The 144,179-nt window shown below is 41.4% G+C and overlaps 2 protein-coding genes across 2 annotated transcripts; both read left to right on the forward strand.

Moving 5' to 3' along the window:
- Positions 1-4,150: 4,150 nt before the first annotated feature.
- UBR5 (ubiquitin protein ligase E3 component n-recognin 5) lies at positions 4,151-99,384 on the forward strand. The gene is made up of 59 exons (XM_068395692.1): positions 4,151-4,470; positions 22,488-22,532; positions 23,040-23,121; positions 23,303-23,379; positions 24,166-24,285; positions 27,413-27,602; positions 29,821-29,980; positions 36,691-36,840; positions 38,801-39,012; positions 42,117-42,233; positions 42,313-42,423; positions 43,169-43,323; positions 45,334-45,451; positions 46,265-46,449; positions 47,205-47,314; positions 48,865-48,977; positions 59,896-60,039; positions 60,135-60,246; positions 60,451-60,605; positions 61,496-61,693; positions 64,417-64,627; positions 67,941-68,067; positions 69,552-69,703; positions 70,083-70,178; positions 70,617-70,740; positions 71,071-71,168; positions 72,038-72,186; positions 72,621-72,712; positions 73,630-73,776; positions 73,872-73,990; positions 74,069-74,195; positions 74,296-74,425; positions 74,651-74,811; positions 75,360-75,599; positions 75,818-75,941; positions 76,667-76,778; positions 77,888-78,019; positions 78,929-79,186; positions 79,543-79,811; positions 82,079-82,290; positions 82,679-82,909; positions 84,773-84,846; positions 85,463-85,635; positions 85,735-85,848; positions 86,402-86,622; positions 87,269-87,389; positions 87,487-87,585; positions 87,863-88,106; positions 88,690-88,801; positions 89,335-89,479; positions 89,775-89,905; positions 90,141-90,201; positions 90,532-90,707; positions 91,110-91,194; positions 92,539-92,694; positions 93,071-93,184; positions 94,555-94,699; positions 95,303-95,388; positions 96,508-99,384. Exons 1-59 carry the CDS (start codon positions 4,409-4,411, stop codon positions 96,718-96,720), a joined length of 8,397 nt encoding a protein of 2,798 aa, XP_068251793.1. The 5' UTR covers positions 4,151-4,408; the 3' UTR covers positions 96,721-99,384.
- Positions 99,385-104,305: 4,921 nt separating this feature from the next.
- RRM2B (ribonucleotide reductase regulatory TP53 inducible subunit M2B) lies at positions 104,306-121,899 on the forward strand. The gene is made up of 9 exons (XM_068396223.1): positions 104,306-104,385; positions 107,770-107,922; positions 109,591-109,707; positions 110,637-110,770; positions 111,847-111,941; positions 114,308-114,441; positions 117,816-117,920; positions 119,007-119,120; positions 119,602-121,899. Exons 1-9 carry the CDS (start codon positions 104,332-104,334, stop codon positions 119,752-119,754), a joined length of 1,059 nt encoding a protein of 352 aa, XP_068252324.1. The 5' UTR covers positions 104,306-104,331; the 3' UTR covers positions 119,755-121,899.
- The last annotated feature ends 22,280 nt before the right edge of the window (positions 121,900-144,179 follow it).

The following is a 144,179-nucleotide window of genomic DNA, read 5'->3' on the forward strand; positions in this document are numbered from 1 at the left end:
GGTAAATATGGATTTTTACATACCAATTTAGTATTGGATGTTGTCATCCAACAGACTTAGACAATCCAGAGGACTTAGGAAAAGTCTTTTATTTTGAAGTTCTTAAAAAACAGAAGTTGGAAGAATGAGCAGTTCTACTATCAGAAAGCAATTCTATTCGGAGTTATTTCAGATAATTAAAGGACCATCAAACTCCATTACCTGCATGATTATCTTCTAAGAAATGCATCAGCAGACAAGACAGGCATTCAACACATTACCACTTACTGGTACTCCAAAAGTCAACCAGTAAGATGCAGCCTTGCATCATTGTTAGAGAAATACAGGTGCTTCTGACAGCACACTGGAACTTCCACTGTGTTACAAACTACTGTAAGAATAACAACTTTGTCAGCTGAACACTTGGTTTTGTGTCCTCTCATCTACACGGAGGATTAGTTGCCATTTTAGACAGCAGTATAAACTCTTAGTGTGAACAAAAGCTGACATTTGCACTACTGAAGTTTATTCTGGCTCCAAGCACAAGTTCCAGTGGAACCAATTTTAATTTTTTTTCGTTTTTGCTTACGCTGAGTGTTTGGATTGGCACAGTCATAGGCAATGGCTAAAACTGGGGTTCAGTTGTAACATAAATAAAGCTACAAAAAAGGATTACTTGGAAATGCCAGCAGCAGACTGCTGAGCCCTAACGGATGGCCGAGCCCAGAGAGTGGTGGTGAATGGGTCAAATGCCAACTGGCGGCCGGTCACTAGTGGTGTTCCCCAGGGCTCAGTTCTGGGGCCGGTGCTGTTCAATATCTTTATAGATGATCTAGACATAGGGATTGAGTGCACCCTCAGTAAATTTGCAGATGACACCAAGCTGGGTGGGAGTGTCGATCTGCTGGAGCGTAGGAAGGCCCTACAGAGGGATCTGGACAGGTTAGATAGATGGGCCGAGACCAACGGCATGAGGTTCAACAAGAACAAGTGCCGGGTCTTACACTTCGGCCACAACAACCCCATGCAGCTCTACAGGCTGGGGGTAGAGTGGATAGAAAGCGGCCCGGTGGAAAGAGACCTGGGGGTGCTGATCGACAGCTGACTAAACATGAGCCAGCAGTGTGCTCAGGTGGCCAAGAAGGCCAATGGCATCCTGGCCTCTATTAGGAATAGTGTAGCCAGCCGGTCTAGGGAAGTGATCGTCCCTCTGTACTCGGCACTGGTGAGGCCGCACCTTGAGTACTGTGTCCACTTCTGGGCCCCGCACTTCAAGAAAGATGTTGAGGTGTTGGAGAGAGTCCAGAGGAGGGTGACCAAGCTGGTGAAGGGTCTGGAGGGTCTGACCTATGAGGAACGGCTGAGGGAGCTGGGGTTGTTTAGCCTGGAGAAGAGGAGGCTCAGAGGTGACCTTATTGCAGTCTACAACTACCTGAAGGGAAGTTGTAGTGAAGTGGGAGTTGGCCTCTTCTCCCGGGCAACTAGCGATAGGACAAGAGGACACAGCCTCAAGCTTCGCCAGGGGAGGTTCAGGTTGGACATTAGGAAGAATTTCTTTACAGAAAGGGTTATTAGACATTGGAATGGGCTGCCCAGGGAGGTGGTGGAGTCACCATCTCTGGATGTGTTTAAGAAAAGACTGGACATGGCACTTAGTGCCATGGTCTAGTTGACAGGGTGTGTCAGGGCAACGGTTGGACTCGATCCCTGAGGTCTCTTCCAACCTGGTTGATTCTGTGATTCTGTGTGATTCTGTGGATGCGTGCCCCCTTTGGGGTTTTTCAGCTCTTTTCCTAATAGGTTTCCATAACCCATTAACTTTTAAAGCTTGCGTGTGAAGGGTGGAAGGAAGAGCAATTGAAATCTCTTCCTTATGCCTAGTCCCTAAGAGAACTCCACTGAACAAGTCATGTCATTTGGAAATGCAAAGGCTTTGGAGAACTAGATCTTGATCGCAACAGCAAACAACTATCTGGAGCTTCCCAAACCCTATGAAAAATTCTTCAAAGCATTCCCAAGGATGCAACAAGACCTACTGCAGGACTTCATGTGGCCCACCTTTCTACACTTAAATGGAATAGAGGAATGACTTTCAAAGGCAAATAATTTTTATCTATCTGGAAAAAAAAATAATCAACTAGAGATGCAAGATTTTTCAGGCGATTATCAAAACATGCAAGTGATTCTGATGACTGAGGTCAAGACAACTTAGAAGAATCTCCAACTGCAATATACAACATAAAGGTTTTCAGGAAAAGCATAAAGACTGATGTTAAAAAAAAAAATTAGACCAAAACTAAGAAACTTTGATACAATCAATGCAGAACTAAATAATCCAAACACTCTTAGCTCTGTCCTAACAGGAAAAAAAAAGGTAAATCATGGATCTACCTGTTTTTAAAAGCACAGCTACTGCACTGTCTTACTACTAGAGTAAGTCCTATTCCACGCCTTGTGTATTTCCAGAAACCTGTTATGATTTTCCTTCTAGGATAAGCTAAATTACTTATTTCTATTCTTGAATCCATTTGAATATCACTGTCACTTGAGAACTGAACATATGGGGAAACAGTGTCTGAGAAGAAATCTGGAACACATCAGCTTAATATTTCTTCTCTTTACAACACTTCCTCATGTTAATGATAGCTGTATTGAAAAAAAAAAAAGCAACTTTACAAACTCCCCAAATCTTTGGACTGCAAGCAGCTACATCAGATGATTCTTGGATTAGCTCCTTTCAGCTGTCCTGGAGAAGCAGCCAGGGAAGAAATGAGAACGGAAGATGGGAAGTTACGAAATTCTTTAGATTTGATAGTGGAGGAACAAACAGAGATTTCTACTGTTTATGATTACACAGACTCAGAAATTAATTATAACTCACTGAACTAGGTTCTAGATTTTTTTTTTGTACCATTAGCATGTGATTGCCAGCATTCCTCACACTAAAAAATTCCAAGCCAGTTTTCTAAATTTCTGATTTCCTGAAAATAAGTGAGAGCAGGCTGCAAAAGCAGCAAATTCCAGTCAAAAAAAAAAGAGAAACAAAACAAAGCTTTGTACACTCCCAGCCAAGGTGTTAGTATCTATAGAAACAAGTGGCTGTTTTATTGACTTTGTTACTCAACTTTCAGCAAATTGAGATGGTAATTTGTTAAAAACGGCTCCATTTGCAAGGTATGCTCTCTTGGAACAGCACGGCTAAACCCTGTCAAGGGGCAGGGTGCGCAGCCAGAGTGGCATGGAGTGCTTCACCGGCTTAGGAGATGGTAACTTTTAATGCTGATATATCACCAATCTCCCTGAAAAACGGTGGATAATTGCGGCTGTCGGAGGGAAGACTGACTGTGCTACTTGTAACCAGGAATTACAAAGCAAAGCTTTGGAGAGCAGGTGATTAAAAGGCAGGGGGTTTGAAGCACACCTGCGGCCACACGTGCACCGGTGTGGGGGAAAGCCCTGCTGCAAGCCCCCACCCGGGCCCCCGCCGGAGACAGGCACTGCCTCACACACTCGTTCCCCGACTTCCACCCCCGAAACCACTCCGGCAGGCCGCACCCCGCTCCGGTCCCGCCCGAGGGGCCGGTCACAGCCCCCGCCACCCCGCGCCGGCTACACAGGGCCCAGCGGGGGCCACCGGGCCGAGGCACACGCCACTCACGGGGAACGGCTCGACCCGCGCCGCCCCAGCGAGCCCCAGGAAGGCGTTCAACGCGCTACAAGGCCGCGGCGCGGCGGGAAGGCCGGCGGAATGGGTCGGGAGCGCTGCCGGCGCCGCAGCCGGGTGAGCCGCCTCAGGGCCGGGCCAGCCCGCCGCGGGGAAGCGCCGCCGCGCGCCGCCGCCCATCCCGCTCCCGCCGAGGCCCGGCTGCAGGGAGGGGGCGGCGAGGGCGGGGCCCCGTCCGGCGCCTCAGGGAGCCCCGCGCGCGCACTCCCCGCCCCCGCGGGCCCGCTGGGGAGCCGCTCTCAGGGGCACGTGGCCCTTTACGTCTCTCGCGCATGACGTCACCGCGCTCCGCGAGGCCTCCCCGCGACCAATCGGCGGCGCGCTTAGTGAAGGGGCGCAGCGCGGCGGCGCGCGCGCCAGTCAGCGTGAGGCTTACACCGCGGCCGCGCGCCGCCGCCCCGCCCTCCCCGGCGCGGCGCACGGAGGGAGGGAGAAGGGCCCGCTGGAAGTCAAGATGGCGGCGCGTGTGTGAGTGCGGTGCGGGCTGAGCCTCCTCCCGGCGCCGTTGCGGCGGGCTCCTTCTTCCTCGCGTTCCGCGGCCGCTGTGAGTGAGCCGAGGACTCCGCCGGCGGCTACGAGCGGCCCCGGGGGAGGGACGGAGGCCGAGCGCCCCCTCCCCCGCCGCCCCCCCGCCCCATTGTGTGCCCGGCCCCCGCCCGCCCGCCTCCTTCCCTCTGCCGGGGGGGGGCAGCGGCGGCGCGGAACATGACCTCGATCCACTTCGTGGTGCACCCGCTGCCGGGCACCGAGGACCAGCTCAATGACCGGTGAGGGGCAGGCCGTGAGGCGGGGGGCGGAGGGGAGGGGCCGGCCTGGTGCGGCTCGGCCCCCTGTGGGTGAGGGGAGGGGCAGGTGGCGGCCGGCTGGAGCGGCGGGGGAGCCCCCGGGGAGCGGGCAGCGCCGGGCGCGGGAGACGTCCGGACCCTCCCGCCCCGCCGCCGGCACCGTGCTACGAAGCCGCAGGGTCCCGGTGGTTTCCTCTCGCAGGGGCCGGCGGCGAGGAGCGGTGCGGGCCGCGCCGCACGCACCCGGCCTCCCCGGGCGGCCGCCGCCGTAAACTTTGCCCCCCGAGGGAGCGGGGGTGGGGGGCCGTGACCTTCGCCGCGGGCCCGCCTCCCCTTGGTGGCCCCGACGGGGACTCCGGCCTGCGGGGGGAGTCCCGGTGTCTGCCCGAGGCAGCGGGTTCCCGAGGTTCCCTGGCCGAGGAGGAGCGAGAATGTGTCCGTATTAACCAGAGGTGGATCGAGGCAGACAATGCAGAGGGGGGATCGCGGTGTGTGTGAGAGAATGACGGGAGTGAGGATGAAGACGACGTGCGCCGGGCATGGTCACGGGCGCACGTACCGCCAGTGTGCTCGGCGTTCCCCTCCAACGGGCGGGTGGTTTTTTAATAAGAAAGGAGGCCCCATCTCCCGATGACTGATTGTGTGCGGCTTGTCTGGGACGGGAATGACAGCTCGAACAGAAGCGCAGTCTCTGTTAAACCTCGTGGCTAACTTTGCGTTGGATTGGGGGAGAGAAATGGCAGGCTGGGGAGAAACTAGAATGCTTGGGGGAGAATAATGCATGAAACGAATTTTCTTTGCTGCTGGATGTGTATTTGACAGCACTCTGTGTGGCTGTCAAATATTTCTTCTGTGACAATTACTAATGGTATGTGTTATAGCTTGTAAATTTTACTTGTGCTCTTTTATATAGAAATTCTTAGGAAACGTGTAACTTTTCGTCTTTAATTTCTTATGAATTTATGTTTGAATAAATACAGATCTTCAATCATCAGTGGATATAAACCAACATATTTTTTACGTTATAGGTAAATGTTATTTAATTTTTGTAATTAGTATTTAAATATTTATAAATCTTAAAAAGTATGGTTATATTCTTCTGGTTTTGGTCTTACCAGGTTTCAGAGCAGGTCAGGGTCCAGCTCACTTCCGCTATTGTTTGTAGCTAGGTCACTTTTCCTAGTCCAGTCTTTGCTGAGATGCCTGTGTTAAAACACAGCTGAGGTTCAGGGGCTTATGATGAGGAAAATAGGTCATTGTAAAGATAAAATTTCTACCAAACTGCATCATCCCTGCCCTTAAACAGGGAAAAGAAACTTCTAATGATGAAATAGTTCTGAAACCTGAAGTGTTTTAGCATGGAGTGTATTTTTTTCCATAACCTGATAGTACATTTTACAGGATCCTGCTTCCTAGGAGGCCTACCCATTCCTAAGGGATGAATTGGCTTTCCCCCCAGTAATACATTCAAATCTGGCATACACCTTCTTTCTTTAGAGTGACAGACTCTGAGAGGTGATGCTGTACTAGGACTTCTTCCGCTTCTTCATGGCACTGTTTAGATTATGGGTAAGATCTAGGGCTTTGAACTTGAAAGGACCCCAGTGGTTTTTCTTTTTTTTTTTTTTTTTAAATGATGATAGACCCTTAGAAAACATTTATCATGTAATTATCACACTTTGCTCAGAGTGAGAGAGCTCATCTGTTTTTTCTTTAATGTCACCTGTTTCGTCAACTTATTGATGTTAAATATGATGCCCCTTCATTCTTCATAATACTTCCTAATTTTTCTTTTTTTCTTTCTTTCTTTTTTTTTTCCCTTCTTACCACAGCAGCAGCTCTTACAATTTCTATTTGATACAGGAAGTTTCATAATGTGTGGTAATTAATATTATGGAGATAGCTGCAAAAGTGCTATTAAGTAGTGACTTATTCTGAAAAATGAAGTGGCTCCTTGATCTGAGCTGCAAGTCATAAATTTCCACTTCATAAATATAATTTTACTAGAAGTGCAGTTGCTATGTATCGGAACTGTAATGCAGTGAAATCACAATGATTCATAAATAGGGTTGAGGCACACACATATGTGCTGGAAATGCCAGTTCAATTTTATCATTAGCATTGCTGCTTATTACTGTTCTGTCAATATAGATCAGAATCTAGATAGCTTAATAAATTCTCATATATATGCGCATAGAAGTTAGGATTTTGAAACATCTCCTATCTCTATGATGTTTCTTTCCTCTCTCGCACTTCATAGGCTTTTTTAAGTGAGCGCTGCAGAGAGTGGTCAGTAGCCCAAGTTAGTTTTTTTTCTGTCTGTGTTCTGAATGATAACTGCTGCTCCAAATCTGATTTTGGGACCATAATTCTGCATTGTATGCTTTCATTTGTAGTGTACATAGAACATGATCAATTTTATTGCTTTCAGTAATGGATCTGTGTTCTGTGTCTCAGGAATAATCACATTTTAAAACACAAGGGATTTATCAGTGCAGTCTCTGTGTGTTCAGGATACAGGACAGTTTTGAATTTTTATAATAAAGTATTTGATACATTATGCTTAATAATCAGTGTAGATGTGTGAAAGGGGGTGAAGTGTGTTTGGAAAACATCCTTCTCCTAATGTATTGCTCTGCTCTAAAGCAGTCTCCAAAATGTGAGGAAGTAGTTCTTTTCAGTTTGCTTTGGTGCAGTTTGTGTCACTCTGTTTTACAGTTTTTATTAGATTTTTCTGTGTAATTTGTTATCCCTCTTATTCATTTAGCAACTTGGAGAATGGTAAAACACTTCGAAGAAGAAAGGAAAAAGTAACTGTAGAACCACAAATTATTGGGAGGACTCCTTAGCACGCCTACTCACCATCTGAAAGTACTTCTTAACTAGTGTTTTTGAAAATACCAGTTCATATTGTACCTTGATGGTAGTTATTAGACCTCTCTCAAGTTGAAATAGCGTTGTCTTGTTCATGGTATTCGCTCAGATGTCTGGAAGCTAGTTGCACTGAAGAAAGCTCATAGAGGACAAGGTTATATTTACTTTTGCAGTTGTATTATGATTCATTTTTTGAAATGGATAGTAGGCTAAACTTTTGTTTAGAATGAACTGAGGTAATTAAGCTTTTTCCAGTAAGTTTATTTAGGAAGATGAGTAACTTGGAATTTTTCCTCCCAAGCAATTTGTTCTCTGCAAAGTGAATATGAAAAGTTCAATGGGAGAAAAATTGGGTATGGCCTGCAGTTTGAGAAACAACTCCATAAAGTATTTGGGATGTAAATAATTAATGGCTTTAATCTTTGAAAAAGAGATGCCCAGCTTTTGTTGCAGTGGGTGTTAGATACATATTGTTGATTATCCACCTGTTTCATGTATGTTTCAGGGTTGGAGACTTTGTGCTTTGTGAAGGAAGTTTGACACAAAATTTCATAGATAAGTCAATCTTGGTTAATTCTTCTTAGTATATTTCTTAATTTCGTGTTGGGTTAGGAAGTGGGTGTCACCATGACAAATAACTATTTCTTGGCTATTATGAAACCTCCCAGGAGCAGCTTAACTTGCTGCTCTGTAGAATGGAAAGGAGAGTCTTTCACCTTGCATGAACAGCTTTCTGTACATGAGCTCACTTTCAGGGACAGGATTCGTCTCAAGGCTTTGCCTTTTTTTTTTACCTTATCCTAAGAAAATTCTTGTCAGCTAAGTCAACTAAGTTCTAGCATAGGGTAAGATACCATTTTTGAAGTCGTCGTTGATGCGATGTTAATGTGCTTTTTTCTCTCCTCTTGAAGATGAGACCTAATGAATTTGATTAAGTAGAGGGTATTAAGATGAGTGCTAAGAAGTGGTATGGAGTAAGTTTTCTTGCAGTAAGCTCTTTGAAACAAGTAATGTGACCGAGAAAAGTTAGTTCGAAGCTTCAGTGAGTATTGATGTACAGTCAGCTTTGGGGGAAGAAAGGATTATCTCGCTCTTACATGTTTGGTTTTCTTTAATAATATATTCAATGCCTTTATTATTCAAATATTACTTACTTTAGACCATGTATGAACTGAAAAATTAACGTTGCCCACATTGTTCACACCCTCTGATATAAATCAATTTCTGCAGAAAAAGTACCTAGCAAGAACATACGCTTTTAGTCTGTGCCTGCGTATCTCGTAGCTTATGTACACGAAAACATCATTTCAAGGTAATAGGCAAGTGATTGGTGGATGTGTGGGCTGCTACTCTGGCACATTTTCTTACACCCCCCCCCTCCTTTGCATTTACTGATGAGCAAATCTTTTAAAAATCCCAAGCAGATGTTGCTGGAAGGAACTGGTGTAGGGTGTGGTAGGATTCTGTGCAGGGAGCCAGCAGAGATGTGGAGCTGGTGTCCTGGCCTCACATGTCTGTGGGAGCCATGCAAGGAGGAGAGAGAGCCCCTGATAATGCAAGTGTTTGTTTAGCCCTGAACTCCCTCTTCTATGTCCACTGGCGTGCTGGGAGAGTACCCGTCCTCTTGCGGAGAGGAAGGCAGCCTGAGCACGAACTTCCCTGCTGTTACTCCCATGTAATCTGCATTGCTTCTCAAAGTTGGGGGAAAGAAGGGTTTGCCTGACTTGTTCTTAAATAGAAAATCTGCAAGTTGTGTGCAGATAATACAGTACTACTTTGAGCTCAACTGATTTATTTCGGTGCACTTTAAACTGTTTCCGAATCTACTTTAGCTAAAGTAAAGTTAGCCTGCCTCAAACAGGAATAGATTAATTACAGAGAAATAGTATTTTAATAATTCCCTGAGTTACAGTTGCTTGATGAGACTTTAGTAATGGGAGAAGTGTTGACTTTGTTTTTAGGATTAATTTCTTGAAAGCATAACAAAATTTAAATTGACTTCTTTTAGAAGAGAGTGAGGGAATGACATGACTCTTATGGCATTAGTATTATCATCAGATTCTTAGTTGGAAACACTTTTTTTAGAATAAAATGGTGTAGCTGTGTGAAACAGTTTGCACCACCACTGTGGTTACACAGACCATTACAGGATTCATACATTGAGAAGCAGTGGATTAAGATTCAGTCTTATTTCAGTATTGTTATTTAAGGGTGATAATTTGGGAAGTTAAGCATCAGAACTTACACATAACCATCTTTTCATATCTGATTGAATGTGAACAGTTGCTTAGGCACAGGCCAATAGTCTATGCCTTATTGGACTTTGCTCTGCCAGGGTTTTCTTCTGGTTACAACTGTTTGCTGTGCCTCAGTCACTGCTTTTTAGAGAGTGTGTATGTAACTGTGAATGTTCTTGCTGAAACTTTCCTGAGATGTTGTAAGTCAAAGTAATTGGCCTCTTCTGGAAGGGGGGAGGTTTGTTTTCCTCACATCTTACCTTGCACTAACTTTAAGTGTCTGATCCCACAGTAAACTGACTTAATTTGCTAAAATGATGTAAAGCTAACCCTGGTAAAATGAAGTAAATAGTGTTTTGTGGATTAGGAAGTTGAACTGGTTTGTCTCTTTGTTGGGTGAGCATCAGAGTAGGTGGATCAAAAAGGGGGGATTTTGAAAAGTGCTGCAGGAGGGAGAGTTGGGAGTGAAGAACGGGCAAGAGGAAGCAGGGTTGAGTTCCTTCCATTTTGAAAGCAGCGAGTTTATTTTGGCTACTGTAATGTGAAACTGTACTGTGAATGTGATCCGGGCTGTCAGAGTGGTTGTGACCTGTCACAAGGAATTTAGTAAAATAGTAATTGGGGCACAAATGTTGCCTTTTTTTTCCTTCTCAAATCGTCTATGAGGTTTGAGCATATTTGTTGTTAGACCAATGATAAAGTAAGACTAATGGAATAGGATATTAATAGCCATATTTTAAAGTTGGCAATGCAAGTCAGAGCTGTCAGAAAACAACTAATTCTAAGAACAGTAACGTATCAGTCAATGTCATTTATGTGCTAATTGTTGGTAAAAGTTAAAATCTATAATCAACAGCATACTTTTAAGGTAATTTTGATATACTGAGTATGTATTTATTAAATATTCTAGTTGCCATGTAGGATACTTTTGTAACAAGTTGTTTCTCAAACATTTGTAATTAAACCATAGAATAGATGTAAAGGGTATGACACTTTTTTCTTAAACTGTTTGAGTAGATAATTGTTCAGTACATGATTACATTTGTGTGAAAAATTACTTAACACTTGAGAAAATCAACCAAGGATGTACCTAAGCATGGCAAGCTCTGCAGTGTGGTGTAGCTGCCTTTTTACAGTTAGGGCACGGTTAATTGTTCGTGACTTATATGAAATAGACAGTAGTATGTATGTGAAAACTATAAGAAGAAGGAGAAGGGGTTTCAAGGTAGCTTTTGTTGTAGTGATTACACTAACAGCAATCTAGGTAGTTTAATTTGCAAGATGCTCCCTGTAAAAGCTGCTGTTTTGTATTTCTCCACATCAACTCAATAGCCACTTACGCAGAAGAAAACTGTATACAAAAACTACTCATGCTTTTCAGTTGCACAAACATTTTTTTTTTTAAGCTTGAATTCGGTGAAGTCCACTAAGCATTTGGCTCTTAGTAACAACTTCACATAGAAGACTGCAGTAGTTGCCATCTGTATATGCCCCAGAGAAAACATGGGGACAAGGCCTAGTTGTAGTGGCTAGAGGATTTTAAATTGGGAGGAACAATTAGGAGAAAAAATATTGAAATAAGTATGCAAATGTATACATGCAAATGTATACAAAATACATTTTCAAGGTGCACATGTATTTTGTCCAAAACTGTAAGCCTGTCAGTTTAAGTGAGGATGGTCACAGCACTAGTTAGTCCACTACAGTAATAATTTTCCAGGTTTCAGATCTTAATTATTTTCTCTTTCTGGCATAGAACTATTTTGGCAATAAACTCTGTGCTCTACCTTTTAGTCTTTCTGTGCTTAAAAAAACCCAGTCAACCAACAGTGCTTCCTTTTCTCTTACCATTCCCCTCCAAGGAAAATTAACTATTTTGGTTCAATTGAAAGAGCCTTTTTGTTACATTTGAGAGAAATCATGAATCACCTCACTGATAGAAAGGTATGAAGTTTGCCTATTCTAAACACTTCAAACATACTGTAAAACTGAGCAGAAAGGCATAAGGTGGGTGCATTGGTCATATATATTTATGTAAAACTGCCAGTTTGGTTCCAGTGAAGGAGTGATGTAACCATTGAATTTGCTAACTTTGAAAATTTTGTCTTCCTCTTGCAAGTCTCACTGCCAGCACTTGTCAGTGGAATTCCTCACGGTAAATATGCTTCACCCTGTCTTTCAGTAAATCTTAGCTACTGCGATTTAAAGTGTGGTGTGTTTTACAGTACCAGTCCACACTGGTACAGAAAAGTTTTGAATATTCATTTGCCACCCTTTTGTAACACCCCAGTGTGATTATTTTGTTGCAGTTCTAAAAATGATCTGTAACATGGCATCTCATGGTTTGTCTCATTGTCTAGTTTTTGTAATCCCAAATCTGTTGGCGTTATGCCATAAGATGTCTCTTAGCAATTTCTCAAATTGTTTACATCCACAATGGAGATGAAATGTGTATTTTTCTGTAATTTTGGTTTGGACAGCTATTCTTGATTAAACCGGTTACTATCTTTTTATCAGAAAAGATGCCCCAAAATAGCTTTGGTCCCTTATGTTTCTGATTTAATTTTACATTATGGTATTTTATTAAAGAATGCAGAATAAAAAATGTTGAAAACATTCATATGATAAGTACAATTCTGACAAAGATTTAAAGGGCCTTAATAAAACATTCCAGTGATACAAATCATTGCATCTTCTTGGTGTGGGGAGATTGGGTAGGCAGAATGTAATCTGGCTAGGATTGCCCTGCTCTTGATGGGAGGGCATGGGGATTAACATGCTGTTTGCTGGAATGGCCAGAGCTTTGTTTCTTACTCTTGTGGTGCAGAAGCTGTATCTGGCAAGATTGTTACCTGAAATAGTATGGCCATAGGCAAAATGTGAAGCAGGAGGCTCACAACGTGCTGCTTCATGAGTTCTTGTAGAGGAACCAAAATACTAGTTAGGCTGAGGGGAAGCACCTGGAGTTTTGTGGCTGTGGTACAGACAGGTGGAAAAGAGAGAGTCTGTTTTTCGGCAATGCAAAATGTATTGTGATGAGCTGTGCACCTCAAAAGCTGACGTTTCTTTTGAGTTATTTTGCCTGCAGTGTGCATCTGACAAAGCAATTTGGCTGCTTGTTTTTCTGGCATGGTCCTTGCTCTCTACTTCCTGTGCCAGGTCTCATTCCATTCCTATCTGAATCAAAGATGCAGTGTCTGAGGGGAAGATTTTGAAGATGTATGTTTAGTAGAAGACAGTGCAGTGTGAGGAGGGGAGTTAATGGTATTTAAAAGGTAGTTTTTAACAGGTTTGAAAAAGTGACAGGCAGATAATACTGTGATATCAGAGTTTTTGTTGAAGACTTCAAGCCTTGGAGTTGGAGAAATTGGCAAGTACAGGACTGGACATGCTAAATGATCTTTCCCTATTGCTAAAACTAATTCAGCATGTGAATAAGCATGCTGGACTTTATTGAAAAGCAATTAGAATTCAGTGTATTGTTTGTGCTTTGTTTTTGATAAAATCACTTGTGCAAAATATGCTGTTGCTTTTTTCCAGCCAAGGCACAAAGTATTTAATAACATAACAGTTCTTACTTTTAAAAATATTTTTGTAGCATTTGAACGCTCTAATCAAAGGCCAGTTTCTAACTTTGCACATAGTGGTCATGGCTTCCAAAAGCTTAGAGCAAGAATGAAAGGGAAAATCGTGGAGAGGTTATGATTTGGGTTTCCACAGTAGACTCATCTGGGACCAGAACCTGGCTCTCCTCCCTTTAAGCTGGTGTGCTGGTAAATACACAACCTCTCTGGTGGCTCCTAATTAGCTCTTGAAGGAGCTTTAACAATCTGTCCTTATGGGACACAAAAAGGTTTTAAGATATTACAATAACTGGGTTTTTATTTTGATAGTAATTTTTTTTAGTGGAATCACTACAGCAAACACCCTGACAGTAAAAAATAGGATTTTTTTTCCCATTTGTCTAAATGTGGTCTTTTAAGTTTCACTCATTCTACTCAAACAAGTCTATAGCTTCCTAGCTACATTTTGGTAGCTAGCATTCATATGTTGCTCAACATACTAATACTGGCTCACGTTATTTCATGTGAATATTTTTCAAGAATCCTCGAAGATGACCATGGGGTTCTAAATTCTCGTTATCCACATTTTACTGTCACGGCAGTGATGGATAGCTAAGTAGCTTACGACTTTCATTGTTTTAAGATTCAAAACTCACACCCAACAGAGTTGATTGATCCAATTGTTTAGCTTTTAGTGGTCTTGTGGCTGAAGAAGTAGCCTTCTGCAAAATGTTAAACAGAAATTCTTTGCAGCTACAAGGACTTTGTGCAGTTGAACAGAATCTGGGAACACAGAATGATTATTTGATGCATTCTACACCAGAGAACAGATTTCTGTCTTGTATCGCCTGAATCTGCAACCCATGTTTTTGAAAGTCTACTGTCATAGAATAACATCACATTGGGGCTGACTCATTCTGTGCTGTATTTTTCTTTTTTTTTCCACAGAAACACCACTAGGCATTTAGGCAACCTGTAGCTGTAGACCTACTTTACTACCAAATCCTCTGGTTATCGTGCTAGATAACATATGTAGGTGTGCTGTAACTGCTATGTACTAGTCCGGTCAGGATCATACCATTTTTGATTTCTTTCTGTTTGTATTCAGACTTCTCATTACAACTTTTTTTTCACAAAAGGGCCATGCTGTGTCATAGCTATTTCAGGATTGGGTTTTTGCTTATTTAAAAAGCATGATTTACTTTATATTCCTCTTGAACGATGTTATGGCTGTGCTTTGCACTGTGGGTTTGTGAGTTTTTAAAATGATTATTCAAAAGGTCATGTTTTCAGTGTCCCTTAAATGATAAATCTGAAGAAAGGGTCTAAGTAGATTTTGAACTGGAGGAACCAGTCAGCCAGTCTAGAAATTCATCATTAATCAGAGGCATCTAGTTCTGGCAAACCTAATGCTGCATTTCACAAGTCCTGCAGGTGGCTGTGCCCTGGTCTTGCTGGAGGAATTCTGTTCCTGCTAGAGAAACAGAGAACTTTCCATCTGGATGTTTTAGTACCCATGAATATTTTTACTCAATAACTAAATAATACTTCTCAGGCACTTCCCTGACTCCTTCGTGTAACGTTTTTCCTAAGCCCCTGCCCTTACAGGGATTCTGTAGCAAAACGTGAGCTCCTTTCAGTGGCAAAAAAAGTCCTTTTGTTGCTGTGCCTCCAAGTCAAATGTGTAGAGATCTCATCTTGAAAGCAAAAAGCCCTCAGAATTACAGGATGGCTGAGGTTGGAAGGGACCTCTGGAGGTCATATGGTCCAGCTCCTGTGGTCAAGCAGGGCCATGTAGAGCTGGTTGCCCAGGACTGTATTCAGGTGGCTTTTGAATAACTCCCAAGGATGGAAACTCCACAGCCTCCCTGGGTAACCTGTGCCTGTGCTTGGTCACCCTCACAGTAAAAAAGTGTTTCCTGATGTTCAGACAGAACCTCCTGTGTTTCAGTGTGTGCCCATTGCTTATGGTCCTGTCACTGGGCACCACTGGAAAGAGCCTAGCTCCATCCTCTTTACAGACTCCATTTAGGTGTTTATATATGTTGATAAGATCCTTCCAGAACCACCTTTCCCCAGACTGAGCAGTCCCAGCTCTCTCAGCCTTTCCTCATTTGAGAGATGCTCCAGTCCCTTCATCATCTTTGTGGCCCTTTGCTGGACTCTTTGCAGTATATCCATGTCTCTCTTGTACTGAGGAGCCTAGAACTGGACACAGAACTCCAGGTGTGGCCTCACCAGTGCTGAATAAAGGGAAGGATCGTCTCCCTCAGCCTGCTGGCATACTTTGCCTAATGCAGCCCAGGATACCATTTGCCGCCTTTGCCGCAGGGCATGCTGGCTCATGTTCAGCCTGGTGTCCACCAGGACTCTCAGGTCATTTTCTGCAGAGCTGCTTTCCGTCTGGGCAGTTCCCAGCATGTACTGGTGCATGGGGTTGTTCCTCCCCAGGTGCAGGACTTGGCACTTCTGCTTGTTGAACTTCATGAGGTTGCTGTGCTCTGGATGGCAACGTGATCCTCTAGTATATCTGCCACTCCTCCCAGTTTGGTGTCATCTGCAAGCTTGCTGAGGGTACGCTCTGCACCATCATGCAGATCGTTAATGAAGATGTTAAACAGGACTGAAACCAGTATTGACCCCTGGGGTACACCGCTAGTCACTGGCCTCCACCTAGACTTCATGCCGCTGATCACCACCCTCTGGGCCCAGCCGTTCAGACAGTTTTCAGTTCACCTCACTGTCTGCTCACGCATCCATACTTCATGAGCTTCTCTATGGGGATCTTACGGGAGACAGCGTCAAAAACCTTTACTAAAGTCTAGGTAGACATTATCCACTGCTTTCCCCTCCTTCTCCTATACATTGATATTAAATCTGCCCTGCTTTCTTAAAACCGGAACTGAAGTATATGCTTACCCTCTCTGTAGGGTGAAGAAGATGGGTAAGTCATTTTACCTGCCTATACAGTGTGTGTTTAATTCTGAATATTAGATACTGGTGGTTATCTGTCTTTAACCTTCTTATGTCGTTGCCACTATCCTGTCTTTGCTAATTTTTCTTGTCCTGCTTTAACCTTGTCAGCTAGCTTATACCTAACTTTAAATATAGGTCGTTATCTATGTCGTTGTTATATCATGAAATAGTAATGATCTGCTGTAAGGGAATTTACTTTCTGCAATCATTGTATTACCTGAAGACTTTTCAGTGATATTGCAGAAAACTGTTTTCAAGGTATTAATTTGTTTGATGTTTGCCATATTACCTTTCTTCTATAGCTTACTGATTCAGCACAGTGTGTTACTGTTGTTCCGGAGAGGCCTATTAAACAGTCAGAACTACCGTTTATCAACCAAACTGACAGCCTTGCAAAATAGAAAATAAAGTTTGGGAGCCATATTCTGTAAACCTATGCTGGTTGATACCATGAAACGTTAAGAGTCGCTGTTACAGTCAGACAAGAGATCCATCTTGTGTTCTTCCTGTTTGTGGCAGTGACCAGTGCTAGATGACAGGAGAAGAGGATTAGAACAGGGCAAACATACAGTGATGCTTTTCCAGCTTCTAACAGTTTGCAGCTCAGGGATTTCCTGCGCAGTAGGTGTTGGCTTAGTATGTAATAACCGAATAATCCTGGTTTATATTGCTTGGAATGGGGAGAGGACGCAGTGTAAGCCATGGTGCACCTGATTACTGACCGAGTGGAGTAGAGACTTTCTTTGCCATCTTGTTTGTTGCAGTGTGCTGTGTATTATAGTCTAAACATGTCATCCCACCACACTGCTGAGTGATATTGGTTATCTTGGAGGCTGTCATTTTGTACTGACACTTGGGATTTTTTTTTTTTTTTTTAATGTGCATTACTTTATATTTAGTACAGGTAATTTTATTGCCTGCCTTTGTGTGGTACTTAAGCATTTTTTTTTGTGGATGCCCTCCCACCCCTTACTACCCAGAATGACTTAATACTTAGAGCACACTTTAATATTCTTCTCTCCCTCTCCCCTCCACATCCCCCCCCCCCCCCGACAGTTGATGGAGAAGAGGTTTTTCACCTTTATTTCTTAATGTTTTTGATGAGGGAAAAGGTGAAAAGGTGTCTGGTACAGCAACTGTGTAAGGCTTCCTCTTTGGAAACTGCTTTCTAAGGTTTGAACTGGCGATCAGGGGCAGGATCCTTTTGTATGCTGTGCTGTGGAATGGAAGATAGCTGGATGTGACTTTACATTGACAGTGTCCAGTCTCCAAGACATCCTGGGATCAGGAAACAAAGATAACATGCATGCTTAAGCTTCTCATTGGTGTCCATTTTCTGCATTTCTGAGACTCTGTTTTCGTGGCACTGATAGACACAGCAGTTTGTTTCCGTGTGATTCAAGACAGGCAAGCATGAGAGGGCTTTGATCTGGAGGCTGTGCAGCTCTGCTGAGCTAGTACCTGTTAGGGGGCCACATATCTGGCTCGCTGTGTTCTGGAGGGTCTCAGCTGAGGGATGGAGATGAAGGTTGTATTTACTTTTTAAGTGTTGATAGGTATGTTACTCAATATTGTTTTCCAGTGAATGAGTTGGGTTTTTTTTCCCTCTTGGATATCTGCTTATTGTTAGCCTTCCCGTGGAAAAGCATTATATCCATTCTTGTATACTTCTTTCTGCTCTGGTGTGAAAATCTCCAAAGTTTGTTGGCTTGCAGACTTAATTGACATATGAAGTTAACTTAGAGAGGCCTGATCACTTAGAAAAAAATTGGTTTTATTTTTAGTTTTCCTACTCGAAGTTGTTCATCAAGCTGGTTTTTTTTAAATGTACATTTCCTTTTCCTCCTCTGTAACTCTTATCATCACCATGCGGTGCTGAAGTGAGGAAAGCTCTTGTGGTGGGGCCCCTGCCTGATATTTTAACTTTGAAGTGTACAAATAACTTTTTAAGGCTATAAAGGAGCAACTTCAGGAAAAATCCAAGAGAATCTTCTGAATATTGTGTCTGGGACTCTGTAGTGTTACTTGCAGGGTACAGAAAGACTTCCTTCTTTCTGAAGACATGCAACGTGAACATTTTGAAAGTCATAGAAAGTAATTTTATTTTACGTCTCTGTGGTTGAATCCTTTGGATTGCTTCACTTAAGTGATTTTTACTGTGTTCTTTAAAGACCTAGCTGACATTTAAAAATTTAGTCTAAAGTTGCAGAAAAAAATGAAAAATAGCTGTCTTTATATCATTACAGAAATTAATCTCTGAGATGGCAGAATTTGTTTTATTACTTATAAATAAATGTGCTAGATGTACTGTTTCTGACCAAAGCTGCAAAATGTCAGATTAGATATTAGCACCTGTAAATACTGTTTCTGTTAAACATCAAGTATGTTTTTGAGGGGAAAATTATGTAAATCTTGCTACATGAGATTCCTATTCACTGTGCTTTTCATGTTACTTGCCTGTTTGAGAAGGTCTTGCAGATGTTCACTGAGTGTAGATGATGTAGGTGTTTTTTTTTTCTTTATTTTTGTAACTGTTTAGTTTCCTAACGCATGGGGAGAAGAATGAGCATACATTCATTGAACTATTCTAAAACCCTGTAGCAGTAAGAAAGTTCTGCTTATGTCTTATGGTTTGTTTGTTGGTCTGTGAACTGTTGCTGGCATGATGGAAATACTTGAGAAGGATACCTACTGGCAAGGTAGGGCTGCTGCTGACTGACTGCTCAGGGAACTGGGCATGGTGAACATGTGTTATAGAAGTATATAGTGTCTTTAAAAAAAGCATGGTTCTCGGGATGGCCTGCCTACATTAAAACAGATTTCTATTCTTACAAATTGGGTAAAAGCACAAACTGTAAACCGGAATTTTGCTTATGTGGATTTAAGCACTTGTTTAAACAGTGTAAAGTTACTTTAAAATGTACTGAAGTTCAGTATTTCTGTAAAATACTTAGTATTTTGAAATGGGGTTTCTGTGTAGCTCTCTTGCATTTTTGAGCTTAGATTGGTTTTAGAAAGCAAGGTGTGGTGGAAGGATGGGTCCTCAGATAACCTTCTCTGGAAGTAGAAATGTACTTCGAGAGAAGGAATATCTTGTGATGAATAGAAGCGTCACTTGTGAAGTCTGAGCTCCTGTAGTCCTAAACTGGAGCCTCTTTGGTTGCTCAGTGTGAGCGTAGTTCCCTTCTGTTCTGATCAGTTTGGAGAGGCTAGAAGTTGTAGCTGCAAAAGTTAAAATCAAAGCAGTGCCTACTTAGCTTGAATGAACTGACTTTGTTTTCCTCACAACTGTTCTTGGATGAATTTTTGTAGGGATATTTAATGAATGTCTTAACACAGAAGCCATCATCACTAAACTTTTTGTCTAAAAGTGTGGCTAGCTAGTGCATTTCCCCAAAAATAATTTTGTGAGCAAAATACATGTTGCTTCCAACTTTGTCCTTTGAAATAGTTTAATTGCCTTTAATGAGAATTTTTCAAAGCTTAGCCTGTCCAGGCATTCATATTGGAGATTCGTTTTACCGCAGAAAGGTCTCAGTGAAAGCGTTGGCCTTCCTTAATGTGAGAATTGATTAAATCATCTCTGCCTGTACCTCTACCTCTGGTGCACCATCAGTTGAAATTATTGAATTGTATTGTTAAAATTAACCTGATCTTAAATATGCACTTTATATTTTTCCTTCAGAGGGTTGGTAGTACAATACCATGCAGCTGTGCAAGTAGAAAGGCTTAGATTGCTGAAGGAAATGTTTTTGTGAAGTTGTTTAGTTTTTATTTGCACAAACATATTCCTCATACAGAATATACAAACACATCTTTTTCTGCTTTACTCTTGTTTTTCTGCTGGTTTAGTTTTGTAACTGGCGTTCAGGTGAATGCTGGTAGCAGGACAAGGAAGGGGGACGAGTGGGGGTGAAACCAGCAACCCAGCAGGGTCATGTCACTGGGGAACTACTCCTTTTTCATGGGGTGGTGGTCTGCGGTAAATTCAAGTCCTCACAGATCGCTAAGCTTATTAGGCAGTACTTGGTAATTTTGCTATGGTAGCAGTTGTATATGAGATGGTTGAGGGGTGAGATAGTTTTTACTTTTTTTTTTTCTTTCTTTCTGTAGGAGAGTTTAGTACTTTCAGCATTGTCACTTATATCCTTCTCTGCTCCATCCACCCCTTAAATGTTGACAGCAGCCTCTGTTCGTTAACATTAGATCTCTTTTGACCTATGCTTGCTGCAGATAGACCTGCTCTCTTGAGATTGGTATTACTAATAAATTCACTGAGTATGCAACTCTTAGCTTTCTGTGCATATTTCTTCCCCATCACTTCATTATTTTTTTTAACAAGTCAAAAAGGATTATGATGATTTTTTACAAATTGAAAAATTTCTGTTTCTTTGGTAGGGCTCAGGTTTTGTGATGTAAAGCTCAGATAAGGAAGCTTGAAATGTTGCTCATAGACTAGTCTAGTAATCATCTCGAGTAAAGTGCTACTTTATTTGCCGTCAGCTTTTCATATAGGCAGTGCAATGAACTTAAAGGTGGGTTTTTCTATTCTATAATTATTACTCATGCTTGCCAAGAGGAGAAATGTTAATGGAAAACTGCTCAGGATTCCTGTGGAAAACTGTTAGGCAACACACTTAAGACATGAAACTTCAGGGATGTTTAACTTGTCATATATTATGCAGCAGATCCCTCCTTGCTTTCTAAAACCGTACGGTGAGCTGTGGAGTGTATGCCATTCATCTTTGGGGTTCATTCCACATTCTCCCACAATAGGTCACTCTTGTGGGGTACCTTTCACGCAGATTGCATGTGAAGTTTGTGTTCTCTCTTTTCCTGTTGTGGGTTGGCTCCACAGAATCTCACCGTATCTGTGTCTGTGCTCTTGGCCTGTATGAAGTAGTTGTGGCTGGAAGTTGGGAGTGTGAAATTGCCTATGTACAAACCAGCAGCTTGGCTTGGATAGCAAAAGGTGATTCTGAGCACGTTCACTTCCTTCCTGCTGCCCTTTCACTGTGGTCCTTTCTTCTCGTGCTTGAAAGTTATTTCCACCAGTATAAATTATCTTGTTTCTCAAACAGACATATATCTTTTTTTTTCTTTTTTTTCTCTCAGGACAAGCACTTTAGACTTAAACACTGTTGATAACGTTATTTGGACCTCTAATCTGTATTCTTTCTCATGGTCAGGGTTTGCAAGTAACTGAAGTCTGTTGTCCATAGCAGTCTATGTGTAGAAACTGAAGTGAAGCAAGTAAAAAGAAGGGGTTTAAAGGCATGGATTCAGACAGAGGAAGACAGTGCTGGTGTGCATGTCTTTTTGTTAGGTTTAGAAAGATGTTGTCGATTAAGGAGGAGATTTGTGGAATGCTAGGATGAACGTGATACCAAAGTTGGGATTTCTTTTCTTAATTAGGAAGGCCTTGCATTATTTTTACAGGATTCATCTTGGTTTTATGTCTTAATATAATGCAAATATTCTAACTAAAATTGGAAGCTCTTTAGGGGCTTTTTCAGATTGCTTGTCATCTTTGGGAAGAAAGGAGCCCTGAAATGCCTACCTGATATTATGGGAGTATCTTTGCTGCCCAGAGAGGATCTTTTCTAAGTGGATTAGAAATTACCTTAGAAATTACTGTCTTGGTTTCTACTTTTGGACACCATACCATCTAAGCAGGAGTGGTCTGTGGGTTGGCCCTTTTTTGGGTTCTGATCTTCTGTTTGGTGAGGTGCCATGAAAGCAAGATGGAAGTACTTTTGGAAACATTCTTTCCCTTTTAGTAAAGGTGGTGTTTTACATAACCTATATGATAGCGAATTTTCTCTGGATTTTTTCATCTACTAGTCAAAGTTTGTTGTTCGTCCCTTTTGATGCTGGCTTTTGTGCTGTCTTTTCTATTTTGGGGAACTGACTGTCATATTTTTGGCTCTGACGTGCCACATATTTGGATTTCCTAGAAAATGATAATCCTCTCTGCTCTGGGATACTGTATTCAGGTTTATACGAGGAAACACAAGTATAGCTACGGTTAATGCTCATTGCTTCATCTGCTGATTTGCTGTGTAAAGTTGTAAATGGTGGTAGCAAGGCAGGAGTAGTGCTTTTTGATAGTGACTTGCAAAACATGGGTTTTATGGCAAGATAGTAGGTGGAAGGGTAAAACTCTAAAGCAAAAAGCTGGACACCATCCAGTTCTTATACAGACTCCCAACACCAAGTAGTATTTACATCAAGCTTCATTAAATGTGGTGGTAAGTTGTCTCCATAATGTCGTAAATGTGCTGCTTAAGTGGATGTTGTGTAGCGGAGGATGTCTTTCAAGCAACAGCTTTGTTTCTTTTTGTTTCAGATTAAGGGAAGTTTCAGAGAAGCTGAACAAATATAATTTAAACAGGTAAGGCATATCACATGCTGCTGTAAATCATTTAGGAAAGTACAATTTCTCTAACAGCAACAAGAAGCAAAAGATTGTACTGTAGGTAATAGCCTTAGAAAGGCTCAATAGTACAAATACTGAAGTTCAGAAATGCTTCAGATAAGACAGTTCTTATATTAGGAAGAAAATGTTAGGTTTTCAGTATATAAAGATAAAACGTATTATTAAATACCCTCCTTATGAAATGACTCCTTAAATTGAAGTATAACCCCTATCGTTTATTGCAGACCAAATCAGATGAAAACTTTATCACCTTTTAAGGTTTTGTTCTGCATTTTCTGTGCTTAATGACCAAAAATACATCATGGTTGCTTCAACTAATGCACATGTTTAGTCATTCTTGAATGTTTTTATATTGGTAACTGTCACTGCACATTGTTCCTTCCATATGTCACTTGGTTTTTATTTTTTTCAGACTTTAATAAAAGTTTAAAAATGTTATACATACTCACTTTTTGTTTTCAGCCACCCCCCTTTGAATGTATTGGAACAGGCCACTATTAAACAGTGTGTGGTGGGACCAAATCATGCTGCATTTCTTCTTGAGGTAAATTACTTAAATCTACTCAGATAACGAACTTGAAACAATACAGTTAAAACTAATTCTTCTAACATCAAATTGATCAACATTCTTCAGTAACTGAAGACCTGGTTTTGTTTGTATTTTTTTTCTGTAACTTGCCTTACATTTCAGTTTTGGACACTTCGTTTTCTTGTTTTAAATATAGGATGGTAGAGTCTGCAGGATTGGTTTTTCAGTTCAGCCAGACAGATTGGAATTGGGTAAACCTGATAATAATGATGGGTAAGAAACACTTTTCTTCATATTAAATCATTCTTTTGAACTGGATAAGCAGCTTGGCTGCTTTTTTGGTTTTGTTTTTGCTTTTGCTTGTGTTGGAATGAGTACTTTGAGTAGATACATAATGGTTATAGTGATGCAGCCAAACAGTCTAGCTTGATAAACTGGTGTAGGAATAAATAGTAGATGTGATTATAAAAGAAGTGAGACAGTATCTCTTTAACTTCAAGAAACAAACCCCACCAAAAATAATGTTTATGAAAGGAACTTTGTTAAATTGTTAAGCCTCATGTAGAATCCACTCTGAAAGTGGTCCTGTCTGGAGAGGCTTACTTTCTGGACCTGTTGTCTTCAACCCAGGTAAGTCCCCCTTAGTAGGACTATTTAATGGTTCATATTTGAATGTAAACTACTTCTTAATATTGAAGTAGCATACTCAGACTCAGGTTTATGGATAGAACACCTGGTGACTACAATTTGTACACATACGCTAACTGAAAATGTAGTGCAGTGGCTAACTCAAATCACTAATTAGCCTAATATGTATTTGCAACTGTGCTATTATGGATTGCCAATGTACATAAGATCTGTTAGGCATGCTTTCCACTTTCTTTTCCCAGTGTACCTATTAATATACAGTTAGATTAGTTTGGAATATTCCCCAAGGGTGTTGCTTAAGCTGGTATGTTACCAGACTAAGTCCCTGAGAATTTAGACCTGGGATTCCAGGTTTTGTTCTTAACCCATTTGGGATTGTTTTGTGACTGATTTACCATCTTTTACTTACAGTTCAAAGTTGAGCAGTGGCTCAGGGGCAGGAAGGACATCCAGGCCAGGCAGGACTAGTGACTCCCCATGGTTTCTGTCTGGTTCTGAAACTCTGGGCAGACTGGCAGGCAACACCCTTGGGTAAGTTTTGATAGGATTGAGGCTGCAATCTGTTTGTTCCATATTTGAGTATATGTGTATACACATATATAAATTGTATGCAGTATGTATAAGGGAATGTGTAATTACAGCAGTTGTGTAGGTAGGGTATAATAAAAAAACTTTATTGACTTGGTTAAAATAACAGATATGCAAGTGACCCTTCAGTACCTAGGATACAGAGCGTTCTTCATGTATGTGTGAAGAATAACTTGGTTTTGGCTGTGTTGTCTTGAACGTTTTTTAGTTCCTTGATTTTGAAAAGCAGTTTTTTAGAGGGACACTATCAATTTAAGCCCTCATAGGATAGCAGCATAAAGTGAGTGCATTTTTGGAGGAAGAATCTTCATTATCTATGTTTACAGACCTTTGTGTGCTCAGTTTTATTGTGCCTTTCTATCCCTTGCCCCAAGTAATGGGTTGTGCTTTGTTAGTTGTAGTCTTATACATAGTCTTGATATAGGAAGGGAACATTTGGAAAAGGTTGTCGCTCAGAACCGTTAAAATTCTACTATATACTAAGTGTACTGTACAGATTCAATTTTTTTATCATTAGCTTTAAAATTGATGGTGTCCCTTTATATAGCAATGTAAATTAATCTTCATTACATAATCGCAGTGAAATCTTCGTTACATGCTTTTGTAAGACATGTTGAACAATGCTGCTTCCTAAGGTTACTAACCGTAGTAAGGAGAATTGCATTTACGAACTGTAGTTTCTGCATGTGAATTATTTTTTCCATGAAATGTGTTGTTTATGTTACCAAATAAGCTAATTTAATCTGGGGCTTAGTTGCATGAAAGAGAACTCACTCCCTTACCCCCCTGCCCCCCCAAACTTTTTGTGACGCCTTTGTGCATCTAAACCTAAAATCCATGTGTTAAACTTCAAAAGCAAACTGGTAGTGTCATGTTTAAAAACTTACTGTGGCAAGTATAAGACTTGTTTTTCCTTGTTATTTTTACCTGAGCGTAACTGGTTAAAATTGTTTGAAGCTATGTGCTTAGGAGACCAACCCTGAAGAGTTCCTAATTTCTTCCCTTGCATGGTTCAGAACTAGGTAGTTGAAAGTCACTGAACTAGTAGAGTGGCAGTATACACTATAACTGCTCTATTAAATGATGGGAATACTTATCTTAATAAACTGAGTCTAAAAACATTCAAACTGTGGTGCCCTTAGAATATAGATCACTGGATATAGAAAATTGCTAGCATGCTAGCGGGCAGTGGAGAGATGTGGAAAACTAGTCGGTGAGCAGAAATGAGCAGGAAGATTTCCAGTCTATATCAGTATTTATTCTAGGTTTAGACAGCTTTAATAGAAATAGCAGTGTATTTACGATTTTTTTTCTCCATAAGAGGACCAAGTTAGGACACACTTGGAATATTTGAATTATTATATGAATATAAATGGTTTTAACTGTTAGATGTCTTAAGTCTGTCATTGATAGTTTGTAACTTAAAGCAGAAAATGCATTTATAATAAGTATTAAAATCTAATATGTAACCTTTTCTTTAAACCCACATCTTCCCGGCTGAGAGTTGAATTGAGAATTTTTGTGTAGGAAGAGTTTGGCTTCCCCTCAGCCCCCTTTTGTTCCCTTCAGCCCCCGTCCCACCTTTAGAAACAGATTAACTGGCTCATTTTATTTAGAATGTCACATTCTTCTTTGGTTTGAGTTTGTTTTGCTTTGTTTTGTGGTTTGTTTGTTTGGTGGTTTTTTTTTTCCATTTTCAGTAGTATCGTTTTTGTGAGCTCTTTTTCTAACTCATGAGACAAAGACGTTTGCTAAAACCTTCATTGCATTGCTTTTTGTCTTGTCATTGTCTTTGTGGTCACTGTCTAGAATACGGAAAATGTAGATATGTCTGTGACAGGGCCTCATCTTAGGCAGATACTTGAATTATTCTGTGATTGCATGGTCTTGTCAGGAGGAAAAAAAAAAAAAGCAACAAAAAAAGAGAAGGATGTTAATAATCAACTTAAGCCATAAAATGTACGACAAGTATTCTTACTTAATCAGCTTTTATAGCTACAGATGGTATACTTTAATGTGAATTTATTAGATACTGTTTCAGGGAAAACATCTTTTTTTTTTCTTGTCTTATTTTGAATGTTTTTCTTGAAAGGAGATTGAAGATTGGGGTGGTTGAGAGAAGGAAAGTTCTGCTGATACTATTATTAAATAGCAATAATACCATATCCAATATCCTTTCAGGTAGATTTGTATAACAAATTTTAGTTAACCTTGAAGAACAAACTACAGTCTTTTAGCCTTTCGTGACAAGGAGAGTATCTAGTCTTAGGTCCAGAACAGATTCAGCTGATGCAGTTTTATGGTTTTAAGATGAGTGGAAAGCTGTAATGATAGTGAGTAGTCTATTTCTACAAATCACTGCCTTTTTACTCCCTTGTTTTGGTACTGACTCATAGAAATGGAAAAGCTGTTCAGTCAGTTCAGGCATATTTTTGCAATGTATACAGTTGATGTTGATTTCTCCTATAAGAATAGATCCAGAGTAGAGTCATCTCTCTAAAACCATCCGTAAGGATCAGAGAACTATCTAGTGTAAGATTTGTTTTGCACTAAAGATTACGTGATTTTTCCAGTGTAATCTTAAGCAATTTCTTAATGTAAATCAAGTCTCAGAAATTTTAGAAGACCCATCTGAGTATAGTGACCTTCTGTCAAACAGAGTCCACGGACTGTGAAGCTGCTGCATGTGTGCTTTTATGGTAGGAAGTTAATGGCTGAGTGTTAGATGTTACGTGGCTGATACTGTTGCTTTTAGAAACTCTGGGAATTGGTGCGTGCAGGTATTTATGTATGTATACATCCATACAACTACATGAGTAGGAAAGAGTGCAACTTCCAGTTGGAGTACTGTTTTATATTTCTTCTTCGTAATTCAGAACTTTACCAATTGCCTGGTGCTCTTGTTCTTACTAGTTTTGAAAGTACTTTCATAGTGTTTGTCTATGAGGTCAATTTGCAGTATTTTTCAGAGACTCTCTACAAGTTATTAATAAAACTAAAGAATTACTTCTTGAAGTAGTCCCCAAAGTATGCTGTTATATACAAAAAAATTATAATCTAAATCTTCTAGAAGTCGCTGGAGTTCAGGGGTTGGTGGAAGTGGAGGAGGATCTTCTGGTAGATCATCTGCTGGAGCCCGAGATTCTCGAAGGCAGACCAGAGTTATACGCACAGGACGTGATAGAGGATCTGGACTGCTGGGGAGTCAACCACAGCCAGTGATTCCAGCATCAGTCATTCCAGAGGAACTCATTTCACAGGTATGTGAGCTAGAAACACCTTGTTGCCGAAAACTTGGAGAGCTCCTCATGTGAACAGGAATGTGTTGTAATAGTAGTGCATTATCTCCAAGGAGTAATGGCATATAATTGAAGAGATTTACTTTCTCTAGATGAATTGCTTTTAATCTTAAATGCGTAGTGTGAGTGGTAGACTTTTTTTGCATTCTAGAATTTTCATTTCACAAACTTCCATGAAGACAAGGTATGTATTTAATCTAGATGAGGAATGTCATACATTGTTCATTTGCAGATGGAAGATGTCGTGAGAAAATCAAACATTTGAGAATTGTATCAAGCACGTAGCTAATATAGTCCTTCAAGAAACTTAACTTTAAGGCAGGGGCAGGTTGACTCCTTTTTTCTTGTTTGATAAAAGGAATGATCAATTTTAGATTTAAATGAAAGACATTAAACATATTTAATCTCTTTGACATACTAATAATTTTTCTTTGTGGACACCTCTGCTTAATTTTTTATAAATGTAACTGATGAATGTTGGGTATAAATTGCTCTGCTTTTACCTCTTAATGCACTAAAGCCTGAATAAGGTAATGGACTTCACATTGTGTGATTAATTGGAGTTTGTTACAACAATGTTTTTCTTCATGTTTAAAGAACATAGTGCATTCAAAGTATGTGACTAGTTAATGCATTTTAATTCTTAGTTCAGAACAAGTTGCTGTTCTGCATTTGGAATACAGTTGTTAGTTGCTAGGCCAAAGATAATCTGCTTGCATGCTTTAAATGGCCTATAGCACGACTGGCACAAAACAGGAGCTAGCGGGCGAGGTATCTACAGAGCCATCAGTGACAGGCTGGCTTCTAGTTCCTTTTTGAATTCAAAACCCAGTAAAAGCTGGGAACTTCTGCCTTCACAGAGGCAAGATACTGGAGGTGTTGGTAACTGTGAAGGGAGCCCTGCTTTCCGGAGGTGGTTTGGGTAGATGACCTCCAGCGGCCTCTTTCAGCTGTGGGGTGGTGGGTTTTTTTGACTTATTGTTCACCTCCAGGTTTGTTTGAGAGTTTTACTGACATCCTTGATACCTTATGTGAAGTAGAAAACCAGACTAATATCCCTTGGTCCAGACAGTTCCATTCTGTAATGTAATATATATGGTTTGTTGGTGAAGTCGTAACTTTGCTTCCCTTGCTGTGATTTTTTGCTTCCTTTTTTTTTTTTTTGAAAATAGCATACTTTGTCTACCTTTAAAACAGAATATGTCTAAAACATTTTTGGGGTAACTCTAAAGCAGACCAATGGGAAAGATCTTCACAGCTGGTCTATATAACATAGATTCTGCTGTGTCTCGAAAATCTGTAAACTTCTGGCATAGAATGTTATGACAAAAAGTTTACTTTTGTGTGCTGTTAAAATGTCCCTTTCTTTTTTTTTTTTTTTTTTTTTTTTTTTTTTTTTTGCTTGTCAACAGACCATTTTATTTGGTGCCTCATTCTCATTGTGTTACAGAAACATTCAGTACTGGTTTCTTACCTTCTTCACACAGTTTGTGATCTTCCAGAACTCTGTCATCTTCTCTGGCATTTAGTAGAGGGTAGTCTGTCTGCAAAAACAAAATGCCCTGAGTCCTAGGGTTGGTGGAATAGACCAGAATGCTTCTGTTTTTTTGTAAATTCATTGCATCTGTTTAACGTTTGGAAGGTTTTTTTTACTTTTGCACTTTGCTAATAAAAATCTAAATGTTGCAGAAACTGCTGAAGCCTTTAGAAACAGAATGATGAGGAAAACCAGAAGTAGTAAGGTGGTTACATATTGAAGGGCAGTGGAAAGAGAAACCGGTGTCAAAAAGACAGGGATTAAGGTGTAGTTTTGGAACAACAGTTGATTGCAAAGCTCTGTTGATGGTAGTAAGTTTAAACGCTTTTATAGAAACATACAGAACATTCTCAAAAACAGATTTTGCTTATCCTTTAAGTACAGCATTAAGCATTTTAAGAAGTAGGTTCTAAGGTAGACCATTAGGAAATATGTCACCAAGGTTGGGATTCAGTGGCCTAACTTGCGCTTGGATATCTAGTACAAGATACTGTGAAAAATCTATGTGAGCCTTTGTCTGTATGTACTGTGATTGACTTTTGGTTTTTATTAGACTACTTCTAGAATTAAGCATTCTTTTCTTAGGAATGGTGGTTGGTGAGCTGAGAATGACCAGTAATCTATTATACTCTGCTCTTACAGGCACAAGTTGTTTTACAAGGAAAGTCCAGAAGTATTATTATTCGGGAACTCCAGCGAACAAATCTTGACGTAAACCTTGCTGTAAATAATTTGTTGAGTCGTGATGATGAAGATGGAGATGATGGGGATGACACAGCAAGTGAATCATATCTTCCTGGAGGTTTGTATCCTGCAACTTTTGATAAGAAAATGCCAATGTGTTCTTATTTTTCTGTATTTAAGCACTGACAGCGTGCTACATGCTGTGCAAGGCATGCAGCGAAGACAGTTCTTGCTTATAGGAGCAAATTCTAAAGATGCACAAAACAAACGATGCACTGGGATGTCTTGAGAGATTAGGTTAGGCATTGAAGAATAACTGTTGACCCTGTTTGTGGGTGCCATGGAAGTTGGTTTTTTTTAGGATCCCAGGCTTTGTAACATCAGCATTACTTAACATCTGTACTTTGCTGCTTAACGAGATGCTGGGACTGCTGTGTGGCTTGCTCATAAAAGCTAATTCTAAAACCTCCTAGCAATTTGCATGTTTTTTACTACTAACATATATTCTTAAGGTACAGCAGTTTTTAGAGCAAAAATTATACAGCTTTTTTTTTTAATCAAAATGCCTCAAGTGAGGGCAAAACAGCTTACAGTTGTTACGGTTAGCTTGAGAGTTTATTCTTCATCTCAAGTTACCCTCATAAATGCTGTAGCGTTCTGGCTATACCAGTAAAATACTGTAATTGAAGTCCAGCTGTTTTTTAAATATTGTCTGTCCCATACAATTGCTTTTTATAAAAGACTTTTTCTTTTGCATTGGGTAAATAATTTAATCTTTTCTTGCTGAGTGAACATATTTGAAAACATAGCAGCCAAATCTAATGTTTGTGTTAGGTGCACTGCATGAAAAGAGCACATCTAAACTCTGACTACATTTTAACTTTTTGTTCTGTGTGTCAAAATGATGTTTTGGTATTTTTCTAATAAATGGGTTTTTTTCTGCTCATCTGGTTCACCAGGAAGGTTCATGGGCTTCCTCCATCTTTATCTTGTCAATCATGTGATTGGACAAAGGTGTTTTTTTTTTTGTTCTGCAGCAAAGGCTTTGTATTTCATTTTGTCTCTTCTAGTTTTAGTTGCATCTGTCAAGCTTCTTTATTTTGCTGTAGAATCAAGAATCCTCTGGTGAAAGGGGTGAAAAATCTTTAATTTGAGTCTTGATTTTAGTGATCAGCTTAATAGCATTAAACAGATGCACTGGAGGAAGAAAATTCTCCTCAATCTTTCCAGCTATTCAAAGCAGGAGTTCTTACTCTAAGTATATCCAAATGCATTCCTCCAGAACTGGCCTTTAGAAGATAAATCACCATTAGTAATCATTTACAGTAGAAGTTCCTTTTAACCATACTAACCAGCTTTCTATAGCATTAACTGTTCTCTTAATACCCCTTAAGATCATAGGGATCAGTTAATAGGGACTGTCTGACAACCTATGACTGGTAACTTTTATTTGAGGGTTCCTGTGCTACAGTCTGAGTCTTTTGTATGTGAGATAGGTTAAATTAGTATGCAGAGTTTCACTGTCCTCACTAGCTATCCAGAAAACAATTTTGTCCTTGGCTTAATTTTTAAAGCTTCTCCTCTGTTTAGATTAATCTTTCCTATAAGGGATTGCAACCTCCTGATATTAGTATTTTTTTCCCCTTTTTTCTTTTACCCTGCAGAGAAACTGGGCTAACTCTTCCCCAGTTCTTGTGGGAAAAGACATGAAAATGACAGTTGAAATAAAACTTGATATGTCTTAACCCCAGTCTTCAAAGATGTAATTCGCAATTTGTAGAACATGCTATGCCTTCTCTGACTGTCTTAAGTTATTTCAGTTCTATTGGCAAAAATAAGTTTGTTGTACAGAAATTAATTAATTTGATATCTGAATGTGATCAAAACAGTAGGAAAAGTCTAGCTGAACACTAATCAGTACTGTTATGACTCTACTATTGGTACATTTAACAAATTACCAGTCCTTGTTTGTGTCACTTAACCATGCAGGCTAGTTTTCATGAAAACCTGATGGCCAGAGAAACTTGCCTAGAGCTCCCTGGAAAAATACCAGCGTTCTGTCCTTGAGAACGGCATAGAACCTTTTTTTAAGTCTTTTGCTCTAGAAACTTTGCAGTCCTTGCTTTCAGTTGTCATCTTGCCTCTGGATGCTCTTTTGGAACTATAACATCAGAGTTCATAAATGAAAACTGTAGATAACTGATAAATGCCATATGTATTCAATTCTTAGTCAGATTTTTGTAAATGATTCTGAAAGATAAAGAACTACTTTTTTTTTTCTTTTTTTAAATTATGTCAAATTATGCTTTAAAGCTTTTTGATTTTCTTCCTTCCAAGCACAAAAAAAGCAAATGACAAGACTGCTTTTGCCTCAGGGCTTTTGAGGCTCTTGCATTTTGATTAAAAGCATATGCTAATTTTTACTTTCTCTATTCTGCATGTGTGGTGCTTTGTGACTTGTAAATTTAGGGGTTACTCCTCTAAGCCTTCAAAGACAGAGAAGCTTTTTTTAAAACACTAAGAGTAATTTACACTTGAATTTAAAAATAAAAATTAAAAAAAAAAGCTAAGATACTTTCCAACCACTGTGAAATTAATGAATTCTTATTTAATCTATAATTATTTCATCAATATATCAGTTGTGATAATTCTAGTTATTCCAATATTCTAAAGGTTATACATCTGATATTTTTTTTTAAGGTAACAAAAAACCTGTCTCAGTTCTTCCAGAATTCTTCAAAATGTCTTAAGTGAAGAGCAGAACTTTACTTTTCTGCACAGATTGCCTTCAATAAATGTCTCTTAGATATTTATTTTTGGATCCTTATGTACTTTGATTTTGACTTCTCTAATCTAGTCCTGTTTCTTTTGTTTTATGATGGAGGAATGTGGGTTCATTTGATACATAACAAGTACATAAGGAAAATAATTGAGGTAAAAACTACATAGAAGAAGATCATTTAGCATAGAAAAGACTTGAAGGTGTCTAGATTAACTTTGCAGCTCATATCAAGTTGTATTAGAGACTTCTGGGCTTTATGTTCTGTTAATCCGTCTGTAGAGGTTCTGTAGAAGTTAAAATATTTTGTTGTTTATATAGTTCAGATGTGTGCATGTTTGATCAGTAACTTCAGCATGATATAGTGGGTTCTCACTAGTGGGACTTGTGAAACAGGTTTGGCAACACACAGACTACTTTGGATTTTGGAACTGAGATGAGCTTGTTTAAAAATCCATTTTTTTTTTTTAAAGGAGAGAAGAGGGACAGGCTGGTGTTGCAGCAGTACTTACTGTATTGGCTTGCAGTGAGGGGAAATGCAAACTGGAGCGTAGCATAGGATCAGTTCAGTGGCTTGCCTTGGGGGAAAACAATTAGGTGTATGGTTTTTTTGTGGTTTTGTTGATGTGATTTGGCTTTCTTTTGGGTTTTTTTGGTTGTGTGTTGTTTTTTTTTTAAGATGAACTTCAAGTTGAGTAATGTTTTTAATAAATATAATGAAATGAGTTCTGGAGTTTTGTTTGAGTCTGGTTTCCTAGGAAACCCAAATACATGTTTCTCTCCCTTCACTGTCACAGTTTTGCCAATTTAATCCAAACTTGAAAGAGGAGGAGATACTGAAGACATTGAATTATTGAATATTTCATAAAAATACGCAGCTGAGAAGAGGGGAGAGAACTTATGATTGCCTCATTAAGGGAAAAGGTTTAATGTGAGCTCAAGTTGAGATCGGAATCGATCTAGGCAATGCCTTCAGTTGATGAATCCAGCAATAATGCTATGGAACTTGAATTGCTGCTTATGTGCATACTGAAACTTGGGGGTTTTATTGAGTTGTTTGTTTTTGTTTTTCCTCTGCCCTGGGTGTCCTTTTCCTTCCAATTTTCAATTGTTTTTACTAGTGAATCATAGGTACTTTCTTACCTAAATAGGTTGATCAGAATTATCATTCTAAATGTGAAGGGTGCGATCTGATTCTGGTCTAACACGGCACAAGAGATGAATCATAACATCCCATGGGATTTTTCTAAAGAGCAGGAAAATAGTCGTAGAGAATGTTTTTTCCCTTGGATTCTTAAACTGGATGTAGACTTGCAGTATCTGTGTTTTCACAGCACTAAAAAAATCCTAGTGATGTTTGAAGGGGAGTGGATTTGGCTCCTGTCCCTACTAGTTTTAGCACCTTTGTTTGCTGGTATAGAAAATGGAAGGAGGAGGATCTCTTACAGAAATATTGGAAGAAAAATAAAATCTAATTTGAAGCTGAAATAAAAGGGTAAGAAAAGGCTTCATTTCCTCACTTGTCTTAATGCACACTTAGCCAAAACCCATATAGTTTTGGTTCTTAAATCCGATGGCTTGAAGTTTTACTTTTCTTTTTGGAAACACAGCTAAACTCAAGATGCCTAACATGGTGGAAGGTATTGGGGTGTGTGTTTCACAAATTAGCGTGTATTTTCCGTCAAGAGGATTTCTCGCTTAGCTTACCTTTAAAAAAAAACAACCATATTGTCTGTTTTGAATGAGGCTGGAGAGTTCTTTCTGTACTGGCCAATCCTTTTCCTAAAAAGAGATCAAAGGTTTTTTGCAATTTTTGGCAGGATAGTGATCAAAAAAATGGGAACGAGTTGCTAGACTGTGGAGAGGTTGGAGCTTACCTAGGAATAGATGGTTGTGTTGGGGGTGGGAGAAGGGAAGAGGAGCAGCATGTGAATTTTTGGAGGTACAGCAGTTTCAGCTGTGTTTCCAGCTTTTAAAGTCTGGTACTTACAAGTTGACACTCTTAAGGTGAGGTGTACTGCTGCTTTATCATTGCAGAAAGCCAGTGGAAAGTCTATAAAGTAGCAGGCCGGATAAGGCCACTCTGAGGGAACTGAGGTGTTTTAGTAGGACAGAGCCTGTTTTCCAAATCTGAATTTTTTTACTAGGATTTCCATGCAGTCTGTCAAGGATGACTTCCTAAAACGTACTGCATGAACCACTGAGTCCCAAATGGTGTGCTTTTAGAAGCACCGACTGCATTTGAGTGGATTACTTGTTTAATGGAAAAAGTATTCATGTAGGTCTGTCTTGCTTTGAAATCCACAGCGCTAATTACAGCGGTATTTTTCTGGGGACAGCTGCTTGTGGTTGGTATGTGTTACATTTCCTGGAGATGGGAGTTTAGAAATTTAAGGATAAATATTCTCATGTACAGGGGATGTGAAAGTCTCTAACACTTTCAATATCAGTAAGTGGAACATTTAAGTGAATTAGTACTGGCTATAAGTGTGGACTTCTGGCTCCTTTTCAGTTTTTGGATACCCTCTCCTTAGTGTTCCCCTTCCTTTCATTCAAGACCCTGAGAAAAAGACCCATATTAATCAGTCCCTACTGTTAAGAATGCTTTTATTTAACTTCAGACCTTATTTCTAGCCACTGTTGTGTCTTATGCTTACGATGAGGTAGAGGCTGAGAACTGGATGTGTTGAAATTGTACGTGCTCCTTCTGTGTTTCCTGAAGGGACTCTGTGTATAGCCTCATGCTAGCTTCACAAGTGGTTTAAGTGGATGAGGTTGACCTGCTGCCAGAAGGAGCTATCCTGCCATGCCCTTGCATGGTGGTGAGGTTTGTGTGCCTGCATGAGTTAGCTGAAACCTAGTTTGGGGAGCCTGATTTTTTTTTAAGTCAGATTTGCTTGAAAGTCTGGGATGGGGCAGAACTGTGTCCTTTGCAGCAGAAGGGTCCGTTCAGCTTTGCTGCATGTAGTGAGGCACCACCTTTGGGGCTCTGTTTCACTATCCTGTGAGGTCAGTCTGAAGATTGCTTCCCACCTTACTTCTATACCCTCTGAAGTATTGTTTCAAGTCAGATGAATGCAGTAGTTGTAGATTTAGAAATCCTACCTTGCCCCAAGGAAGCACCTGCCACGGGGCTGAAGGAGGGAAGTAGGACTGTCCTTTCTATAGCAGCAAAATGGTAGTCAGGTTTAGTTGTCTTGGGAGTCCATATAGCTGGACTTCAATAAATTACATGAATTTTCAGTAGCCTCTTTTGTGTGTGGATAGTAGCTATGGTTTAGTAAATGGAAGGAAATTGTTTTATGCTTTAACGATGATCAGTACTTAGAGTAACTCAACTTCTTTTAACATAGAAGCTAGGGCAGTCACAGTATTTAAGTTCATATTTTTGTTTTTGGTTGGTTTTGTTTTTTAACTGCATGGTATTAAAAAATGGTGCTTTTTCCAGATAACTGTTGTTGTTCTTCATGTAGCTACCATTTAAAGCTTTGTACTGAGTGCTGCAAGCTACTAGCCTGTGAATTAAACAAGTGCGTCATTCCCTGAAAGAAATGTTCCATGGAGGAACGTATGGTCTTTGACATCAAAGACGTGGCCTGGTGAAGGCCAGCTTTCACCATCAATTCTGTCCTCCCTTAATTCTAGGTCATCTTTGGAGTTCTGCATTATGTGCATGAGTGTGAGTGCACATGTATGTATATGTCTCTATCTTATCCTAGCGCTTTGTTCTTTCAAGTGATAGGCTAAAGTTTGAATTTCTGGGTTACAGAAAAATGTGTTTTGGGCAAGTCTTGTTTGGGACATGTGGTTAGATAAGTGACAGAGGAGTTCTTGTAGGGAAACTGGTTTTGTTCACTAGTCCGCCAAGCTTGATTGTAAATGTGGTTGCATAGGAGGCACATGAGTTTGCACTGGTGAATCTGAAGAGCAGAAATTCAATTAATAGATAGGATTTTTTTTTTTTTTATATGTTTGTTTAGTTGATGGTCTCTCTAGCTGATGTTTTAAGTAGCTGATTATTCACTTAAGACCCTTGTCTCCTCTTATAGAGGATCTTATGTCTCTTCTGGATGCTGACATACATTCTGCTCACCCAAGTGTCATTATTGATGCTGATGCTATGTTTTCAGAAGATATTAGTTACTTTGGTTATCCATCCTTTCGGCGCTCATCACTTTCCAGGCTAGGCTCATCCAGAGGTAATTTTGCACCTTTTTTCTTTGTAATAAGTAGTTTGCTGTGGAAAAAGCTAGTGATAGTACACACTGGTGGTTTAGATTCTGATTTAAAGTGAAAGTAGACTGTGATATGTTGTCAAATATAGAGTAGACATATAGACTGTTACTCATTATCAAAATTATTAATGAATTCTGAATATTAGCAGGTAAGTTCTGCAAGAACCTTGGTAGTCATGTATTTTAAATCTAATTGTTGATCATTAGTGTTGGAAGGTGTTATAAAATTTTTGCATGTTATTTTAAACTGTAGTGTAAGTACCTACTAGTACATAGATTGCATTACAAATATTTAATTTGGCTCAAAAATGAGTAACAATTGATGACATGCAGCATTCTTAATATTTTCTTTTCTTCTTTTTTTTTTTTTTTTCTTTCTTTCTTTTGGGTTGCTCTTTGTTCACTGTTCTTCACGTTTCCTTACTTGTTCCATGACAGAAGTTACCTTTATGGAATGAGGAACTTTAGGTACTAAGGAGGGAGAAGAAATCTAAATTTTACTTTTTGGAAGCATTTTTATAGTTGGATAAGGAGAACTATTGGCAGCTGATAAAATAACTCCTTGAGCAGTGTTAATGCATTTTACTTTTTTTTTTTTTTTTTTTTTTAAAGCATATTACACTTAAAATATTTATAACAGACCATGCAGCAATTTCCTATCTTTTTGAAGCTGTTGCGCAAATGCCTAGAGTATTTCCAAACTGTTAATCCAACCTCTGCTGCGATTGTTTATTACAGTTTTGTTGCCTTTCAGGAACATGTTTTAGTATATTAATTGCTGAACGTGTAAGTTCCTGTTACAAAATTATTAGTGAGGGGTCAGTGTGATGTTTGCTAGAAAATAAGTACAGTACTTTATGAAACATATCTGTAAGACAAGCTGTCGTGTTTGGCTTATGTAAAAACTTTCCAATTTGTCTAATACAGCAAAAGACCCAAGACTTGGCGTAATTTGTTGAAACGATGATATAATAACATGGTCATCTCATACGTGTAATTCCAGTTGATTTTTGTGAGCATAAGTGAAGTGCTTAATAGGTTAAATGCATTATGTGCATGTACGGGTATTCAGCATCTGACATAACTCCTTCTAAATTCCTCCTTTTTTTTTCCTTTCCTAAGGTTATTCTATATAAGATGTTACTACGAATTTTCTAATCCTTATTTTCCATGCATAGTTGACTCTTGGAAAGTTAGTTTGATTACCTGATTTAAAAAATTTATCTGCATGAGCGAACTGCAGAGTACTGGCTTTAGACAGTTTGTAGGCCAATTGGAGGGGAAGCATTTTGGTAAGGAACATCTTCCTACAAGGATCCTTTGACTCTTGTGAAGTTTTCATTTGATCTACTCAAAACAGATACACTTTAATAAATCCAGTCCTATGGAATATTGCTTTAAACAAAAGGGGTTGGATTATCAAACATGTATACGAGAGCTTTTTTTGATGCTTGCTTTCTTTAACCTTTTCAAATTACTGGGGTTTTTTGGGAAAGTTGTTATGAAACTCTCTAATAAATACTCTTTTTTGGTTTGCATAAAGATAACAGACTATATAGACTTAGATTTTTTTGTTGTTGTCGTTACTACATTGATAATACTACAAAACTCTGCATATTGTACTATAAAACTTTAAATTGCAATGTTAAATGTATTTGGCCTCTTATGATGTAAGTGAAAATGCTTTATCTTTTTTTTTTAATAGTGCACAAAACTGTAAGACTTCTTTATTCCTAGCTTATTTTTATGTTTAGTAATTCTAAAGTACTTATGCTTGAAAGGGTTAATACATTGAATGTTGCATGTCAGGACTTTATTTTTAATCTGTATGAGTAGATTTAACTGCTGTTAGTTGCATCCTGAAGGGTCTTTACTAGAGAGTGGCTTACTTTTATCCCACTGGTGTGACCCAATTGCATACCAGTTCTCCTTCTTCCCTTAGAGAGAGACTCTGAGCTGTTGCGTGAACGTGAGTCCGTTTTACGTTTGCGTGAACGAAGGTGGCTTGATGGAGCCTCATTTGATAATGAAAGAGGCTCTACCAGTAAGGAAGGGGAACCAAACCTGGACAAGAAGAATACACCTGTTCAAAGTCCTGTTTCATTAGGAGAAGACTTGCAGTGGTGGCCAGATAAGGTATTGAAATTTTTTTACTATTTTAGTTGCATGCTGTGCAATAATCTGTTTATTTTTTCCAAAGAAATATTCTGTGTTTCCTTTTTGAATATCACATACCAGTTTATGTGAGGTAATGTAATAAAGCATATTCTTTATTCTAGCACTTAGGAAAATTATAACTAACTAGTTACACCCTTATAGCTGCGCTTCTGTTATTACTGTTTTAATTTTCTTCTCCAAGTGTTTTGAAGGAACTGCTGTAGATCATAAGCTTTGGATTTTTTCTTCTTTCATCTTTTTTTTTTACTTAGGTGATCAAAGCATTTAATAGGCAATAGGAAACTCATGAAACAATTTAAGCTATCCTTCATCAAGGAAACCTTTTTTTGATTAACATTATTATTTCCAGAGATACCTTCAGTTTGAGTGGATCGGGCTTTTAAGCAACAACGTTGAAAGTTGACATTTATTTGCAGTTGAGTTTTGAGTTGACCAATAACTTAAATGAGTATTGGTTGCTCCTTCAGAATTCCTTTAGCTTTGATTCGCTGGTTTTCTTTATAACCCTCATTCCATTTCCAAGGCAAGAAGTAATTCCCACATGAGGTATAAGAATAATAGGAACACCAGCTATATGTTGCTAACTGTGTATCTGTAGTCATTTGCTTTATGAATTACCTAGATGCTTGGGGAAATAACTTGAAAAAACAAACCAAACCAAACCCAAACCAGTCAAACAAACCAAAAAACTTCCCAGGAATAGAAGTGATAATCTATGTTTATTAGACCAAATTTTATGGACTTGAGGTGTCTTTCTAGTGTTCCCGTTCTGTGTGTCCACAATATCTGTGAGGTTCCTATTTTGATGTGTCATGCTTTCTTTTTCTATGTCTCTGTTTTTTCCTTTCGGACTAGATCTAGATAGTGAGCTTGAAGAGGGAGGTGAATTTAGAGGCTTACTCCTTATTTCTTATTTCACCTTTAGCTGCTGTCATCTTCATTTGGACAATCAAACTGAGAAATAAAGATACCTAAAAAGAATGTTTGTCTAATAGTTGCTCTCCCAACCAGACCTTTTATGTCTAAAGTGTGATTTTATTTTTTTCAGCCAGTAATATCAAACTTCTGTGTCAGGGAAAATTGGCAGCTTTTGTCCCCCTGGCTTTGTCATCATGATAGAATGAGAGAGTCATCTAGCTTGGGCAGAGAGATTTCAGGGGTTTTAGCATCAAAGAATAAATGTAGTTTACATTTAGAATAGTAACTTACCTCTTTTATTTCCACTGCTGTGTTTTGGTAACATTATTATGGCCATTATTACTCTTGTGTTTTTTGTTTTGTTCTGTTTTTTTACTACTTCAGGAATGTTTTTCCTATTAACCCCATTCTTCTCTCTGGTCCTGAAACTTAGTTACTAAATTTTTTTTTTTCCCCTGATGGGGTTTTTTCTTATTTGCAGACTCAGCAGATCCTGCCCTAGGACAATGATTGCAGTCTTTTATTTGGCATCTTTTATGGAATTAACTTTCTATAATATCTAATTGTCCAATTTAAATATACTGGACTTCTTCCAAGATACCTGTTTGCATATGCACTCATATAAACACTAGCTTCCAGTTAAATGAAGGTGTTTTACTGGAAAGGCCTTTCATCTTCATCCAAAAGTAGTTAAACTTCTCATCCTGTCCTTCAGCTGCACAATCATAAGAAATTGTTCTGCATCTTTCTTGCTATAGCCCCATTCTGAAGTTTTGTTGGTGGTATTTTCCAACAGAAATTCACGGTGAATCCTGAGGAAGATGATTTAGCTGAGAGGCCAGTTCAGATGTAGCTGAAAGAAAAGTCTCGTAATTTAGGGGACAGATAAATGTACTGGATGGTGGGCTTTTTTTAATGGTCAGAGAGGAGTTCGGTTTCCCATCAGATGGTTGAATTGCTTAAATACGGTGTATTGTAGTCTCAGAGGCAGGTGAAGATACTGATCTGGGAGATAACTACTACAGGGAAGACTAGCTATCACGTACCCATCTTTGAGATTTGTAGCTGTAGAAGACAGCATTTGATTTTATACTAGTTAAAGTTGTTTTTTCATTTTTTTTAAAAGCTGTACTCTCTCTTAAGTGGATGGGAACTCTTAGTTGTTACCAGTAATGAAGTTTAGAAAGAACTTGGTTGTCCTCTAGCTGCACTTGCTGAGGAGCAGCGAATGAACGGGCCTTACAAATGTTTCTCAGTGAACAGAAGTAAATGTTTTGTGAAATTTCAATACAAGGGAGGGCAGGAACTTGGAGGAGTGACATTGTAACTGTTGCATAGTTGCTGCAAGACTGATACACAACCAAATCTAAGGTGGGGGAAACAGGCCTGTGAGATCTGGGTGAGGCACAGGGTGAAGCAGTTGAGCAAAGCGGGCCTACCTAAGTTGTAGAAAGACGCCATATGAGTTTTGGTAAAATGTTAAAAAGGAAAAAAGGGCAGGGGCGGAATAACCCATAATTAGAAGCTTTTCCAGCGTATCACATCATAACGATGCATTAATGTGACGTGTAGCACCCTGACTTTTTTTTTTTAAACTTGATCTTGTTTGCAGTTATTTACCTTCAGAAGTGAAAGATAAGAATTGTTTAATTGATGAGGCAGTGGATTTGATAATTGATTTCTCAGGTAGTTGGAAGATATCTTCATGAGTATACTTAGGAATAGAATAATGGAATTAGGTTGCTTTTTTATTCATTTCAAAAAGCCAGAATTTTAGAGGGAAGCTTTTTTTTAAATGACAGAAGTCAAGAGATCTTCCCATCTTTAATTCTATGAGCAATGTTGTCTTAAAATATTGTAGAAGCTCTTAATAAACTGTCTCAGTTAATTGCCATGTATATGTTATTGCTAAACTTGAGGAAAAAAATACTTATTGCTTTCTTCCCTCACTCTGTCAGAAGCAATAATGCTTTTTTTGTGTGTGTGTTTGAGGGCATGCTGAGCTTGAGACAAGCAGGATATATCTTTATTTTCAAGGTCAACATACATGGGAACTCTGAAAAAAAACCAGTTACATGTTCCTTTTTTTGCATTTATATATTTATAATATTGCTGTCTTAGACTTCGTATTTCTGTATTTGTAGGATGGAACAAAGTTTATTTCTATTGGAGCTCTGTATTCTGAGCTCGTGGCTGTTAGCAGTAAAGGAGAACTCTTTCAATGGAAGTGGAATGAATCAGAGCCTTACAGAAATGCACAGGTACCGTACAACTTTAAATGCTTACCTTCAGAATGATTTATATGCTTTGAATATCTAAAATATTTTTTTGTTTCCAAAGAATCCTTCGTTACATCATCCACGAGCCATGTTCTTGGGATTAACCAATGAAAAGATAGTGCTCCTTTCCGCAAATAGCATTAGAGCAACTGTTGCCACTGAAAATAACAAGGTAGGAGATGTGTGCTGGTTGCTGAATTTGACAAAGCTGTCTTTTTCAGTTGCTTGCGGTATACTATACAGAAGTTGATTCTCCAGCTTCATCAGTAGTAGAAAGTACTTAATTCATTTGTTCATTTCACTTCCTTTTCTCTATACAGGTGTAAAAACAAAACAGAAACCCAGATGGTGTTTTGTAAAAATGCAAAAAGGTTAAAAAAACATCTGGCTGATTTACAGCTAAAACAGTGCCAAGATATCTGTTTTATCTGATTATCTGAAATATTTGACTTTTTGCTGTTACAGTGGAAACTGACACTGGTTTAAGAATAGAGAAGCTTGTTAATGTTCTATCTGTATTTGGTAGAAAAACTAAGGGCATTGAAGCTTTCAGTGCTGTAAAGTTAGTTGTATAAATATGCTTGTCTGCCAAGTTAGTGAACTTGAAACTGATTTGGTAAAGTATATCCACTTGTTGAAGTATTTTTGTGACACCTCTCTATTTTTTTTACCTTTTTTGTTTTTGTTGGGGACTGGAAATAGAGGGGGAAAAAAATCGTGAAAAGTTCTTTTCTGGGGAGAGAAAAGGTGGTAGGGGATAAAATCCCAAAGGGATTCATTGTTTGGTTTTTTGTTTTGTGTTTTTTTCCACACTTTCAGAACCAGTAAATATTACATTAAAGGTGCAACTAAGGTGCAACTTTACTTTTTCTTTTTTTCCCCTAACTTCTCTGTTCCATTCTTCCCTTCTCCCTTAGGTTGCTACGTGGGTAGATGAAACTTTAAGCTCTGTAGCTTCTAAATTAGAACACACTGCACAGACATACTCGGAGCTTCAGGGAGAACGAATTGTTTCTTTACATTGTTGTGCTCTTTATACGTGTGCTCAACTAGAGAACAACTTGTATTGGTGGTAAGTAAATACTGTGTTTATGTACAACAGTGTGGATCTACTGGATGTCTTCACGTTCTTGGCTCTGAGAAGCATTGCAAAACTGCTGAACTACAGCTGTTCCGAGTTCTGTAACTGCGCTTGAGCTTAGGTGCCCTTTTTGAATTACATTTATTCTTTTCTTTAATGCCTAGAGCTTTTGGATCCAATTATAACATCTTTAAGAGAATAAGGTTATTCTTTTAGGAGATGTGTATAAATGTTTTAGCATTCAGATATATCAGTACTATAGAGTATCAGAGAATAACCTTCTTTATGCCTTTCAGGCCTTTTTCAGCTTATAAATATGGAACAAACTTGCCCACATATGAGGTCCCCATTCTTCTGTCAGGCTCTGTTAGAATACTTGGTCTGTAAGTTTGTGGTCCAAATCTTAAAGGTGGGAGAAATAACATCAGATGCTTCCTCTGGAGCTTGTTGTTAAAATATGACACTTTTAAACATTGTAAAATATGAAATGTTAGTTAAAATATTTTAACTAACTATTTGATAATTAAGAAGCCTGTGTTTAAAAAAAAAAACAAAAAACCAAAAAAAACCCAACAAAAAACCCAAACACCTAAACCCTCAAAAATAACACTCCCAAATGAGCTCTGAAATGAATTTCTAATTGGAGTGTTTTCATTGAATATTACTAATGCATTGTCAGGGTGCATTTTTTTTTGCCAGTGTGTCAGGAGTCGTTGCATTACATATCATGCCCAAAGCTCAAATAGCTTTTAGGCATGGATGAGTTAAATGCTTGATGATGAGTTGGAAATCAGAGCATTGAAAATTAATTCTATGAAAACAGCTTTCCCATTAAATTCTAATAACTCTCTGGAAAATATTTAAGTAGAATCGTAGCTAGGCTTGTAAATTCAAACACAGCTGTATTTTATTCTAACTTCTAGTCCCAAATCTCAAAATTACAGCTCTCTGGTTCTTGGCCTTTTCGTTATGTCACGGCTGATATACCTCACTTAGAGTAATTACTCTTAGTATAGAAACTAATAAGCCATAACATTGGAGATACCTGGCTATTAGAACCTGCCATCCTTACTGTTTTTAGAATAATCGGTACAATATATAAAAAGATTTACTAGCATTTATATATAATCTTTGAAAGCAGTTTGTTTATTAACCAACGTGTCCTTTCTGGGAGGGTTTAAGTGTCAGCAGTGGTGATTTTATGTTAATCAGATTGATGTAGACAGAAGCTTCTGTTACTATTGATATCCTTAGTTACAGTGGTCTTTAGTACACTAGACAGGATTTCAATTTCCAGTGTTGCACAGGACTGGTGCTTTTCATGTTTTACTTAACATGAAGGAGGTTTTCAAATAAGAACATCTAACTTTATAACCCACCGACTAAAACATGAAGTATCAAAATAATAAGCATGCTTAACTGTGTATGTAGGCGTTATCTTCAGCTAAACTGAGTGGATCCAATTACAAAAGAAGTGTCCTTTTTCCCCCTCTTGCAGCTTAAGTCTGTAATAAGAGTCCTAGACTCCTTCAGCCATGTCCCCAGAGAGAAAGTGAGGCTTTTAGAATTTAAAAACAAAAAAGCTGATCCTGTTCCCCAATGGCTGCAAATTCTAGAAATTATCACTAGTCATGGGAAAGATATCCTCAAGTTCAGAGGGGACAACCCCTAAGTTGAAAGCTGTGACTGGAGCGTACCATCTGCAACAGAGGTCTTGCAGCATTTTGGACTAGAAGGAAAGCCATTTGGCAGTGACATATCTTACGTGCTCTCCCTCTTCCTCCTCCTCCTAATAAATTGGCCAGTTGAGATGAATTTGGTAAGTGGGGGTGAATGTAGAAGAAGGTGTCATTTGTACAGTGCTTTGAGATTTTGGAGAAGGTGGCACTGAGACTTGTATGTTTGATCATGACTACATTAAGCAGAAGGAATAAACTGCTCAGTTATAAACAAAGCATTTCTTTCATAGCCTTTTTTAAAACAATATGTGTTTTTCCGCAGGGGTGTAGTTCCTTTCAGCCAAAGGAAGAAAATGCTAGAAAAGGCCAGAGCAAAAAATAAAAAGCCCAAGTCTAGTGCTGGTATCTCCTCTATGCCAAACATAACCGTTGGAACCCAGGCAAGTGCAACTGTCACAAGTGGCATTTTTACAGTGCTATATGATGAACTTACAGCCTGCTCTTAAAAACCAAAATAAATCCAAACAAATTAGGTTCTATTCTTGTTATGCACAAAAGTTGTATTGATAATATGGAATTAAAATAGTATGTTTTAGTTTGTGACTATAAAATGATGTGTCCTGTTAGTGTTGTTATTGTTTTACAAGTATGATTATTGCTGCAAACATAGAGGAAGAAGCTGTACTCATACAAAGTACTTCTATTTTAACTTACCTACTGATTCTGTATTTTGAGAGAAGGTAAGTATTGAAATACGATTCTCAATAGAGCACATAGCTTTGTAAATTATTTGGCATTTTAAGTACTTGCAGTATTAGAGTCTGGGTTTGATTTATTTATGCAGTGGGATAGGCCTTTGGTTTGAAGCCTTTACCAAAAAAGGTTAATAGCTGATACAGAGGTGTAGGATTCTTTTGTGATTAGTATTAGAACTAGTGTGAGACAAAACAGCTCCTTCCCAGGGAGCACATTTCTTTTGGTTCCAAATCCATTCTCATCACCTCTGGGATGAGTCTTTGTTATTGGATGAATGGTTGCACTGCTAAAGCTGTTGCTTTCAGCTGTGAATTGCGCAACAGCCTCTTTTTTTCCTAGCAAAGTACATAGGACATCATGCTGACTTTCCTCTTCATCTAGTTCCATAAATTTTCTTATTTTTTGACTACTACATATGTCACAAAAAATTGCATGCATATATCATTTCCCTCAGTATAATCTGTTCTTCTCATAGAAATAAATATTTCTATCTTTAGGTATGTTTAAGAAATAACCCCCTCTATCATGCTGGAGCAGTTGCTTTTTCAATCAGTGCTGGAATTCCTAAAGTGGGTGTGTTAATGGAATCTGTTTGGAACATGAATGACAGCTGTCGATTTCAGCTTCGGTCACCTGAGAGCTTGAAAAACATGGAGAAAGCTAGCAAAACTACTGAGGCAAAGTAAGTGTTGAGAAAACACACACATACACACAGAACATTTATTTGATATTGTCTTGAATTGGTGATTAATTAAAAATTGAAATGAAGGAAGGTCAGCTTTTTACTTTGAACTTTTTGCTTTCTATGAGATTTTGGCTTGCTTATAAACACTGCTAAATGTGCAGAAATGCTCACTGCAGGACAGGCTTCTCAGTTGTGTGAAACCACTATGGAAATGTGAAATGCAGAAGGAATACTAGAAGAAGACTTTGTTCCAGTATTTCATAAAGTTTCTAAGATTTTATATTTGAATAACTGAAAGTGTTTTTGTTATGGAACTAACTCTTTTCAGGCTGTTCTTCATGGCATTGAGAGACCTGTTTCACCTCCTCCATAGTTTGAAAAAAAAGTCAGTGGGTTGACAATTGCCATTTAAATGTTTCTTAAAACAGATTTAAACCATTTCAAGAAAAGCTTGAAAAAGTTTAGCAGTTTCAGATTACTGTATAAAGCTAGTAATTCTTCTTGTCTTCAAATGAAGTGCATCTAAGGATGTTTATTTTCTGTAATATTGTATCTATGCTCAGTTGATGTTACCAAACTGTAACATCAGATGTATAGCCTTGTCGGTTGGGATGGTTGTTTGCAAGTATGGAGTTGTTTCATTAAAGTATTAATAAAGGAACATGCCTGGAATACACTGACACTTTGTCCATTATCACAGAAAAGATTTCACCTTTTTCTTTCTTCATTCTAAGTAACACCTTTTATTCTAGACCTGAAAGCAAACAGGAACCAGTGAAAACTGAGATGGGTCCTCCACCATCCCCAGCTTCCACTTGTAGTGATGCATCTTCAATAGCAAGCAGTGCATCAATGCCATACAGTAAGTAATGTGTAGCTCATAGTAACACAAAATATTTGTGTAGATAAGTTTTCATAAAAGGCAGTTCTACAAAGATTCTGCACTAATTTCAGAATCCTTTTCAATCTTTCAGTCTCAACTGCAATATATGTAAAGGCTTTTGTAATAGACTTCAGTTAATCAGTGAGTTGTCGGCGTTACATTTAAATGTATTAGTATAAGCAGGGACTAGTTGATGTAAGGTGTATCAAAGCAAGCATAACACTTAGTTCTCAGAATCAAAAGTATCTTTCAGGAGGTGATTCAAGAGGAGGTCTGAAGATAAAGTTGTTTATGTTTAATTGCAATGTGATAGTTTCTTTGCAACCCGGAAGTTAAACTTGTTTTGGAAAATTCTTTTTAAGATTAAGCTGCTCTGGCAGAGCATGCCTTGCAGGTGAACTTCAGGGCGTAAAGCACTAGTTTGTCATCTATTACATAAAATGTCTAAAACCAGACATTCTTTACTAACATACAAAAGCAGTGAGAGATGTTTTATAGCACAAGTTGTACTTAAAAATGTAAAAGGCTGCATTAGAATTCATGTAACTGACCTCTTAAGCATTTTTTTTTCTCAATTTAAACCCATACATTTATACAGGATTAATTACAATGCCATCATTTGAAGAAATCTTCTTACTGCTCCTTTTTCTTCTAATAGTTCACATACTGCAGTTTTAAGAAGTGTTCACCTAGAGAATCAAATGGCCTTATTCAGTGACCAAGAATCTCAGATCTGTAGTATGAATTAATTTTACTAGTAGAGTCTTTTGCTACTGATTTCTTGTCTTTTGCAATTCTTTCAACTGTAATTTTTCACTGACTATAACTTTACTTGGGATTTTGAACTAGTGTTTGCAGTTAACTTCACAGATAGCTTAGAAGTTCTCTGCTTCTTACTTTAAATATGTTGATAATATTAATTATACTATATACTCAATTCAGGAGACTAAAGGTTCTTGTCAGTATTAATTTAGCCATGTTATGTATTTAAATTTGATCCTGAGAGTACTACAGTTACTGTTCAGATAATGTCTTTGCAGCAAATCTAACTGTATTGCACATGCTATTAGGCCACATAGCTATTTTCTGCCTCATTTGCTACTCTTCTAGATGTTTACCAAAAACAAGTGTACAAGCAGACTTTTTGTGAGGGTGATATAAAGCACTGTAGCAGGGCTGGATGAAGGGTCCTACGATGTCAGCCTTTTTACTTACAGCATGAATATCTGAACCCTGCCAAAACAATTTCTTGTATTGTAATTATTTTGCTTAAATGTCCTTAAAAATTGCCTTGTTTTTTCAGATTGGCTTTATTAGTGCTAATTTCGTAGAAAACCATGAAAGTGGCATGGTAAACTACCAGGTAGCTCTGAGTTTTAAAGTCAGATTCTCGTTAACTGCTTGTTAGTTTCTAGATTTGACTGTTGATAATCTTTATGGGGGAAAAGGTTTGATGTTTATTGAACATTTTGATGCTTTGATTAAATATTTCAAGTATTTTTTTTTTTGTAATAACTTTTTTGTCTCAGAGCGACGACGATCTACTCCTGCCCCAAAAGAGGAGGAGAAAGTGAATGAAGAGCAGTGGTCTCTGAGGGAAGTTGTGTTTGTGGAAGATGTCAAGAATGTTCCTGTTGGCAAGGTTTGTCTAAAACACACTGTCCCACTGTCTTTGGGTAGGGAGAAAAAAAAGTTTTTCCTTTTAGATAAGCTAACTGTTAAAAGAATCATAGTTTTGGGGATGCTTCAGAATGTTTCTGACTACTATAACTTTTGTTACATTTTTATTTGTCCATAATGTCTCCCTTATGAGGAGAGGCTGAGGGAGCTGGGTCTCTTTAGCTTAGAGAAGAGGAGACTGAGGGGTGACCTCATTAATGTTTATAAATATGTAAAGGGCAAGTGTCAAGAGGATGGAGCCAGGCTCTTCTCAGTGACATCCCTTGACAGGACAAGGGGCAATGGGTGCAAGCTGGAGCACAGGAGGTTCCACTTAAATTTGAGGAAAAACTTCTTTACTGTAAGGGTGACTGAACACTGGAACAGGCTGCCCAGAGAGGTTGTGGAGTCTCCTTCTCTGGAGACATTCAAAACCCGCCTGGACGCGTTCCTGTGTGATATGGTCTAGGCAATCCTGCCCCGGCAGGGGGATTGGACTAGATGATCTTTCGAGGTCCCTTCCAATCCCTAACATTCTGTGATTCTGTGATTCTGTGATAACACAGTGATATTAATAGGCTGAATGTGTTGTGAATAAAACTTGATGAATCTTAAAAAATAACATTCTGGTACTATGTTTTGGTTAGAAATGCCATGCTTCATTAATATGACTATAAGGTTATTTGATTTATTACTCCAGAAAATGTTTGTTTGGTCCTTGTAATTTTTTAATTTTCTCTCTAGTAAACCTTTGCTCTGAATAAGGGTGCTATAGAGAAAAATACTCCATTTCTCCTTTGGCACTGTTGTAAGCTGTTAGGAGGGATGAGGTCAGTTAGACAGTTCTCTGCTATGCTTTTCTAAAGAGCAACAGGAAAGCCAGTAAAGGTTTTCCACAAAATGAAAAGGTTAGATTGCTTTCTACTTGATTCATAGAAGATGAAAAAAACATGTTACCAGAAGAGGAAATAACTGTCCAACAGAAGGCAGTTGGATTTAGTCAGAGTTATTTTACTTGCATGCCTATTGGTTTTACTTGTGCAGGAGTGGAAGATTTGCCTTGAGCAGTATATTTGAAAGGAGAAGGCCCACAATGAATTTTCATTATCAGGTTTAGGTCACTTCTTAAAGGAGAGTATGGAGCAATTTAATTCATTGAAACACTTCAGTTTCTGTAAACGAGGTGTTGAGATCTAGTTGAAGTCACTGAAACCATTGTTTGCCTCTCATACCAGCTTTGGGAAAGCCCCTGTTGTCCTTACCTGTCCTTACTGTTTTAGATCCTAAGATTTTCAGGACAAGAGACTGTTTTAGTATTTCTGTATACAGTTGTAAAGGTGTCTGTCTTTGTGCACTGCATCAAGGAGAAGAACTACTATAATAAATATAGAAAAATGTTGATATTTTCACTGAAGTGCTAAAACCAGTAAGTGGGCTGTCTTCTGAATAGAGTTACTGGTGCTGAGTATATCCGTCATTTATGGCAAATATGCTTTTTTTCCTTCGTAAAGCATGCTGTCCTTTTCCAGTGATGTATGTGGTCATTCACTTTTTTCCTTTTGTAATTTTGTAACACTTCAGAGTTTAGATAGAATCGAGCAGACAAAACCATAAAAATTTTTTGTCTAGTAGTGTCCAGGTTAGAAAAAAGTGAATGGAGTGTGATAGACATGAGCTTCTGTCAAAATGTTTGCCACCATTTAGAAGTATTTAGATAACTCTTTGTTTTACACAAAAAAGAATTGTTCACTTAGGCTTCAGGAGGTGGAATTTAGAGATAGGAAAGGGGTTTGGATTTACTGATGCTCAGCCTGTGTTCCTGAAATAATTCTGTTTCTGGAAAATTTGTATTCCTATACTTTGGGTGTACACAACATCTTCATGATGTCTCCAAAAAGTGCTTCTGAGACCACTGTTTGTTCTGTTTGTAGAACGGTGGGCAGGTAGATGGTGTCAAGTTCTAACATGCCTGTTTCTCTTTGGGCTCTTACTGATCTTGATATAGTAACAGCCCTCCTCTGAGCGCCTGTGATTATTCTGATACCAGTAGATTGTACAACCAGCATGTTACACACTGCTTTGTAAATGTGGATTGCGTATGGTGCCAAAGCAACAAATGACCAGAAAGTGTGGCAAGAGTGCAGAAGTTCTTACGTTGGGGCAGTCTTGAAAGAAATGAAGAAAGCAGAAGTCTGCTAGATATACTCTTGAATTTAGTCATTTTTCCCCTTGGAATAAATTATCTTCCAATCTCATTTCAATTTAAATCCTTCATGGACTTGAAACAAAACTAAGCCTTTATACTTGCAAGTCCATCATTAAATGGAGGAGGTAATGATTGTAAGATTATCCACCTAATGGAAGACTGATGGAATGAAAAAGCCTGGCACTTGTCTCTTCTGTTGTCTGCATTGGTGAAAAATCTGGTAAGAGTCTTCTTTCAGTGTAGTTTAGAAAAGGTACAAGCTGAAATAAGCCTTTGTTACTGCTTACTGGTATCAGAGGAATAGAAGGTGGTTTTGTCCATCCCATGCACTTTGGGACATTCTAGTTACCCACATTAGCTTCTGGATCTCGTCTTCTGGAATGGCTTAAATGGTGTCTGGTTCCACTGTTAGAACAAAAGGGTAGGGAACCTGTGTTGGAGCTGCTTTTTTCTTTGGCAGCTGTGGTTCATTTTGGTCTGAGGCTTTCCACTGGCAGTGTCCAAGGCCTCCCCAAACTGCTTCTGTTCATCAAAGTTACCCTCAATCAGGTAAGACTTATGTGTATTGCCAGTTTTGCAGTTCCTATGCCCAGAAAGCTTATCAAGTCCTAGGGATTTTGTGAAACATAAATTTGGATTGAGTAGTTTGTTCTTTAACTTGTACTTTATGTTGTATTATTTCAGTCAGTCACTTGAACTTTTTATTTTTTGTTTGATTTCTGTCTGAGATTGAAGCCTTCCAATGAGAAGGATAAGTTGAAAGAGCTCAGGCTGGATATAGTCCCAGAAGAGTTACCTAATCCCTATTAGGAATCTGTTTTTAGTCCTTCGAAGTTGAATATTTTAAAAATCATGTCAGTATTTCTTTGGAACTGCTCATTCTACTTTGAGACTTGAGGTACAAGCCTTTTCTGTGATGTTAAAATTCCTTCCATTCCAACAAGGAGGTTGGATAAGAAATAAAAGATGTATTTTCCCTGGTCTGCTGCTACTCTGTCTTGAGAGGGAATATGGTGATTCTGGAGAGGGAAGGATTCTGCAGATTGCCAGTGGTCCAATCCAGACAGGTTTGCTTCTGAAAGGCTCAAGTGCTGGTAGTCAATTTTGTTATTTTTAGAGGCTACTTAGCCTATCATTAATGTGATTTTAAATCACAGAGAATCACAGAATGTTAGGGATTGGAAGGGACCTCGAAAGATCATCTAGTCCAATCCCCCTGCCGGGGCAGGATTGCCTAGACCATATCACACAGGAACGCGTCCAGGCGGGTTTTGAATGTCTCCAGAGAAGGAGACTCCACAACCTCTCTGGGCAGCCTGTTCCAGTGTTCGATCACCCTCACCGTAAAGAAGTTTTTCCTCAAATTTAAGTGGAACCTCCTGTGCTCCAGCTTGCACCCATTGCCCCTTGTCCTGTCAAGGGATGTCACTGAAAAGAGCCTGGCTCCATCCTCTTGACACTTGCCCTTAACATATTTATAAACATTAATGAGGTCACCCCTCAGTCTCCTCTTCTCCAAGCTAAAGAGACCCAGCTCCCTCAGCCTCTCCTCATAAGGGAGATGTTCCACTCCCTTAATCATCTTCGTGGCTCTGCGCTGGACTCTCTCTAGCAGTTCCCTGTCCTTCTTGAAGTGAGGGGCCCAGAACTGGACACAATACTCCAGATGCGGCCTCACCAGGGCAGAGTAGAGGGGGAGGAGAACCTCTCTCGACCTGCTAACCACACCCCTTCTAATCCACCCCAGGATGCCATTGGCCTTCTTGGCCACAAGGGCACACTGCTGGCTCAAGGTCATCCTGCTGTCCACTAGGACCCCCAGGTCCCTTTCCCCTACGCTGCTCTCCAACAGGTCTGCCCCCAACTTGTACTGGTACATGGGGTTGTTCTTGCCCAGATGCAGGACTCTACACTTGCCCTTGTTATATTTCATTAAATTTCTCCCCGCCCAACTCTCCAGCCTGTCTAGGTCTCTCCGAATGGCTGCGCAGCCTTCCGGCACATCAGCCACTCCTCCCAGTTTTGTGTCATCAGCGAACTTGCTGACAGCGCACTCTAATCCCTCATCCAAGTCATTAATGAATATATTGAATAGAACTGGTCCCAGGACCGACCCTTGTGGAACTCCGCTAGACACAGACCTCCAACTGGACTCTGTCCCATTGACCACCACTCTCTGGCTCCTTTCCTTCAGCCAGTTCACAATCCACCTCACTACCCGATCATCCAGACCACACTTCCCCAGTTTAGCTGCGAGGATGCTGTGGGAGACCGTGTCAAACGCTTTACTGAAATCGAGATAGACCACATCCACAGCTTTACCATCATCTATCCACCGGGTAACATCCTCATAAAAGGCTATCAAGTTGGTTGAGCAAGACTTCCCCTTGGTGAAGCCATACTGAGTGCCCCTAATGATCCCCCTATCCTTGATGTGCCTAGAGACAGCACCAAGAACAAGTTGCTCCATCACCTTTCCGGGGATGGAGGTGAGGCTGACCGGTCTATAGTTACCCGGGTCCTCCTTCTTGCCCTTTTTGAAGACTGGAGTGACATTCGCTTTCCTCCAGTCCTCAGGCACCTCTCCTGTTGCCCACGACTTAGCAAAGATGATGGAGAGTGGCCTAGCAATGACTTCCGCCAGCTCCCTCAGCACCCGTGGGTGCATCCCATCAGGGCCCATGGATTTATGGACGTCCAGGTTGCTGAACTGGTCCCTGACCCAGCCCTCATCTACCAAGACAGACTCCTCCTCTATCCTGACTTCTTCTGGGGCCTCAGGGGTCCGGGGCTCCTCAGGACAGCCTCCAACAGTATAGACAGAGGCAAAGAAGGCATTCAGTAACTCCGCCTTCTTTTTATCCTCTGTCTCCAGGACCCCCACCTCATTCATCAGTGGGCCTACATTGCCTCTAGTGTTGGCTTTACCTGCAATGTATTTGAAGAAGCCCTTTCTGTTGTCCTTGACCTCTCTTGCAAGGTTTAATTCCATGGAGGCCTTAGCTTTCCTAGTTGCCTCCCTACATCCTCTGACAACAGACTTATATTCCTCCCAAGTAGCCAGCCCCTCCTTCCATGATCTGTACACCCTCTTCTTCCACTTGAGTTTGCCCAGCAGTTCCCTGTTTAACCATACAGGTCTCCTGGTACCCTTCCTTGACTTCCTACCTGTTGGGATGCTCTGATCTTGAGCTCGGAAGAAGCAGTCCTTGAATGCTAACCAACTATCTTGGGCCCCCTTACCTTCTAGTACCCTGTCCCATGGGATTTCCCCTAGCAATTGCTTGAAAAGGCCAAAGTTGGCCCTCCTGAAGTTCAGGGTTGTGATTCTGCTAGCTATTCTGTTCCTGCCACATGAGATCCTGAACTCTACCATCTCATGGTCACTACAACCAAGGCTGCCCTCAACCTTCACCTCTTCAACCAGACCCTCCTTGTTAGTGAGGATCAGATCCAGCAGCGCTCCTCTCCTAGTTGGCTCATCCACCATTTGCATCAGAAAGTTATCATCAACACACTGGAGGAACCTCCTGGACTGGGGATGGCTGGCTGAGTAGGCCTCCCAGCAAATATCAGGGTAGTTGAAATCCCCCACAACAACCAGGCCCTGTAATTGTGAGACTGCTCTCAGCTGCCTGTAGAAGGCCTCATCACCCTCCTCATCCTGATCCGGTGGCCTGTAATAGACACCCACAACAGTATCACCCCTGCCAGCCTGCCCCTTAATTCGCACCCACAAACTCTCAACTCGCTCCTGATCCGCCCCTGGACAGAACTCAGTACATTCTAGCTGCTCACTCACATAAAGAGCAACTCCACCACCTCTCCTTAGTGGCCTGTCTTTCCTGAACAGGACATAGCCATCCATGACCACATTCCAGTCATGCGAGGCGTCCCACCAAGTCTCTGTAATTGCCACTAGATCATAGCCCCCCGACCGAACACGGATTTCTAACTCCTCCTGCTTATTCCCCATGCTGCGTGCATTGGTGTACAGGCATTTCAGGGAGCGAGCTGGGCACACCGATTTCATCCCAGATTCACCCCCTGATTTCACCCCAGGGGGATGGGGGGCCTCCTGGTCTACCTCAACACTAGAGCGTTGCCCCAGTGGTGCAAGCCCAGCTACCACCCCATCCCCCTTCGAATCTAGTTTAAAGCTCTCCGAATGAGCCCTGCTAATTCCTGTCCCACAACCCTTTTGCCCCTACGACATAAACCCTTCCCACGTATTACGGTCACGCCTGGTATCTTATAAAAACAGCCATTATCAAAGAACCCAAAGCCCTGCCTGTAGCACCAGTCTCGTAGCCAGGCATTAATAGAGAGAATCCTACTATTCCAAACAACGTCATCACCTGAAAATGGAAGGAGGGAGGAGAAAACCACTTGTGCCCCAGACTCTTTCACCAACCGTCCAAGGGCCTTGTAGTCTTTCTTCATCCCCCTCAGACTACGGGATGCAGCTTCTTCCCCACCTGTCTGGAAGATGAGCAGGGGGTAGTAGTCTGTGGCCTTCACCAGGTTGGGGAGTTGCCTGGTGATATCCCTGATTCGGGCTCCAGGCAGGCTGCAGACCTCCCTGTGATGGGGGTCAGCTCTGCATATTGGGCCCTCAGATCCCTTTAGGACGGAGTCTCCAACCACTAAAACTCTTCTCTTCTTCCTTGTGGAGGAGGTAGCTATACGCCCGTCAGGTTTTTCTGACTGTGGTGGGACCTCTGATATAGGTTGCCTCTCTACCACATCCCCATTGGACCAGCTGTATTCCACTAGGGCTTCATATCTATTGCTCAGAGGCACCTGTGGAGGTGAGGTAGGCAAGGAGGGCACTCGCCTATTGCCACAGCCATAGACTTGCCTCCACTCACTCCTCTCCTCTAGGTTATCGTTTTCCAGCTGAGAGGGGCAGAGTACAGGGGTCCCTCGATCCTGGGAGCTCTCCGGCAGGTGCTCCCATTTTTGTTGCAGGGAAGGCAGAGCCTGGCTCCACCAGTCTATCTCCATTTCAGCCTCCCGAATGCTCCTAAGCCTTTCTACTTCGGCTTGAAGCCTTTCAACCTGGCTTTGCAGCTGTGCCGCTCGGCCGAGCAGATCATCTACTTGCTCACAGCGCACACAGCCCCCTGTCACCACAGAGACGCTGTAGCATTCCCTGCAGCCGGCAGCCTGCACCATCGCCTCCTTCCGTGGGAGCTCTGTCTGGGTTTCCACATCCATTTTGGTCTTCTTCCACCGGGTAGATACCATTGTTCTTTCACTGAACTGGGAAATACCTGTTGGTGACACCCCTGGTTCACAGCTCCTTGGCACCTTCCTCGCCTTGTGCACTGGGAGGGAGTCAGTGCCCTCCCCAACGAGCTGCAAACAACTGCAGCCTCTCCTGCCCTGGGACACACCCAGTCACTGCTGACTCACACAGTCACAGCTGAATCTCCCACTCCCTTCTGAGCAGGGACTAGTCCCTGCCCTCCAGGAGGCTCTTTATCAACGATAACAGGGGGTGGAGTGTTTGAATCGCCCGCGGTGCCTCCGCCGTGCCTCTGGCTACGCCCCCTCCTCTCCTGATTCGTTGCCGGGAACCTCCGGGTCCGGGGTCAGGAGGAAGCAGCTCGGGGCTGATGCTCGCGGGGGGCTCAGGGGGGGCCCAGAGTACGAAAAACCGCCCGGTTAAGCCCGATGTCGCCCTCGCCCCCGCACTAACCTCAAGTCGCTGCCGCTGCTTTCGCTGCTGCCGCCGCTGTCAGCATCAACAACCGTAAGAGGGAACAGGGAGCAGAAGTGAGGTTCAGGACCTGCCTCCTCTTCCTTTTGAGGAAGGGACTTCAGTTGAATGTTTTTTGCTGATCAGCGTGCTTTGGCATTGCGGTTTAAAGGAGTGTGGCAATGCGTTGATAGTGAGGGTAAAGGAGATAACAAGTATGTTCATCTTTCAGTTTATCAATTTGGTTTTTTTCTTCCATTAAAAAGCAAGATCAGATCTCGTTGTCCTGTGGTTGAAAATGCTCTAAAAAGGCATTTTGCTTTTGGAAAAAGATCTTTAAACTTCCATTTTGTTGCTTGTTTTTTTTTCATTCATTTGATTCAGTTCTTTTAATTGAGTACTGATAAGGCAAACCATGTATGTGTCGTTCTGTAAAATGCTTGTTTCTAATTGATTAAATTTTTGCATTAGCAATATGAACAGTAAGTACGTTAGTTCTGTAACCTAAAGCGTCTAAATCCTTTACGCTCTTGCATTTTATTTTTTGTTAATGTGTTTTTCACTGAATTCAGACTTATATCATTTCAATTAAAGAGAAATGTTGATGTTGCTTATTTACCTTGTTTAGTGCCAGCCCATTACACCACATCTCTGCTTTGGAGCTTTCTATATACAATTGCTATCAAGTGTTTCACTCAAGCTCCTAGTTGCTTGCTACATCAATGGATAGTTATATTTTCTTTCTGTGTAACAGCCAATAGCCGTAGTAGTAACTGTTTAACTAAAGAACTGCATTTTAGTTACCCTTTGAAGAGGCGAATTTCTTCTCAACTAAATCTTAATAAACATGTTTTCCAGTTTTTTAAGATACATGATTTTCTTGAATCACAAAATGAGAAAGAAAAAAATATTTGGCATGTGGACTCTGAAAGAGTCACCACAGAGTTCCAGCACTTTAAAAACCGTCAGCGTTTCTTTGAAAACATGAAGAGTGATGCAAGTGAAAAGTGATGTAGGTGATAGCACTTAAGAGCAACCAGAAAGCACGTAGAAGAAAACTTTTAGTTATGGAGATAGGATATGTTAAATATTTGGGAATTGTGCCTTTTCTTAAGGTGTGTTTCTTCCTCCCACCCCCATGATTATAAATTTGAAACTTCATAAACAAGGTTTCATATGCGCTGCTAGATGTTGACCATTTAGAATCTTCTGTTTTCAGAAGCAGCTCAAATTTACAAAGCTTTTATAGCAACATTTACTCGTTTAAAAAAAAAATTTCAACATATCAGACTAGAAGCTGTAGTTGAACCATCAGCATGTGATTTCAGGCTTACAAGTTTCTCTGACTACCTTAAAAACATCTAAATGTACCTTGATTAATTTTTTTTGACCAAATCACGATTTTTGTCTAGTGTTGTCTTGCAGGTCTCAATAGAAATCTGTCTTTTTGTAGTCTGGATCAGAGTTATCATTCATTAATCTTTTGACTAGGTCTGAATTTTGAAATTTTTGGGTGGTATTCTTGCAGCCATCGGTGATGCTCTACTACTAGAACTAGGAACCTCTGCTACTAGAGTGAACTTTCAGCATATGAGGAGCAAGTGCTGCGACTCTATCTACAATAATCTTTGTTACAAAAAACCTGCTAATACCTTTATATTTGTCAATTTATCCTTTTCTCTAGCACTCTTGATAGGCTGCACCTAGCTAGAGAAATTGGCAGAAAACATGGAAATGCCTAGATTTTTATTGCCTACAATATCTTGAAAATTTGAGACATGTTTTTCATTGTCAGGGATGTTTTAGATAAAGTTGACTACATCTAGATCTTTAATATTGCCTTGTAAGCACTTTCAGTGTGGAAACTATTGAGAAATTAGGGCCTTATCAAGATTGACATTTGCTTGTATCTGGTTTTGATCAAGACTGAGAGCATATTGAGATCTTTCTACTCAAAATTAAAACATTGTCTGTCCTTCCCCCTGCTCCCTTCCCTCTTAGCTTTGTTTTCCTTTTGAGAAAATTATGGTCTCAACCGGAAACTCAAAGAGCCTTGCTGTTTGGTTATAGCATAAGATGTTTCTATATCAAGGAAGCCTATTTTGACAGTTCTGATTAGATATGCATGGCAGCAACTCTTTATAGAGAGGCTTACAGTCTCAGAAATGACTGTCAGCGTGGGCTTGAACAACTTCCATTTCCTTGGGGGGCAGAGAAAGACACAGATGCATCAAGTGTGTCTGGATAGACTTCTCTGTATCCTTCAGTCCTCAGGGACTGAGTGGTGAACTTCATCATCAGGTGTAAGGAACAGGTAATAGACCCATAAACTAACTTCTTTTTTCCACTATGCACAGTCATATTGAGCAATGAGCACTAAGATTCTGCAACAGAGGCTTTAAAAATTCTTAGATGGGACCAAAAAAAAAAAAGAGCAATTTCCTGTTTCTTGTAGTACAAGAGCTAATGGGCACTTAAAGAGTAAGAGGCTCAGTATAGATGCTTTTTGTTGAATTGTTAGCTTATGTTTGGAACTTATTGCCACAAGGATAGTGTTTATCGCCAAAAGTGATTGGACAAATTAATAAGAGAAGGGTCTATCCAGGCTATTAAGCATGAAGTTGTCTTGCTGTTTCCAGTAGGTGGAAGCTGGAAAGATACCAGGGAAGTATCAGTAGGAGCTTCTCTAGTCAGGTGGTATTGGTTCCTATTGGGCATAGGATGCTGAAATGGAGGGACCTTTGGTCTGACTCAGGATGCCTATGAAGTCATGAAGAAATCCAAGTTTTTAAGATTTCAGTAATTTTAGCAAAACAAGGATAATGACCAAGAGCTTTAATATTTTATCACTGATTATAGCTGTAAAATTGTCACTGATTATTGTAAACTTTTTTCTTTTCCTGATAAAGATCTGGTTTATTTTGAAGTAAAACAACCTAAACAGTTTCTATTCAAAGCTTTTGGTAAAGCTGTAATGTGTTCTGCTTGTAGGTGCTAAAAGTGGATGGTGCTTATGTTGCTGTGAAATTTCCAGGCACCTCCAGTAATGCAAACTGTCAGAGCAGTTCTAATTCAGATCCTGATCCTTCCTCTCTTCTCCAAGACTGTAGGCTGCTCAGAATAGATGAACTGCAGGTATGTGTTTGTGAGACATTGAGTACACAATCAGTATTTTGAAATGTCAGCACTGTGTGCTTAATTGCATCTTAAAATTTTATGTATGTTTTCAGGTCGTAAAAACTGGTGGAACTCCAAAAGTTCCTGACTGTTTTCAAAGGACACCTAAAAAGCTGTGTATTCCTGAAAAAACAGAGATCCTAGCAGTAAATGTAGATTCAAAAGGTAAGTAGAATTTACCCCATAAGATACTCTGTTGGATCCTTTATTACCTGTCTCTCTTCCTAGTGGAAAACAACTACTGTCAAACTAACATAAACAGTTGTTTCCATTGATATTAGTCATTCCTTAAAAGTGCTTTAGTTAGAGTTCTTTTACCGGATGCCATCAGTAAAAGACATTAACTTTTTTCTTTATGTATCTTTGAAGGAGTGCATGCTGTTCTGAAAACTGGGAACTGGGTTCGATACTGCATATTTGACCTAGCCACAGGAAAGGCTGAACAGGAAAATAATTTCCCTACTAGCAGCATTGCATTCCTGGGTCAGAATGAGAGAAGTGTTGCTATTTTTACAGCTGGACAGGTTTGTGATTTTGTATCTTAGTCATTTAACCTCACTGCACTTCACTTCTGTCATCTTTGAATGGGATTGTACAGCCTTTTGTAAGGCTTTTCCAAAGACTGGCAAAGAAATAGTTCTTGAAACGGGTTATGAAAGATATGCTGCTACCATTAATATTTTGAATGCGCGAGGGGAATAGCAATCTAACTCACTTGAACACTTCTAATAATCTTACTCAAATTCTACCTTGAATAAAAAATAAAAAAGGAGGAAAAAATTTGACAGAGTAGTTCCTGTGTTAGTGCAAGCTTGTTATCTAGCTATATTTTGGAATTGGGACAAATGAAAATCCACTTTTTAGAATAAATGGAAATGTTAATAAAAAACATCTGTATTTGATTCTAAAAATGATATATCAAGGTTTTGTGCAACTCTTTCTACTATCCAATTATACAGCTTGATTACATGGTGCAGACATCCATGAGGAGGGCTGAGAAAAAATACCAAAACTGTTTTAGTAACTTCCGCAAACATGATATACTTTGCTTAGGTTAGTTGAAGGGAACATTTTTGGCAAAAGAACTGAATTTGAATGTTTCATATCAACTAATTTCAGAGCATTTGAGCAAGCTAAAAGTATAGGTACTATCTGTTTCATTAGTAATGTTTAGTAATGAATGTATATAATAAAGATACTTTTAATATTATTTACTATGTTAAGCACATTTCAGGCATTTGAGAAAGGGAATCTGATATCTTATGCTGCGCCACTTGTGGGAGACAATGGCGTAAATGGGAATTTTCGGTAAACTGTTGTCATTGTTGACAGTCAAGCAGAACTGGACCTTTTGGGAAGGATAATATTTATAAATCGTGGAGACTTAATGATAAAGCTTTTTTCCCAAATGTAGGAATCTCCTATTATTCTTAGAGATGGAAATGGTACAATCTATCCAATGGCAAAAGATTGTATGGGTGGAATAAGAGACCCTGACTGGCTTGATCTTCCACCTATTAGTAGTCTTGGAATGGGTGTTCATTCCTTAACAAATCTTCCTGCTAACTCGACCATCAAAAAGAAAGCTGCTATTATCATTATGGCTGTTGAGGTAAAATATTTTCTTTACTAAAGAATTGTGCTTTTTTTCTCTTGCTTTTATAAAGTTATGCTTAAAGCAGCTTCGTGTTTAGATACCGATTTGTATTTTCACTATTTCAAAGAAACTAATTTCAACAGCAGATTTTCTTAGAAATCTGAAAGCACAAATAAATCTCAGTAGTAATGTGAAAGATCCATTTTGGGGATGCATGCCTTCTGAGTCAGGCTTTTAACTAGTAATATTTTTTTAGGCATTACTTCTAAAACTTACCTTTTCATGTATACTACCAGTATACAATTTTATTTGTTTTATGGGAGCACAGTTTTTCTGAGGGATCCAACAACTTGTTTTCTTGTGAATGCAATACTTTTTTTTCACAGAATCACAGAATCGCAGAATGTTAGGGATTGGAAGGGACCTCGAAAGATCATCTAGTCCAATCCCCCTGCCGGGGCAGGATTGCCTAGATCATATCACACAGGAACACGTCCAGGCGGGTTTTGAATGTCTCCAGAGAAGGAGACTCCACAACCTCTCTGGGCAGCCTGTTGCAGTGTTCGGTTACCCTCACCGTAAAGAAGTTTTTCCTCATACTTCTGTGGAACCTCCTGTGTTCCAGCTTGCACCCGTTGCCCCTTGTCCTATCAATGGATGTCACTGAGAAGAGCCTGGCTCCATCCTCATGACACTTGCCCTTTACATATTTATAAACATTAATGAGGTCACCCCTCAGTCTCCTCTTCTCCAAGCTAAAGAGACCCAGCTCCCTCAGCCTCTCCTCATAAGGGAGATGTTCCACTCCCTTAATCATCTTCGTGGCTCTGCGCTGGACTCTCTCTAGCAGTTCCCTGTCCTTCTTGAACTGAGGGGCCCAGAACTGGACACAGTATTCCAGATGCGGCCTCAGCAGGGCAGAGCGGAGGGGGAGGAGAACCTCTCTCGACCTGCTGACCACACCCCTTCTAATACACCCCAGGATGCCATTGGCCTTCTTGGCCACAAGGGCACACTGCTGGCTCAAGGTCATCCTGCTGTCCACTAGGACCCCCATGTCCCTTTCCCCTACGCTGCTCTCCAACAGGTCTGCCCCCAACTTGTACTGGTACATGGGGTTGTTCTTGCCCAGATGCAGGACTCTACACTTGCCCTTGTTATATTTCATTAAGTTTCTCCCCGCCCAACTCTCCAGCCTGTCTAGGTCTCTCTGAATGGCTGCGCAGCCTTCTGGTGTGTCAGCCACTCCTCCCAGTTTTGTGTCATCAGCGAACTTGCTGACAGTGCACTCTATTCTCTCATCCAAGTCATTAATGAATATATTGAATAGTACTGGTCCCAGTACCGACCCTTGAGGGACTCCGCTAGACACAGGCCTCCAACTGGACTCTGTCCCATTGACCACTACTCTCTGGCTTCTTTCCTTCAGCCAGTTCACAATCCACCTCACTACCCGATCATCCAGACCACACTTCCTCAGTTTAGCTGCGAGGATGCTGTGGGAGACTGTGTCAAACGCTTTACTGAAATCGAGATAGACCACATCCACAGCTTTACCATCATCTATCCACCGGGTTACGTCCTCATAAAAGGCTATCAAGTTGGTTAAGCATGACTTCCGCTTGGTGAAGCCATACTGAGTGCCCCTAATGATCCTTTTATCCTTGATGTGCCTAGAGACAGCACCAAGGACAAGTTGTTCCATCACCTTTCCAGGGATGGAGGTGAGGCTGACCGGTCTATAGTTACCCGGGTCCTCCTTCTTGCCCTTTTTGAAGACTGGAGTGACATTCGCTTTCCTCCAGCCCTCAGGCACCTCTCCCGTTGCCCACGACTTAGCAAAGATGATGGAGAGTGGCCTAGCAATGACTTCCGCCAGCTCCCTGAGCACCCGCGGGTGCATCCCATCAGGGCCCATGGATTTATGGATGTCCAGATTGCTTAATTTTTTAAAAATTTTTTTCTTTCTTACCTTTTTTTTAAAAAAAAATCTTATATTTGGGCCATACATTAGGAAATCATGAGAGTCAAACAAAGATTTTTTTTCACTTAAATCACCTGTAGAGTTCTGTAGTCATCTGTGGTGCTGTATGAATAGTTCTGCTGTGAGTTTCTATATCATACTTAGATAAACCCTTCAGCGATTTGGTGCAGTTTAGTTAGATCTGCTGTGTGCTACGCTGCCACCAGGAGGTATTGTGTACCTGTTAGACTGAGATTGATTTCACAGTGGAGTATTCTGTCACTGTGGAAAAGCTTGTTACATATGGGGGGAGCCTCCCAGACCTTCAACAGCTTCTATTGGTTCGCTTCTCAGCACGTGTATCACTTGTTTAAAATAAATATGTAAGAGCTAGCTAATGTAAACCCCTTAGTTTTTTCAGTTATACCACTTTTCCCGTGGTGCCGTGAACATGGAGCCATGAAATAGAAGTAATCTTAAGAACCCAGCTATGAAGCCAAAGGCATACCTTTGTGAGCCTGATAGCTTCTGCTGCTTAAGCTTTTCCTTTCCTTTAACTTGTCTGTGCCTGAATGCATGCTGTTTTCTGTTTTTAACAGTGCTATAATTGAGATGATGCATATTCTCAACAGTTCCTGCACTGACTTCCAGCCATTGTCCTGGATTTAGACCTTTCTATCAGTTTCAAAAACAGAAAACTAGAAGTACTTAGGAAACTTGTATGTCTACCCTTTGTATTTTAAATTGTTAAAATATTTTATTCTTTTGAGTGCAGAAACAAACTTTAATGCAGCACATTCTCCGATGTGACTATGAGGCTTGCAGACAATACCTGATGAATCTTGAACAAGCAGTTGTCTTGGATCAGAATCCACAAATGCTGCAGACGTTCCTTGGCCATAGATGTGACGGAAACCGCAATATTCTGCATGCTTGTGTGTCTGTTTGCTTTCCAACCAGCAACAAAGAAACTAAAGAGGAAGAGGGTGAGCTCAAAAATATCATGAAAATACTTTGAGAATAAGCTTTTTATGCATTTTCAACAACATTTGAAATAAAGGCTGCATTCTTCATATACAGATGTCTTAAACTTTAGCACCTAAAAAGTATCCTGGCCTTTCAAAGGTGCTGAGACAACATTTTTATTACTCTCAAGAATTTATAAGAATTCAATAGTTAAGAATGCTAAGCTGTTTTTACTCATTGTAAAAGACAAACTTTTCACATCCACATGTTAATTTTAGATGAAAACAAGTATTTTTCCACCTTTGTATCACTAGTATCCCCATTATATCATTAGTAAACTTTTAAGAGAAACAGTATTTAATGTTTTTCAAGTGTTATAGTATACGTTAATGCCTCCAATAAGAAATGCTGCTTGCAGTTGACATGTATTAAGAAATGTGAAACCTTCTGTTAATGCCAATTACTGACACCATTTAAAAATGTCTATTAAATACTGTTACGCAAGAAGTATGTTAACAGAACAAGGTTGCTAAGTCAAGCACTCAAAAATTAGGAAATGCCAGAATTAAGTTTACCCATGTGCTGTACATGGGTACGCATTGTGAAATGGTCTTTAATTACACCGTCATGCTATTTTTTCCACAGGACTACCTCATTCAGTGCACAAGATGGACGGTGCTCACCGAATGGGTAGCTATTCAATATTTCTTTTTATCCTCATCATTCAGTGTGTGGCCCCATTCCTTACTTACTGCACACCATACAAACCCTGCACTGAATAATGAATGAACTTCCTTGTGGGATTTTTGTATGATGCTGTCATTGAATTTTAGTCATTTATAGACCTGAATTGGTCCTCATATCCCTATTTATAAAAAGGGGGTAATGTTGCAGCTTTCTCATCTCTTGAAGGTATTATAGCTTGAAGTTTTTCTTTATTCAAAACTATTAACTAATTTTGAGGGTTCTGTTTGAATAGCCTAGGGCCTGATCTCAATTTTTTGAGTAGATGTTATTTCAAAACACTTTATTCTAGAGCTGGATTAATAGTAATTTTAATTGTTCTGTGAATGTTAATTATTTCTGTGAGTCAGGCACCTTTTAGGTGTCCAGAAATGAGTAAAATGTATCACGATCATCTGTAAAAACTTGTTTCACAAAGTTCTGTGTGCTGTTAGATGTAGCAGAAATAGGTTCCAGTTCTCCAAAGTCATGTTCAGTGGCATTAAACACAAGACAATGCTTTCCCCTCTTGTTGCCAAGCTGTTGCTGCCTTACTACACGCCTTCCAAATGTTGCTGCAAACAAGGCATAAACAGCTTGCTCATTGTACAACCCTTCATCTTTAGTGTGTCGTCCATCCTGTGCACTGATTGAGGCAGGGGTCTTGGGGGTGGGGAGTGACAAAAAAACAACCCAAAGCAAACAAACCAACAAACAAAACCCTACTGTGTAGCTGAAGATTGTTTTACTATAAGCACACAAGGAAGCTGAAATAAGGATGCATGGGCAAACTTAATCTGACTTTTCCTAATTTGAGTGCTTGTCTTTGCAACCTTGACATTGTTTCAGTAACTTCATTTGGATGTAATTTAACTTCCTGAAAAATGAAAAACATGAACCCGATAGACTTTTAACACCCCTCTGCCTCTCTCTTTTCCCCTCACAAAAATTGTTTTAAAAGGGGATTCATATCTTTAAATTCAAATCACATTCACCTTCCACTGTAACTGTTATCAATGGATATTAGGACAAGCTTATTTTTTGTGCATCATCTGGAGGGCAGTGGTGACTAATGTTGCTGTCTGTAAGTTACACAGCCATCTGTTAAACTGTAAAAGAAGTTTGATGAAGGAGTAAAGGCTTCAATTCCAGACTCCAGATATGAAGTTCTTTTAACAATTACAGAATATACTGTCCCTTCCCAGCCAGTACCTGCCTGAGATCCTTCATTCTTCTTCATATAGATTCTTCCTTAAGTGCCAGAAAGGGAATACTGAGGGCAGTGATAAGCTTTTTTTTGTTCTCGTATCCTGTGCCTAGTTTCGCCATAGCTCCTGCAGTGTCGGATAAAGGAATTGCAGGAAAAGTGGCCCCAGACCTGCAAAGCTGGGGAAAGGCTGCTCTGTTTCTCTGTGATTTGATATCTCCCCAGTCTTGCCAGTAGAAAGGATCTTGGAAAAGACAGGTCGAAAAGAAATGTCCAAAGCATGTGAAATCATTAAAGAGTTATGATACTAAGTTTCAGATAACTTTACTGAATACCTACAAATTGGTTTTTTTTTTTCTAGAGAATTGGGACAGATTTCATTAGACAACAGCAAATTACGCTTAGAGCCAGGGCATATACAGTTGATGGGTCTCCAAAAATGAATACTAAATAAATACTGAAATCTTTTCCTTCTAGTTTGTACCAAAAAATTGTCTTTCACTCTGCTGAAAGGAAAATTGCCTCTCCACTGGCCTGTGTCGTGCTGAAAGTAGCTTCTCTTTCAGTTCTTTCTGGATCCATGGCTGTAGTGATTCATAATTTGCTATGTAGTGGCTATGCGATCTTTGTCAGTAGCTCATAAAGCAGCAATGACTTTTACTCTGTAAAAACCTTTCACAGCTGACTTTACTGCTTTATCTGTATATTTATCTTGCAGATAAATAAACCTACATTAGGTCTTTGATTCAGGTGGCTGCTTCAAGTTGTAGTGTAACTGTACAACTAGGCAATTTTTTATATTCTGTACATCGCTTGGCACAATTTGGCCCTTGTTATGACTAGGAACTTTAGGTGTTATGGTGCTTTTCTAGGGTTTTAGATATTAGAAGTAATGCTCATTCTTTCTGATGTAAACTTGTTGTGCTACATTATTATAACACAGTTTTCCTAAGCATGCTCATAAGTAGAGCGTGTATCTTACAAGCTGACAACTTTGCATTGTTATTCATAGCTGCTCATTGTGAAGTGTGGGGGTTTTGTTGTGGTGTTCTGGGTTGTTTTTGGTTGTCATTACTTTTGAAGCCTTGACTCAGTACGTGTCTGGAATCAGCTATGTGATAGGTCCTTGTCTCTTGTTGATAATGAAAACTGAAAGCTTGTTCTGGAACCTGCGTGCCTTGAATTCCCTTCCTTGATGGCCTTTTAGAAACCAAACCCAGTCATAATGATGGTTAAGCTTATCCAAAAGAAAATTTTGTATATGAACCTACTCTGTCCCTCTAAATCTGAAAAAAAAAAAGGCAGGGAACATTTTATGATTAATGACATTTTATACTTTATACTTCTTCCTTATAATTTTCCCAGGTGAAATTTTGGCACTAACACTTTTCTTAATTTTTCAGAAGCAGAGCGCTCTGAAAGGAATACATTTGCTGAAAGGCTGTCGGCTGTGGAAGCTATTGCAAATGCAATCTCCGTTGTGTCAAGTAATGGTCCAGGAAATCGGGCAGGATCATCAAGCAGCAGAAGGTAAACTGACTAATGCTTTCTTCTTGTTTTCTGTATGCTAATTTCTGTATTAATTACCAGTCTCTTTTTAATTCTTTCCTTCAGTCTAGTTTTAAGAATGGGCTCTATTGCTAGTTTAAAGTCAGGTTTCATTTCTTCAAGCACCAAACTAGAGCTCTAGTGGTTTTTTTGAAACCTTTCCTGGTGAGAGAACTAACGGTGGGATATTTCTAAACTAATTCTGTTTTCTGGGGTTGGGGCATTGTCTCCTCAGTTGTAAAGTTGAAATGCCCCTCCTTGTGGGGAAAGGGAGTTTGAGGATAAGCTCTAGGGTTCTTTACCAAGGAGAATTAAGTATCGCAGAAGTACTATAATACCACCCAGGCTTGTTCTTTTAAGAGAATCTCTGAGGGAGGTGGTCACTTACTCAGATAAATAATACTGAGATCAACATAAAACCAGTGGGGAAGAACTGAAGTTGTTTCTTTTTATCCTAAGCAATCATTGTTATAGTGGGAGTCCTTTGTATCGAGGTGGCGTTAAAGGATAGATTTCTGACCCTGACAGAATCCTAATTTCTGATGACATTTATGTTCTTCCTCTTTCCGTGACGGTAACTGAGTGGTGCTCATGTCAAGGGAATTTGACAGTATCTGTACTGAGTTCTGGTCAGTTCAGAGCACTCTGGATGAGGGCATAGTACAATTTTTTCACTTAGCTCCGTAGACAAAGCAATTGATGCGAAATGATGTCTTTATCCTTCCCAAGCTACAGTCCTCATCATCGAGGTCTTTTTGATATGGGAGTTTAGGGCAAGGGTCGAAGCTTCCCTCCCACATTCTGTAGGAGACATTACTCTTAAGAGGAAGTGCATTTAAAAAAAACCCAAACAAAACCACCTTTATGTTTGTACCTCTTTGTTTGTATCACACGGGGTTCTTTGGCTTCTACCTTATTCCTACCACCTTTCCCTCTAGTAAGATGATACAGAATTTCTTGAAATTGTTTACTGACTGTCCTCAGTAAAGTAACTTTAAACAAATAAGTCCTTTCAAAACAATTTTTTTCAAGCCCCATTTTTGTTCTTTCATTAACCTCTTCTTGCAGTTAGATTTTAAAAAACAGCAGCCACAAGAGCAAATCATTGCACAAACTTGACATCCCTGGCTGTGAGTTTAGGGTAAAAGGAATGTCAAATACTGGTAATAATGCCCATCAGCTGCTGCCCCGTGCAAGAGGCAGTGCTGTGGTGACTAGGGATGTGTTCTGGGCTCAAATCTGTCTTTATACATTGCTGGCTGACTCTTCTTCCAAGGCCATTATATTCCGTTGCAACAAAATGGAATACAGGAATGAAAAATACCTCTTTGCTCATTCTTCTTTATGCTGAAGAAAAACAGAGATAAGAAGAGTTTGGTTTCCTTTTTCAGTGTGAAATTCTGGTTTAAAATGTTCTAATTATAAATGAAAATTAGATAGTATTTTTACCTTGGTTTTGTATTCAGTTTGAGATTAAGGGAAATGATGAGAAGATCCTTGAGAGCTGCTGGATTGGGCAGACACGAAGCTGGTGCTTCATCAAGTGATCACCAGGACCCGGTTTCTCCACCAATAGCTCCTCCCAGTTGGGTTCCAGATCCTCCTGCAATGGATCCGGGTAAGTCTGCTCGTGTTTCACATTACACTGTAGGATGAGAGATTTAATAAAGTCTTTTAAGGTGAATCACTTAAATTTCAGCATGAGACTAGTGTCATTGAGGTAGCAAGAGGTCATTGAGGTAGCTTTAAGAGTTTACTGATGACTTAACAGCTGTTTTTTAATCCAGTATGTGTCTTTCTAATGCTGGTGTCAAACTTCTGTGAGGTGTGTTTTGGAATGTTGAGTTGCATTACTAATCTAGGAACGTGGCCGTGTATAGGAGAGAGTACCAATTAAAAACAGAAAACCTGCAGTGTGTTAGACATTGCAGAAAGAGCATGTTGTTAGGGGTGGTTTTATGTATTGATATACATCCTGCTGTTCTGTTTACTGAAAGATGGTGACATTGATTTTATCCTGGCCCCCGCTGTGGGATCTCTTACCACAGCAGCGACTGGCACCGGCCAAGGACCTAGCACCTCCACGATACCAGGTGAGGACATACTGCTTATCTGATTATGCTTTAGAAGGAAAATTATCTCAAAAGCTGTCTTTGCTTGCACAGACTTTCTGCATATGAAAATGCCTCTTACCATATGAAGATTGGATTGAAGCAGAATTTCACCAGTGTGCAGAAAGTAAATGAAGCACCACGCTGTGGTTTATGTAAAAATTATTTTTACCTGGGGAATGACAAATATGTAAAAATGGGATAATCAGTATGAAATTGGGATTACTGTCTGTATTTCAGAATGTAATTTGGAACTTAAATTTATGGTATTTCAGTGAAATGTTGCTGAAACTGGCAAACCACTGAATAGTCAAGCTACTGATTAATCACCCCAGTGAAACACTGAATTATTTGCTTTTAATAGGTAGTCATTTTTTGAGGAAAAACTGTTTCTCTGCAATTTTTTTTTTCTCATTACAGGTCCTTCTACTGAACCATCTGTAGTGGAATCGAAGGATCGGAAGGCAAATGCTCATTTCATACTGAAATTACTATGTGATAGTGTTGTTTTACAACCTTATCTTCGAGAATTGCTGTCAGCTAAGTAAGGATTTTCATACGAATTCTCACTGTCCTTTGTAATGTTACATCACCTGAAATTTATTACATGGGAGCCTTTTTAAAAAGGTTATTTAAAGGCACATTGGTTAAAATGGAGAATGTTAGAATATTGGCTGTATTTGTGTCCTGCCATCCCTTAAAATTAGGTCTATTTCATAGAAGTAAAACAAATAAAAGAGTGCTTATTCACTCTGTGTTTTTTCTGTTTGCACAAGATTAGCAGTGCTAAGTTTTCATATATTTGTTTCCTATCTATCCTGTTATAACAAAAAATTTCAGTGTGTTTTAACTTTTCCATTCTTTTTTTCCCTAGGGATGCAAGAGGCATGACACCATTTATGTCAGCAGTTAGCGGCCGGGCATATCCTGCTGCAATTACAATTCTAGAAACTGCACAGAAAATTGCTAAAGGTACACCAGTTTCAGTAATTATTAGCATGTGGTTTCCTTTTAAAGTTTGGCATATGTGCAGATTCATTATTAACAGTGCTTTTTTTGTGTGAAATTACATGTGCTTGAGCAACTGGTGATGGTGGTAAACACCTCATTTTGAAACACTGTACATTGCTGCATGTTTTGGAAATCTTGGGGTATCTTCTTCTTTTGTAGTGTGTATATTACAATAGATTTCTATGAATATTATTGCTTTTGTGTTCTTTATAGTCTTTTCAGCATTTAATTGCTTTACAAAATCAGTGGATTAAGGTACCATTTTTCAGTAGCACAAAGGTATCACCTGGAACTTCTTTCTTTGAATTGGAAAAAAACGATGTGATAAAGCAGCATGCCAAGCTAGATAGTGTTCCTGAAAAGACTTCTGTACAAAAACATTTTGTGACTCTTTCGATGTTGGTATTTCATTGTTTAAGAGAAATATGTGAAGTTGAACTTAAGGAGAAACTTAAGCAGATTGGAACTGTCGTGTGACAAGGTCTATAGGACTGTGTATGTTCCATATAAGATTATTGCCCATAAGTTATTTTTTAATCCTTCAAAATGGTGATCTGCTGAATTGATTAGAATGTCAGTGGATTTACAACTGGGGAAGAGTTTGTGGTTGTGTTTTTCAGTCTAGTATTTGCAGCAGCTTCTATAAGAAATATCTGTAACGTGACAAGCAGAAAGCTTTCTCAAAAAATTGTGGCAGAGACTTTATTCAGATGTATAATTCTGTATGGGATTTTGTAATGGCAAATGTCTGTCAAGTGTGGGATCTGTTGGTGGGCTTTTGTTATTTTTTGGGGGTTGGTTTTAACACTAGTATTCTATTGTTCTTTTAGCTGAAGCAACTTCCAGTGAAAAAGAAGATGATGTGTTTATGGGAATGGTTTGTCCTTCTGGTACAAATCCAGATGACTCTCCTTTGTATGTTTTGTGTTGTAATGATACATGCAGTTTTACATGGACTGGTGCAGAACATATTAACCAAGTAAGGCTTTTTTTATTTCTTTTTAAGTAAATAGGAATGTATTTCAACCATGTATTGTGTTAGTGTACTAATCTAATTTTTAAATTATTAAAGTTACATTGTTTTAATTACTGTAACTTTTAAGTCTGGTATAGTTATTACCTCCCCTAATTGCTTTGTACTCTCAAAGCTGGCTGTGTTGGTCAGAATATGGTTGTTTATGGGTGTAGCTTTTCCCCTCGGGCTAGCTTCAGCAAAAATTTTGGTGTAACAGCTCTTTGAAAACACGGAATATTCTAACCAACAACCAAGTTTCACTTTTTAGAATTGACTTACTTCTAAGTGAAGGCATCAGTTTGAACAAGTGCAATTTTATTGTAACCTGAAATGCTGTGAGATGGCAAATGCTGTAGGGAGAAAACTATGCATAATATTTTTGATAAATTTTTTTTTAGGATATATTTGAATGCCGAACATGTGGCCTATTGGAATCTCTTTGTTGTTGCACAGAATGTGCAAGGGTCTGTCACAAAGGACATGACTGCAAGTAAGTATTGTGTTCTGTTTCTTATAAATAAATCAATATTTTGTGGTTTCATTTATTTACTGATAGTTAATAATTTTTTTCCTTGGTTGAAGTGTTCACATATCAGAGAACAGAAGATTAATAAGTTTTATTTTATGGGTCAGAACTGAAAGAGTAACCTGAAGCAGTCTTGTACTTATCACTTTGTAGAATTTAGAGTAAATGAGTCATTCTAACACCCTCAAAGTGCTTAATATTTGTAGAATAATATATCTAAATAATACCATGTTTTCATTTTGAGTGCCTCCAGGAGTTTTCTGAAGCCAGTGAATCCTGATGACAGACCATTCTTGTAAACTTTCAGAAAGAAGTGTAGCATGTTAATCTTTAAGATCAAGTGTGATAAAGGGAAAAGCGAGCAAGCAGTCAAATGAACAGTCAGGATGTCTCTGATCAACCTGGCCAAAGCTTTGAAGCTGCATATGTTTTGTGCCACTCTTACAAGGTGTAAATGTTACAGTATTAATATCTAGCTATAATAAGCTAACAGATACAATTAGAAAGATACTCTCAGCATTGTAACAATTACTGAGATTTTACTGCATGTTGAGAGGATTTCCAGCTTAACTTTCTTGACTAGAGGCTATTTTGGGGAAGAATAATAAATGGTCTTGGATGAGTTTTACTAAGGCACTATGAAAAGTTCTGTAAGAAACTGCCCTCTTAAAATGAGCATAGGAAACAAGAATAGCAAATGCCAAGTGTAGCCACATATAAACTCTGCATTTCTCTTTTAAGCTAGGTTTTGTCATCTTGCTACTATAATAAACAAGAAACTCTTCCAGGAATAATGTGTACGTTAACACCCTCAGCCTGTGTAGAAAATACTTAGTATATTACTGAACAGTGTTGCAGCTCACCTTTTCTGTTTCTTGTAGGCTCAAACGAACATCTCCAACAGCCTACTGTGATTGCTGGGAAAAGTGCAAGTGTAAAACACTAATTGCCGGACAAAAGTCTGCTCGCCTTGATCTCCTTTACCGCCTGCTTACTACCACAAATCTTGTTACCATGCCAAATAGCAGGCAAGTTCATATTGGTGATGACTAGGGCAGAATAATTTTTATTATTTTTAACTATGTGGTATATCATATCTCCACTAATCAATTTTTCATTACAGAGGAGAACATCTGCTGCTGTTCTTAGTACAGACAGTTGCCAGGCAAACTGTGGAACACTGCCAGTACAGACCACCTAGAATTAGGGAAGATCGTAATCGTAAAACTGCAAATCCTGAAGGTGAGAGCTGTTTCAGTGAAATAAATGGCAAATTCCATATTTCGGTACCTCTTTCTTATATTGCTTTTTACCTTTTAGATTCTGATATGCCTGATCATGATTTAGAACCTCCTCGATTTGCCCAGCTTGCTTTGGAACGTGTTTTGCAAGACTGGAATGCACTGAAGTCCATGATCATGTTTGGCTCCCAGGAAAATAAAGACCCGTGTGTATTTACAAATAGTTGTCAATGTAAGGTTTGATCAGATATTTGAGACCTGCTGACTTATATAAAATTTATTTCCTTTCTTTTTGTTTTTTCCAAGTCTTAGTGCAAGCAGTAGGATAGGTCATCTTCTGCCTGAAGAACAAGTTTACCTTAATCAGCAAAGCGGAACCATTCGCTTGGACTGTTTTACACACTGCCTTATTGTCAAGTGTACAGCAGACATTTTGGTAAGCACTCTAAGTCATGTTTTACATAGATTTTCTGAATAATGTGATATTATAGTGTATCTCAGGTGATACAATTGGAGACTAATTGGAAAGTAACTTTAAGTTAGTTATGTTTTTGTGAATTTATACTGTTATGACTGTGGTCTCCCTTTGAATCTTAACCTGTCTTGTTTCATGCTTCTAAATTACACACCATTATTGGGTTGTAATGACCTGTTTCTACAGCTCTTAGATACTTTGCTGGGTACACTGGTAAAGGAATTACAAAACAAGTATACACCAGGACGCAGAGAAGAAGCTATTGCTGTTACAATGAGATTTCTGCGTTCTGTGGCAAGAGTGTTTGTCATTCTTAGTGTAGAAATGGCTTCCTCCAAAAAGAAAAAGTAAGTGGTGGTGGGTGGGTTGGTGTGTTGGTTGTGGTGGTTTTGGCTTTTTTATTTTAAATATTTATTCTCTTAATAAACAAGCTGATAAAAATCAACACTAGACAGAAAGATCTGAATTAATTTGCGGTCTGTAGGCAGCATTGTGTGGAAAGGTGCAAACCTCAAGACTGCACAATAGCTGCTGGTATGTCATGTAGCGTTTTAATACAACGCTTGTTAAACTTGCATGTTCATACTGAAACTTTCTGTTTAAAATGTTAGGATTTCTGGAAGTAGGGTTTTTCAACATGTTAGTCAAAATTACAATCTATAGTTATTTGTCAGTAATAGATTTAGATATCCAGTCTTAGTCTCAAATTATTGAATGATGAATGTTTTTAACTGACTTGAATAGCTGTGCATATTGTTACTATACACACACAAATGTATGTATCTGTTAAAGATAATTGTCTTGACATTTTGAAAAAAAAACTTGATATTGCCATAAATTTTTTTGGAAAAAAAAGACATATTTGACCTCTACTTTTCTGTATTTTTTTCCCTAGCAATTTTATTCCACAGCCAATTGGAAAATGTAAACGTGTATTTCAGGCATTATTGCCCTATGCTGTTGAAGAGTTGTGCAATGTAGCAGAATCTCTAATTATACCAGTCAGGATGGGAATTGCACGTCCTACAGCACCCTTTACTCTCGCTAGCACTAGTATAGATGCCATGCAGGGAAGCGAAGAACTGTTTTCTGTGGAGCCTCTGCCACCCAGACCATCATCTGACCAGTCTAGCAGGTAAAAATCACTAAAGCTCACTATTCATTCTTTTAAAAGACTTGTTAAAGGTGGTTTTGGTTTGCGTTTTTGCTAGCTTTTCATTAACGGCAGTATGGTGAGGCTTCTTATTCTGGCCAAGCATTTTGGAAGTACTTCCCTACTGACGTATTTCTACAATAATTTAGGTTCAGTGATGTCCAGAGGTCCAAATCCACTTTTTTTTTTTTTTTTGAAAGTTCTAGTCAATCTCAGTCATCCTACATCATAAGGAATCCTCAGCAAAGACGAATCAGCCAGTCACAGCCAGTTCGTGGCAGGGATGAAGAACAAGATGATATTGTTTCAGCAGATGTGGAAGAGGTCAGTTTTCTTTTTTTTTTTTGTTTTTTCTTCTCAGTATGGCACCTAATGTATTAGCACATGCTTTGACATCTGAACCAGAAATCCACGCATCAAGACCTCCAATTTGCAAAAGATTTTGAGTAGTACTTCATGAAGTCCTACTGTGCCATAAGCATTTTGTTTTAACAGAGCTTTGTAATCATTGTTTTGTATTTAGCAATATTTAGTCATTTCAGAGTATACTAAGTGCCTTGCCTTTGACAGAATTACAGCATGATTTAGAATACTAATAAATTTCCTTTATATATAATCTTATGCTATATTATAACTCCCTGTTAAAACACTTTCTAAGTCTTTCAGCACATGGTTGCTATTATGTAGGTTGTATTAGAGAACTAGAGGGTCTTCTACCAGGATGGTAGCTCTTCGATATTTATAAACTAATTGTAGGTTTTATAGTCAGTTTTACCCTTTCAACATTAAAATCTCATGATCAAGGTTGTGTTTTATTTGTGGGCCTGATTTTTTTTCCACAACACTGGACTATACAACTGTGTAGAACTACTGTGGCTGTAAGTTCATTTTCTATTCATGTCAATTCAATTGTGAGGTCATCTTTCTTAGATGTGGGGATTTTTTGTTTCTGATGTTTTAGATCAAATTTTGCACTGAGTTTTTGAAAATATGTAGATTATCTCTGATGTGGAAGATATCCTAGCATAAAATTACAATGCTCTCTCCAGGTTGAGGTGGTTGAGGGGGTAGCTGGTGAAGAAGACCATCATGATGAACAGGAAGAACATGGTGAAGAAAATGCTGAAGCAGAAGGGCAGCATGACGAGCATGATGAAGATGGTACGTATGACATACATCATGCACATTACTGCTTGGATGAACAAACTGTGTGTCAAAAACACATCTTTGGAGTCACCAGTGATAATGATTTGAGAGACCTGGATGAGTAGAGAGAATCCAAGGGTTTCAGACTACCCATCTTACAAAAGGAGATGGGTAAAAATATAGATAACTTGTAGTAGACAAGTACATGAACATGTTTATTTTTCTCTTTCTGCACAAGGAGAAAATATTAAGGTACCAAAGGATTAAAAAAAAAAAAACACCAAATGTTATTATATGCTTGGTTAACAATATCTATTTTGCCTTTTGTATTTGTTACTGTAAAATGTTACTGACATAAACTATTTGAAGGACTAGAAAAATAGCCTAGCTCTTGTATGGCTAACGGTAGAATAGTGGTTATGGTAGATACGTTCTCAAAAGGGATCTGAATTGGGGTAAGCCAGTTTTCGAACCAATCACAAAATACTAAATTATGGTCCAATATTTTGTAGACAAAATTAATCCATTATGTATGAAAATTCTTGCCATTAATATGACTTGTCTTGTATTAGTTAGTTTGAGATTAGATGGCCCAAAGCTATGATGAAAAAAAAAAATTACTTCTGTCTCTTTCTGACTGTGCCTTGTGTTTCCAGTCACTTGCTGAGTATTCAGAACATTTAATTCTGGAAAACTAAACTTGAATAGAACTTGTATTTTTTTAATTATAATTTTTTAAAAGTTTTCAGGTATTCCTTAGATATTAGTTTGAAACAGCATATGGTTAATTGTCCTAATACCTGTGCATGAAGAGTTGTGGAGTATTTTGGCTTGAGAGACTAGTTCTGAATCCTTAAAGTCTTAATTTCAGTGTGTGTGTTGAGTGTATATGTGCAGTACGGAGAGAGAGGGCCAGGGATTGCTAATTGCTGGAAAATAAGAAAATATGCTCTGAGTATTGCTGCATGTTTGCACTGCTTTTATGACCTCTCCCGGCATATCCATTAACTTCTGCTACAGTAAGAGGCTCTGGGTTTTGTTTAATGTGTCTTATATGAGTCATGTCAGTCATTCTATTTTTTTCTCTTTCTAAACATGAGATGGTTTTTATGTTGTTTTTATAGGCAGCGATATGGAGTTGGATTTGCTAGCTGCTGCTGAAACAGAAAGTGACAGTGAGAGTAACCACAGTAATCAGGACAATGCTAGTGGGCGCAGAAGTGTAGTCACTGCAGCTACTGCTGGGTCAGAAGCAGGTATGCCACACCATCTTGTGTTTAATCTAGCTGTTTAAATTTAGATGTTAGGATTAAGTTGTACAGGAAGAAAAAAATGTGTTAGTGATTGAATATGACTTTAACCAGGGCTGGCTTCACCTAAAAATTATGATTCTTTGCGTTTGGATCTGGACTGCATCAAGCACTCCAGAGGTATACTGGAGAAATTCTTTACTTCACAACTAGATTGGACAGAGAGAGAATTACCTGGTTATGACATTTTAACAAATACCTTTCCCTTGTAATCTTATTTTCCCTTTCTTTTATTTTTTTCTCTTCACTCAGCTTCTTCCCTCCCACCTCTGCCTTCCCCACATTTCCTGTTTTTCCTTTGCTTTTCCTTTCTCTGTAATTGTAAGGTACTATGCAGACTTTTGGACAAGGAGATGCACTAAGATGTGACCTCTCTTTTTTGCTCTTATGGAGCTTCTGCATGTGTTAGCCAGAGATTACCTGGCATTCTTGTGAAGTGATGTGAAATGTTTTCACTCATTTTTAGTGTAGAAGTTAGGTGTGGTTTAAAACAAAATGCAAAACCTGACCAATCATTTTAAGGCTTTTTGAAAGCAACTGGTCTACTGTCCAGTTTGGAAGCATAGTTTTTAGAATTCATTGCCTGGGGGCAGAATCAGAAGAATTTTTAAATCAAATTATTTCTTAATTTATCTTCTGAAGCATAAGTAATCTTACTGCTTTTTCATGAAGCCTATGGAAAATTAGCAGTATGTTACAAGGATAATTTATTAAAGATTTCAGTAGTGGTACTTGAACCTTTTTAGTACGTGTAGTTTCTTCTCGTGGAAAAAGTTTACAATGCTGACATGATACATGTATACATGCACAGAAGTGCAATTTTCTGTTATTGTTTATTGGTTATTTTCTCAATAGGAGCTAGCAGTGTTCCAGCATTTTTTTCTGAAGATGACTCTCAATCAAATGATTCCAGTGACTCTGATAGCAGCAGCAGTCAGAGTGATGACATAGAGCAGGAGACCTTCATGCTTGATGAGCCTCTGGAACGAACCACAAATAGTTCACATGCCAACGGTGCTGCCCAAGCTCCCCGTTCTATGCAATGGGCTGTGCGTAACACCCAAAACCAGAGAACTACTAGCACTGCTCCTTCTAGTACGTCAGCGCCAGCAGGCAAGTCTGAGTAAAATGCATGCATGAATGTCAGTTAACTCTGGCTTTGTTCCTTTCTCTGTTTTCGTTTGTTCTTTTAAGGATGAAATGTTATCTATTTGTCTTAGAAGGACAGTACTGACCTACCTTGACTGTTCCAGTTCTGGTGTTGAATTTAAAAAAGGAAGGATCTGTTCTAGTTCTTAAGAAGACAGGAGTATGCTTACAATAGCTAGTAATTCTTTTCTAGTTACAGTTGTGATGTCAGTAATATTTACAAGTTTATTTCTAGAAATGTTCATGATATCAGTCAATACAGGAAATACATAGCAGAGGTTAAATAAATTCATTAATGTCATACCTTCTTTTATGTTTAGCAAGTTCAGCGGGCTTGATTTACATTGATCCCTCAAACCTACGTCGGAGCGGTACCATCAGTACCAGTGCTGCAGCAGCAGCTGCAGCACTTGAAGCCAGCAATGCAAGCAGCTATTTAACATCTGCAAGTAGCTTAGCAAGAGCATACAGTATTGTGATACGGCAGATATCTGATCTGATGGGTCTGATTCCCAAGTACAATCATTTGGTATACTCCCAGATCCCAGCTGCAGTGAAGCTGACTTACCAAGATGCTGTTAACTTGCAGGTAAGAACATATAAATCTCCACAGAGAAACATAATTTCAATACAGTTGATATTTTAGGTAAAATCATAGAATTGTTGAGGTTGAAAGTGACCTCTGAAGATTGTCTAGTTCAAATTCCCTGCAGGGTCAACTGGAGAAGGCTGCTCAGAACTGTGTCCAGTTAGGTTTTGAGTATCTCCAAGGATGGAGACTCCACAACTGCTTTGGGCAACCTGTTAAGTGTTTGACGACTCTCATAGTAAAGAAGTTTTTTCTTGAGTTTAAATGGACTTTCCAAGTATTTCAATTTGTGCCTATTGCCTCATGTCCATTCACTGGGTATCACTGAGAAGAGTCTGGCTCCGTATACTTTATAGCTTTTTTTCAGATATTTATACACATTGACAAGATCCTCCTGAGTCTGTGTCTTGAGTCTAAACCGTCTCAGCTCTCTCAGCCTCTCCTCATATGAGAGAGAGTGTAGGCCAAAGTAACTGTAGTTACTAATTCCATCAAATTGTTCATATTTCTTATGCATGTATTATTTCAAAAAAGGCATTTCAGTTGATTTTTTTTTTCAACTAAGTCTGACTGGTATCTAATTAATAGTTAAGTCAGGATTGACTGCATTGGAGATACTAGTGATCTCTAGTAGAGATCTTTAGCCCTATTCTTTCGACCTGAACCGTTGAGTCTATAAAAGAAGAAAGTTAGTAAGGGCCAAATAATTGAATGAGATAAGAGATTTGTACAGGTAAATGTATTGTTCGCTGTCCCTGCTTTCAGGGACATGATCATCCTTTCCCTGTTACGTGCATGTTTTGATACAGTGCTCTTGACTGTCGGTTTTTGAAAGTGTATGTAAAGTGCATCTTTAGAGAAAATACGTGAAAGGGAAGACTGGTATCTGGCATGTATATAAAGAAGTTTCAGAGACTAACAACACAGGAGGAACTTCAGTATGGATCAACTTGAATGTGGGCATAGGGTATAGAGTAAAATCATCTGTACTGAATTTAGTACAAAAATCAACTGTCAGAATAATGCCACTGCTTTGGGGAGCCCAAGAAATTAAGTGATGCTGTTTTCTGTGCGTAGTACTGTGTGCTGGGATCTGAAAACTGGATGACAATATATTTACTTGTAATTGAGCCACAAAGTATTTGTATGGCTCTGTTTTCACAGTGCAACGGAAGAAGGAGACTTCTGATTTGGGAGAGGAATGTTACGAAGATATTCTGGATCAAACACTGGGGGGAATATGCAGGGAAAGAAATAAGAGACCATGGTTTTATTATGGAGGAGGCTAAAATAATTTTCTGTTCAGGAGATTCTTAGTGGGAAAATACTGTCTCTGCTGAGGAGATATGTTTTGCAAAGTTTACCTTTTTGTCAGATGAGTGCACAGGAGAGTTGTCCAGCTGAGGCAGCAAGAGATTTGTATTAGCATGTGAAAGCTTGACAGTGGAGGTTTCATTTCAATACAGAAATGGGGTTGAGACAGCATTTTGTTAGTTATGGGGTACAAGAACATTTGAAGTGTGAGGGATGTTTTCGAAGACCAGAATGTAGAGGAATGAAGAAAGAAGACTGCTATTGGATTAAAAAACAAAACAAAACAAAAACCAAAACAAACAAACAACAACAACAAAAAAAAAACAACAAAAAATCCAAACAAACAAACAAACAAAAAAAACCCAAAAAAACAACAGGTCAATGAAGTTAGCAAATGACAAGAAAAGCAGGCTCCAGAGCCAGTATTGGGAACAGGTTGAGGAAAAGACTGGGCCAGGAGGAGAGGTTTGTATGCAGACATAGTTGTCTGTGCAGGTCTTAATTTTGTTGTCTTCACTGAGTAAGCTGCAAGGCATGAAGAATGGTGAAAGGTGGTATGTCTGGTGAATGCCGTAGCAGGATGAGGCCTGTTAAAGCTTCCAGAAAGTCAGGAATGGGACCAAAATCCCTAAGACATGCGCACCTGGGAGATGCTGGGTGGTCATAAGGTGAGGAGTAGAAGAGATGCCCAAAAGGGAGAGAGGGATGGTGAGAATGCTTTACAAACATCAAGGTATTAAGTGATGAGAGATGCATACCACTAAAGTAAATCAGCAGTCTCAATAGAGCGCTTTTGGAAACTGTTCATTGGTCATTCTTGAATGTGGTTTTACAGCCTCTCTGTAGGAAATCAGTTGTAATTGTAAAAGCCATGGTGGAGGCTTATGTTGAGATTGCGTGCTCATAATCTAGTTCTGTTGTTTGTAAAACTCATTAAATCTCATTTTCTATAGAATTATGTAGAAGAAAAGCTTATTCCTACTTGGAATTGGATGGTTAGTATCATGGACTCTACTGAAGCTCAGCTGCGTTATGGTTCTGCGTTAGCATCTGCTGGTGATCCCGGGCATCCAAATCATCCTCTCCATGCTTCTCAGAACTCAGCCAGAAGGGAAAGGATGACAGCCCGTGAGGAAGCTAGCTTAAGAACTCTTGAGGGAAGAAGGTATGAAAATAGTTTGATTACTGCATGTGATATGAATAACCAGTTTTACAGTCAAATCTTCTGGTTCACTCACATTTTAGGAATCTGATTTTGTAATGCAGCAGTGTAGTTACTGTTTTGATTTAAGTTAGCTTCCTGTGTTGTTGCTACTATTTATTTTGACATACTACATTCATCTTGAGTATTAACTGTTTATAATATATTGCACCTGAGCTGCTTATAGTAAAGCAGAAAACTACGATTGTTACTCTTATCATCACACTGTTTTTGGGAGGGCAGGGTGGTTTGAGTTTTTACATCCATATTTCAAGTATAGAGACTAATACGTAAAAGATGCGTTCTACTGTAATGCCTAATCTCTCTGTATTCAATCCTTTTCTTTAACCAGACGCGCTACTTTACTCAGTGCCCGTCAGGGAATGATGTCAGCACGTGGTGATTTCCTGAACTATGCACTGTCTTTGATGCGTTCTCACAATGATGAGCACTCGGATGTTCTCCCTGTTCTAGACGTCTGTTCACTAAAGCACGTAGCATACGTTTTTCAAGCCCTTATTTATTGGATTAAAGCAATGAATCAACAGACAACATTGGATACTCCTCAGCTGGAACGGAAAAGGTACCGAGGCTGAGTCATAGAAATGAGCTTTTGCAAAAGTGGTGTATGCCCTTTTGTTTCAGTCATTGGCATTGTTACTCAGCAACTCATACGAATATGTACATATATCTATGTGTGTGTGTGTAGTAACATGCACCTTATACAAAGGATATATATAATGGTATATAATGTATGTATGTTTGATTGATAAGCCTGTTGCAATATCCTGTTCAAACCTTTTTATGCTGATTGCTGTAAAAGGTTTTCTTACCACTGAAAGTTGAGTTTGATTTTTAACTTCACGGCTGCGTCTCTAAAAGATGTACTCAGGACAATTTCTCAGCTGAAAAATGCAATCTGCTCCTCACATTTAACGTAATAACAACTTATTTAGAATTCTGTCAAACATATTAAGAATGACATAGGACAGAATGTCAAAGTCTAGTATGATGGGCTTAGTAGTTCTGTTTTCCATTTGGTTGTGGATATTTGAGACCTACCTGATGACTTAAAGCACAGTAGGGAAGTCAATAGCTGAAAATGTCCTTAAGTTGAAAATCCCTGCTACTTCAACTGTAGCATTTTACAAGGTGCATTTATTACTTTTTTAAAAGTTATAAGATTGTTTTTAGAAATGTTCTTTGGTTTGAAATGGCAATTAATGATCAAAGAAATGTCCACATGGTGGTCTACGCCATCTGTTCCTATTTCTTACTAAGTTTTGAGGTAATGTACCCGAACAGTCCTAGTCAACAGTTAAATAAATGCAAATCTTTGCCCCTTCCTGCCCCTAATTTTCAATATTGCAGATCAAACTTAACTTTTTCTTTTCTGCACAAATTTAGTAATTGTAAAATGAGGTATCAATATTTTAGACGTATATTGAACAGCTGCTTTAGTTCCAATGTTATATTCAATCTATCTTGGTAGTGTAAGGCTTGTTACGACCTCAAAACGTATACCAGAAGATGTTGTTGTCAACAGTAGTTTCCTCACAAGTAGGGATGATTTAATACAGTAACTGATTGAGTTTTTGTGCTGGCTGACTTGGGTAGTTAGAGCTGTGGCTTTAAGCCTTTTCTAGGTAATAACATACTTCTGGAATCTGCTTTGTCCCCAAAAATTCACATATTGAAATCTGTCAAATCACTGTTCATCAAAGAATTGCAAAATTCCCATGAAATGCTTATTAAACTATGAAGGGCTAGACATTTTCAGTTAAAGATGAGTGGTTCAAATTCAAATGCTCAGTTGCTTCTGTTAGATGACATTTTAGTAGCCTGTATGAAACAAAATTTTATTGGTCCTCATCTAGTTTCAGAACATATTTCACAATGCACAAACTGCCAGAATGAATACTAATCAAAGTTCTCGATCCTTTTTATAATACAGTGAAATCTGTTTCTTTAATACGCAGCTTGCAGACTTACCTTCTGAAGTGTGATCAGTGACGTTATTTTTATAGGACTAAGCATATTCTGTACACCAGTAAATTTTAGAATAGTATTCACTTACATATTTCTTCCACTAATGCAGGGTTCTTAGGTTTTTTATATTGACATAGTCTTTAAAAACAAGCATACCCATCACTGTCTGAAGCTGTAACTTTTTAGATCAAACTTGGTAGGTGGCCCAAACGACTGTAAGGGTAACTGTGCGAGTAATGTACTGAGTGAGTATGTAATGAGAAGTACTCTACAGTACTTTGATTTTAGAGTGAGTTTATTCTTGGTATGTATAGCTCTCAAGCACACTTACTGATTATGCTCTTGCTTTTATTGATTGCTGCAGGTGTAAATGTTTTGCCTAATGTTTTCTTCAAGAGGATTGACTCTTCTTTTTTTCCTTTTTTCTTTTTTTTTTCTTTTTTTTTTTTTTTTTAAGAACTCGGGAACTTTTGGAACTGGGTCTTGACAATGAAGATTCAGAACATGAAAACGATGATGACACCAATCAAAGTTAGTATACAGAAACATTTCTATAGTATGCCAAAATGTGACACTTTCTTAGTGTTTTTTCCCTAGCTGAGACTTTGAATAAATTCTGCTACTTCTATATGGTACGTTAAAGCAATGAAAAAGTGTCCTTTTAAAGTTGGGTTTTAGTAAGATTTTCTTACCATTGTTACTTTACTAAATTTCTTCTGCCATTGCCTGTTCTCATTTTGGGGCCCTCTTTTTCTCTCCTCTCTGAACTGCAGAATTTGTGCCCTTACTTATCATTCTACACAATGACAGAATTTAAAATTTGAATCTGAGTTAAACTGATTTTTTTGATCTGATGAAACTGCTGCTGAAAATGGCAGAATGCATACTCTACTAAGTACATATAGTGTAGGAGTGCATGTTCAGTATAGTTAGTTACAGTAAAAAGAATAAAAGAGATGACTAAGCAACTTAATAAAAATAAGGGATTTGTGGAAGCATCCTGTAGAAGTGTTAAATTTCCAGAGATGGATTGCATTCCTGCTCCTCCAGTCAGATAGCTAAGAGGGAAGCGTATTAATTTTTGGTATTTTAAATCCTTTGCTTTTATAACTGTGAAAATTGAATTGAAATCTTCTCTGATATTTAGGTGCTACACTCAACGAGAAAGATGATGACTCCCTCCCAGCAGAGACTGGCCAAAACCATCCGTTTTTCAGACGATCAGACTCTATGACGTTCCTTGGCTGCATTCCACCCAATCCTTTTGAGGTTCCTCTGGCAGAGGCCATCCCCCTGGCAGACCAGCCCCATCTATTACAGGTGACATCAGAGATAGTGTTCTGGAAGAAAACCGCAGCTTGCTTTTTCATTTCTAACTGAAGTATATTATTTACCCAGAATGCTTTTGTTAATTTTCAGCCAAATGCTCGCAAAGAAGATCTGTTTGGCCGCCCAAGTCAGGGTCTATATTCATCTTCTGCCAACAGCGGGAAATGCTTAATGGAAGTTACAGTGGATAGAAACTGCCTTGAGGTAGATGAAAGGTTTTATTATTTTAAAAAATAGGGTAATTTAAGCTAGTACCTTCATTCCTTAAAAAGACACTTTAATGTTTTTAGAGAGAATTTTAAGTAGCTTTCAGAATGATAATTTAAATGCCCAGTAAGTGTGAAAACTTGGACTTTTTTTGAAAAACAGGCTTAAATTTTTCTTAAATGTAGGAAATCTTATGGTTACTGACTTATAGCAGATTTCAGGCAATATTTTTAAAGACTGCAGTACAATGCCAAGTTAATTTTGAAATGCCAATTATGTAATTATTTGTGATAAAAAGAATTAAATCTCCCTGTAGCCCAGTAGATTTGACTTGCCTACAGACTGAGCATTAAATGGCAAGCGTATGAAATGCAACCATAAAGTGGGAAAATGGTTTTTCTTATTTGTTGAAATGATTGAGGATATTGTGTTCTAACAGATCAATTACAGTGCTCACTTTTGTATGGTTTAAAAATTTTTTATATATATCCTGAAAAAGCCTTTTAGACTGCTTTTAAAGTGCAATTAAATTTTACTTTCCCGTGTTTAGGTTCTTCCAACAAAGATGTCTTATGCAGCCAACTTAAAAAATGTTATGAGCATGCAAAATCGGCAAAAGAAGGAAGGGGAGGAACAAAATGTGCCTACAGAAGAATCTGAGAGTTCAAAGCCAGGGCCTTCAGCTCATGATCTTGCAGCACAACTGAAAAGCAGCTTATTGGCAGAGATAGGGTTGACAGAAAGTGAAGGGCCACCTCTCACATCTTTCAGGTAGTTTGAGTTAAAAATTACACTATGAAATATTACTGAACTGATAAAGGATATTTGGGACTCTGAAAAGTCTTTTTAAATTAAAATGGGTAGCTTGCTTTAGTTTGAATTTGTAGTTTGTGTTTGATAGCTTTTAAAATGAATGGTTGAACAGTCTTCAAAGCAGTCTGTGCAAACTGTAGTTAAAGTCCTTTACTACCTGACTTCCTACTGCAGACCTGCTGGGTAGGATGATGTCCTGGGTAGCTAAGTTTAAAAATTGGAATTGACAGCTTGCCGTCTGTGTCTGGTGATACTGACCACACTTTATGCAGTTAGGGATTGATCTGCCCTCACTTTGAATTACAGGGTTTTTTTTTAAAAATTAATGTCTTGGTTGAAGGGAGACCAGTAATAGTGAATTCCATATAACAGTGAGGTTACATGCTTTTGAAGTAATTTCTCTTTGGTAGCAAGACTTGTGTTTCAGCTGAAACTGAGCAGCTTCATGTGTTTTTGTCCACAAACTTATTGTACTGTGTTGTTTTTTATCAGAAATAAAGAACTTATTTGAAGGCAGAGGGTAAAAAAAGGCAGAAGTATACAAAATGTGTCTGAAATTTAACTTTGTTTTGCTTGTCTGTCATTTTTTCCCTCCTTCTGTCAGGCCACAGTGTAGCTTCATGGGCATGGTTATATCTCATGACATGTTGCTGGGACGTTGGCGCCTTTCTTTAGAGTTGTTTGGCAGAGTATTCATGGAAGATGTTGGAGCAGAGCCTGGATCGGTATGTATTTCCCAGTGTAAGGACAATTCCTCATACAACTAAACTGTGAACGTCCTTCGTTATTCTGATTTTGGGTTTTGTTATTTTTTATTTTAAGATCTTGACTGAATTAGGTGGCTTTGAAGTAAAAGAATCAAAATTCCGCAGGGAGATGGAAAAACTTAGAAACCAGCAATCCAGGGATTTGACGTTGGAGGTAAAAAATGTTAGTTTATCTTCTGAATTTGTTTTCATTAAAAGTTGAATTATTGCATGTTGCAGTAACTTGATAGGAGAGCTGTATTTCAGAGTCTGCAAGCAGATGTCTTAAACCTACTGTGTGAGCTGTGTTCCAATTACTCTGTATTTTTTCACAGTCTAATTGGTATTTTCTGAGTCTATGCAGAAGTGTCCAGAAACTTCTTGTGAAGCTGAAAATCTCTCAGCGTGTGATGATTGGTAAAGGAACAAAATCTTTTTTGTGTTTTTACTAGGTTGATCGAGACAGAGATCTTCTAATACAGCAGACCATGAGGCAGCTCAACAATCATTTTGGTCGTAGGTGTGCTACCACTCCGATGGCTGTACACAGAGTAAAAGTTACTTTTAAGGATGAGCCAGGAGAAGGCAGCGGTGTAGCGCGAAGCTTTTATACTGCCATTGCGCAGGCTTTTCTGTCCAACGAGAAACTGCCAAATCTAGATTGTATTCAGAATGCCAACAAGGGTACCCATACAAGTAAGTGATGCACAGCAGTTAATCTACAAATAATGTTCATAAAAGCATCAGATGGTTTTTTACATTGAAATACTTGGCATTGTCTCAGAGATTTCTCTTGTTATCTCAGCACGACAACTATGAAAATTGTGCATGTTACTTCTCTGGGGCAAGGAAATGGCTTTTTTTCTGCTTCCAGAAACAGGAAGCTCTTGTTTTTCTTGAAACAAGAGTGTGCTTTAGATGTTCTCAGCTTTTTTGAGCATCTTTCTTTCCAGTAGGTAATAATTGTTAAGATTTTAGCTAGTAAGAACTTACACACTTTAATGTGACTGCTCCATCTGGCTTGTCACAAATACATTTTAAAGTTTTTGAAAGTATATATAAACCCTTGAAGTATTTTGGCATTTTTAAGTTGGTACAAACACTTCAGGTTCCTTTCTTAAGTTTGACTGAACCTGGATCACTGCTTTAAGTGAAGTGGTTCTGTCTCATTGATGTCTTCCGAGCTATCTTCCAAAACTGTGTCCTCCTTACACTGAAACTTAGGTAGGAGAGAGAAATATGAAGATGTTTAAGCTTATGAGGTTTTCTCCCCCTTCAGGTCTGATGCAGAGATTGCGAAATAGGGGGGAGAGAGATCGGGAAAGGGAGCGAGAGAGAGAAATGCGGAGAAGTAGTGGCTTACGAGCTGGTTCTCGGAGAGACAGGGATAGGTAAGTGATATATTTTTAATTTGTTGGAGATACTTTGTCGAATAGAATAATTGCCTTGGTTATCTTCAGGAAAGATACTTTTACTTCCTCAAATTAAAGCTGTCTGTCTTTTTCACTTTCAAGAGCAATTTACAGTGTAATTTCTTGAGATTCAATATATACTTTAATTCTTTAAAGAATAATTTTGCTTACTTTAGCACTGATAAATTACCTCAACCGTATGCCATAAATCCATCCTTCTAAAACAATAATAAAAAACTTGTGTACTAGAATAAAATTGTGAGGTGGTTTAAAAACAACATTGCCATTGGTGGCATGTCTGACTGCTGTATCCAAAATACTAGTAGTACTGTAATTTCATGTTCGTTTTGATTCTCTGTTTCTGAATCGTTCTCTCCAAGCAGCTATGAGCAACACTACTATTTCAGCATAAAAGCTAATGCTATTTTGAATCTGTGTGCAAATGATACTGTTTCAGAGGATTTTTGCATATTTCCTCTGAAATGAGTACAAACTGCTCTAATTTTCTTAAGGGACTTTAGAAGACAACTTTCCATTGACACACGGCCTTTTAGACCGGCGTCAGAAGGAAATCCTAGTGATGATCCTGACCCTCTTCCAGCACATAGACAAGCCCTTGGAGAAAGGCTCTACCCTCGAGTGCAAGCAATGCAACCGGTAAGACCTATCTATCTAATACACTTAATAACACATTGTTCTTGTCGTCTTTTAATTTAAAAATTAATTTCCTTGTCCATTATTGTTTAACCTAACTGAAAATATTTGAATGCGTAGGGCTGTTTTTATATTCTTTGGCATTTTCTTAAGATTTTTTTTTCTGTAATTTGTCATTTAGCTTAGGAGGTATCTTGTAATGCATTCTATATTTAAAATACTAAAACTTTCATAAAACCATATTTGAAAATGAGAGAACTGAAGGAAAATAGTAAGACATGTCACTCCTTATCCTTAGGCGTTTGCAAGTAAAATCACAGGAATGCTGTTGGAATTGTCCCCTGCTCAGCTGCTACTGTTACTAGCTAGTGAAGATTCCCTTAGAGCAAGAGTTGATGAAGCAATGGAACTCATTATTGCACATGGCAGGTAGAGTATCAAGGATTTAGATAAGAAACGAAAACTGATTTTGTGGCCAAAGCACTTGTACTGTGCTACATCTAACTCTGATACATGCAACTTATTCCTTGCTTTGTTCTAGATATTTTTCTTTGGACAAGTGACTTGTTGACTTTGGTTTAATCTAATCCGTATGGTTTCAGAGTATCACAGCTCCTTATTGTGAAATTAAATCTGCCTTTTTTTTTTTTTTTACCCTGTCAAGGGAGAATGGTGCTGACAGTATATTGGATCTTGGATTGCTAGACTCTTCAGATAAAGTGCAGGTAACAACATGTTGCACAAATTAAATTTAGTGAAGATCCAGTTGTATCAATTAATTTTAAAAATTTCAGCAACTGGAGCCTTCCTTTATCATGCAAGACAAAGTTCTGTTTAATGATCTTGTGGAGTTATCTTTTTTTTTTCCTTTCTTTTTTTCTTTTGAAAAGATTAAACAGTAATTACTCAAAAGTATAAAATGTTACCATAGGAAATATCCTGGAATTTCTTAACCAATGGAACTTGAATCTCTGGGTCTAGTAGCAAAAGGCTTGTGGATGTGTGTCAGTAACTAGAAGTAAGTTTGTTAATTGCTATTCTGACTTTCAAAACAGGAAAATAGAAAGCGACATGGTTCCAGCCGCAGCGTAGTAGATATGGAATTAGATGATACAGATGATGGGGATGATAATGCACCACTTTTCTACCAACCTGGAAAACGAGGTTTTTATACACCAAGACCTGGTAAAAACACAGAAGCAAGGCTGAATTGTTTCAGAAACATTGGCAGGTATGCTGCTATTAACCTTCTAGTCTGAAAAAATGTAAAAGACAACTATACAAAATACCAGGGAGCGTACCAATGATCTAAGCTGCAGAAACTTTCTTTATTACTTTACGCTCTGTATTTCTCGACTGGAGATAAATAGTGGGGAATTTGTCAACTTGAGGTTTCTTTTCCTGTTAAATTTTTACTTTTATCTTTTTTTACAATCTGGAAGTTTTATACTGCAGGAAATATTTTTTTTGAAATTATATGTGTCCATGATTTTCTTTTGGGGACTGACAGGTCTGGAAAAGCTAGCTGCAGCCTGATTCTTAGAATGTTTTGACTTTTTTAATGTGAGTTTGCTGAAAGATCTCCAGTGTAATTTCTGTTGTATCAAAACAAAACCCAAACATTTATTTTCAGAATCCTAGGATTGTGCTTGTTGCAGAATGAACTATGTCCCATTACGTTAAATAGACACGTAATCAAAGTTCTTCTTGGCAGAAAGGTAAGTTGAACATAGAAATTTTAATTTCCTTTAATTACATAAAATCTCATCTTTAAAAACTGCTTTTTTCCTAACATGCATGTATTGACTAGCAGAGTTGATACTGGAACTGTTAAGGATGCCTTTAAATTTAATTTGAGAAGTATTAATTTTTTCATTTCTTAGATTTTGAACTGAGTAGATGTACTAGAAGTCAGGTATTTGACTAAGATGGAATGATTTGTAATAGGTTAGCTTTTGATTCTCTTCAGAAACAGCTTACTGTCTCCCCTTTTTCTCTTCCTGAAACTGAAGACTCAAAGAGATAGTGTTGGACAGTATTAGGCAATAGCATCTCAGCTTAACAATATTTGAGAGAACTCATTGAATTGATTTGTAATTAAAATTTTCTCAGGTGTAGGTATAATTTAATTCAGAGCAATAATTACCTAAACTCTTGGCAAAAATGCTTCCTCGCCCCAATGAACACTAATTATGTGCTGCACATTTCTTGCATTAGTCAATAGCATTGTAAGTTCTGTCAGATGCAACAAACTTAAACCAAGGCTTATTGCTGCTGGTCTTTCCTTAAAAACAATGTTGATCACATAATCAGTGATCCAACATACATATGATCTTTAATGAAAAAGGGTTAATGTCAGAAAGATACGCTTCCAAATATCGCCTGATAACTTCCAGGAGAGGTTCCCTTCTAATTATTTTCTTCATTTTTTTCTTCTTGAATATGTATTTCTTCCAGTTAAATGTTGGATACATCAAAGAATATTTTACTTAGGTTTAGTTTAGTTTGGTTAGTAGATGACTTTTCTCTCCAGGCTGATAAAGAACAGAGAGGCAAGCAACTATGGAAAACAGCAAGAAGTATACATTGGTATTTGAATTGTTGGAAACTGTGGTGTGCAGCTACTGGGCCATCGGTCATTTAAATGTGTGTGTATATGTAGGAGCAGTATGTATGTGTTTAAGTGGAGGGGAACTTTCAGCATTGTGGAGCACTGATGCAAATTGTTTCCAACTTCAGTCAGCCTCCATCAGATCTCTGTTGATCTAGGTGACACGTAGAAGAATTTATTTTAAAAAACCCTATAAATTTTCTTTATAACCTCTATGCCCTTAATAGCAGGAAGGGCCTATCTTTACGTCCCGCTAATGCACTTCAGTTGAGTATTCTAACGTACCTTCAAAAGCAGGCTGAAAATAGGAGCTTGACTGCCATTATTTCCAAGTGTTTGAATGTTTTATTATATGGGTTATGCACTGCTGTATGCGAGTGCATAGATAAGGCACAGATCACATAATTTTGAATATATTCTTAAACAAGTGGTATGTTATCTTTTTTTATAGGTGAACTGGCACGACTTTGCTTTTTTTGATCCGGTTATGTATGAAAGCCTTCGGCAACTTATCCTCGCTTCCCAGAGTACAGATGCTGATGCAGTGTTTGCAGCAATGGACTTAGCCTTTGCAATAGACCTGTGTAAGGAGGAGGGTGGAGGGCAGGTAAGCACAGCTAAACCTGTGTCTCTGTAGGTTCAGAATTTGACAGCTTATGCATGTTGTAGTGTACACATAATCCATGCTCTGCTCAGATGGCAGAGATAACATTTTACCCTTCCTAGATTCGAATACAGAATTCTTCATTGACACTGAAGGGTGGGGCTTTTCCTTGCAGGTGATATAGAGCCTACCATAAAGCCTGGATAGCATAGTCAATCCTAGGGAATCTCTAAAGCTAACTTGTAGTAGTATATTTTGCTTGTTTTTAGAGGGATATTAAGCCATAAATCACTGTTCAGCATACTGTGGCTGTTGTAATAATCTCATTTCCTTTTTCTTTTTTTTTTTTGTTTTAATGGTCCTTATTACTTTGCTATAGGTTGAACTTATTTCCAATGGTGTAAATATACCAGTCACTCCTCAGAATGTATATGAGTATGTTCGGAAATATGCAGAACACCGAATGTTGGTAGTAGCAGAACAACCCCTACATGTAAGTCTTTGGTGGAGTGTTTTTTTTAAAAAAAAAGAAGAATCAATAAAATTTCAGTCAGTTAATTCTTTTCCTCATTATGGTATTGCTAATCAGATTTCTTTTGAAGTCTCAATAGCTTGATTAAAAATATTTAATCTTCTAATTTTTTTGTAATTTTATAGCTGTTTATGCAGTACTGTGAAGACTAGGTACTTTGAGCAATTTCTCTTTTTTACAGAATGAAAGATAATTTCTTTTAAACTTGATCTCATTGGTTAAGCATATGTTACTTCTTGAGCTCAAATGGCATGTATCCTCTTGGAATTTTTGCTTTGTATTTAGCAGCTACTTTGTTCTAATAATTGTCACCTTTGATTTGTTTAGCCTTATAAACAAAGATTAAAAAGAAATTTCAAAATATTTACATAAATCACTTTGAACTTCTTATTTGATTGTGTCCTTGTTTTAAAAGGCAAAGTCAGTTGTGAAACATACAACTTTGTTCTTATTTTACTAGCCTGGCAGGAAACTTAACAATTGACTATAAAACCTGTATTAAAAATAACTTGTTTTTTGAAGCCTTTTTAAAATAAAAGTTATGGCATAACATATTTTTGTAAACAGTTAATGAAGGTCCAGTACTTAGAGCCACTTACTCTTTGTCATATGATACTATATCTAAACTTGGTCATTTCTGCTGACTGTGGTTTCCTGCTGCACTTCTGAGATACGCTAGCAGACTGCTAGATTACCTCTGCGCAGTTTAGGTCCAAAACTCTCACAGAAAGAGCATGTTCCTGGAATTAAGTTACTTGGTCTCCATGTCCGCCTGTATTAATAGTTTGACTCTTGTTTATTTTAAGAGTTGAAACCCATAACATTTGTATTCATTTTGAAAGTTACTAAAACAAAATTATTCATATTCTTCCATTTTGAAAATGGAATTTCCAATCTTTTCAGGATAATACTTATATAAATAAAATATGTGTGTGTGCATAACATTTTTAAAGCAGAGTTGGCATGTGAGTGTCTGAGGAGGCAAAGTAGCATGCAAGATGCATTTTTTGTAATTCCCATCAGAGTCAGCATAGCTCAGCAAAATACCCGAACTTTTTAGCATTAGAGTGCATTTGTTTCTGCTCCTGGTGAAATACTAGTTCCAACCATTACTGCTGTCTTTTGCAAAAGTAGGTGGGGTTTAACAGATCAGTTTGTTATTTCAGAAAATTTGCATCTCAGATGGTAAAAGCTTTGAAAGAAAAGAACAGCTAGGAGAATAATGAATTTTGAGTTAATAGGTGATTTCACATGGAACTGTTCAGTAATGCATTTAAAGTCAATCTGGAAGGGATATGGCTATAATGTGAATCTTGTGGTTTTCACTTAAGGCAATGAGGAAGGGTCTCCTGGATGTCCTTCCAAAGAATTCATTAGAAGATTTGACAGCAGAAGATTTCAGACTTTTGGTAAATGGCTGTGGTGAAGTAAATGTGCAAATGCTAATCAGCTTTACCTCTTTCAATGATGAGTCAGGTATGAAATAACTTACTCATTCAGAAACAGAGTTGCAGGGATAACTTAACACTGTTCTGTGTGGAGTAGAGTTACCAGCATTAAGCTTAAACTACCTCTTCAAATTTGACATCAGTTAATAAGTCACTGAAAGTCCTTAATAAAATCATTACTGTGGTTTTTACATACCTTTGAAAATATTTACCTTCAGTTAGGGAGGGGGAAAAAAGCACATTGTCCAACTTTGCTGTCATTTGATGTTAAACAGAAAGATTGTATTATTACTAGCATATCTTCCCTTCCGAAAGTTCTGACCTAACCTTAGAACTACAAATGTGATGGATGCAGTCTAATATTTCTTACATAATTTTTAAACTATATTTAGCTGTCGTTAGGCTTTTTGGGAGGGAGGGAAGGAGTGGGAGTTGTACTGAGGTAACTTGGAGTTACCCTTTACATTTAAAAGTATGTGTATTAGTTTTGAAATGACTAGTGTCTCCAATATCAGGACTTTATGAATGAGATTGTAGCTGAGATCCAACTTGCAGTACATGTAAAAAAGTTCTCTTAATATTTCTTGTCCAGTGTACCAGCTGAATTACATCTCTCTCTTATTTCACACAGGAGAAAATGCTGAGAAGCTTTTGCAATTCAAGCGTTGGTTTTGGTCCATAGTTGAGAAGATGAGTATGACAGAAAGACAAGATCTAGTAAGTTGTCCGTTCCCAGTGGAAATGTGCAGAACTAGAATAACTTTGGCATCGTTACTGTTTTTAACTGTGTCTACCTGCAGAGACTTTGTGGAGTGTTAAGGTAGCAGAGCAGGGTAGTAGGGTTTGATTAGAGTTTCAGTTCAGGAACATCAGGTGTGAATCCTAGACCTTCTTGCAACTGAAAGTAAGCATGGTATGTCCTTATCCGTATTCACAGGTCTCTTATGGAAGAACAGTTACAGTCTCTGCACAGTCGTTCTTAAGCTGATAACTGTGGTTAGTCAACTGTGTTGTGGGCTAGTAGGGTTTTGAGGTTGAGTTCTCTTCCTGGATCATGTACTCTCCTGACTCTGTGTATCCTGAAGGCAGCACCTGTGTCCTCTCTGTAAGATGTCAGTAATGATACTATCTCCTTCTGAAAGCCCTTTAAGAATAGCTGACGAGAAGCATGAAAGAACATGATACTGTTCAGGGGGTTTCATTTTGGAAAACTTGCCTGTAAATTGTATTCAGTATACACTTCTTAAAACTATTTGCTTTTAACTTCCTACTGCTTAAGGTACTATCTTTCCTTTACAGTTTGCTAAAAGGAAACAAGGACTAAGAAGTGGAAAATCTAGAGTATATTTATTAAGGAATATCTATGGTTACCTTTGGTAGTGAGTCTGCTCAGCAAGTCAGTATTTCTCACTTGAAACAAACCAAATATTCTCTGTTGCTGCCTCTTGTCTGTACAAGTACTATATTCTGGAGTTGCTAACTGGTTTGTGAGAGATTTCTGATGCACTTTGTATCGATGGCAGTCACCATCTTCCCAGATGGATCTGGGGACATTTCATTTACTGAGGATTTGTTGATAGAGGATCATTTTGAGTGCTGCTTTTATCATTTTTAACAGAAGAATATAATATAATGAGCAGTTGAGGAAAGGAAGTGAAGGAAGTTACTACAAAAGCATGTAGCGTGATCACTGAGTTTAGTTGTCATATTGAACAGAACGTAGTATGATCAAACTCACTGTGACTGTGCAGTTCTTTAACCTCCATACACAACATGTAGGCAATATGAATTTTAGCCTTGTACAGCAAAATCTTAAATGCCGTCTTCTTTTTTCAGGTTTACTTTTGGACATCAAGTCCATCATTGCCTGCCAGTGAGGAGGGATTCCAGCCTATGCCATCAATCACAATAAGACCACCAGATGACCAACATCTTCCTACAGCAAACACTTGCATTTCTCGCCTTTATGTCCCGCTCTATTCCTCTAAGCAGATTTTGAAACAGAAATTGTTACTCGCCATTAAGACCAAGAATTTTGGTTTTGTGTAGAGTATAAAAAGTGTGTATTGCTGTGTAATATTACTAGCTAAGTTTTGTAGATTTTTCCATTTGTCTATAAAAGTTTATGAAAGTTAATGCTGTCATACCCCTGGTGGTACTTTAAAGATTTAAATGCAAACATTCCTGTACTAAATTTGTAATGTAAAGGCCTAAGGAGCACTAGCAATATCTGATTGCAACAGTTTGCTAGTCAATAACTCCTTTGCCTAACCCCAGCCAAAGATGACAGCAGAACAATATAATTTACACTGTGATTTATCTTTTTGCTGAGGGAAAATATGTAAAATGTTCTGAAAATTCACTGCTGCCTTTGTGGAAAGTGATTCGGCAAAGGTTCTTGTATAGAGGGAATAGGGAATTTCGAAATAAAAAATTAAGTATGTTCTGTGTTTTATTTTAACTTTTTTTATGGTGTTTAATTTGTGGTTGGCTGCAATTGTGTATCATGTATATTGAACTTGTAAAAAGTTCCTGACAGCCCAGATCCTGGAGTTGGGATCGTTCACTTATGAAACCACTTTCATTGCAATTTTTGTTATGATTGCATTGAACTCTGGCGCATCAGATACCATCACTAATATTTTGCATGTAATCTGTACCTTTAGTGGTTTTTTTTTTTTTGTACATATGATGAGGCCAATGCACAGTATTTCATAGTTCACAATCAACATTTTTGTATCCCTGTTTCAGTGAACAGACAGGCAGGAGATTGTTCCACTACCAGTTCTAACCCGACACTTGTACTATGTTATCTAACTATGTAAACTCAGCCTGGGCACTTTCTGGTAACTGTAAAATGTTTATAAGATCATGATTATTGAAGATACATTTTGGAAAACTTTAATGTTCGTGAGCAGCTTAACTTCTTTTGTATCTAGCCTTTTTTTAAGTATCTTGTTACAGTTTTTTAATAAAGAAATTGCAGACAAAATACCAAGTCATACTGAAGAAACAATAGTTTTTATTTATTTAGCCATTTATACTTTAGCTAACAGCATACACTAAACACAGTTGTTCATTAAAAAATCTGAATTTTGTAACTGAAAAATTGACCTGCAGGAGACATCCCACATTTTACAGTTAGCAGAGAATCCTGAATGAAACGGGCCAGGCAACCCCTTCTTTTCACAGAATTGGTTTGCAGGGAAAGTGGCTTGTTTTGAAAAATCTCAAAGTAATTAGGTTAGAATAAAATTATCAAACTGCATTGTAGTAGGTTCTGCTGTTTGTTTACTTTTGAAGTGGTTGATTGCTTTGGGGGCGGGCAGTCTTTGACCATAACCTAGGACATGTTTTCCCTAATACTTGAGAGATTTTTGAGAGTTAGGAAGTGATTAATAAAGGAAGGAGCTACTTTTTTTGGTATCAAAACAAATTTCTGAAAGCAGACTGAAGTATTGAAGGTTAAGAGCTTTTGTGGTGGTGATGTTCTCCGTCTTTCTTGCTTCTCCAACTCCATGAGTCCATGTTAGTGATTTTTTTTTTTCTTCCTTTTGTTGGGAAGAGCTAAACTAATGTTCCATCAAAATCCAAGTGGAATTCGCCTTTGCCAGAACTACTCTGGGTTTTCCTTTCTGTCAGCTAGTTGAGGATGACCAGAAGTTACGTACAGCTGTGATTTTCAAAAAAAAAAAGCCTCTGTTTTCATCATCTATTTAGTTGCTAGAGGTGTGGAGGACAGTTGAGATCAGAAATTCTGATCACCAGTTGCCAAATTGATGCGGAAAATCCTGTTTTCTAAATAAGGCTGACTGTTTCAGGCTTGTGTAGTTAAACTGCAGATAAATCAAGTAAACAGATGTAGAATTATCTCTGCATGTACTAATACTTCCTAAATCAGTCGTCCTAGAAGAGGGTAGTTTCAATGTATGAGGATTGGCGTCTATTCTGGATTTCCTGTTGTGACCTCCAGCGTATCTTAAGTTCAAAGCTGTATCAGATTTTACTATGCTAGTATCAATTAAAAATAAAAAGCAGTACAGCTACACAAGTCTAAATATAGGTGTATTAGTATAGAAAAATTTATACTGGTATGGCTGTTCTCATATACTAAGGAGGATAGTTGAAAAGGTACAAAGCAACTTATGCCTGGATTACTCACTGGTGTAATTATTTCCATTACCAAAAACGCCTCTAACTGAAATGTGTAAAGTTAGTAGAAAGCAACAAAAGAAACTGTTTAGAACAGGCATCAAAGCTACAGTCTGTAAAATAAAGCTCCCTCCCTCACAAAGCTTTGTGAGACTTGGTGTATTAGAAAGTATCCAAGGCCCTTGGATGAAAGGCCATATATAAATGTAAAGAACTTTGTATATATCTATATATATATGTATTGTGTGTATATGTATATAAGTGTATGTGTATGTATAACATATAAATATATGTTATATGTATATATATTTCTGTATATAGCTTAAACATTTTTTTAAGTCCTGTAATGTATAGCTAGATAAAAATTATACAGCTAACTCATAGTAGCTCACCATATATACACACACAAGGCATTCTGATAAGTGGAGAGGGAATCTAGAATGATTTATGCTGTCGTCATTGACTTGAAATGTGTATGTAGCTTTATAAATAGCTTTTTTTCCTCTGTATGGTATATCAAGATTTTAATAAGAAAAATGTTTATTAAAATCATACACCTCATCTCCCTTTGACTTAAGCCCTTCTGTTAGTTCACTGTTAAGATGTGGTAGAGAAACTAGTTAAAGGAAAATTCTGTAATGTTTACATTTTTTTAATAGTCTAAATCCTTAGCTGTTCATAACTGCTGAAATAGGAGATAAAGGTAGCTACTAATAAAATGTTATCACCAACTACTAGACTAGTTCCTATTCTGAATCGAGGGAAAACGGACACCTTAGTGCTAACTTCCCTGGCTAATTCTCGGCGTTGGTTTCTGTTCCTTTGCTAACTGTATCCAACGCAAAAAGTAAATCACTTGCTCCAGCTTTGGTAGTTTTCCAGAAGTTAAAAATTGTATGGACTTGTCATCAAGTGGCCTTTCCTATCTGTTTGGTTTGGGAGTGACTTTTTTTTCCCTCAAGTTAGTCATTCGGTCATTAGATAGCATGCAGTGAAAAAGCTGTAAACTGGCAAAGCTGTGAATCGAAAGCAATACCCTTGTTGTACAGCAGCAGTCATTCAGGGAGGCAGAGGAAAGGAGATTTTCCTAATCTCTTAACCTACGTTTGTCTTTTAAAAGTGCACAATTGTATACGGACCTGTTCTTTTCAAAAGTTTACTTCCACGTGTGCATCCAAAGAGAAGCATGTAGAGAGCAGAGCCTGAACCTTTCCTGGGTAGCTGGTGTGCAGGGAGGAAAGGACCCCAGTCACCACCAACCGCCTCCCTTGTGGTTCTGCTTCCTGCAGGGAGCCCTAATTCAGCACACCTCTTCGTTGTTCTTAACACCACAGGACAGGTGGTTCAGTAGATCAGCAGTAACCTCCTCTGAGGAAGCTTCCTGCTGTGCTCCTTTAACTCCCTTTTTATACTGTCCTTGCAACCCGTGGATCGTGTCTCTCTGTGTGAATCTGGAAATGCCATTCTGAGCTTTTTCTGTCTCTCTACTCTTCGCTTCATTGACACTCATTTCTCTGGCTTCCTCTCTTTAGGGTACGCTACAGATTCCTAGCTTAGTAGCTTTGATTCTCTTCTCAAGCTTTGTATAATATGACCTTTTTTTTCTGAACTCTTCAGTTTGCCTTTTTAAGAACAGGTCTGCCAAAATCAAATAGTAATCAAATGGATTAACTGGATTTCAGTGTGTGTGGCATTTGCTTATCTCGAGGTCTGACTGTCCACACACAATTGGAACGTGTAGGTGAATTGGTCCTGTGAAAGCTTCAGCAACTGTCTCGAACTCGCAGTGCTGGAAGTTCCCGCGTGGCGTGTGTGGGGAGGACACGAACAGGCTTCACAACTGTTATCTGGCCTCTATCGCAGTGTAGTCAGTGCCTGGCAGGGCTTCCTAGCATCAGTGGGAGCACCGATGGTCCTTTCCTAGTTGGAAATTCTTCTTGTGGTTTTAATTTGCAGCTGTTTGAGTATCTTACCATGGAGCAGATCTGCCGAACCGAGAAGTACGGAGGGCTTTAATTTTTTATACATCTTTTAAGGATTTTCTGTGGAGTTGTCTTTAAGAGGATAACAATGTCTTGCTTGAAACACAAGCCTGTGAGTCTCCCCCCACCCTTTGCCCATGGCTTTCTTAATTGATTTTCATACAGTGAATAGTTTTAAGCTGAAAAAGCAGATTTCAATTGAATTTATAAATGAAAATTCTTCAATTTACTTGAAATGGCATTCTTCATATAAAAAATGATGTTTATAAAGCATTTTTAAAAGGCAGCTAAGTATTCCCAAAAGAAGCAATATCTTTTGGGGGAGGGAGGAGACATTATAGTTCAAGCTGTAGTGACTGCATTTTGGATGCCTTAGTAGATAAAACTTTGGGACATACTTTGTATCAGTAACTTTGTCTTGCCATGAAAGAGTACTTTGCCCAAAAAGTTGTAATTGATGCTAGTACAGATTACATTTTTTTCATTGCTTTTATTATTTTCAGAACTACTAAATGCAGTGTGAACTTGCAGATTGTTCTCATTCATGTCTTTCCAAAGGAGAACGTGGAGAGGATTTGGTTTTTTTGATGGTGATTTTTTTTTTGAGCAGATCGAAATTACTCCATTGGACTGAGCAAGCTTTGGGAATGCAAAGCTGTGCTAGTAAGCTTGTAAGGTCTGCGTCTGTCCAGTGGTGTACTAAAGGTGTGTGGTGCTGCTGCACCACCATTAATTGCAATTAGCAGAGAGAGAGCTGTTTTGAAGCCACAGGCCACCCTGCAGGAACGCCTGCTCTGTCATGCCCACCACCACAGCTCCTGGCACGTATGTGTGTTGTGAGTGAGCGTGGGTACGGGGCTGTGAGGAGCAGGGCAGGATGGCTGCCACACCACCGGGCAGCAGTTAGGAGATAAGGAACAAATACAGCTTCCACCACTCGTCGTGGAGTTCGTTCTAAATAGGCCATCATACGTACAGCTGAGTAATCTGAAATCTTGCAAAATCATGCATAATGCTATTTTCATATGTATATTCTGCTTGTAAACTATTTTACAGTTCCACAAGTGCTTTTCTATATTCCAGTATCATATACATGATGTAATTAATTTGTATAAATTAATAAGTTGGTGGATTTTTGTGCAGGTGCAAGAACAGCCTGCTACCATTTTGTTAACCCTTGTTGTATGTTTCCTTTGAAGTATTTTTCCTTTGTATATTAATCTTTAGGCACCATGTAAGTAGATGTTTGCTGCGTTTCTGTAAAAGGGCAGGTGTGACTTTAAGAAGTTATCCCCAAACACTTGAACTCCTTTCTATTGCTAATTATATTAATTGGGGATAGTTCTTAAACCTTGTCAAATACTCATCAGGACAATCCCATATTTGGGGCATTTTGAAACAGCAGTCAGGATAATCAGGTTAAGGGGCTATCAGACAACTGATAGGCAGGTTAGTGTTATTTAATATGATTAGTATACTTGAGTTTTGCTGCTTGTTGGTTTTGGCCCAGAAACTCATGCGTCTCCCTCTTAAACCATGAGCACACTGCATTACACACACCAATATGATTTGTCAGTGTTAATGGGTCAGTTGGGTTTCCTCTACAGCAATCAGTCTTCCTCTAATTGTTTGCTCTGGAGAAAAAACTGGAATCCTTGGTACGCCAAGGAGTGGAGCTGCTGTTGGATGTGAATATTAAGCAACTTATATGGGTGTCGCTGGGTAATGAAACTTTACTGCTCTTTCTAAGTCAGCCTTTGTCAGGTAACAGCATATGTTGTTAGTGTAGAACCACCTTTCCTCATTTACTGTTTGTGTGTTTCTGGTGCGCTGTTTAGTAACTTGCTGCTTAGGCATGTGTTTCTGCTCCTCAGAAAACTCGATGTAAGAAAACCAAAGCTGTTCTCTTGCTTAGGACCAGCACAGTCACCTATGCTGTGCAGATCTTGCCACTGAACTTTCCTCACGCCCTGCCCCAGTGAGGCTTGAGCTCCTGTCACAAGGCATGAAAAAGCTGCAGGAGGCAGATATGGTCTGGAGGAGCCCAGCTGGCCCGACTCCCACTGCCCACGCTTGGGAAACGGGGAGAGGGGAGGTCTCAGTCACTCTGTGACAGCCAGCTGCCTTTAAAAAAAAAATCTGAAATTCTTAATGACAGAGAACTAACAAAACCAAAGGTTGCTGTTCTGGGAAAGGATACCAGAATCCCTTGAAGCCCTTACCTGTGCACTATGTACCTTCCTGGCTGTGGGGCAGCTGGGGATGTTTGGCCAGTGCTTGGACTGTGAGCACCAGACAGCGGTCGCGGGGATGGCTCACAGTGTCTATGGACTCGTCTCCACTGAGGAACACCAGGCCTCCAGGTCCTCCTCCTTCTCCTGAAGGGACCACCGCGGGCTCCGGGCATTTCTCTTGGCCTCTAAAGAGTGTCTCAGTCCTGGTTGTGTGCTGCCTGCCTGTCTCGGTGCCCACAAACTTTTACTGCTTGCTCACTGGTGTTTGCTTTTAGATTTGTGTCTTTGATTTCAGGTCTTCATGACAAACCAGGCTGTACCCATTGGGTGGGACTTTTCTTCTCCTTTTCCTACGGACTGTTTGATTGTTTTGATCAATGACCCACGTGTCTACAGGAAAGGGGCCTGAGGGCCTGGCCAGCTTCAGGATGAGGAAAGGAGAGGAAACCACTGAACTCCGACGGTTCCCAGCCCTGGATGAAATCTTGCTGCTTGCAAGGAGTGACAGAAAGAAATGTCAATGGTACTTTCACTCACGGTGTTTGCCCTCGCAGGCCCCTGCAAGCACCTCCAAGCACCACAACTCTGTATGTCTGTCGCGCAGTTACTGGAGGGTATTCTGAGGTCTGTATTAGCTCAGGATGGATTAAAAAATACTACTTTTTTCTTACATAGGTTGCTCTTTCTTGTACACTTTTAGAGTGCCCACCTGTACCCAGTAACAGATGCTTCAGGTTATGTCTCGGTGACAGCTGCCACTGCTCTCTTCAGCTCTGTACACATTCTTCAGTAAATATTTGCAACAAAGCAGGTAGCTCCCTCTGCTAGTTCATCAGCCATTATCATCTTTCGGAGGCTTCTGTAGGACTTCCTCCTAATTTTGGGTGGTTGTTTCTTTTGTTGTTGTTGTTTTTGTTTTTTTTTCCTTACAAAATAAGACTTACCAGTTGCAATCAATGCTCTGCCTGCCTCGGTTTGTGTCTCCGTCGGTCTGGGCACGGAGAGCGGGGCCAGTAGGCACCGACCTGAGTGAGCTGGCTGTCCCCTGGGACCTGCTCTAACCACCCGCTCCTTTCCCCGGTCTCGCTGGAGACCGGCTGCCGCAGAGCCCTTCGCCGCCGGGAGCCCAGCGCTGCGGGACCGGCTCCTGCTCAGCGGCCGCCCCGTGCTCGGGGCCGGCGCCGGGGCCCGGGGCTGCCGCCGTTGCCTGCCCCGCCCCGGGGAGGAGGAGCGGCCGCGGCCGTTCCCCCTTCAATCGCCGACGCCTGCTCGCGGCCCAGTCGCCGCCGGCCATGGGCGAGCGGCGGGGGCGAGCGGCTCCGCAGGAGGCGGCCGGGCCGGAGCGGGTAAGGCCGGGCCCGGGGCGGTGGGGGCCCGCCGCGGGTGTTTCGCCGGGGAGAGGCGCCGTGGCCGGGTGGGCGTCTCCGGGAGGCAGCGCAGCCCTGCCCGCCGCTGCCGCATCCCCGGCCTCGCAGGCACCCTCCCGGCCGGGGCCCTCCCCGAGCCGCCGGCTCCAGCGGAGCGCCGAGGCCTCCTGCACCGCTGGGGTGCCGGCAGCTGCTGCCGCCTCCCTGCCAGGCCAGGCCTTCCTCGGCCTGGCACGGAGGGGTCCCGGCCGCGGTGGCTTCACCTCCGCCTGCCCTGGAGATCTGCTGACACGGTTCCGTGGCGGCGCTTTGGGTAGCCCTGGAAAAGGCGCGGGGGTCGCCCCTGCGTCCTTGTCCAGCTCCGGCTAGGGAGGGACGTGCCTTTCGGGCGCCGTGACTGCGGGCAGCGCTGGGAACGTCTGTGCGGTGGATAAGTACACTCGGCCGGGATTCGGGATTCGGGCCCCGGTCCCGTTCAGGCCCGGCAGGCCCTGAGTCTCCTGGCGCAGGGCACGGGCAGCGCGGGGCCCTGCCGCCCTATGGGGTCTGGGCTTGCAGAGCCCTGCCTGCCTGGAGTGGGGGCGGCACAGCCTGTCCCCTCCGCCCCGAGCTGCCACGGAGGCAGGCGTGGGTGTTGTCGGGGGTCCTGGCTGCCCAGCCCCTGCGGACCAGGAGAGTCTGCCCTGGGAGGCATCTGGGTTCGTCCCAGCATGACCCTGCGAAGCCAGGCCGAGGTGTGCGAGGGTGAAGGATCTTTACAGCAGAGAAACCTACATGGTCTTCCCAAACCTTTGCATCTCAGCAGTACTCAAGTTTCCAAAAACTGGGCCAAAAAAAAACCCTTAATGTTTCCCTCTGTGAACAGCGGTGTGCTGTACCCACGGTGAAGAGGTGCTCGCTCTGGCCTGCCAGAGGCCAACGGTAGCCCTGTGCTCTTCCCCTCGGGCGTGCAGACCCGGCAGGCGTGGTGGTCCTCAGCCGCTGTGCGGTGGGAGCGGTCTCTCCCGGGAGCGCCGGCGATCTTCCCGGCCTCACGGCTGGCGTGGCCTGAGCTGCCCAGGGCTGGCTTGAAGCCTTTGCAGCTCATGGGATGCACGTGCAGCCTCTCCCTGGCGTGCGGAAGAGCTCGAGGTCGCGAAGCGTGACGTGGTATATGCCGCATCAGAGTGCGGGCTCTGCCAGCGCCTTTAGGTTTTTCCCTGGCTACAGCTGACATAGGGCATGTAACCGAGATGACTTGCACACGTAGCTGTTGCTGTGGTGTGGTGGTTGTATGGGTATGTATATGTTAATTGTTTCCTAGTTTGCTGAATTTGAAATTAATGGAAAGAGCTTCAGTACTAACGGGCAGTCTTTGTTGTCCGTTGGATTTATTGTTACCATCAGAAGAGTTTATCTCTAGCAGTTGCACAATAACTGGGATATGATGTACTGGCATGTGTCCAGCAAAGGGCTGATGGTTAAGAGACTGGAGCATCTCATACAAAGAGAGGCCACGAGTGCTGGGGCTGTTCAGCCTGGAGAAGAGGAGGCTCTGGGGGATCTCATCTGTGTGTGTAAATACCTGATGGAGGGAATAAAGGAAACGGAGCCAGGCTCTTCTCAGTGGTGCCCTGTGATGGGACCAGAGGCAATGGGCACACACTGAAACACAGGAGGTTCCATTTGCATGTAAGAAAACACTTGTTTATTGTGAAGGTGGTCAAATTCTGGCACAGGTTGCTCATAGAGGTTGTGTTGTCTCCATCCTTGGAGACTGAAACTTTGGCTGGACTCGGTCCTGTGCAGTCTGCTCTGGCTGACCCTGCTGGAGCCAGGGGTTGGGCTGTGCCCACCAGCGTCAGCTCTTTATGCATTTGGCTCATGTTGTCTGAACAGAAAGTAGCACGTTCATGTTGTAAACTGGATGGTCTTCATTATTATGGTGCGTGTTGACTGTTTTAGGCATCATCATGGGATTAAGGAAAAGACCTAGGGTGCAGACTGAAAGCAGGAGGTGTATTGGCCTGGTGACTGTTACCTTCTCCAGCTCCCTGTACCCCTGCCAGTGTCCCCCGGGGCCAGGAAGGCAGGGCTGGGAACACGTTGTGCTCCTTCAGCGCAAGGTGGTGGCTGCTCTGAAGCCCCAGCAGCGATCAGAATGTGCCGTGCATCCAAAATTGAATTAGAGAAGGATCTTCCATGAATTTTCAGCTGAGTTGTACCAAGACACGTACTGCATTAACAAACAGGCTAGGTAACAAGTATTATATATAATACCTCATATACTGCCTGTGGTTAGTTATTCTCTTCAGCAGTGTCAGTGGGACCTCAGGACCGACCCAGAAAAGTGTCCTGCTGGCTAAACTTTTGATGGGTGTGAGTCACCAGCCCTTCTGGAGAGGCTGCAGCGAGCTATCCTGACAGCTCTTCACAACGGTGGTCTTCAGGAGGTGCTTGGTGATGTGCCTGGCAGGGATGCTGTCTGGCGTTGGTCCTGGGAGCCGATGTCCCCAGCTGGAGGCCAGGTGAAGGCCCTGCCCACGGAGTGCCCTCTCCGTGCTGCTCTTCACTGGCCTGTCTCCTAAACATCAGCTGTCCCCACCTCGGCCGGGCTGGCAGCTCTCTGAGGAAGAGCTGTGCACGGACGTTCTCCGGGAGCCCGTGCAGAGGGAGCAGGGTGGGGCTGGGGGGCTCCAGGCAGGGATTTTCCTGCTGCCTGCTGTTGGAAAGAGGCACGTAGCTTCATAGCAGCACCCGAGGGACAGCCTCCGGAGCAGCCGCCAGACCCGCGCTGGTGTGCAGGCTGCCTTCTGCTCACCACAGGGTTGCACACATGAGCCTCCGTGCAGAGACTCGCTGTGGCACAGGGCTGTTCCTCTACCGAACGGGATTAGTTGCTGTGATCTCATGGCATTTTTAAGAAAGTCCATCCAGGCCCAAGCGAACGATTTGGAGGTGACGTGGGCGGTGAGCCTCGCGGAGCTGTGCTGGGTGCGGGCTGGCAGCAGCGCGGTGACCTTGCACACAGCTCCCCGTGTGCAGTACCGCAGCGGCTGACGTCCTCTCCCGGGGCAGGTTTCCTCCTCACGCTGCAGAAGGGCTTTCTCTTTGGCACGCAGGCGTCGGGCGCAGCTGGGAGGGGGCGGTTAGTGTGCGGGGTGCCAGTGGAGCCGGGCAGACAGGCAGCACTGCCGCCCTGGCAGCTGCAGCGCAGATGGAGGGCGAGGGGGCAGGTACCCCAGGGACGGGTAGTGCGTCCACCCGAGGCGGGCAGGTGAGTCTCAGAGTGACACGGGTGGCTTTTGAACGACACCTTTGGGATATGGGGAAGAGGAGGAATAAGTAACAGCGACCTTAACCAGAACTGTTTTTTATCTTCAGAGCTCTCCAAGTGCTGCTGAAAATGGCTTGGACCCTGACGAGGAGCCTCTTCTCAGAAAAAATCCTCGCCGGTTTGTCGTCTTCCCCATCCAGTACCCAGACATATGGAAAATGTATAAACAGGCTCAGGCCTCCTTTTGGACAGCAGAAGAGGTGAGCCCTGGGGCCAGGGTTTCAGCACAAGGTGTTCAGACGCTTGCTTCCTAGCTTTGCTGCTGTCTTCTGTGTTGTAAGGGTTGGAGTTAATTGCATCAAACACGAGGTGCCTGCACCAGAGGAGGACTCCCTTCATGGGCGCTGGAAAGCTAGCTGCTCCCACAGGACGATTCAGCAGAGCTGTTTGAGGTGTTTGGTTTAGGATGAGGTGGAATTGTATCTTGGGGTGCTTCCCTGGTTACAGAGGGAGCCTAAGTCAGATAGCTCTGATTTGTGGTCAGATAGCTCCTACCCTGCTGTGGTCTCTGTACCTGCAACTAACTCCTTGCCTGTGTAAGGTGTTCTGGGCAATTTCATGTGAATGCTGCTCTTTAATCTTAGGCACCCATTTTCCAGAAAGATGGTGATAATCAGGGAAGCTTGCTGAAAATGCTTCTAATTGACTCCTGATTGCCCTGGTTAGATGCTCGCCCCATGTTATAAAGCAAGCTAAGTTTTTCCCCAAGGTTGCTGGTTAGCCAGACCTGAGCAGTACTCAGCTCGCTGCGCTTGCAGCAATAGAGGCTTCTGAACACTGCACTGATCTGGAGAGATTACGCGCCAGCTGAGCTGGTTGTTCCAACTTGACACTTCTGCAGCCTTTACTCCTTTGTGAGCAGGGATCTGCAATTGCAGAGGAGTGAGCTGAAAGCACTGGCAGGCTCTCAACAGGCCAGAAAGCAGCATGGGATGGTGAGGGGCAGCTGTCCGTAGAAGTGCTACTCCATTGCCTGCCCCGGAGGCTTGCTGCCCTGTTGCAGAACAGGTTGATTTAAGCTGTTGAAGAAAAGGCATTTAAATTCCTGCCTGATCAGCATTGCCCTTTTATCATATTACTCATTCTTTCTTGTACTGTCCTACCATCTGTCAGTACATTTCCAAATGAACTGGAAAGTTAACTGTAAAACTGGTTTGTGTGTGTATGTGTTTATATACACGTATATATGTACATGTTTATACAGACACACATATACACATATATAAGTTTTTAGGCCTCTGTATTTTTCACATCTGGCCCTACTTAACTGCTGCTGTGGTTCAGAAATCTCTACAAACAAACAAAAAAGCCCTATGTGAAGGAAGTTGTGGTTTTCTACCATGGCTACAGTTCAGTCTGCTAGACGAGAGCAGTTGCACAGCGTTAGCCCCGTGCCGTTCTTTGGCAGGATGGAGCCTCAACACCTGCCAAGGGCAAAAGCCTCCTCAGCCCATCTTTTGGCACACCTGGGTTTAGGTTTCTTGGGAGTATCAGCATTTATTTCAAGTTGAGTTTAAGGGTCTCAGAGTGAGCTCTGCTTATTGGTGCGTGTTCATACTCATGAGAAGAAGATACTAATGCTTTCCAAAATCTGATTTGTTTATAATTCAATAGACACTGGTTTTTATTCCAAATTACCAAAGTGTAAAGTGCGAAGCAGACGCGTGATGTTACTGTTGCAGAGGGAGACAGCAGTACTGCAGCGTGTCTGGTGTCTTTTACAGTCGCATGTGTTTAAATTCTCTACATGAAAAGATTTGAGAGCAAACACCAAAACTCTGCCTCAGTCATTTGACTAGGCTGCTTCTGTTCTCACAGAATGACAAAATCAAAAGAGCAATAACGTTTTTCTTTTTTCTTTTCATTAGGTTGATTTGTCAAAGGACCTTCCTCACTGGAACAAGCTGAAAGCAGATGAAAAATACTTTATCTCTCATGTTCTGGCATTTTTTGCAGCCAGTGATGGAATTGTAAATGAAAACCTGGTGAGAAAGCTTTACAGAGGGCTTGCATACTTACTCATTTTGTTGGCTTATTGGCTTTTTGTTTCGGTTTTCTCACATTAATGTGTAAGTTTATTAAATGCGTACTTTTTTTTCTTCCCATCATCTCACCTTTGTCAAGGGGAATAAGCAGCTTGTTCTGCTGCGGGGGTCAGCTGTGGTCAGCAAGACTCCATATCACTCTTGGACACAGTTTTTAAGCTCAGCCTTCTGCCTGGCTGTATTGATCCACATTTCTCAACTAATTAATAGAACCCTACTCTTCTTCCTGTACTTGTGTTAGATGAGAAGTAGGGAGGGATCGTGCTGTGCCATGGTCTGTATTCTTCATTTTGGTAAAATCCATTTTGCTCTCACTGAACAGCATCCTAGAATCTTTTAGGGCTGCAGGTGGGTGCTGCTAAAAAGGTGGGGAAATCTTTCTGCTGAAATCAGTTCCGGGCTGCAGAATGTCTCACCACAGGTTATCAGTGGTATCTGGCTGCAAATGCCCAGTGTAGATCTTGAATGTCTATAACGTGTAGAATATGTTGTAGTATATGTGCATATATTGCATGAACACGTCTTATGTCATACTGGTTTTTTTAATGATGAACAAAAAGTCTGAGACTTTGTGGAATATGAAGTATTTACTATTGCAATATTTTGCAGTTCTCTGTGTACGTGTGCCCTCATGCTTCACTGCAGCTCTCTGTCCAATATGCACAGCAGATGTATTTACTTGTAGCTAGCTTGCTTTTTTTTTCTTCTGCACCACACCTATCCTGTTGACATATCTGTGAATAAAGGAGGGCTGAACTGCTCCCATCCTTTCTCTGTGGTAGAGATGTATTGTCTCTCTCGTTAAGCTTAGAGCACTCATGCAGGACTGGTTTTACTGTGCTCATTGCCATGCTTTCTGTTTTTGGTAGGTGGCACGTTTTAGTCAGGAGGTGCAGGTCCCAGAAGCTCGTTGTTTCTATGGCTTTCAGATCCTCATTGAGAACGTTCACTCCGAGATGTATAGCTTGCTCATAGACACCTACATCAAAGATCCTGAGAAAAGGTAAACCTCTAGATGTGTTACAGACCCATGGGAAATCTGTCACCTAGTCCAGTGGCATCGTTGTTGGGCAGCAGCAGCAGCTGTCTTCTGTTTCATGCTGACTTACTGGGGGAGTTGGGGACGGTTCCTTAAAGCTTTCAAGGACTGCATGCCTGACCCCCAAAACGAAGAGAAGTATTACTGACCCACAGACTGGTGTGGGAGTGTCAGAAGGTTAGTTAATATTTGTATAAATCTTTCATTGCAGGGAGTGCGGACTATGTGAAATGTTGTTAAAGATTAGACAACTCCTTGTGGTTACTATGCTCCTGAGGTGCTTGCTCTCACATCAGCAAGGATCTGCCTCGGGAAATTGAGTGCTCCTGATCCAGCTGATGTTTCTAACATACACTAATCAATGTATTGCATCCTTTTAGCTTTTTTGTTGGTGGTGCTTTTTCATACAACTTGAACTGCTTATTTTTAAAGTGTTGGGTTCTTTGGAGAGCCCTTTCACCTTTGTTGTCTGGAGAACTTCCTAGTCCAAATGATAATACATTTGAAAAGAAGCACTTTCCCTCAGAGACTCCACCGTGGTGATGGTCAGGCAGAGCTTGGTTTCCCATGGTGGCATCCTGTGTGGTGACAGTGGGAGGATCACAAGGTTTCCTTTCAGGTGTTTAGCATGTGAACAGAGCCTGTGCTCGTGGGAATTGTCCAGTTCCTTTTGTGGAGTTGGGCGAGATGCAGTTTAGCTTGGTGGGTAGGAAGTGGCTGCCATCTGGCTTGAAGTCTGGGAGGCAGCATCGTCTGGTGGCTGGGCCTTCCTGGGGTGGGATGATTGAGTTCACTTCCCATCTCTGAAGCTTGCCTCCTCTGAGACCTTGGGTTTGTCACTTTCTGCATGTCTACGTCCTTGTGCCCTTGTTATCAGAGATCATCACCCATTTGGGATGGGAACGGTCTCTTGCTTGTGTTAGTTCAGAGCCTGGCATAATGGATTCCTCTGTCTGGTGGAGCCAGTAGGATCAACCAGGGCAGATTTACGTAAATCACTTCTTATTATTTTGTTGTTTTCTCTTTGTTTTCTTCTATAGGGATTTCTTATTTAATGCTATTGAAACAATGCCTTGTGTCAAGAAGAAAGCAGACTGGGCTCTGAAGTGGATTGAAGACAGAGAATCTACTTTTGGTGTGTAGCTTCTTAAAAACTTGTTTCTGCTGCACATGTCACAAACTAATCCTCTGGGAGTGAGCTGCATCCCTGGAATGTGAAATGAAATTCTCCACAGATGATGTAGTGGCTTGTGGGTCTCTGGTTTAACTAAAGAACTAGAACTAAATTCTGGTGAGCATGTATGTTTTTATCTTTGGCTAAAGCAATATAGTAATGGCTGTGCCCACTAGAATCATGTTATTAAAAATGCTTGTGGGTTTCTCTGTCTTTTTTTTGTCTTTGTACTGAACAACCCTAGTTTCTTCAGTTTTTGCTTGAAGACCTTGTTTTCTAGGAATTCTGATTATTTATTCCAGTTAGCTCCTGTTTTGTACTCCAGTGTTCAGAACTGGGCAGCTGAAGTCTTCCAAGTCCAGGCTTCTTCTGTGTCCATGTTCATATAGAGAAATTCGTGTGTGATGTTAGCCTTTTTTTGTGACGGCATGACTCAGCCTGGGCAAAAAAGATCCAAGAATCTCGTGTCTCTGGTGTTTCTGGTTTGCTCTTGGAACCAGGTTTCTAGTTTTTGTGCCTCATTTCAGAGCTGGGACACTGGCTCAGCTTCCATCAGCATGGTGCAGGGCATCCTTTCCAGTGTTCTGCGTTCAGCTTACAGTGTTGACTCTGAAGGATGTGTCGTAGCTGAAATGAATGATGGGCAGACTCTGGTGAATCTTCTAAACCAGACATCTCCTATACTTAGAGAAGGTGTAGGAGATGGAGAGATTTAGCCAGACAAACAAAATAAATCTGAATACCATTCTTCTGCAGCATCTGTTGTTCACAGCTCTTGTTTGAGTGGGGTTCTTTTTGTAGCTGTAGATTCTCCTGTCCTGGAGTGTCCCACTGCCTCCCCAGTCTGGCTTTGCTTGCTGTTTGTGGAGTCCCTTCTTCATCTCCTTCAGTCATCTTCCAGCAGTGTGTGGTGTGCCAGGAATCAGAAGATTCCCTAACTCAAAAAGCGATGTTCCCCCCGCTCCCTGCCCCCAAACTTCATGCATTCTATCCAAATTTTTGTAAAGTACCTTTCTACTCTTCTGCTTTTTCATCTTATTGAGAAAACTTCCCAAGTTTAAAACATTTGGGGGGCCCAGGCCTTACAGTTATGGATTATGAGATACAGTATATGAAAGTGGCTGGCTGGCTTGTTTGGTTGGTGTTTCCTTCCAGCTTGGGGACCTGGCCTGCAGCTGGATCTCTGCAGCTTTGGTTGATTTCTTATGCTTAGAGTTCAATTGCTGTATCTGTTCGGTGGACTCTGAGCCTCCCAGCATGCACTCATGTTATGTGGTGCTGCTGATGGGTGATTTTTGTTTCATCATAACTCATTTGTATGATAGTCAGGTGGAATGTAGTAAAAACCATATCGATATTCAGTCTTGTACTTCATTAAACCTATCTTGTATGAGCAGCCTTCCTCCACTCCTCTCTAGAAGTAGCCTAGGAGATTTTTAGTGTTACCAGACAAATTCTTTCCTTGGTAACTTCTGTGATATAGTTGTAAGTTCGTGTTGCTCTTCATGCTTTTTTTCCTAACTTGAATTTCTTCAGATTAGCCAGCAGATGGCATTTGCACCTCGTAGAGGAAGCGGGACATCTGGCTCTTTTGGGGTTATTTTATTTTTTAAACCGAATTCTATGCAGTTCTTACTGAGAAAAGCACCAGCACTTAATGCAAAAGCTCTTCATGTTAGAATATACCCAAGGATGTTGTGAAGTTTTTTATTTTAAACAACGTGGAATGATATGTCTTCACCAAGCAGTCAGATGATCTTGTAGTCTGAAGAAATACATTCCTGTAGAGAACAGGGAGAGGTGGGACCAATAATGCTGTGCTTTCCTTGGGTGAAAGGTGGGATAATATAAATAGTTATTATGTTCTGTGTTCTTCCACTCTTGTAAGAATATGGTTTTATGTAGATTCTCAACAGGCCGAAATTGAGGTGGAGGGCGTTTTTGTTTAATTTATACGAGATCTGTTCTTCTCTCAGTTTTGTCTGTTAGTTACACAGCCATTTTCCTGCCTCTTAGGAGAAAGAAATAGAGGAGTACGAATGTCTTGGCCACTTTGGACAATTATGTTCTTTCCCTTCTGACCTGTGGCAGTTTCAGTGGGTGCCCTGGTTCTTCAGTTCTGCTGGGGTTGCCTGTGGTTAAGTGCTGTTGTGTGTGTAGACCCTGTATGCCTCGGGAGCTGCTGAAAGATGTGGTCAGATACGGCACCTGGTGCTGCAAAGGGGATTGTTCCTCTCCAGCATTGGTCTGTCTGATGCAAATGGTGCATCTTGTTGACGAGCAAGAGACTATTTTGTGTCTAAGTGAAAATGTGTTATGTTAAACAGGTGAGAGAGTGGTTGCCTTTGCTGCAGTTGAAGGCATCTTCTTTTCGGGTTCCTTTGCTGCTATATTTTGGCTGAAGAAGAGGGGCCTGATGCCTGGACTGACTTTCTCCAATGAACTTATTAGCAGAGATGAGGTAATGTGTCATGTCCTACATACTATCTGGGAAGGAAAGTGAGATTCCAGGGGAAGGGCAGAATTATATTCATAAAGATCCCATAGTGTTGCCAGAGCATCCCACCTCTGGTGGCAGGGAGGGTTGGAGGGAAGATGAAGAGAGCAGAAAGCAGTGTTTGGGTAGGAACCAGTGAAAAAGAGAATCCAGCAATGAGCAGGGGATGCATTTCTGGGTACGATGGAGCCTTTTTAATGTTGACAGTGCTGGAGACCAAGGAGATGGTAGAAGTCTGGATAGGTTCTCTGCTAGCCGGTGTCAGCAGCAGGGTTTTCCAGGGAAAGTCCGCTGTCCTGGTAGCACAGAGGTCCTGGTTACCTGCCAGGTAACTGCAGGCCATGCTTCCTAGACCTTCTGGGTCTGCTTTAACGTCACCTCCTAGGCAACACAGAGAAAGGATTTCCTTTCCCCCAGAGTGGTGCCCGACCCTGTTTCTGCAGCCTGATGGAGGAGTTGTAACTGCTGACAAGTAGGAAGATTGGAGTCCTACAAAGGGGCAGGCTATTCCCAGAATATTGGTAAAAAGGGGGAAGAAGCAGGCTTCTAGCTTTAAGTTACTAATGAACTTAAAGCCTAGGTGCTGCTATGTCCCTCAGCAGAAATACCAGTTTTTAAAGGGAGTAAACATGAATATTAGCAATACCCCAATGCATAGTATGATCAAAAAGGTGGGCTTTTTGGATTGAAGGGAACATTTGTTTTCCTGTGCCACAAAGGGAGGCAAAGGCCTGTCTGCCCAAGGACTGGTGTGGAATTGCATGGGGGGGCTGGCTTGGGCAAGGACCTAGCTAGGACATGACTCTGAGCCTTGCTCTGCCTTAACTGCTTCAGTCAGGTTCAGGTGGCCTCCTTGTACCGCTACCCGTCTGCCCCTAGTTGTGGGTCCCAGAGCTTGCAGACAGCCACCTGCATCCATCGCCTGGCCAGCTATGGCAGGTTGCTGCAGAAGCAGCAGATATCGTTCCTCTCTATGTTCTTGCATTGCTGCACAGCGGTAGGATCTCCTGGGAGGGGGCAGGTACACGTCTGCATTAGAGAGGAGTGCTTCTTAGCTTAAGATGTGATGTATCTGAGGGGCTGCATGTCAGCACACCAAATGTGACAGGCCACGTGCTGACAAGTGCCCTTTCTTTTCACTGCTTCCTGCACCGCTGCCTGCCAGTTGGCAGTGGTTGCTTACGGTTGGGGCCTGGCTTTAGGCACCGCACAACTCATGGCGTTATCAGCACTGAAAAAGCAGAAAGACCAGTTTTGTGTGCAATATAAACACGCTAGTGGTTTGAACTTGAGCTTACCAGAGTTGGTCTCCCAGGTAACAAGCGATAGGATGAGAAGAAACAGCCTCAAGTTGCACCAGGGGAGGTTTAGATTGGATACCAGGAAAATTTTCTTCACCGAAAGGGTTGTCAGACATTGGAACAGGCTGCCCAGGGAAGTGGTGGAGTCACCATCCCTGGAGGTATTTAAAAGACGAGTAGATGTGGTGCTTAGGGACATGGTTTAGTGGTGGACTTGGCAGTGCTAGATTCTATGATTCTATGATAAAAGAATAAAGAGCTTTATCATAATGGAAGTAATTTCCATGGATTAGATAAACTGATTTGAAAGGAGGCATCTTACAAGATGCTTTTCATTTAAAAGACACTTTTGAAGAAAGTGATATGATCAGTAAGCAAACCCAAACAGTTCTTCAGCCTTGACCTTCCTTGTGTCTTCTGTTTCTGTGAGTCATCCTGAACTGATCCATGCAAGCGAGGAAGTATTTGTTTGTTAGAAGGATCACTTGCAGGTGAATGAGATGTAAGTTCCTCTATACAGCAGTGTAACTGTACTTCTCTGCAGAGTCAAGCACTAAAAGACTGAACTTTTCTTGAGCTCTGCTGGCATAATTCCAACTGCAGAGCTGTTATGAAGGGTAGGGCTTGATGCATACAGCACCTGCATCGAAAACCAGGAAATGCTGTTACAAAAGCAGTGGCAGTAAAAAGAATCCACAGTGGAAAACTACATGAACTTTTTTCTGATGCACCTGAACAGATAAATGGTTAACGCTCAATATGGTTTTTGAGCTGCAGACTCTGTTCCCAGGCTGTTCTTTGAGCTGGTGCATCTCTGATTATTAAAGGTGCAAAGCTGCTGGGAGCACCAGTCAGTGGAGCACACCATTTCAGGTGAGAAGCCAGGCACATCCTGCATCCTGCTGGTGATGTTGCCCTGGGTAGGACCATGGGAAGCCCTGCAGCAGGCAGCTAATGCTGTCCCTAGAGGGGGAGTATTTCCCACATTATGTTGTTTCAGGGCTGTTTCATGACCTGAAGCACAAGGATTTTGTAGCCTTTCCAAAAAAGTTCTCGCTTCTTGGTTTTGTTTTGTCCCTTGTTAACAATAGCACGAGATTGTCTCGTAGCCCATAGTCTGCCAAGTCCTTCTGACTGGTTTTCACTCTGAACGTGCTCTCATGGTGCTTATAGGCTGTAATCACCACCTTGCTGTCGAGAGGAGGGACGGTAGCACAGTGCTCCTTTGGTCTAGCAGCGGTGGGTATGACTGAAGCCAGAGGCTCAAGCTGTAGCCAGGCAAGCTCAAATAGAAACTGAGGCACCTCTTGGAGCAGCTGTCTGGTACTACCCTCAGACTGTGGGGGATTGCTAGTCTCCTGATGTTGTCTTATCTTGGGAATGAACACAATTTACTGGGCTCTGTGCAGGATAGCTGGGTGAAATGTGAAGGTGGATTGAGTTGGGGCATGGTAGCCTTAAGTGTTACAAACCTATGAACGTTGCAGTAGTGAATTCCTCACAGTTACTGCATGTTGTGTGGAGAGATGACTTGTTAATCTTGGATTTGGTGACTCCAGTCTGAATCTTCCTTTCTGAAAATGCTGTGAGGAGAAGCAAAGGAAGAAATGCTACTAAAAGAACTTAAAACAAGTACTTCTGTACAGGTATCTTGAAGCGGAGAGCAGGTAAACAGTCTGTGTTAACTGGCAGGTAGTTTTGCAGGTCTTGATGTAGGAGTCTTTCTGCAAAAGCATCTCTGACGGGAGGCAGGGACCCAGTAGGGCTCTGTGTAGGATCCCTCACAGTAGAGCAGCTCTCAAAAATATTTACCTGAGAAACAGGTATGCTGAGCGTTATTTTGATATAGGTGACGTGTGTTGGATTTCAGATGTTACTAACTGGGTTGTAAACTAAAAGTGCCTGCTGTGCGTGGTAACATTAAGACTGTCAAAGAAGCAGGAGGCTAGGAAATTTCAACCTGCCTTGAAGTAAGAGCAAACTATGTGGAGGAGGGAAAAACTGACTTTTTTTTCCCATTTTTCTCTGTTATTTCAGGGTCTACACTGTGATTTTGCTTGTCTAATGTTCCATTATTTAGTGAACAGACCGTCAGAAGAGCGAGTCCGTGAGATCATCATTAATGCTGTTGAAATTGAGCAGGTAAGCCTGCCTGTGACAGTGTCATGGGCAGCGCAGGACCAGTCTTATGTGCAAAAATAAACAACTTCTACCTTTTGGGATTCCATATTTGATATTTGGCTCAAGCCTGGATCCCTGATGCATTATACCATCCTTTCCCTCTTCCTTAATGGTGACAATAAGAGTTAGACTTTTGTCAAGCAACTGGGAGAAGCTAAAGCTGGCAGCAGGTTTCCTCCTTAACGACAGAAAGGAAGAAAGACTCTTATTTAGTATAGGATAGAACAGTTCCAGTTGGAAAGGACAGCAATCATCTAGTCCAACTGCAACTGTCTCTTAGAGAGGAGTTTGTTTACCTCTGTTCTTTCAGGGATCTTTGCCTCTCCGTACTGTATACACATCCCTGCTTGTCCTCAGGAGAAAACAGGGTCTGTTCTGGCCACATGTACCATGCCAGTTCTGACTTTTTCTGAGGTTGCTGTCACATTCTTTCACATGAAGTGCTACCCATGTGTAACTACAAGTTTCTGCACTGCAGAGTGTTTGGCAGGATTGTAATTTACCCTTTCTTTTCTGTTGTCATCTAACTACTGTGGTGATGCCGAATGCCCCAGCTTTGCCTCACAGCACTGACAGGTATTGCATTGGTGCCTAAACATATACGTGGCTGGGTTCAGCACTCATATATATCACTATCCTCTCCAATCTGTCATTCTGTAATGGCTGGAAGCTAGGGAAAATGGGAGATTTGTGGATCTATTCATGCTCCCACTAGTATGGTCTGTAGGTTTTACTGAACTTGGAGCTCAAGCTTACACTGCAGCTTGGCATCTTATGAGGGGGGTGGGGAAAGGCAGATGAGAGGGGCAGTAATAAAAATTCTTGTGCCTTTTCCAGAAAAACATGCTAAAAATAAAGGAAGATACAAACGACTACTGAAAACAGAAGATAGTTGTGGAGTTTAGTGATGCCAAGTTATTTACTCAGACAACTGCCTGGGGAGCCTGGAATATCACAAATTATGTCACTGTGAAACACAGGTGTCTTCTCTCCTTTTCCCTTCTTAAATTTCATTTCTCTAAATGTCGTCTGTATTTTAACTTCTAGGAGTTTCTAACAGAGGCGTTACCTGTAGGTCTGATTGGAATGAATTGCACTTTGATGAAACAATATATTGAATTTGTCGCCGACCGGTTACTAATGGAGCTTGGGTTCTCAAAGGTAAGAGGTGCAATTGCCCGAAAAGCTGGCCTGCCAGGACAGCCCAGGAAAGCTGTCAGCACAAAGCACTCTCTTCATGTGTCTGGGAGCAGGTCATATTTAGCGCCTGCACTTTCTGCGAGTGACAGCCGAAACCACAGCATTAATGTATGTGCTTCACTATTTAAAAGAGCAAAAACAATTTAGGGCATTGTTTCCCTTCAGCTGCTCTGCAGGTTTGTAATGGGAAACCTAGGCTGTGCCCAAGTGCTGCAGTCCTCGAAGGATAATAAGTACCTTGCACGGGTGAACTTCACCATGGACCAAACTCCTGGGGAGTGACAGTACTGAATTTGCTTGGATAGGTGTCCATAGGTTCCACAGCATGTTACAGCAAGGGATGATCTAGTTTGAAAGGGTGTGACTGTTTTGTTTGTTGGGGTTTTTTAAAGCATTGTTACCCTATCAGAGTCACCAGTATAATAGTGTTTCCCTTCCCCAGGTCTTTCATGCAGAAAATCCTTTTGATTTCATGGAGAATATTTCTCTGGAAGGAAAAACAAATTTCTTTGAGAAGCGGGTTTCGGAATATCAACGTTTTGCTGTTATGACAGAAACAATGGACAATGTCTTCACACTGGATGCAGATTTTTGATAACTTGGCAAATGAACGGTGACTGTTTCCCTCTCCCCATCTCAGTTTCTGCTGTGAAGTTGTCTTCATTTCCTCTCCTGGAATTGGAGTCTACTGGTATTGTTTTTCCTGGGTTTTCATGTTGTTTGTCTGAGGAGTAAATATATTTCTCTCCATGTCATTTAAAAAAAAAGGGGGATCCTTTTTTAAAAAATGTATATGGCTTTTTAAAAGGATGGACTTTTTAAGATTCCCTCGAGTCGTCATCTGCTGTGATTGCTGTCTTTAAAAATGACCTGGATGCTACCACTTTTTTAAGACTTTGATAGTGTTTTAAGAAAGCAAACTGCGTACTTACCTCATGTTATGGTATTTTAATCTGAAAACCAGGTGAGGTATCACTCTATGTATATATGTTGCTATAAATTATTTTCATGGTTTCTGTTTTCATGTTTGTAGATTTGATCTAGAGTAAAAGCTCTTCCCTTTTGTCCTGCTGCAGACAGAGTAATAAGTGAATGTGGAAGACAATAAGATATGAACTATAAAATCTTATTAAACCCAGGGATACAGTTTGATCTCCCCATTAACCTGGGTTCCGTCTGAAAATGTTTCTACTCTGGTTGCAAACCTGGTGGGTATTGGTAGGAGTTTAAAACAAATACATACGATTTTTGTCTTACAGCTGTTATTGAGCAGGTCAGTCACCTTTGAATGGTCCTTGAAAAGACAAGCATGTTAACAGTGGTGAAAAACCACATCCTGTAGTTCTTTGGCTTGTGCTGCCTGTTTTTCCCTGCCTCTCTGAACAAGTGCCTTATTAAGCAGTCTGTAGTTGCGCTGAGTTGCAGTCGGCATCTGACACTGGAACAGCCAGCTCTGAGTGTTGTCTGTCTTCCCTCTCTTGTGCTGGGTGATTCGATACTCTCCCCTTCTCGGTTTCACTTGTACATTGATGGGGTGAGAAGGCATATCATTCCAAGGGATTATCCCTTGAGGGTCTACAAACATACAACTTGGGCTGTAAGGAAGCACCAATAGTGTATGAAGGTACTTCAAGTTGTGTGTTTAATGTGAACCATTGAAACTGCTGTCACAGAATACAAATCTTCTTTTCAAAACAAATTTTGAAGTAGTATGGATTAGCAGCATCTTACAAAGGACTGCTGGTTGGGTTTTGGTGTGTTCCAGTGTGTGCCTGAAAACTTTTTTTTTAATTTCTTGATGTCATGTGCAGAGAATGGAGCAATTGAAGAATGGCTAACACACTGCAGTGGTACTTGGGATGGAAGGGATACTCTTCAATTGTAGATGGATTATTTGCAAATAGATAGGCTCATTTTTTTTCAGAGGTGAAGCGAGTGTACATGAGCTAGACAAAAGGTTCTGCTTTATTAAACCCAAGCATTTTTTCATAACGTTCAGCAATTTGTATAAGAGCTTTTATAAGTCTTTCTTATTGTTGCAAATATCCTGTGCTGCTTTCGATACGCCTGGCATGAGATGAGCTGGCAGCCCAGGGTTATTGCTGATGGGGTGGTATAAGTGTTATTTCCCTGCCAGCCCAGATCAGCCATAGCCCTGGGTACTTGAGTTCCAAGAAATAGGTCCACTGCCTTAGCATAGTTCCTAGTGAACGGTTGTCCCTGGTGTAAAAATGAGCAGCAAAACTGACTCTTTTTGTTTGGTCTCAGTAAAACATCATGAGTATGTAATGAGCATGGAAACAGGACGGCTTTTTTTTTCCTAGAGAAGAGCCTGCATCGTTTGACATAAGGTACTTGGGGGGGCAGAGGGGGACCTGGAGAATAGAGAGAAAACCTGGAACGGGTGTCCCTCACTAACGTCCTGCAACTGCAAGAGAACTGTGGACTCAGAGAGAAAATCGAGCACCTTTTTAGAAATACTGTGTTGATGAGGGTTGTTGTAACTGGGTCTGTTGTTGGAGGAATGGAACCTATTTTTATGTCACTAAAAGTACTCAAAGACATTTGTTTTGAGTGTTGTGAATTAAGGTGAGAGTGTACAGAATATTCAAATACGAAACTGCTATGTACTCAGGTTCTGTAAATGTATATGAGATACCAAAGTCTGGTACAACAGCTCCCACTCCATTTATGTGTAAAATATGTGTGTAGTTTCAATAAAACTTGAACGTGGAGAGGAGCATGCCTTTGTTTGCTAGTTACATGCTTTCTTGTGAAATCCAAAATGATAAAATTGGGCCATGCCAGGGTAAGTCGGTGTTCACAGCTTTTGGGTTGTGGGAGAAAGTTACGAGTGCTCCATCCGCTGTCTTGCGCTTTGTGAGCTCTCGACTATGCTGTTTCTTGTTCCCGGGAATGGGGTGATTATCAAGCTCGCTCTTAGCGTTTCTTGACAGCCCAGAGGCCGTGTTGCTGGACTGGTAAGATTTTTGCAGCAGATGAGGATGCCGTGTGCATGGCAGCACACCCAGAGCTGCGGCCAGCCCCTGGCCGGCTGACCCTGCGCTGATCCAATTCTGCCACTCTTCTCATCCTTGCCTTTCAATGTTGTTAAACAGCAAGTCTGGCCTCCTTGCCCGTCACTCCCAGTCTGCCAGAGGAGCACCTTTCTTCTAGCCCTTCTGAGGGGATGCGCCGGGAGGGTTTTCCTCCTGGTGGAGGAGCCCTTGAGGCAGCAAATATTAATGTTTCTGTTGCTTATATTCTCTAGAGCTCCTTCTGGGAGAGAAACAGTCACCGGAGATGCTGTTGTGTTAATATTAAGTGTAGCTGCGTATGTGTTTGCTGGGAGGATGCTTGTGCGACTGGGGACTGCTCCCCTCACTGCGCTCTGCAGAAGTACGCACGTGCGTGTATAAACTTTATATACGTGCTTACTGATGCACGCGTCTGGTACACACAGACGTATGCACTACACATACGCAAAAGCAGAGTTGAGGGGAGAAGCCTTTGAACGTCAGGTTTTAGCAAACCCTCTCCCTGGAGCAGAAGGGTAAGATGGACACTGTAATATTGCTCTTAAGAGATGCTACTCCTGGTTTGCTGGCAGCTGCCTGCCCTGCTCCTCGCTGCCTGGGCACAGATGATGTCAGCGGCACAGCCAGAGGCTTCTCCCATCCCATTGTACGTAATCTGGCTCTAGGAACCAAGGCTGCCCAAGCCCTGAGGCTAGAGCTGTGCTCTGCTAACAGGAATCTAAAGCTAAGGCTTTTTCAGCTTAAAATACAGGTAAATCTCAGGAATGGCCATGTTTGGCCAGTGTGGAGCACACATGGCTGCTTTGAACAGTAACTTTGGCCTTTGGCTGGTTGAGTGTAGCTGTGTGGATGGGCTCGGGAATTCCCTGTTGTGTTTTGACCCTTCTAGTGAAATAAAGAGGATTTGTGAGTGACAGACAAGAGATTTCTATGGCGGGCAGAGGTGCTGACAATATCGCAGCTTCTTGCTGAGCTCTGCTGACCCGAGGGCTCCTGCACTGCAGATCTTTCTTCCCGAATCTGCTTGAAGGGCTCACCCAGGAACCGTCCTTCCCCTGGGGCTGCTGTTGCTTTGCCTGCACCATTCATCACTGCATTGGCTCTAGTGTGGCTGCTGGTGGGTTTGTGGGGACAAATCCATATCATCAATCTGGTTTTTTTGCTGTCATACACTGTTTGATTGGTGCTACTCTGAGAATGGCCCCGGGTAACTGCTGCAGCGTCTCTAGTAAGCTTGTAGTACGAGGAGGAGAGTTGTCACAGCGAGCTGTGTGGACTAGCTGTGAGGACAGGCCATCTTGGGGCCTTGGTAGTGCCTGTTCCTTGTGAGTGCCTCTTGCTGCAGAGGCAGGAGGACGTCATCACCAACAGATGATGAAAAGGGATCAACGGATGGATGAAAAGAAGGTATTTTGGATGCTTCCATGACTTCAGCAGCGGGGACCAACTTGGCTCCTCTCCCACTGGTGCGCAGTTGTCACGGTTTAAAGCTGGGCCAGCTATTAACCAGGTGGCAGATGCTCTCTGTTAACCCTCTCCCCCCCCCCAAGGGAAAGGGAAAGGGAAAAGGGAGAGAGACTTATGGGTTGGAAAGTTAAAACAGTTTTAATAAACTAGAATAATGAAAAAGAATATAATAACAATAATAATAGAAATAACCAAATATATACAAATATGTACAAAACCAAGATCAAGAGCTTGGAAATCCTCCTCAGGCAGAGTTGCTCCCCCCAGTACAGGCAGAGGGGAAAAGGCAGTACCTCCCCCCAGCACAGACAGAGAGCAAAATGCAGTAGCTCCACTGCCATCACACCTGCAGGCTTTTAACTGGAGATTTGGCAAAGCTGGTACCAATCAGTGGGAGACAGGAGGGCCCCTCCCTCCTGGGCCCCACCTCCAGGAGGCAGTGGGTTAGTGATAAACAGGAAAGTGAGAATGACATGTATGGGATGGAATACCTTGCTGGTCAATCCTGGGTCACCTGCCCCGTCCACTACTCCCTGCAGGTACAACCCCCTTCGGCTCTTTACTCATAAGCAGTGACCTTGGGTTCTCTAAGACTATTTGGCCTGGTTTGAGCCAAACCAGGACATTCCACCCCTTATTCCATACCATTCATGTCATACTCAGATCACCACTACCTTTTCATTTTCAAATATATATATACATATCACTAGTCTATGATTCATCTTTATGCAAAAAGTCCATCAAGTTCATTTGGTTCAGGATTGTGGGTTTCCATCTGGTTAGCAGTCTCTCAGCAGTCTCTCTGGCTAGCAGTCTCTCTTTTGTCATGGTTCGTGCCCACGGGTTGCAGGGTAAAGATGTCAGACTCGAGGAGGTTACTGGACGCCACTTGATGAAGCTAGCTCCGGTCTCATCACCACTGTCTTAACCTGAAAGACACTTATGCAGCAACAACATGCAGTTCAGACTTAAGTAGTCTCACCCAGAATCAGATCACCTTCAGGGACACATCGGACTTCACCATCTTGCAACATCACCCACCAAGTACATCCAGGTCCCTGAGCAAAAGCAATCCCACGAATGGGTTTACCTTTGCCCGTTACAGGAAGAATCCAGACAGTTTTTCCCAATAGATTCCTTTCATGCACCACCGGGACTTTATCTCCTTCTACTGTATGTAGAAGGTCTGACTGAGCAGGGCCAGCTCGATTGATAGATCCCCTGGTGTTAACTAACCAGGTAGCCTCTGCCAGATGTTTATCCCAGTTTTTAAAGGTTCCACCCCCCATTGCTTTCAGGGTAGTTTTTAACAGCCCATTATACCGTTCAATTTTCCCAGAGGCTGGTGCATGATAGGGGATGTGATATACCCATTCAATGCCATGCTCTTTGGCCCAGTTGTCTGTGAGACTGTTTTTGAAATGAGTCCCATTGTCCGACTCAATTCTCTCTGGCGTGCCATGTCGCCACAAGATTTGCTTTTCGAGGCCCAGAATAGTGTTCCGGGCAGTGGCATGGGGCACAGAGTATGTTTCCAACCATCCGGTGGTCGCCTCCACCATGGTAAGCACATAGCGTTTACCCTGGCGGGTTTGAGGGAGTGTGATGTAGTCAATTTGCCAGGCCTCCCCATATTTATATTTCAACCACCGTCCCCCATACCACAAAGGTTTTAACCGTTTGGCTTGCTTAATTGCGGCGCATGTTTCACAATCATGGATAACCTGTGCAATAGAGTCCATGGTTAAGTCCACCCCTCGGTCACGAGCCCATCTGTATGTTGCATCTCTCCCTTGATGACCTGAAGTGTCATGAGCCCACCGAGCTAAAAATAGTTCACCTTTGTGTTCCCAGTCCAAATCTATTTGGAACACTTTAGCAGCTTGATCCGCTTGTTGGTTGTTTCGATGTTCCTCAGTTGCCCGACTTTTAGGTACGTGAGCATCTACATGACGTACCTTCACGACTAGTTTCTCTAGCCGAGCAGCAATATCTTGCCACAATTCAGCAGCCCAAATAGGTTTCCCTTTGCGCTGCCAGTTGCTTTGCTTCCACTGCTTTAACCACCCCCACAAGGCATTTGCCACCATCCATGAGTCAGTATAAAGATACAGCCTTGGCCACTTTTCTCGTTTAGCAATGTCTAAAGCCAGCTGGATGGCTTTTACTTCTGCAAATTGACTTGATTCACCTTGTCCTTCTGTAGCTTCTGTGACTCGTCGTATAGGACTCCATACAGCAGCTTTCCACTTCCGATGCTTTCCTACAAGACGGCAGGATCCATCGGTGAACAGCGCATACTGCTTCTCATCCTCTGGTAGTTCATTATATGGTGGGGCTTCTTCAGCACGTGTCACCTCCTTTTCTGGTGGCATTCCGAAGTCTTTGCCTTCTGGCCAGTCCATGATTACTTCTAAGATTCCTGGGCGATTAGGGTTTCCTATTCGAGCCCTCTGCGTAATTAATGCAATCCATTTACTCCACGTCGCATCAGTTGCATGATGGGTAGTGGGAACCTTACCCTTGAACATCCAGCCTAGTACTGGTAGTCGAGGTGCTAGGAGAAGTTGTGCTTCAGTACCAATTACCTCTGAAGCAGCTCTAACTCCTTCATATGCTGCCAGTATCTCTTTTTCAGTTGGAGTGTAATTGGCCTCGGAGCCCTTGTATCCTCGACTCCAAAATCCTAGGGGTCGACCTCGAGTCTCCCCTGGCACTTTCTGCCAAAGGCTCCAGGTAGGACCATTGTCCCCAGCTGAGGTGTAGAGCACATTTTTAACATCTTGTCCCGTACGGACTGGTCCAAGGGCTACTGCATGCACAATCTCTTGTTTAATCTGTTCAAAAGCCTGTCGTTGTTCAGGGCCCCACTGAAAATCATTCTTCTTTCTGGTCACTTGATAAAGAGGGCGTACAATCTGGCTGTAATCTGGAATATGCATTCTCCAGAAACCCACAACACCTAAGAAGGCTTGTGTTTCCTTTTTGTTAGTTGGTGCGGACATTGCTGTTATTTTGTTGATCACCTCTATCGGGATCTGGCGACGCCCATCTTGCCATTTAATCCCTAAAAACTGGATCTCCCGGGCAGGTCCCTTGACCTTGCCCCTTTTTATGGCAAAACCAGCTTTCAGAAGAATTTGGATTATTTTCTCCCCTTTGTCAAAAACTTCTGCTGCTGTATCACCCCACACAATGATGTCATCAATGTATTGCAAATGTTCTGGAGCTCCACCCTTTTCTAGTGCAGTCTGGATCAGTCCATGGCAAATAGTAGGACTGTGTTTCCACCCCTGGGGCAGTCGATTCCAGGTGTACTGGATACCTCTCCAGGTAAAAGCAAACTGTGGCCTGCACTTTGGTGCCAAAGGAATAGAGAAAAAGGCATTAGCAATGTCTATGGTGGCGTACCACTTGGCTGCCTTTGACTCCAGTTCGTATTGAAGTTCTAGCATGTCTGGCACAGCAGCACTCAGCGGTGGCGTAACTTCATTTAGGCCACGATAGTCCACAGTTAATCTCCATTCTCCATCAGACTTTCGCACTGGCCATATAGGACTATTAAAGGGTGAGCGAGTCTTGGTAATCACTCCTTGATTTTCTAATTGTCTAATCAGTTTATGAATGGGGATCAGGGAGTCTCGATTGGTGCGATATTGTCGTCGGTGCACCGTGGTAGTAGCAATTGGCACCTGTTGTTCTTCAACCTTCAGCAACCCCACAACAGAAGGATCTTCTGAGAGGCCAGGCAAGGTAGACAGCTGTTTAATGTGCTCAGTCTCTACAGCTGCTATACCAAAGGCCCATCTATACCCTTTTGGGTCCTTGAAATACCCTCTCTTGAGGTAGTCTATGCCAAGGATGCACGGAGCATCTGGGCCAGTCACAACGGGGTGCTTTTTCCATTCATTTTTAGTTAGGCTCACTTCGGCCTCCAATACAGATAACACTTGAGATCCTCCTGTTACTCCTGAAATGCTGATAGATTCTGCCCCTTTATGATCCGATGGCATTAGGGTGCACTGTGCACCAGTGTCTACCAGGGCTCGATACCTTTGTGGTTTTAATGTGCCAGGCCATCGAATCCACACAGTCCAATAAATCCGGTTGTCCCTCTCCTCCACCTGGCTGGAGGCAGGGCCCCCCTAATCAAGAAATGGATTCGTGCTGCTCACAGGGACTGGACCTTCATTTCTCCTATTCACACTTGGGAAAAAGTGATTTGAGGCCCATCTCCCCTGACTGGGGTCCTGCTCACTGGTAACTGGAGCAGCCATCCTCCTAGAAAAATTCTCTCTGGTATTTCTTTTAGCTTGCAACTCACGTACTCGTGCCTGTAGGGTACTGGTAGGTTGTCCATGCCATCTGCTCATATCCTCCCCATAACCACGCAGGGCAAACCACAGGATACCTCGTGATGTGTTCCTTTTCCTTTGAGCTGGTCCTGTAGGAGAACGTTTTGTCTTAACAGCTGCAACACGCGCCTGTGTAGGTAGAGAGTCAAGTTTATTCTCGATCATGGACAGTTTGTCTGACAGTTGTTTAAATGAGTCCTTGTTCTCCTTAGTCAGTTTTTCCACAGCCGAGATGCGTGCCTGCAGTGGGGAAGAAATACTATCTTCATACTGTCGCATACAGTTAGCCATTTCGCCCACAGTAGAATGTGCCATATCATCTTCTCCCCATACTAATATTGACAATGTATGGGTATATGTCGGTGGAGCATTCTTCACAACCTTCCGGAACATGGATCGGTTGCATTCCACTTCATCAGGATCTACAGGATCTACAATGTCCCGTGGGTGTCTATAAATGATCTCTTGCACAGCCAGTTCTCTAAGGTAGTTAATACCTTTTTCTATAGTGGTCCATTTGCTTAGGTGGCTCATAACATCATCTTTATAGGGATACCTGCTCTTTACAGCTGACAAGAGTCGCCTCCAGAGACTGACAGTGTTTGACTTTCTTGCGAGCGCTTTATCAATACCACCATCTCTGGACAGGGATCCCAACTGTCTGGCTTCTCTGCCATCCAATTGCATGCTGTCTGCCCCATTATCCCAGCATCGGAGCAACCAGGTAATAATAGGTTCACTGTCATAACGGCTGAAGTCTTTCCTTATATTTCTCAGGTCCTTCAGGGATAAGGAGTGGTAGGTTATCTCTACGTCCGAGTCCTCTTGTGATAGTTCTGCTTTAGAAGGACCTTTCTTCTGTGATGGGTCTGCTTTAAAAGGACGATCGAGGAAACCCCCATCTGTGTCAGGCCCTAACTCTGCCTGAGAAGGGCCCTCACCTGGGTCATATGATGGCTCTGCCTTAGAAGGCTCTGAGTCATCATCCTTCACTTCACGAGCTGATTTCTTTTGGTATTTCTTCCTGGTTACAGGAGCAATTGGTACAGATTCGATAGATGCTGGGGTCTGAGTAGATGCAGTGGCTGTCGTGGGAGTGCTGAGAGTCTGAGTAGCTGCAGTGGCCATCTTGGGGGGTGTAACAGCTGTGGTACAGGCTGCCGAGGTGTTAGTGGGTTTAGTGGCTGTAGTGGCAGTACACACTGTAGGATCTGAGGTGGCTGCATAACACCTACAACTGTCCCTGCACCGATATTTAATCTTATCCCACATCAGAAACACATTCAGGACAAACAAAAATAAAAACATGCCACCTAGACAGCACCATCCTAATTTCGCAAAATCTGGTGGTATCAGCTTGGCAGAAAAGGAGAAGGTGCTATTTCTCAAAGTAAAACTGGAAGTGTAATCATTAACAGAATCTGCTAAAGGACGCCTGGAGCGCGCAGATGAAGTTGCTGCTACTGATTCGCGATTAAAGCTGCCCATCATTGTGTCATAGAGATAAGAGATCGGAATATTGACTGCCCAGTTTATCACAGCATAAATCAGTATCAAACCCCATACCAAAACAATACATTTCGACCAGCGCCCACTGCTAAACTGCATGTAAACATTCATAAGAAGCAAGCAATAACACAGTGCCCACGGCAGGTAAGGCATCATTGCAATACTCAATTGTGAAAGAAACTCCATAAAAAGATGAGATAACACAGCATTCAAAAATGACATCACCATCTTCACTATCTGTTTTAACTTTCCAACCCCTCGTAAATCTCAAAGGAAGAAATCTGATATTCTCTCAGCTGAGCTCTCCGGGTCTCCTCCCACCAGAGCCAGGATTCAACTTATCAGAGTAACCTGTTGGAGTTTCTCTCGAGCCCCACGTTGGGCACCAATAAATCTGTCACGGTTTAAAGCTGGGCCAGCTATTAACCAGGTGGCAGATGCTCTCTGTTAACCCTCTCCCCCCCCCAAGGGAAAGGGAAAGGGAAAAGGGAGAGAGACTTATGGGTTGGAAAGTTAAAACAGTTTTAATAAACTAGAATAATGAAAAAGAATATAATAACAATAATAATAGAAATAACCAAATATATACAAATATGTACAAAACCAAGATCAAGAGCTTGGAAATCCTCCTCAGGCAGAGTTGCTCCCCCCAGTACAGGCAGAGGGGAAAAGGCAGTACCTCCCCCCAGCACAGACAGAGAGCAAAATGCAGTAGCTCCACTGCCATCACACCTGCAGGCTTTTAACTGGAGATTTGGCAAAGCTGGTACCAATCAGTGGGAGACAGGAGGGCCCCTCCCTCCTGGGCCCCACCTCCAGGAGGCAGTGGGTTAGTGATAAACAGGAAAGTGAGAATGACATGTATGGGATGGAATACCTTGCTGGTCAATCCTGGGTCACCTGCCCCGTCCACTACTCCCTGCAGGTACAACCCCCTTCGGCTCTTTACTCATAAGCAGTGACCTTGGGTTCTCTAAGACTATTTGGCCTGGTTTGAGCCAAACCAGGACAGCAGTGAATGTCAGAAAAAAATCTGTGCCGGGCACAGTGGCTGCTGGATGGCTTGCTATGTGATCTGCTCAAAGCCTGTCCCTGCAAGCCTCTCCTAAATGTCATGCCACAACTCCTACTCGGTGTCTACGCAGAGAAATGAAGCAGGTGGGACACTTCAAGCAGCTCTGCACGGTTGCTTCTATGCCTGCTCTGCGTGATGGCGGGCATGGTGTTGCCATGACCTTTCAGCTGCGGCTCAGGCTGAAGTCCTGCCTGGCTTGGACTCGTCTCTCGCTAAGCCCTGCGGAGAGCCCTGTGCGCAGGACCAGCCCCAGATGAAAGGACTGCGGTGAAGCACGAGGCTGACAAACCAGGGGCAGATGCTGACAAGAGCCATGTCTCCTCGCCCCAGCCTGGGCTCGGAGCAGGCTGTGCACTCGTGTGGCTGGTGTGGTTTTGGGGGGCTTTTTTCAAGTCCCCCAAACAAGGTCCTGTCTCAGGTCATCCGTAAGTTATTCCTTTTAGTGAGGAAGTTCCCAAAATCGCACTGCAGGCTCTGGGTGAACAGCAGACTAGTTGGTGGGATTTTTTTTTTGTCTTGTCATTTGGCAGGTCCAGGAGAAGTGTTAAGAATGAGTCTCAATGTAAAAATAGTTTTTACTCATCTGCTGAAAGCCTCCGGCACTGCAAGCTAACTTCAACTTGAGAGCTGCAGGAAGTGTTTGGCTGCCCATCTCTGTTTCTTAGCCCATGGACGTGGTTCAGAAGAGATTATGCTCAGATTGTTTTACAAGGAAATGCAAGAATCCTTTCCACAGCTGGTGACCTTACAACGCAGGAGGTTGCTCAGGCTCTCCACCCATGCCATGTCGGCAGGTCTCTTACCAAATGGCCTGTCCAGGGCCCATTGCGTGCTGATGGTGGTCACCTTTGCTAGCCTCCGCCGTGGGGGATCTCCAGTGTGGGATGGGCTCTTTTGCTGCTTGCACAGGCAGTTTTGAATGATTAATTGAAGGCAGACTGAGGTGGCACATCTGACACCTCCCAGGAGACTGGGACCACCCAGGGAAGGGCTGGGGTCCCCTGAAGGCACTGACATGCCTTGGGTAGGAAAAGTATGTCAGGCGAAAGATGTGCTGGCGATGGTAGGAGTGACAGCCGGTTCACTCCTCATTGCTCAAATGCCAAGTTGTGCAACAAAAATTATCATCATACACGGACCCATGCGGTCACTTGTGTCCTGCACTCGCTTTCCTGGTGGTTCAATCACCCTGACTCTGGGGAACTGAACCTGATGGTGAACAGCACTAATGTTCATTAATAAATATTCAGTAATAGTACTGAATAATAATACTAGTGCTACCATCTGCTCAACTGGAAGTCATGGCAGGAGCAGCTTTGGGGACCTGGAAAATCACTAGTGCTGGGAAAATTTACTGCCGGTGTTAAACCCGAGGAGCCCAGAGCAGACCTGGGGGAGGCCTGAGCCCCAAGAGTTTCAGCCCCACCGTGGCTGTTGGCACTGAACTTGACAGTGGCCATAGCAAAGGACTGAGATCCCTCTGCTCTGAGCCACAGCCCCCCTCGGTGGAGAGACCCTCATTCCCTGAATCAGGGCCAGTGCATGTGGGCAAGCCTGGATGGACGCAGGATGCAGAAGGCTTTTAGATCCTGTCACTGAGATCATTTACAGCCTTGGAAAAAATATGATTCTCTACCAAACTGAGTGTTTCATTACTAGGTCTCTAGCATTTAAAAGCATTTTTGTGGGACTTCACTGGTTTGTTTGCTACTGGATTAACTTTTTCCAAGCATAGACTTGCTTTGAAATGTCCTGTTCCTCATGGCATGGAGTGGGACTTGGGGTCTCCCTTGGGAGAGCAGCAGCTGGGGGGCACCTCCTCCAGACCAGAGCTGGGTCCAGGGACATCTCAGCCACCTTTCAATATGTGGAAACTCCCCCAATGCCTGCCTCTCTCTTGGACATCTCAGCTCTGCAGGTAGGAGGAAATCTGGGTTGCCAGGGCTGCAGGGGAGAACGGGCTTTAAACGAGACTCCAGGAAAGCAGGGAGGTTTCTTTGAAATATATCTGAGCTGGTGAGTTCCTTCTGTCCAGCTAGCTATGGAGAAGAGTTTCCATTAATGAATTTAAGCCACATTAGTGAGTAAAGGCTGTTCAGATCTTGGTTGCGGGGTGCCAGGGCAGCACGGCATGATAAAACCCATGGTGCCAGGGAGTACCAGTTTAGAGCTACAACAGCGAGCATTTCTGCCACGTGAGAAGAGGCTTGCCTATCAGTTATTGATTTCTCTTTTTCTTTCAATTTGAAGGGAAATAGAGTTAAATTACAGCCTATTAGGCTGACTGGAGAACCGAATGTGTTTATTGAGTGACTTCATTCATAGCGTGTGTTGTTGCCTGCCTCAGAGATGGGTGTGACGATAAGCCCTGGCAGAGCTGCCTCGCTCCTTGCCATACCCTCCGTCTCCTGTTTACTCATCCCTCTGCAGGTTAATGGGGCCGTGTGTGGAGGGGAGGCTGCAGCTATTCCATCCTACAGCCACATTTTTGGATGAACACCTTGGAAACAGCATTTCTTGGTTCGTTGGCTCCAAGATTCCCGTTGTTAAAGCCCCTTCCATGCGGTTGGACCAGTCTGCTTAACTCCTCCTGTTAGCTGAGCAGAGTGTGGGGCCCAAAAAACTTTTCCCAGCTTCTCCCACGCTGAGCAGGGTATGAGGGTGAAGCGAAGACATGTCCTGCCTTTGGAGCCATCTTCGAAAGGACGGCAGCCGGCTGATGCTGCAAACCCTGTGGCCGGGCAGAGATGCGAGCTGCTGAGCCTTCCTCCTTGTCCCTCCGAGCTGTAAGGCAGCGGTCACATCCCTGGGATGCACATCCTGCATCCGGCGCAGGCGGGATGTTTTACGGTCCAGATAGGCTGCTGAGGCCAGTCAAAACTCGTGGGGAAACACTGCATGCAGCTGCTGAGCTAAACGCAGAGCTTTTCACACTAGGACATAGCCTGTTGAATGTTGGTTTGCAACAGAAAACCACTGGATAGGAATTCCTCTGTATAGTTAAAAATTAATTGTATTTTTAACTCTGTCTTGATTTTTTTTCTATTTTTTCCCGCTGTCTGGTTTTATTCACCTTGGGTCCATTAGATTTACATGCTTTAAAAACATGAGGTTCTTGACAAGTGTGTTAAGCTCTTCTGTCACTTATAATACTAATCTACATGTACTTTGTGGTATGATACCTGCATAAGCAAATCTCTCTCCCACATCCATTAGATGTAAGTGGCAGCATTAGCACATGCTGATTGTGTTTTAAGCTCAAATGGTCTTACCCAAAGCCCGTAAAACAAAGAGCAATTGCTGCCACTTCTGTTTCCTTTGTGTCATGGCAGCTAATTTATTTCCCTGTTACTGCTGACTGTAGGTCTGAGTTAACAGGGTCTGGTTATTCTCACATCAACCACACAAAAAGGCCAATTTTTGCCCAGGAGTAGGGAAAGTGATTTTTTTTTCCCAGACACTTAGCTTTGCTTGTGGGGCTGAAAAACTTAAGCTTACCACAATTGCATGAGCATCAGTGATGTTCAACACTAACGCTGCTTGTGCAGAAGGATGGCTGTGGCTGGGGTGAGAAGTGCTTTCCATAGACCTCAAAGCTGGGAAGGCAGATCCTCACCCAGGATGCTGGAGAGCATCACGTAGAGCCACTGGAGAAGTGTGACCCAGTCAGTGCCTGATGGATGTGAGGCTGGAAATGTGGCTTTGGTGTGATAAGCAGCAGTAAAGTCCCATTCTTTGTTCTTTCTGCATAAAGTAATACCTACACACAGCTGAGGTGGACTGTAAGTTAGGATGAAGGTGGGGTTTGTACCATGCTGGGCAGATTACCTATCACAGAATCACAGAATCAACCACGTTGGAAGAGACCTCAGGGATCATCGAGTCCAACCGTTGCCCTTACACCACCCTGTCAACTAGACCATGGCACTAAGTGCCATGTCCAGTCTTTTCTTAAACACATACAGAGATGGTGACTCCACCACCTCCCTGGGCAGCCCATTCCAATGTCTAATAACCCTTTCTGAGAAGAAATTCTTCCTAATGTCCAACCTGAACCTCCCCTGGCGAAGCTTGAGGCTATGTCCTCTTGTCCTATCGCTAGCTGCCCAGGAGAAGAGGCCAACTCCCACTTCACTACAACCTCCCTTCAGGTAGTTGTAGACTGCAATAAGGTCACCTCTGAGCCTCCTCTTCTCCAGACTAAACAACCCCAGCTCCCTCAGCCGTTCCTCATAGGTCAGACCCTCCAGACCCTTCACCAGCTTGGTCGCCCTCCTCTGGACTCGCTCCAACACCTCAACATCTTTCTTGAAGTGCGGGGCCCAGAAGTGGACACAGTACTCAAGATGCGGCCTCACCGGTGCCAAGTACAGAGGGACGATCACTTCCCTAGACCGGCTGGCTACACTATTCCTAATAGAGGCCAGGATGCCATTGGCCTTCTTGGCCACCTGGGCACACTGCTGGCTCATGTTTAGCCGGCTGTCGATCAGCACCCCCAGGTCTCTTTCCACCGGGCCGCTTTCTAACCACTCTTCCCCCAGCCTGTAGCGCTGCATGGGGTTGTTGTGGCCGAAGTGTAAGACCCGGCATTTGTTCTTGTTGAACCTCATGCCGTTGGTCTCAGCCCATCTATCTAACCTGTCCAGATCCCTCTGTAGGGCCTTCCTACCCTCCAGCAGATCGACAGTGCCACCCAGCTTGGTGTCATCTGCAAATTTACTGAGGGTGCACTCAATCCCTATGTCTAGATCATCTATAAAGATATTGAACAGCACCGGCCCCAGAACTGATCCCTGGGGAACACCGCTAGTGACCGGCCGCCAGTTGGACTTTGCCCCATTCACCACCACTCTCTGGGCTTGGCCATCCAGCCAGTTTTTAACCCATCGAAGAGCCCACCCATTCAAGCCCCAGGCAGCCAGTTTGTCTAGGAGGATGCTGTGGGAGACAGTGTCGAATGCCTTACTGAAGTCTAGATAGACTACATCCACAGCCCTGCCCTCATCTACTAAGTGGGTCACTCGGTCATAGAAGCAGACCAGGTTGGTCGAGCAGGACCTGCCTTTCATGAATCCATATTGGCTGGCCCTGATGCCCCGATTGTCCTGCATGTGCCGTGTAATGGCACTCAGGATGATCTGTTCCATCACCTTGCCTGGCACCGAGGTCAGGCTGACAGGCCTATAGTTCCCTGGATCATCCTTCCGACCCTTCTTGTAGGAAGGCCCTTTCCTTAGGGCCAGCAGTGTTTCAGACTACACCAGAACAAACACCCATTGAAAAAAAAAACACCGAGAAAGCCATGAAGCTGCAGTCCGTGGGCACAGCGTGCCAGCTCCTGGCCAATGCTGTGCCGTGCCGTGCTGGTGGGGATCCAGACCTGCAAGCAGAGCCTGGCGGTGCCCCTACCTCGAGACCCTGGTGCCTGCTAGCAGGGTGAGAGCTGGCAGAGATTGCTGGGGGAGGGTTACAGTGCTGGCTTAAACAGCATTAATTTATTTCCCAGTGGCCACCCTGAATGCCTTATCTGAAGCTAATTAATTGTCAGCAGCAGCTGTCCTAATTTTATCACATCTGCCTGATTCTTGCAATGAAAGGCAAGAACATAAGACCACGAGAGAGTGAGAGATTTTGGTTCAGGGGCAGCAAATGCCTCCAGGTACGTCTCCATCTCTGCGGATCAGGCCAGGTGCCAGCTCCTCTGGCTCCAGCACAACCCGGGCAGGCTTGGGCTGGAGGCAGTGGGTGGTGTTTGGAGGAAGGAGCTCAGCCTCCCTGTGCTCGCAGCTACCCTTGCCTACAGCCGCCCTTGGAGTAGCCAGCACCATAGCCCAGAGCTCCTTCAGTTAAAAGGCTTATGGTAAATCTCATGCACGTTATTCTTGGCTCCTGGGGCCATTTCATGGCAGGGAGCATTTACAGGCCCATAAACTGTATTTGGGAGTTCTTGTAGATTAGCCAATAAACTTTCCGGGAGTGAAATATGATTCCACCTGAAAAGGGTTTTTGCATCCAGAGGTTTTCCTCCATGGCCAAGTGTGCTGTGATGTGGGACTGTGCATTCATTAACAGGGCACTGCTAAGTGAGCATGGTTGCCTGCATGGACCTGTGAATAGAGGCAAGCAGTGCAGGCTGGAAAGTGCCTGCAGAGTAACCCAGCGGGTTCCGTTACTTGTGCTTACTCTGGAGTGTTTCTGGAGGGGTGTAAGGAAAAGGAAGATGTTGTCTCTAGGAAGTGCAGGCGCGTCTGTGAGACAGCTACAGCAAGCAGAGGTTTGCAGCAGCTCTGTACTGTGGATTAGGCTGCTGGGACCTGCGTGTGCCATTTACTGTCCTTCTATTTACATGTGCTGTGAGAGGAAGAATGAGAGGATCATGCGGAAGGCAAATTTCCTTTACAAAATTAAAAATAAACCCCAGCCGCCTGCTCAGCTGTTCTCTAGCATCTACTCCTACATAGTAGGAGCATTGCCTGTGAATCTCCGTTAGTGATTGATTGACAGGTTATTTTTCCCAGGGATGCTGGCCTGTGCAATGCGCCAACCTCCTGTGCGGAGGTGGCTGCCAGCTGCTCCAGGATGCTGTCAGCTCCTCCTGCCCAGGGGCTGGCACAGCCAGTGATGAGTTGTGCCCACAGGAGGGAGATGCCACTGAAAAACCTGGCCTCTCCTTCCCTCCCTTCACCCCCTCAAACAGGGCTCCCTGCTCCTGCCCTGGATGGAAACCAGCCCCTCAACCTGATGGCCCTGCGGTGGGTGCTGTCCATCCCCTTCTTGCTTTGGGGCCACTGAATTATTCCCTTGAAGAAAAGTGCTTGCTTTCTGCCCAGAGACAACCCGCTGAGGAAGCGGATGGGTGCTGGTGCCATTGCACCGGGGCATTTTACACACCACTTTTCACTTTGCAGGGGCGCTGGGCTATAAGGCAGTATGGACCGTCTCTGATGGGTGGAGCTGTGCTGTCATGCACTCAAACTGCATTTGTATTTCTACTACTTATTAACATGAATCTCACATTAGGAGCCTAATTAGTGTAAGTTATGGGCTGGGGTGCTTGAGGCAGAAGCTGCAGTGGAAACCAACTCTGCAAGCACCGGAAGAGGTAAATTGGAATAATCTTGATGTGACCTACTTTAATTTACACCTTCCTCACATCTGTACATCTCCCTTCCAAACCCGCAGAGTGTCAGCCACATGAGTTTAGGCTCTTGCTGTAAATTACAGCCGTTGATGAATAAAATTCATGGAACTTGTAATGTGAAGACATCAGGGGGAGGTTGCACATCATTAACTTACGTTCCCTTGGGATCCACAATACCCTTCTCCTGGATTTCTGGATAACATCCAGACTGAAGCCTCAGACGATGTGTGGTGTACTGGACTCTACTGCCAAGCTAGAGAGTCCTCCAAAACCGTGATGGAGATTGGGACACTGGTGGTTGCACAGCAAGTCTGGCCCCATAAATCTCCTGGGTTTGCTGAAAGACCTCTGTTGTTCAACACTGAAGCCAGAAGAAAGAAGCTATTGTGGTTTTGGGTCTTTCAGAGTCCTTGGGGTCCCCTGGGTGAAATTTTGCCATCCCTGAAAGTGGCATGAAGGAGCAGTTCAATCATTCACTTTGTGTTAAAAGCTCCAGAAGTGAATCACGAAAGGTTTCCCAAGCACACTGTCGAGTAGGAGCTGTAGGTATTAAATATAACAGGTAGCTACAGTCATGGGTGCTCTGTAGCCACTGCATTGCCACCATTTGTTTAGCATGTTCATTCTCCTTCTATTCTTCTGTGGGCATGAGACAACATGGCTTGTGCCCATATGGCTGCAGTCTTCTCTCTTCCACCTCCAGAAACTGTGGTGGTAAGTTTGTCTGTCTCCACCAGGAGCAGGCTCTGGTCTGTGCTGGTCTCTGGGCTGTACCAGAGCACCAGCTGGGAAGGGGCTGCTGTGGCTAGCAGGGGCCGTATCCATGCCGGGGAGCATGCTGATAGTTAAACACCGCAGGTGGCTGCAGGCCAGTGCTTGAAGTTGTTTCATCTCCTATAGATATAGGGATATATGTCCTATATGTCTGGCATTGGCTCAGCACCAAATCTTGTCTTTAAACCTGTGAGTATGGCTTCCGGAGCAGCAACTCAAGTTTAACCACAAGTTACTGGACTTGACTTGCGACCTCCTGGGTGCAGTTTTGGTCCCAAGGCATAATGGAAATCAGAGCATATGATGAACATCTGGCATTGAAATGTATCAGTTCATGATGAAGAACCTCCAGAAAGAGAAATGGTTCATGATGCTGATTCCAAGGCTGTCACAGTTAAGCTTTCAGCAACCACTTGATAGATTCCCAGCTGCAGGTTACTTCTGAGGAGCACCAGATCTTGAATGCAGTTTCATGTCTCTCAGGGAGTTGTACCTGGAGGAAGTCTCTTTCTACTATACGTATCTCATGGCTTTGCTTGGGAGGTAGATAATTGCTCAGGAGATGGGTTTGTCCTCTCTGCCATGCAAAGCAAAGGATGCTTTCCAAGAAAGAAAAAAAAAGTGCAACATGAAATCTGTTTTTGCAATACAACCCTAACTCGGGTCATTCAAGGCTATGCCTCTCCCTCCAGTTACCTGCTGCAAATCTCAGTTCATTAGGTCTGTCATATCTGCCTTAGCTGGTCTGTTAGACCCACTGCTTGGGAAAGATTTGCCTCTGCATGATGAAAAATGCTCAAGGAACTTATTTTTAGGTTGTATGGACTTCAGCACTAGGAAGCCCGCTGTCTGATCTTTTCATGTGCCGAGCATGTATCACACTGTGGTGTAAGGAACGACTCTTCTTGATCTTCTTCCCTACATTTTAGCACCGTGGCTTCGGTGGCTCCTGTGTTCTGGTTTGCCCCTTTGGGGCTGGGAGGGGAGCTGGGACACCCTTTGCATGCACTGGGTTAGCTATCCCTATTTCAGTCATGTCCATCTAAGGAAAAAAGCTCCAAGTCCTCCCACCCTGTTGGAAGGTGGAGATGTTAGTATGCTGTAGAAGGAGAAAAAAATGCATGTAAGTGACATCAGCGAGGATCTGACTGCCTCTCGCTAGATCAGAGTAAGCTCGGGGAGAAGGCCATGGATGCCGGAGGTGTTACTGGAAGGGCTTTATTTCTTCCAGGTGGAGCTTCCATTCAATTATCAAAATTCAATTCAAGGCTTTTTTAAAAGATCACATGCATTATTACAGGGTCATTTTACAAAACTATGATATTGTAGTTAGGTATTTGAGTTCTCAGTGGTTTGTTATTACAGTCTCGATGTGCCTCCTTTTACTCCAAAATATCCTTTTTCCAACAATGTCTTTCCAATCGCTGCACGTCCCTTTTCCTTCCCAGTCCTGCTCCCTCCTCCTAGTATTGCTACCTGGTAAAGGAAGCGCTAGGAGGACATGGGCATGCACAGAAGTTCTGACGTTGTTGGGATGTTTACAGGAGTGTATTATTTACTTTGGTAAATTGAAAAGGGTCTCAAGTAAATGGAAGTTGTTGACCAACAGAGGAGTCTCTAACAGTGAGGAACTGGCTGCCTCAGCTGCTCGTTACCTCACTGCCTTTAGGCTGGGGACAAGACAGTTTAGTTCTGCTTTTAGGGTCATTCTCATTACCATTTACATAGAGCAAGCCATATGAAAATATATTATGGTAAAAGAAAATAAAAAGTGCATCAAAGAGCTATAGTTATTTTCATGGTGGGTTTTCAGGTAGCAAAGCCACTGTAACTTAAAGCAAAATCTCAATTTAGTTGTTAATAAGCAGCATCCATTTTTAAAAACTCAATACCTGCATTTGATTAAGTTTCGAAGAACTGTGTGTACTGGATAACAAGATGGAATTACATTAACATCCATAATTTAATTTCTCATCAGACTTCAAATAAATTTTCTACTCATGTGAAACAAATTTCTAAGTAGTTATGGTTCATCTCCCAAGAGTTCCTTCTTTTTGAGGTTAGTGTAAAAACATATCGCACAAGCCATGGGACAAGCAAAGTATGAAGTAATTCCCTTGAGCATCTTTCTTGAAAAGCCACAGAATTTTTACTTATTTGTAAAAGAACATATGCCAAAGGGAAAACCTTTTAGTTAACCTGAGCAAAAACTTTTATTTATATTATTCCTTTCACACAAGTTGTTTCTGAAATATCTTACTAACAGACTAAAAAAAAGGTATTTTTACGTAAAACTGTCTTAGTTGAAATGTAACCTCTAGGGTAAAATATGGCAAAGATATCCAGGTTCTTTAGAAGTGTCCAGAAATATGATTCAACAGTTTAGTGTTGGTCTGAATGTGAGTTCCCTGCAGGGAATTTAGAGAGGTTCAGTAAGGAGGATCTTAGACACAATTCCATAGGATTAAATCTGAGCTTCCCTGTTTTTGTCAAGTTTCCACTGAGTCTGTAACAACCCTGCTGGGTAAGAACTAAAAAATCCATGGTTGTACTAAATTAAAACTCTTCTCTGTCAATTACTATCTGGCAAGAAAAATGGATTTTTTTTTCAGCGATCTTCTGAGGTGCAAATAGACGATAGGAAAGATAAACACTCTTGGACTAGAATAATATACTGTGAAAGAGGAGAGAAAATTACACCTTGTGTTTTGAAGGAAATAACATGGTGGGAAAGAAATACATAAAAAGAAATAATTTTGAACACAGTTGTAGGGTTATCGCTGCAATTTGCTAATAAAATATTCAATAGCTTAGTTTCAAGGCAATGTCCGAACCCATAGTCTATAATTGGAATTTGTGGGTTGATTGAGACCTGTTTTGGTCTGTAAGTGTGAACTGCTCTTGTTGTATAGAGAAGATAAATTTATTCGAGAACTCCTAACAAGAGGACTCATTAAGATAATTCTAACTGGCTCTAAATAACCAAGAGGACTCATTAAGGTAATTCTAGATGGCTCTAAATAACCAAGGTTGTACCTGTTACTTTGCTAATAAATGTCACCACCCTAAAGACTTCTATAAACTTCAATGGAGCTGTGAGTCACAGAACATTAAATTTTCATTAAGAGGAGGTTTGTACCTACTAAAAGCAATTATACAGTGAGTCAAATGTTGGTTCTGGGTACATCGCCAGCTTGTGCGCATGTAGCGCAGGCCAGCCATTGATGCTGCAGGGTGGTGGTGTGAGGCTGGAGCTGTTTAGCTGAGAGCCAAGGTACACTGCTACCACATGGAGTCTGGTAACAGCCCTTTCCAGCAGCTATTGGGAAGCTCTTCAAATGCATCAGCACAAGGTAAATAATTTGCATACCAGGTCTTTGTGGCATAAAGAACATGTTTTTTGAAGCCATTAAGGTTTGCTTCACATGATGTCCCGCAAAACCTGCTTATTGCATGAACTCTTTTGTCTTCAAAGCCATATTTGATTTTCTAGAAACATGCTGTGATTAACTACTCAGGATAAGCAAACACAGAAATACCCACCTTTCTTGTCCCTGTGATTAACATTTTTCAGTGTGTACTGTTGTCTTTGTGAAGCTCACCCACTCCAGCTTAGACTTTCAGGCCACATCTACTCTAGAAAATTAAACGTGCCCATGGCTGTTATCTGCTCTGAGATCAAGTGGCATGGGGCAGCCCAGACCTGCACTGTTAGCATCTCACCCCTGGTGTGGGGCTGCGTCCACAGCGCCTGCTGGAACAGCACTGACTCCCAAGTTGTGAGGTTTGTTTGGGAGAGCATTGCTTGACTTGGTCCAAGACGCCACCAGGGACTCTTAAAACAATTTAACATCCCAGACAATGAGCACAAACTATCCCTCAGGAAAGTGCCTTGATGGTCTTTTGGTTTCCAAATAAAGCTGTAGCCTGTCAGTCTGAAAGAGAGCAGTCTGGAGCAAGGTGAAAGACAAAGAATGGCCAAACCCATTTGAGGAAAACTGTGGTCCAACTCTTGCAGTGTTGCATCGATGGTCTTTTCAGTTACTGCTTAATGAAAGTCAGTTTTGAATGTTATTTAAGGCATTCCTCCCCCCCTTATATTTTATGTATTTGCATATGTGTTTGTGGCTTTTTTGTTTAATTTACAGCCTATCAGATGTTTTCTGCTGTCTTCCATATGACCGGGATAAGAAAAAGTATTTATGGCACTTTCTCTTTAATCTTGTTAAATCTTCATCACCACACATCTTCCCCAGATGTTTTGATTGGTTCAGCACCTTTCTCAGACTTAACAAAAAATTATGTTTTATCAATAAAGACATGAGAAACAAGAGCTCAGCTGGACATGGTGCAAGGCAGCCTGCTCTGGGTGGCCCTGGTTGAGCAGGGGGCTTGGACCAGATGACCTCCAGAGGTTCTTTCCCATCTCAACCATTCTGTGAGGGCATATGAGGGGATGCCAAAATGCATTACCTCTCCTTCAGTTTTGCCATGGCTGATAAAGGTCAGGGATCAACATGTTTTGGGGAGAGGATCATGGGAACTGTTGAAAGTAGCCCTGTTCCCATCAGGCTCATCCCATGCTGACCCCAGGCTCTGTTGTGGGTCAAATCCTGTCTTCCTGGTAGGGATGTACAGCATCGCTGCCTACTGATTGCCAAAAGCAAAAAAGGGTTTGGCCTCATTTCACAGAATCACAGAAACAATCAGGTTGGAAGAGACCTCTGGGATCATCGAGTCCAACCATTGCCCTGACACCACCATGTCAACTAGACCATGGCACTAAGTGCCATGTCCAGTCTTTTCTTAAACACATCCAGAGATGGTGACTCCACCATCTCCTTGGGCAGCCCATTCCAATGTCTAATAACCCTTTCTGAGAAGAAATGCTTCCTAATGTCCAACCTGAACCTCCCCTGGCGAAGCCTGAGGCTATGTCCTCTTGTCCTATTGCTAGTTGCCCGGGAGAAGAGGCCGACTTCCACTTCACTACAACCTCCCTTCAGGTAGTTGTAGACTGCAATAAGGTCACCTCTGAGCCTCCTCTTCTCCAGGCTAAACAACCCCAGCTCCCTCAGCCATTCCTCATAGGTCAGACCCTCCAGACCCTTCACCAGCTTGGTCGCCCTCCTCTGGACTCTCTCCAACACCTCAACATCTTTCTTGAAGTGCGGGGCCCAGAACTGGACACAGTATTCAAGGTGCGGCCTCACCAGTGCCGAGTACAGAGGGACGATCACTTCCCTAGACTGGCTGGCTACACTATTCCTAATAGAGGCCAGGATGCCATTGGCCTTCTTGGCCACTTGGGCACACTGCTGGCTCATGTTTAGCCAGCTGTCGATCAGCACCCCCAGGTCTCTTTCCGCCAGGCCGCTTACTAACCACTCTTCCCCAGCCTGTAGCGCTGCATGGGGTTGTTGTGGCCGAAGTGTAAGACTCAGCACTTGTTCTTGTTGAACCTCATGCCGTTGGTCTCAGCCCATCTATCTAACCTGTCCAGGGCCTTTCTACCCTCCAGCAGATCGACAGTGCCACCCAGCTTGGTGTCGTCTGCAAATTTACTGAGGGTGCACTCAATCCCTATGTCTAGATCATCTATAAAGATATTGAACAGCACCGGCCCCAGAACTGATCCCTGGGGAACACCGCTAGTGA

The sequence above is a fragment of the Nyctibius grandis genome, chromosome 3 (genome assembly GCF_013368605.1).
Source record: "Nyctibius grandis isolate bNycGra1 chromosome 3, bNycGra1.pri, whole genome shotgun sequence".
Lineage (NCBI taxonomy): Eukaryota > Metazoa > Chordata > Aves > Nyctibiiformes > Nyctibiidae > Nyctibius > Nyctibius grandis.

Bases quoted from the DNA above. Each gene is read 5' to 3' on its own strand.
- RRM2B (XM_068396223.1), top strand. From the start codon at position 104,332: ATGGGCGAGCGGCGGGGGCGAGCGGCTCCGCAGGAGGCGGCCGGGCCG. The intron at 104,386-107,769 runs GTAAGGCCGGGC...TTTTATCTTCAG, and splicing joins AGGCGGCCGGGCCGGAGCGG to AGCTCTCCAAGTGCTGCTGA. The intron at 114,442-117,815 runs GTAATGTGTCAT...CTGTTATTTCAG, and splicing joins AACTTATTAGCAGAGATGAG to GGTCTACACTGTGATTTTGC.
- UBR5 (XM_068395692.1), top strand. From the start codon at position 4,409: ATGACCTCGATCCACTTCGTGGTGCACCCGCTGCCGGGCACCGAGGAC. The intron at 23,380-24,165 runs GTAAGAAACACT...TTTTACTTACAG, and splicing joins AAACCTGATAATAATGATGG to TTCAAAGTTGAGCAGTGGCT. The intron at 71,169-72,037 runs GTACACCAGTTT...TTGTTCTTTTAG, and splicing joins TGCACAGAAAATTGCTAAAG to CTGAAGCAACTTCCAGTGAA.